At 31.4% G+C, this 109,305-nt stretch overlaps 14 protein-coding genes, 1 long non-coding RNA gene and 1 other non-coding gene across 29 annotated transcripts; 8 read left to right on the top strand and 8 right to left on the bottom strand.

Moving 5' to 3' along the window:
* Window positions 1-1,176: 1,176 nt before the first annotated feature.
* On the bottom strand, window positions 1,177-2,855 carry LOC127150166 (uncharacterized). The gene is made up of 3 exons (XR_007822196.1): window positions 2,059-2,855; window positions 1,839-1,906; window positions 1,177-1,392 (listed from the first exon to the last, which is right to left on the bottom strand). It is a non-coding gene; the product is annotated as an uncharacterized LOC127150166 (long non-coding RNA).
* A 3,262-nt stretch (window positions 2,856-6,117) lies between these two features.
* On the top strand, window positions 6,118-9,865 carry LOC103493167 (subtilisin-like protease SBT3.6). Its single transcript, XM_051088124.1, is given in 8 exon segments — window positions 6,118-6,243; window positions 6,348-6,420; window positions 7,168-7,190; window positions 7,284-7,375; window positions 7,509-7,606; window positions 8,674-8,718; window positions 8,721-8,831; window positions 9,210-9,865. Coding segments are annotated over 8 exon segments (1,212 nt in total). The 3' UTR covers window positions 9,854-9,865.
* A 490-nt stretch (window positions 9,866-10,355) lies between these two features.
* On the top strand, window positions 10,356-11,776 carry LOC127143790 (subtilisin-like protease SBT3.2). The gene is made up of 4 exons (XM_051087154.1): window positions 10,356-10,572; window positions 10,665-10,782; window positions 10,854-11,046; window positions 11,133-11,776. Exons 1-4 carry the CDS (start codon window positions 10,361-10,363, stop codon window positions 11,684-11,686), a joined length of 1,077 nt encoding a protein of 358 aa, XP_050943111.1. The 5' UTR covers window positions 10,356-10,360; the 3' UTR covers window positions 11,687-11,776.
* Window positions 11,777-13,126: 1,350 nt separating this feature from the next.
* Window positions 13,127-14,421, top strand: LOC103493165 (uncharacterized). The gene is made up of 2 exons (XM_008453815.3): window positions 13,127-13,310; window positions 13,690-14,421. The coding sequence occupies exons 1-2, from the start codon at window positions 13,181-13,183 to the stop codon at window positions 14,052-14,054; spliced, it is 495 nt and encodes a 164-aa protein (XP_008452037.1). The 5' UTR covers window positions 13,127-13,180; the 3' UTR covers window positions 14,055-14,421.
* An 11,492-nt stretch (window positions 14,422-25,913) lies between these two features.
* LOC103493163 (B3 domain-containing transcription factor NGA2-like) lies at window positions 25,914-31,484 on the top strand. 10 transcript variants are annotated; one of them, XM_051087152.1, is made up of 5 exons: window positions 25,914-27,406; window positions 27,668-27,711; window positions 27,904-27,999; window positions 30,593-30,759; window positions 31,461-31,484. In XM_051087152.1, the coding sequence occupies exon 1, from the start codon at window positions 26,179-26,181 to the stop codon at window positions 27,337-27,339; it is 1,161 nt and encodes a 386-aa protein (XP_050943109.1). In that variant the 5' UTR covers window positions 25,914-26,178; the 3' UTR covers window positions 27,340-27,406; window positions 27,668-27,711; window positions 27,904-27,999; window positions 30,593-30,759; window positions 31,461-31,484. The 10 variants fall into 10 exon arrangements, with proteins under 10 accessions (XP_050943109.1, XP_050943108.1, XP_050943107.1 ...); XM_051087151.1 differs by lacking the exon at window positions 31,461-31,484 and adding an exon at window positions 31,178-31,404; XM_051087150.1 differs by lacking the exon at window positions 31,461-31,484 and adding an exon at window positions 31,175-31,404.
* Window positions 31,485-40,158: 8,674 nt separating this feature from the next.
* On the top strand, window positions 40,159-40,230 carry TRNAT-UGU (transfer RNA threonine (anticodon UGU)). The gene has a single exon. It is a non-coding gene; the product is annotated as a tRNA-Thr (tRNA).
* Window positions 40,231-42,557: 2,327 nt separating this feature from the next.
* On the top strand, window positions 42,558-45,197 carry LOC103493162 (uncharacterized). 3 transcript variants are annotated; one of them, XM_008453811.3, is made up of 2 exons: window positions 42,558-42,877; window positions 43,623-45,197. In XM_008453811.3, exons 1-2 carry the CDS (start codon window positions 42,755-42,757, stop codon window positions 44,880-44,882), a joined length of 1,383 nt encoding a protein of 460 aa, XP_008452033.2. In that variant the 5' UTR covers window positions 42,558-42,754; the 3' UTR covers window positions 44,883-45,197. The 3 variants fall into 3 exon arrangements, with proteins under 3 accessions (XP_008452033.2, XP_008452032.2, XP_050943100.1); XM_008453810.3 differs by having other exon boundaries at window positions 42,578-42,877; window positions 43,620-45,197; XM_051087143.1 differs by having other exon boundaries at window positions 42,579-42,877; window positions 43,680-45,197.
* Window positions 45,198-45,716: 519 nt separating this feature from the next.
* On the bottom strand, window positions 45,717-51,967 carry LOC103493161 (short-chain dehydrogenase TIC 32, chloroplastic-like). The gene is made up of 8 exons (XM_008453809.3): window positions 51,427-51,967; window positions 49,258-49,489; window positions 48,731-48,810; window positions 47,716-47,869; window positions 47,543-47,621; window positions 46,871-46,955; window positions 46,242-46,288; window positions 45,717-46,154 (listed from the first exon to the last, which is right to left on the bottom strand). The coding sequence occupies exons 1-8, from the start codon at window positions 51,530-51,532 to the stop codon at window positions 45,990-45,992; spliced, it is 948 nt and encodes a 315-aa protein (XP_008452031.2). The 5' UTR covers window positions 51,533-51,967; the 3' UTR covers window positions 45,717-45,989.
* A 578-nt stretch (window positions 51,968-52,545) lies between these two features.
* LOC103493156 (uncharacterized) lies at window positions 52,546-56,731 on the bottom strand. Its single transcript, XM_008453803.3, has 5 exons — window positions 56,313-56,731; window positions 55,954-56,020; window positions 55,367-55,415; window positions 53,018-53,062; window positions 52,546-52,866 (listed from the first exon to the last, which is right to left on the bottom strand). Exons 1-5 carry the CDS (start codon window positions 56,544-56,546, stop codon window positions 52,800-52,802), a joined length of 462 nt encoding a protein of 153 aa, XP_008452025.1. The 5' UTR covers window positions 56,547-56,731; the 3' UTR covers window positions 52,546-52,799.
* A 784-nt stretch (window positions 56,732-57,515) lies between these two features.
* Window positions 57,516-60,294, bottom strand: LOC103493157 (uncharacterized). The gene is made up of 2 exons (XM_008453804.3): window positions 59,651-60,294; window positions 57,516-58,348 (listed from the first exon to the last, which is right to left on the bottom strand). The coding sequence occupies exons 1-2, from the start codon at window positions 59,923-59,925 to the stop codon at window positions 57,580-57,582; spliced, it is 1,044 nt and encodes a 347-aa protein (XP_008452026.2). The 5' UTR covers window positions 59,926-60,294; the 3' UTR covers window positions 57,516-57,579.
* A 7,084-nt stretch (window positions 60,295-67,378) lies between these two features.
* On the top strand, window positions 67,379-69,704 carry LOC103493158 (5-amino-6-(5-phospho-D-ribitylamino)uracil phosphatase, chloroplastic). Its single transcript, XM_008453805.3, has one exon. It carries the CDS (start codon window positions 68,275-68,277, stop codon window positions 69,400-69,402), a length of 1,128 nt encoding a protein of 375 aa, XP_008452027.1. The 5' UTR covers window positions 67,379-68,274; the 3' UTR covers window positions 69,403-69,704.
* A 71-nt stretch (window positions 69,705-69,775) lies between these two features.
* LOC103493159 (serine/threonine-protein kinase BSK7) lies at window positions 69,776-75,842 on the bottom strand. Of its 2 annotated transcripts, none has more exons than XM_008453806.3 (11): window positions 75,561-75,842; window positions 74,708-74,790; window positions 74,401-74,618; window positions 73,947-74,082; window positions 73,319-73,452; window positions 73,116-73,221; window positions 72,364-72,449; window positions 72,026-72,214; window positions 71,673-71,825; window positions 71,221-71,334; window positions 69,776-70,511 (listed from the first exon to the last, which is right to left on the bottom strand). In XM_008453806.3, the coding sequence occupies exons 1-11, from the start codon at window positions 75,569-75,571 to the stop codon at window positions 70,269-70,271; spliced, it is 1,473 nt and encodes a 490-aa protein (XP_008452028.1). In that variant the 5' UTR covers window positions 75,572-75,842; the 3' UTR covers window positions 69,776-70,268. The 2 variants fall into 2 exon arrangements, with proteins under 2 accessions (XP_008452028.1, XP_008452029.1); XM_008453807.3 differs by having other exon boundaries at window positions 74,708-74,896; window positions 75,561-75,834.
* A 2,438-nt stretch (window positions 75,843-78,280) lies between these two features.
* LOC103493155 (glutathione S-transferase T1) lies at window positions 78,281-80,944 on the top strand. The gene is made up of 7 exons (XM_008453802.3): window positions 78,281-78,636; window positions 78,727-78,800; window positions 79,055-79,115; window positions 79,283-79,336; window positions 79,637-79,716; window positions 80,015-80,220; window positions 80,494-80,944. The coding sequence occupies exons 1-7, from the start codon at window positions 78,572-78,574 to the stop codon at window positions 80,668-80,670; spliced, it is 717 nt and encodes a 238-aa protein (XP_008452024.2). The 5' UTR covers window positions 78,281-78,571; the 3' UTR covers window positions 80,671-80,944.
* Window positions 80,945-82,746: 1,802 nt separating this feature from the next.
* LOC103493154 (probable LRR receptor-like serine/threonine-protein kinase At1g63430) lies at window positions 82,747-87,911 on the bottom strand. The gene is made up of 12 exons (XM_008453801.3): window positions 87,041-87,911; window positions 86,472-86,613; window positions 86,166-86,381; window positions 85,915-86,064; window positions 85,582-85,695; window positions 85,439-85,503; window positions 84,530-84,784; window positions 84,234-84,439; window positions 83,960-84,092; window positions 83,730-83,884; window positions 83,404-83,619; window positions 82,747-83,292 (listed from the first exon to the last, which is right to left on the bottom strand). The coding sequence occupies exons 1-12, from the start codon at window positions 87,123-87,125 to the stop codon at window positions 83,047-83,049; spliced, it is 1,983 nt and encodes a 660-aa protein (XP_008452023.2). The 5' UTR covers window positions 87,126-87,911; the 3' UTR covers window positions 82,747-83,046.
* Window positions 87,912-93,804: 5,893 nt separating this feature from the next.
* LOC103493153 (nuclear transcription factor Y subunit C-2-like) lies at window positions 93,805-94,311 on the bottom strand. Its single transcript, XM_008453800.3, has one exon. The coding sequence runs from the start codon at window positions 94,156-94,158 to the stop codon at window positions 93,805-93,807; it is 354 nt and encodes a 117-aa protein (XP_008452022.1). The 5' UTR covers window positions 94,159-94,311.
* Window positions 94,312-101,266: 6,955 nt separating this feature from the next.
* On the bottom strand, window positions 101,267-105,924 carry LOC103493151 (uncharacterized). 2 transcript variants are annotated; one of them, XM_008453798.3, is made up of 9 exons: window positions 105,549-105,924; window positions 105,256-105,456; window positions 105,053-105,172; window positions 104,938-104,975; window positions 104,715-104,844; window positions 102,336-104,558; window positions 102,090-102,227; window positions 101,882-101,979; window positions 101,267-101,788 (listed from the first exon to the last, which is right to left on the bottom strand). In XM_008453798.3, the coding sequence occupies exons 1-9, from the start codon at window positions 105,624-105,626 to the stop codon at window positions 101,548-101,550; spliced, it is 3,267 nt and encodes a 1,088-aa protein (XP_008452020.2). In that variant the 5' UTR covers window positions 105,627-105,924; the 3' UTR covers window positions 101,267-101,547. The 2 variants fall into 2 exon arrangements, with proteins under 2 accessions (XP_008452020.2, XP_008452021.2); XM_008453799.3 differs by having other exon boundaries at window positions 104,745-104,844.
* Between the last annotated feature and the right edge of the window lie 3,381 nt (window positions 105,925-109,305).

Below are 109,305 nucleotides of genomic sequence, written 5' to 3'. Positions count from 1 at the left end.
TGGGTTCACCAATCTTACAAGATTATTAGTTTTGTAAAGATTGTGAAGTCCCATTTTTGTTATCACAGGAAAGAGTGCAAGAAGAAATCAATACATAGGACTAGTGACCTGTTTATCGGTGCATGCGGGAAGAGTGTAGAAATTTCATAGGCTGTTGGTGCAGCAGAGATCCTTCTTTTAAAAATTATTTGGCTGCAACTATAGTCTTAAATCTATTTGTAATTAGCATTTCAGGCTTTTCTCTAGCCCCTGCTATCAATAATATTTTTTTGGCTGCAACTATAGTCTTAAAAATTATGGGCTTTTAAAAATTATTTGGCTGCAACTATAGTCTTAAGTCTCCAACTTACGCCATTTCTCTTAAAAAAAAACCTGTTTATCAGAAGCTAGAGCGAAAGAATTTGTTTTATTATCTTGAGAAGAACAAAATACTAAAAATAGAGACAATATGAAAGGTAAGTTTAAGATGACAAGGTTTATTGATACGTGACACTCTCTTATTGGAATCTCTTGATCACCTTAGGATTTAGATCAATAATGCACTATATGTACATAAACTCTTTAACCTTAGAGGTGTGCCATTATTATATTTAACACTCTCTTTAATAAAGTTGTTCTTTTTTTGCATGAACACTAGTAGAAAAAGGGCATACAATGATAGTTAAATGCTGTCATTAAAGGTTTCCGTGACAGTTTTTTGCAGTCATTGATGTTGGCAGTCATGGAAAGTATTTTATGACAGTTGTATAAAACTGTCACGAAATGTGGTTTTCATGACATAGAATAAATGTCACGAATTAAATATTTTATGATAGATTATAACTACCATTATTTATTTTCGATGACAGTTAATAACTATCATTATTTATATTTTATGACAACTGATAACTGTCATAGTTTACATTTATGACAGAGAATAACTGTCATTGTTAATATTGTATGACGGATATTAAATGTCATTATTTATCATTTATGACACTTTTTAACTGTCATCATTTTACTTACCATGAATTTAATTAACTGTCAAGAAAACTTTTTCGATGACAGTTTTATTTTTCAATTTAAGTGTCATAGTTGTGTTTTTAGTCAACGTTTTGAATTGCACTCTTTTTTATTGAATCCCGTATTTCTTGTTGCCTTGCCATTACACATACCATTACACAGACCAATACAATCACCTATGGAAAGAAACGGTGAACGCTTTAATAGAAAGAAACATACACTTTCTAATATTGCTTTAATTGTTGGTACAAATGTGTTTTGGTACGAACAAACTATTTAAATAACTACATTTAAACAAAAAAAAAATTCCTACCTAACCTACAAAAAAGCCTATACATCAATGAATTGGCGTAAATATGGCTTCATTGCTCTAATGGATTGTAGCAAAACCTAGTAAGAAAAGAAAAGGAAAAAAAATAAATCAACAAGACAACACGTTCACTTCAACAACACAGAGCACATACACACTTCAAGAATAATGACTTCTAAGCTTGGCAGTGAATTATTCTTTTCTATAACTTCTAAGCTTGGTATTAGAAATGTACGGGGTATTCAAATGGAAAGCCTTACATATACGGGTCACAAAATTATACTATTGTTTAAGTACACAATGTACAAAATTCATCCATATGAAAAAGAAGAAAAACATAATCGCAAACACCAAATTCAGCCCACAAACTTAGCTAAATTCATTATGGAACTTCACAAAAATGCCAAAACCAACAGCGAATAACAAAACTCAAAGCTAAAACACCTACAAGCATATCAATGGCTAAAAGCAAAAAAATTGATCAAACGATGCACTAGCACATAGTACAAAAGAAGAGAAAAACAACCTTTTGAATGAAAATGGATTCTAAAGTGTTGGGATTTGAAGTAGAAGGCTGAGAACAACTTTTAGTGTCTGGCAAGTAAAACAGAGTGTCTCATCTTAGCAAAAAGTGTATTCAAGTTACAGATACTAAATCAATGGAGATTTTAATCAACAACATATGCAAGTATATAATTTGATGAACTTCAAAAATTGCATTTTACTAAGTTCTAAGATAACCATACCTCATTGATATTGAACATGGCAGCTGTATTTTCCTCTAGCACTGTATTTTCCATGGCAGCTCGAACACAAAATATGTGAACAAAATATATGACAAAATATGTGACAAAATGTGTAACAAAATATCTTATCCTAAGCACAATGTACGCGTTTTCCTACATCCTCTACGTCTTTCTGTGATTATAAATCATTTGATAGCCATATATCAAATTATAAATGTTTACAATACATTATAATGATATGTGGCTATAAAAGAATGTAATTCACATTTCATATTCAAGATAACTAGTTTAGTTCCTCCCATTATGATGTAATTAGTTGTCAATTACCTACTGGAATTTATCCTCACTTTAGACTCTTTGACTTGTTGAAAAGGTGATAGGTCACCTTTGCCTTGTTGTAAAAACCTTAGTATAAATCTTAGGCTATTATTATTTTGTTCCAGGATATTGATAAAAAAAGTTTCCAGATTTTCTTGTTTAGTTGATTACATCTCCAAGAACACACCACATTAATCCCATATTATATCAAGCTAGGATAGCAACTTACATGCATGCATTGATTCTACATTTAGGAAAGCAAAACACTATCTAGATTCAAAATCACAAGTAACATACTTATCCAACCACGTAGATATGAAATTTAATGAACCAAATAACAAAGTTTGTAGTACCTGGATCGATAATGCTAAGGCAGGAAACACGGTAATACTTGCCACAAGCAGTTCCAAGATCAACATTACCTAAACGTACATAAATAACAAAAATAATAAATAAAACATACTAATAATAACAGTGGTTGAAAATACATAGAAGTAAAGCAAAACAATCAACCATACAAGTCGCTAATTAACTAACTAATATTTAAACTAAACATGTATAAATGGAATGAGTTAAAATTAAATTGATGGAGCAACATAAATATTATGAGTAAGAAGAAAACCAATTACAACCAATGATATATACCCAACTATTGAATTCAATAAGCTGCATACTAAGATCAAAACAACTGTTGAAAGACAATGGTAGCAAATCAATAGGAAAGTACAAAACTAAACATAGACATCTTAATTTAGCCATAACCTCCTTCTACAACATCTGGACATTTTGACACTTGGTAAAAATATTTTTGTTGTCTATGTTGTGTCTATTTGTGCCTTGCTTCTCAGGTATGCAAGAAGCACCTACCTGGCAAATAGTTCTACAAAGGTTATAGTAAGAACAACAAAGTATTCTACTACATACCCACCAATGAGCAACAATAAAACAGTGAAAATAAAACAAAAACTGAATTGTCTTTTTTCATAAATTTTCGAATGTATTCATTTTTCATCACAGACTAATTATTCTTTAGCTCTTGTTTTGATGTAAACCAACTTCAAACATACAATGGCTAGCACTAACAACAACAAGTAAGAAAACAATATCCAAAATAATCATGTTCTTAAAACTCTCTTAGTAGAATTTTAAAAGAAGAGAGTATAGATATAAATAAGATCCTAAACTTCTTCATTGCTAACATGAAGTTCTCTAGCTAAACAATTATGTAATTACTCTTTTTTACCCACCAAACCCAAACTTGAAGACCCTACACATCATCAAAGTTTAAAATCTTAAATAATCAGCTCGAAGCAATTAAAGCTTTCAAAATCTTAAATAATCAGCTCAAAGCAGTCAAGCTTCAACCATATAAATAACATAATCAAAACTCGAAAATGGCAATAAATAAGTTAATTTGAATGGTGGAGGAGATTCAAATTAATATAGCTCATGACTAATATTACGAGATACGAGCACATTCCATAAATTAAAAACAAAGAAAAAGGAGATACCAAGTCTTTTGGATGCTGTAACTTCTCATGGCATACTAGTGTCCATTGGATAGCTTCCTAGCACTCTAAAAAATGTAATCAACTCATATTAAGCCAATTTATCATTTCTTATCACGTATCAGTATGAAAATTTGTTTCTTGAATATTTTTTAGAAAATCTAAATGAACTACCTTTAAATGTGTAAGAGCGTTTTGTGCATTTTGATCAGCCATTGATGCTTCAAAATCAATATAAAAGAGATAGTCATAGTAGAAGATTATGACAACGACCACTAGTAGGGTTGTTAGGCCACCAATTCTCCAAGAAAAGAAGCAAACACTTAGAAACTATAAGATGTATCAACCCCTATCTCAATGTTCATCTCATCCATTCTTACCCATCCCAATAATACATTATACCATAGCAATTAACAACTAATTGTCTGCATCACCTTGATAAATTCATGAAGTTAGTGGCAAAATGTGGTAGAGAATAGAGATTTACATCAGTTTTAGTTCATCATTAGTCTGTGAATTTTCACACAGTAGTCTATCATTTCTTCAAACCCCAAAGATCTATGTCATAAAAATAGCTCCTAAGTGCAATATAGTTTACAAGCAACAAAAAATCCACACTAAGATTTGAATCGAAGACCATCATTCATGTTTTAAAAAACATGTAAGCACCTTAAAGTGCTATGTAAGAAACCATAGCAGAATATAGAACCAAGTATCCAAATAATTTCCATTCATTCCAAAATTCATTACTTGAGAAACAATCCTAATTACATCCTAACACTAAATATTCTTTTCAATAAGAGAGGAGATTGAAATTCCTGCCCTACTAGAAATAAAACCTAACACTAAACATTTATGACGTAACAACTAAACTCTAGAAAATACTTAAAGGCCCTATACATCATCAAAGTTTAAAATCTAACCATTCATTTTCATTCTCTTTTTCTCAAAGCTTCCTCCCATAGCAATGAAATCTCCCTTGGCCTTGATTTCTAATTCAAACAAACAAAAATCAATTAAAAATCAATCAAATGCTTCATTGAGACATTTCATCAAACACATTGTAAGCTACCAAAATGCTTCATCACATAGCCAACAATGTGTTGTTGATTATGAAGTGTTGTTAGAGTGTTTTGTTGATCATGAAGTGTTGTTGAAGTGTGTATGTAATTTATCTTAGTTTGTGGGATGAATTTAGCTAAGCTTAGAAGTTATCATTCTTGAAGTGTGTATGTGCTCTATGTTGTTGAAGTGTGTTGTTCGTCATGAAGTGATCAATGTGATGTGTTTATTTGGGTGAATGTGTTGTCTTGTTGAATCATTTTTTTTCCTTCTCTTATCTTATTAGGTTTTGCCACAATCCATTGGAGCAATAAAGCCATATTTACGCCAATTCATTGATGTATAAGCTTTTTTGTAGGTTTGGTAGGATTTTTTTGTTTGTTTAAATGTAGTTATTTAAATAGTTTGTTCGTACCAAAACACATTTGTACCAACAATTAAAGCAATATTACAGAGTGTGTTGGGCCTATAAAAGCGTTCACCGTTTTTCCATATGTGATTGTATTGGTCTGTAATAGTATGTGTAATGGCAGGGCGACAAGAAATACAAGATTCAAAAAGAAAGAGAGCTATCCAAAACAGTGACTAAAAACAGAAATATGACATTTAAATTGAAAAATAAAAACTGTCATCGAAAAAGTTTTATTGACATTTAATTAAAGTCATGATAAGTAAAATGATGACAGTTAAAAAATGTCATAAATGATAAATAATGACATTTAATATCAGCCATAGAATCTTAACAATGACAGGTATCATCCGTCATAAAATGTAAACTATGACAATTATAAGCTGTCATAAAAAATAAACAATGATAATTATTAACTGTCATCGAAAATGAATAATGATAGTTACACTCTGTCATAAAATGTAAACTGTGATAGTTATTAACTATCATCGAAACTAAATAATGACAGTTATAATCTGTCATAAAATGTTTCATCCGTGACATTTATTATATGTCATGAAAACCACATTTCGTGACAGTTTTTTACAACTGTCATAAAATACTTTCCGCGACTGCCGCATCAATGACTCCAAAAAACTGTCACGAAAACCTTTAATGGCAGCATTTAACTGTCATTGTTGACCCTTTTTCTACTAGTGATTTCACAAAACCATCAATATACCTTTAAAGAATCACAAAATAGTTAAAATGCGTTTTTGAGTTATGGTACCTTATGGAATGGACAAAGGCGTTGTTGAGTTAGGGAGAGAAAGGGAGAGACAAAGAAGACAAGAAATCAGTGCTCTTTATATGTCTCTAAGAACCCTACTTCCTCTTGAATTTATCAAGGTAATTTGTGGAACTGTGCACATGGAAAGAGATAAATGGAGGGAGAAGAAACGAAAAAATAAAGATCAAGAACTCACAAGTGATGCTATGTCTCCTCGCCATAGGTCTCTGTCGCCAAGAAGAAAGGACGTGGAGATGAGAAGAATGGAGTTAAGGTTGGGGTTTTCGTCATGCATCGTTCGTCATTCGTGAGGGGAGGGATTTTGAAGAAGGATAGGGGAGTGTGGGTGAAGAAGGAAAGGGAGGGATTTTGAAGAAGGAAAGAGAGGGATTTTGCCTTTTCTTTGTTATTTTTATTTTAATAAAAAATATTTAATTAATTTTTTAATGCCCTTACATATTATGACAGCAAATAACTGTCATGTATTTGGACATTTTGAAATCACCATCTTTTTCCGCCAAAAAACCCGCTTTTTGACATTTGATGACAGTTATTTGTTCCATCTTTTCAATTTGGGATGGAACCAACTGTCATAATAGGGGGGCTTTCTTGTAGTGCAAGAATGTAGCTTAATACACTGTTAGTGAACCATGTAAATTTTTGTATTGATTCTCTCATCTTTTACGTTGTCTATATTATTTATTTCACGATTTTGTAATATAATAATACTCTTCTTAAACCGTAAACCAAAACCACTACATCACATGCTTAGTCATTTGGAAGCTGGTTAGGTAACACTTATTGAAGACAAATAATCATATGATCTTAAAGATCCTATCATATAACACAATTGAAACTTGAATCGAATACCAGAATTTACTCATTTAATTAACCTTCAAACTAGAAAGATTATTAGTATATATGTTACAATAAGGCCCTACTAGATAGATTATTAGTATATGTTACAATAAGGCCCTACTAGATAGATTATTTGATTGTTGGTTTTATCATATTTTATGGTTTGTGTGAACCCATATTGGCAGAATCTAATGACCAAAATCCAAAGGTATATAATAATCAGCATTACCTATAACTTTTTGGTTCTTATGCCCATATTTAGTTACAAAATTTAACTTTCACAATATGTCTTAATTTTCAGGTACACATAGTTTACTTGGGAGAAAAGCCACATCATGATACTAAATTCACTACCGATTCTCACCATCAATTATTAGCTGCTATATTGGGAAGGTAACAATATCTCAATCAAAGGCTTTTTCTTTTTTTTCTTTTTTTTTTTTTTTTTTTTTTTTTTGGAGTTGAAAAATTATTTACAGAAGTGTTTATTATATTGTGATATTAATTAATAATGATGAATATTTAGCAAGGAGAAATCGTTGGAAGCAATGGTGTACAGTTATAAACATGGCTTTTCTGGGTTTGCAGCCAAGCTCACTAAATCTGAAGCTCAAAAGCTATCTGGTAAATAATAAACATCTTTAATTACATATGTATCTTCAAAACTATTAATTAATTACTTTTCTTATAATTGTTGTCGTTGAATAATTAGACAAGGGAAAGATATAGAAAATCAATAATTTTAATATACTCTGATTAACTTTAACACGAACAAAGAATTAAAAGAAAGAAAAAGTTGTATTTCATGTTTTTTAGCGTTGGATAATAGACATTAATAAATTGGATCGTACTAGGAATATAAATCTATAAAGCAAACAATGAAATGAGTAAAAAGATGACATTTTTTTTAATGATTTTTTTTCTCTGTTTTTATTAGACATAAAGTTAATAAAAATTTGGAATATTAATAAGGGGAATTAAGAAAAATTACCGTAAATAGAAAAAGTGATAAAAATATATATCAATTATACCAAAATTTAGTAAACACTATCATTCTCTATCAAAGTTTTAGATTCTAAAAATTTGTTAAATTTTTTAAATATTTTAGTTCATTTTGATATAATTGCAAATGATCAATAATTCAAATTTTGAATATGAAATTAATGTTTCTTTTTCAAAATAATTAACAATGAATTTCAGCGGTTCATAATCGAAAAACACTTGGAATCAAGTTTTTTATCTTGAAAAATAATTTTTGAGAGCTTAATGCATGTCAAATTATATTAATCATCAAAATCATTTTTTATCGACTCCAACAGCCAATAAAAAATCACAAGTCAAACTTTGCATGCGGCACAAAACGATAAGACATGTTTGGCCAAAGAATGGGTTCGTTCATCTTATTACAACATCGTTTGTGTACTATCTCAACCTTCTGATATTTAGACTATACGAGTAGTAATTTTTTTAATCAAAAGTGTTTGAATGAAAATGACTTTCAACGCTTTTTTCCTAGTCAATTCAAACAAACTCTAAAAGCTAAATTATCATAGCTAGCTAATTAAAAATAACTTATTGTTACCCGATTAGTTAGACACCATTTGCACTTTTTCAAGAGAATTCGATAGATCTCAAAAGTTCCTTGACTCGGGAGAAAGTAATCTAAGCATAAGAATTTTTGAATAATACAGAAATGTCGAGGGTGGTTCGAGTTGTCCCGAGTTCGCTTTACAAAGTGGTGCTACAAGAAGTTGGGATTTTCTGGGGCTGTCTTCTTCTCCATCTGAGTCTTCAAACCTTCTTCATCGTGCTAAGGGTGACAATGTCATTATAGGTGTTATTGATACGGGTACACATCTCTATCCTACTCCCAAACAACCTCCCAATATATATATATTACCTCTCAAGTAGTTGGTGATCAAACTTTGAATACCTAATCATTTGTATTGTATGTATCATATATGTATATACACAAGGTGACACGTATATACATATACGTTTACTGTTTTTATTTAATAATTATCAAACGGGGCCAAAAAAAAAAAAAAAACTTTTTTGAAGATGTAAAATAATTATTTTGTTCATGTTTTAGAAGGAAGTGAATTTAGGGAAAATTTTGTTCTACTTTGAAACCGAAAACCCCAAATGCTAACAGGAAACGATGAATATGAAATAATGTTAACTATCAACCCCTTGAAATTCTTTTCGTAATACTCCTCGTGGTTAGGAATCTGGCCGGAGTCGGAGTCGTTCAAAGACAAAGGACTAGGGCCAATACCATCACGTTGGAAAGGAACATGCGAATCAGGAGAACAATTCAACTCCACAAACTGCAACAAAAAAATCATAGGAGCGCGTTGGTTCGTGAAGGCGTTCGTCGCCGACTATGGTCGAGAGGCGCTAGCCAAGGAATACTTATCACCACGAGACCTAAATGGACATGGAACTCACACAGCCAGCACAGCCGCAGGCTCATTTGTAGCAAACATCAACTACCACAACAACGCTGCCGGCACAGCGAGAGGTGGTGCACCACTCGCACGGTTAGCCATATACAAAGCCTTATGGACGAACCGCGGCGTAGGATCGTCGGCGGACATACTGAAGGCGATAGATGAGGCTATACATGATGGTGTGGATGTGTTGTCTATATCGATTGGAAGATCACCTCCTTTCTATCCAGAGTTCACTGAATTAAGTGATATTGCATTTGGGTCATTTCATGCTATTACAAAGGGGATTTCTGTTGTGTGTGCGGCTGGAAATAGTGGGCCTTCTCCACAAATGGTGGACAATGTTGCACCTTGGATTTTCACTGTGGCTGCCAATACTATAGACCGAGCCTTTCTTTCATCCATTACAACACTATGAGATAATACCACTTTCATGGTATAATATGATTCTAATTAACCATTTTAAAATCACTTCCAAATATGTCGTCTTTAGTTAGAGATTTCTAAAGTTGATAATTTTTATTTGATAGGGCCAAAGCTTGTTGGAATCGAAAAAGGACCTTGTTGCCGAGTTGGTGCCTTGGAAAAGGTTGGTTTTGGTTAGCATTAATTCTTTTATGCTTTAATAGTTTACATTTTTTGTCCGAAGTTTCATCTTCATATTTATTTTTCTTTACGGTTAAAATTTGCTTGCTTTATCGTTATAGTTGTACACAAACCCTCGTAACTTTACTTTTGATTTCACTCCAAAAAAAAATTTCATATCTGAATACGACCTAATTCATTTTGGTATTTGTAGTAATAAAATGTTGATTTTGAACGGAAAAGAAAAAACATAAACTTGATAAAAATTTAAATAATTCTGATTAGACAAATTTGGAATATGGCAGATGTGATCAGCTTTCGGGAAATGAAGCTTTCATAAATGGGAAGGTGGTTCTGTGTTTTCCAAAGTTATGATTATAGCACTATATCCAAGGCGGCGGAGGTGGTGGTCAGAGCAAATGGGACCGGAATTATTGTCGCCGGCCAACAAGTCGATAATAATTTGTTAGCTTGTATATCCTCTCCAATTCCATGTATCCTAGTTGATACCATTGTTGGCTCAAAATTATTCTTCTACTTCTTGCAAAATAGGTAATTGTTACCATTGTTTTCAAATTGTAGAAACAAAAAAAATTCAAAAACTAAAATAAAATTATTAAAAATGTTGTTCAATTTTGTAAAAGTGATCATCCAGTGGTAATGTTGAGGGCCGCAAGAACGATCATCGGAAAGCCCATAGCACCAACTATTGCCTATTTCTCATCAAGAGGTCCAAATTCTGTTTCCCCTCCAATTCTCAAGGTATATCTTTTTTCATCATTTGTGTGGTTACCTTTTGAAAATCATTCACAAATAATATTCTCATGAAACAGCCCGACATATCGGCTCCTGGATCTAACATTCTATCTGCCGTTTCACCCCACTACTTTTTCAACGAGAAAGGGTTTTCGCTCATGTCAGGAACTTCTATGGCCACACCTCATGTTTCAGCTATCGTCGCTCTTCTTAAATCCGTGCACCCTACGTGGTCACCCGCTGCCATTAAATCAGCTCTCATGACAACCGGTACACAAAACAAATACATACAACTCATAAAAGAATGAAAATTTTCTAATATCTGATATCTTTGTCAATGACATATATGTATACAGCACGTACAGAGGTCTCTCCAGGACTGCCCATTTTTGCAGATGGAACTCCTCCGAAAGTGGCAGACCCATTTGACTACGGCGCTGGAGTCGTGGACGCAAATGCCGCGGTCGACCCGGGTCTTATCTACGATATGGGTAGAAAAGATTACATAGATTATTACCTTTGTGGCATGGGGTATGAGGACAAGGATATTTCTCATCTAACACACAGGAAAACAGAGTGTCCATTGCAAAGGTTGTCTCTGTTGGATTTGAATTTGCCGGCCATTACAATTCCTTCACTTGTAAACTCCACCATTGTGACTCGGACAGTGACTAACGTTGGGAACTTGAGCTGTGTTTATAAGGCAAAGATTGAGGCTCCATTTGGTTGCAAGGTTAGTGTGAACCCTCAAGTATTGGTCTTTAACTCTCAAGTGAAGAAGATTTCATTTAAGGTTATGTTCTTCACTCAAGTTCAAAGGAACTATGGCTACTCTTTTGGCAGGTTAACATGGAGTGATGGTGTTCACGTTGTTAAAATTCCTTTGTCTGTGAGATTTGGTTTCTTTTGATCTCGTGTTATGTATTATGTGATAATTAAATAAAAGTTGTGAGTGTTTGAATAATGACAAAATTACACAATCTATATTTATTTCACAAAATAATCGAAAATCTTAAATATGATGGCACACGTGTTTTTATTACTATCATTTGATCAAACCACACAGTGAATTGTATTTCTAAGTGTGGTGTGAGATGTGAGCTAGTTAGGGGAAGCCAAGGCAGAGGGATCAGGGCATTAACGAAAAATGAGCAAGTGAAGCTAGCTTCACAAACTAGATGATAAATCAAAGTGATGCATCTAGTATGTAGAGGTGAGGATGAGTATCCACGAACAAATAAGAAATCACGGCTTGGAGATTGCAAGGTTGAACTTGGATACTAGTTTGTAGAAGTGATAATCAAAAGATTGAAACCAATGGAGTGCATTAGTGTAGAAGGTGACTATAACAATAAGTTTCATGATAGAGATTTGAATCACTATCCTCTTGATCCTTAGTACATTGTTAAACTTAAACATTTGTTGATTTCGAGATAATATTTTATTAAAAAATTGGTTACTACATTACATTTAATACATAATATAAATATACAAAAAAATAAAACTATAAAAGCATACAAAGAGTTGAACAAACAAAAACTAAAGCTAGGGCAAGTTGGCAACAGAGATAAAATGGGCAAATTCATAAAATTTCAACTTAATTAGTTTTCTCTTTTTTCCATGCTCAATCAATTTCATTGCAGAAAAATTTCCAAATACCATTGTAAATCAATGTTTATCAATATTAATACTTGTTATTCTATTTTTGAAAAAACGTAACACACAATAAAGGGAGAGAATATGAATTTTGGTTCCCTTTTTAATGATTACTATTCAAAATGAAATTCTAACTAAAAATTAAAAAAGGGTAAAAGCTAGTGATCATCTCATTCAAATCAAAGGTACAAAATCTAAAGTACAAGGCAATAATTAATTGCACCTTGCTTGACTAAAAATTTAGTCACCCTTGTTATTCTTTGTTAATTCTCATGGTTTCATAATTCAACAAGAATCATTATCTGTTAGACTTGTGACAAACTGTTTCTATTACAATAATTCTACCAAAGATCTAGTAGTATTGATGTTTATATCAACTAAATTATGCTTCAATCGAGAGATTTGGATGTGATTAACTGAGTATATATTCTTAGATAATTTAATATTTGTACTAAAAAAATATATAATTATTGGATATCAATTAAGCTTTTTGATTCTCTATGTGACAAACAGATTAAGCAAAGAAGAAAAAAAACCCTTGAGAATCACAAAAGGCACAGCACAAACCCAATTCTCAAGCAATTCTACTCTCTTTTCACTGTTGATGGAACATCAATAAAACATATGTATTCTCAATCAAGGCAACCCTTTATTCTCCTGATCCCCCTCTTTTTATACCACATTTTCTTCGAACTCATCTATTCTCATTCAACTCTTTCCCTATTATTCCTCTTTCACTTACACTCTAATGGCACGTTCTTACGAAAAGCCTGCCTATTCCTCCATCGACGACAATGAGAAGCATCGAGAATTCGACCGCGACATCCGAGAAATGGTTTCCACCCTCACCAGTCGCTTGGGATTGCTTCGAAAAGGAGGTAAAATATATTGTAGCTCAATGTTTGTGAGAGTCTTATAATATTTATTTGCATGGTTTAATCGGGAAGGTCGGTGAAAATTTGGAGATATAATGTGTTAAACCGTCATGTTATATGTACTTTTAAGTTTGACAATAGAGAGTTATTGTCATGCATTGTATCAAAACCAGTTGAATTATATGTTTGGATGCATTACTTAGAAATCACTTAATTATGTCATGTTCGAACCTTTAATCACTTAAAGTTAATTATGAATATTTAAAAACATGTTTTAGAATGATTTTAATAAAATGTTAAAAGTGATTTTAACTAGTAGAAGTCAATAGTTAAGGATTCTTAAAGTTTAGGATCTTGATAACGCATGGGTCATAATCAATAGGTTCCGCCGCCCAAAACCATGAACTTGTTGACGACCAAGGCTCAAGCGTCATCACACTTGCGGGAACCAACACCGGAGCCACCATGCGAGCAGAACTGAATGGGAAAACGATGACGAAGCTTGATCAGGACACAGGTGTGGACGAGAGCGAGTCCCTCACCTCCTACATTAACAGCAACTTCCAAGCCATTAACAACTCCATCATGTTTGGAGGAAGCTACACAGGGAATGACCCTGGAGTTCACATGGAGTATACCTCTGATCTCCATGAAGAAGGCCATAAGGCTGAGAAAGGAGGGGCTAAAGGCAAGAAAATTGGGAAGGATAATGCTGAATCCGGTGGCTCGTGGTTTTCAAAGGAATGATTTTTTTTTTTTTTGGGGGGGAGGGGGGAATTAAGAAGTAATCATAATATATATTTATATATATATATGTCAATGTTTTATTATATGATCCATAAAATGTTATGCCATATAAGTACTAAAGAATATTGAGGTGGTTTCTATCGGGAGCTTTTCCAATTCTTGAAGCTTAATAAACGGATTTCGTGTATTGCTCTTTTCTTAGACCTTACGTTAATTCTTTGCAATGTTAGCTTGAAATTTAGACAATTGTTTGAATGTAAAAGGTAATTCATACACACGTAATGGCACAAACATCACTCAAACTTGTTTTATATCCATGTTTTGAAGTAGTTTTGAATACAAAGAAGGTGATTTTTATGGTAGTTAAGTCAAAAGCTTAAATTATATTGATGGGTAACAATTACATTTGAAAATATATATTTTTGGAAATATTGGGCTCAAAAAAATGAGGAAGCCCAGGTGTAGAATGGGTGAATGAGTAAGGCCCATTTTGAAAGGAAAGTAAAGAAATATTTGGTAAATTAACCTATATGTTTTTCCAAAAAAAAATAATAAATTAAGGATTTTTTTAAAAATATAGAAAAAATTGATAAATTAGAGTACAAAACAACTTAAAGGCAAGATTTATTCCTTGATTTTTTTATAAAGTGTAAATATTTTATATTTGATAATTTTCTTAAAAACTGACAATCTAGTTATTCTATGATTATAAATATTAATTACGTCTTTTACTATTTTTTAATTAATATAATACACAAATTATAGTAATCTTTGGTAACAAAATTTTAGCAATATTTTAGGAAATTTCTAACCTTTTCTTATATATTTTTCTAATATCATAATATTTTAAACAAAAAAGTGTATGTATATATAATTTTGGAATTTACTATTAATTAAAAAAGATTTTATCTTTTGAAATATCATTCATTACCATCATCTCTAATCAATAAAATTTTGAAATCTTTAATTCTTTTTTCTTATTAGCAACCTTTTATTTTTTCATTAATTACATTATCTCTTATCAATTAAAGCAAGATATTTTAAATCAATATTTCATAGGGGCTATTGATAATATATTAAAAGATTTAACTATACATTATATATACCATGGTTTAAGTTTTGGTATATTTACATTATATATACATTATTCAATATATATAGAGAATACATTGTATGTATTATTTTGTTCTTGCATTTAGTAACTATACTTTAGTCTACTAAAAAATCAAATATTACCGTGTTAAATATACTTATACCTCGTTTTCTCTTTTGAAGTTTCTGATTGATTTTTACTCTCATTTATAAGAGCAACAATTTTTAATTTTTTTTTCATAAACCTTTCTTACTTGTATAGGTTTTGAAAATGAGACTATTTTGGAAAGTTTCAAATCGCAAGTGACTTCTCTTACATGCATTTTTTAATAATGTTAATATTAATGTAAATATTTTTTTAAAGAAAAGTTAATGGTAAGGAAGGATTGAAAATATAAATTGAGTGAGAATTTTATATAAAATAATAGTCTATAAGTTATTCATATTGTAAAAGAAGTAGAAAAGTTTCGACAACCGTAATATATTAGACCTAATTATTTAGGCTGTATGTATATATGTATAAAAAGTCATAGTCGCACTTTGTGGACAAAGATAGTATCTATGTTATTTTAAGCTTACATTAACCACACTATTGTACATACTCCCAAACTTTCACATAACCTTCTTATTCTAATGAGACATATATCAATTGATTCATTCATGTGGGTGTCCTTCTGCTCAAAATGTCACTAAAAATTGTTCCACATATTGATACCTAACCCACTCCTCACCTTTTTTCATGCTAATCTTTCACATGTGAGAGAATACTAAAAAATCTGCCATACCACATATAAAGACAACCTCACTTTTAATTAGGTTTCTATCCTAACTATCTTTTAACTTTAAAACTTTTTTTTTTCTGATAAATCATGTTAATTCAAGATAGTTAATTTGATTGTAAAATTTTTGTATATTAGAATTTTAATTCAATAAGAACTCTTAAATATTTTATGAACTAATTTTGTGTCTAGTAGTGGATTGAAAAATTTTAGATGATAGTTCAATTAGTAAGTACAACTGAACTTTCACAATTGAATTGATTTAGCTTCTAATTAAAGTTTCGTTTGGGAATGGTCTAACACATTTACTCTAATAGTCCATTTCGCCATTACATTACAACTAAGTCTAGACACACTTTAGAATTATGAATGGGTAGTTTTCAAAAGAAATTCTAGCAAAATGGTCCAAATTGATTGACTTATGAAAATTTAGGTGCACAACTAAATCAAATTATATCCTTCGAGCAAAAACCGAAAGAGAGATTGTAACTAAATTGATAAAATTTTTCAATATTACCATTCCAAATTTCTTTTTTCTTTATCCTATTTACTATTTCTTATCTATCATTTTCCTAAACTCAAACTATTATAATTCAGAAATGATAATAACTAAAGAAAACAAGAAGTATATACATAGATATAAGGGAGCGTATGAAAACAACCCATCAATCTCTCGTCCTAATTAACGCACACAACCAAAGATTAAAGGAAAGAAAAGAAAAAGAAGAGGCGCGAAGTGGAAGAAGTAGAGTGTGTGCGTGGTCCAAAGAAGGCATGTGCATATGCGTGCATGCGTGGCCGGGGCGGGGCGGGACGGGATGCCGGGCTTTGGGCTTCGGCTTTAGCCCTTTCCGTTTCTGGTGGTCCTTACTCTATCCTATGCTACACTACACACAGTACAACACATCCTATATATATATACACAACACATCCTATATTTTCCTTTTTCCCATAATAATCTTCTCAATTAAAAATCCCTCAAACAAAAATAAAAAATAAAATTACGGCTACATCGCATGTCATGTTATATATATATATATATATATATATATATTATATGGGCCTTTTCAAGGCACCACTACACTACTGTCTTTCCCTGTTAATAACGATGTGTCATACTATACTCTTCTCTCTTTGGCCCCCCTCCCCTTTTTCTAATTTCCTTTCCCTAATTAAATGTTTTCTACTCATCTTCTTTTTTGCTTTTCTTTTGTTTTTTCTTTTTACCCTATTTGTTGGACCATTTTCTTACACTCTCTCGACCTTCATTTCATTATGTTTTCATTTAATTTACGGTTCTTCTGTTTCTTTTTCCTTTGGTTTCTTTGTCGGTTGTGAAATGATGGACAAATGAATATGAATGGTGTAGAGAATCGATATTGAGATTTACATGTCTTTATTAACTATAAAAGGAAGGAAAGAGTTTTACTATATATTAGTAAGAATATATATATATATATATTAGATTGTATGTCTTTATTTAGGGTTAGAGTGTTTATATAATACATTCGAAACTCTAGGATAAAAAATAATGTAAAATAATGTAAAATATGACAAATATGAAAATAACTTAGATTTTGGAGGTGTTTGAAATTATTTTTATAATAGATTCCGACATTTTCGATAAATAATCTTTTATACTCACTTCTATCAGGCTTTTCATGGACCATTTACTTCATTTCATTAAGTTTAAGTTTCATTTTTAATTTCTAGTTTCCTTTGTATGGTTTCTTGTTGGTTGTGAAATAATCAACATAGAAAGATAAAAGGGTAGAAAGTAACATAAAAATTTATGTGGTTTTATTAACTGGACAGCAAATTTATTATCAGATAGAATACGTAAATTAGATTGCACATCAAGAATGTGTCTTTAGGGTTAGATCAGATTTATATAGTGCACTTTAAACTCTAGGGTTAAATTTGCAAATGATGTATAAATGTGACAAGTACAAAAATATCTTAAGTTTTAGAGGTAGTTGAAGCTTCTTATAATAAATTCAAGGTATTCCAACATTTTATTTGTATAATGTTTTATACTCATCTTGTATTATTATTATTATTTTAAAATATGCAATGAGTCAGTAGGTATACCAGAGCACTCCAGTAGATGAATATCTTTGTTTCTCCGATTTTTTTTTTCTCTAGCTTTTATGGACCATTTCCTTACCGTACTTCATTATGTTTTCGTTGCCGTTTTTCTATTTCTCTTCATTTGTTTTATTTGTTGTCTTTTATGAAATAATCCACAAATAAATATAAACAACAAAATTCTATGCAATGATTTACATGGTTCATTAGTAGTATGGTATATATTTTTATATATAGAGAATGACCCATTTTATTACTAAGGAGAAAAATATATTAGATTTTGCGTCTTTAAGCACAATGAGAGAAGTTTATATAACACATTATAAATTACATAGTCAAAATCCTAAATAACGTTAAATAATAACCTATGAAAATAATTTAGGTTTTGGAGGCCTTCCAAACTTCATAGTCCATATAATTATGGATTCATTGTTGGCAAATAATTTTTACAAGGTGGTTTTGATATCATTTTGTTTTTCAAAACCCTGAATTTAATTAATCAGCTATAAAACATATATTGGTAGATTTTATACAAATAATTTTTTCTAAACTAGAATTTATAATTTTCGTGGATCTATTATTTAATGGTTAATTATGTGAATTAATCAAAGTTTAGTTGATGATATTTGTTAAATTCGTGAGTTCTTGGCGGTTTTTACATTATTGGTTTTCCAAATTTAATGGATGAATTTGCATGAGCAGAGAGTAAATTGTAACACTTACCTTACCTAAGTCGAAAAATTAATATATAAACTTACCAAATTTAGGTTACAATTTGATTCTTTTTTTCACATGTACCTGATACATAAATTGATAACTGATCTCTAATTTAGATATTCCAAAATCGTAGATAGGTGAATCTTTTTAAAAATGTATATATATATATATATATATATATATTAAATAGGTCAAAATCAATGATCTATTAGGACTAAACTTGTAATTTAATATTAGAGATTATTGATAGATAGGTATAGTAGCTTAATTAGGTAACAAATAAATAAAAGATTAGATAGCAAATTAAAGAGAAAAAAAAATGTTGATGAACTTAGGGTTATGGGGGTTCTTCTTTTTGTCTGGCTAAACTGACACCATGGACCTGATTCTTTATTTTAAATAATCCCAATATGCATCAAATTTTTTGGTTTCTTCAAGGACTGACTCATATGGTGTGAATGTGTGTATTGTATAGTTTTATTTGATACCCTTCATCTTAGAATATATATAGATATTATTATTCATAAATTATGTATATAGAAAAAGAAAAAGGAGTACTACTTGAATGTTGTGTCATGAAATTGGAATTATAGTGATGATATCCAAATATGTGTTATTTTGTGTTCTAAAAACCATAGACATAGGAATCAGCCCTGTCTCCATAACATATGTTAATATATATATATATATATATATATATATATATATATATATATATATATATATATATATATATATATATATGATGGTATGATCTGGTGAGTGAATGATTATCAATTAGACCCAACTTTGACTAATATGAAAGTTAATTAAAGGCCAAATTATTTGTCTGTGTGCCCACCCCATTTCTCTCTCTCACACACTCATTTTCCTAAGTTAAAAAAATGGGTTCATAACGTTTTTGTTTCTTTCTTGGTTTTTAATCTATTTTGGAGAGAATTTGTGGGTCATAATTGGTTTTATGACTAAACTCACCAAGATGACGACTATAGTAGGTTTTTAGTAAATGTTTCAACCAATTTTGACAGTGAAAGAGAGTACAAACCCACCATCGTTTAGTTGGTCATCCGGTTTAAGTACATTTAATTAAGCCTTTGGATTTTTATTAAATATGTACTTGGTTTGAATTTTCACAAATCGAAAACCAATCAAACCCCTCCTTATCTCTAATCGATCGTCTTCGATTATGCTAGTTTTGGTCGATCAGCTCGTTTTTCGATCTATCGTGTTATCACCCCTATTTTTTTTTTAAAAGGAAACTTACAAGTTATGGGGTCTATAGATATAGGCTACATAACTCCATTTTATTAAAAATAGGAAGTTACACATAATGGGGCTAGGGCGAAGCCAAAAAACCAAGTACAAGAGTTAGTAGCTAAATGCATCTAAATTTAACAATATTGTACTTTGACTATAATGTCGAAAGAGGAGATATCTGCTCGACCACATGCCAACAAAGTTTAGAATGCTTTCCCAGGATTCCATAAGGCTAATATGATTATCATTGAAGATCATATTGTTTTTTGTCCAGTCAAATTGTCTATAGAACATTAACCGCAGTGTTATGTTGAACCTGATAATGTACCTAACATTGTTGTATTTGAGCTTACACTCGTAATTATGTCCTTTGTTTCTTGCTTAAAAAAGTTTATAAGATTAATACAATAGTTTCAACTTAACTTATCTCCTTAGTTAATATTTGTGAGTTAGGGTTACCTCATTCAACTTAAAAAGAAAAAGATAAAAGAAAAAAAAATAAACCCTATATTTTTTAAAAAAGGTTTTGATGCTTTCTTCTATGATTAGAAATTAGTTTTAATTTCAGCTTGGTCTATATGAATTTTAAAGTTAGAAGTAATTTTCAAAACTTTAGTTGAGTCAATATGATTTAGTTGGATATATTAATAAATTGTCCACAAAATTGAATAAAAATATTCAAATAAGACATCACCATATTCAATCTTAACATTTCTTACTTTTAATGGACTGATAAGTCTATTTAGTTGAGTGTATACAAAATAAATAATGTTAATTAACCAACACAAAAGTTTAAAATTTTAAATCTAAATTAAAAGTACTCACAAATTTTAAACAAAACTTCACAATTTAGATATTTTAAAAAAAAACTATGAGATTGGTTTTGTGATACTTATAAATGTTTTTCAAATTTTCATATTTTAACTATCTTTATTTTTTTTCATTCCAAAAAAAGGCCTTTAAAGCATTTTTTTTTCTAGATTTATAAACAACAATATTTGTATAGTTATATATCTCAAATCTGTCGAGTATATTTGAAAGGATTATAAAGGTGCTAAAAGGGTACCCACCTAGTGGGATGTTTGATACACCTATATATATATATATATATATATGTATATGTATATATGTCATGCTTCTTAGTTTAGGCATGTGAGGTTGAAAGGAAAGAAGACACAAACCATAGACATATACCCTTTTGGTCTAAACGATTTTGAATATATATTATATCTAATATCTAAATTTCAAAATATCGTACTCCTTGCATTGAAACAAAACTCAAAATTATAGAAGTTGTTTTGAAATTGAATTCAATTAACTTCAACGTTGAAATCAAAGTTGTTTTGAAATTGAATTCTTTTTCGAATAATTGTTTTCAATATAATCAAAATATTTATAAAATAATAAAAAGAAATTATTTATGATCGATAGGTTTCAAAATTTTGTTATATTCGTAAAGATCTTCTAACCATTTTTCGATAAACTAGAAATTAATTTGATTATGATGGATTGAATTAAGTGAATTTTTTTTAAAATGAAATAAATTATTGTTTAAAACATTAGAAACTATTTCTTCAACACACACACCTGTACTTTCCTCATGTATACAAAACACAATAAACTAATTGATTAAAAAACCAAAACCAAAGAGACCTACACTTAATTATATTACTAAAAAAAACAAGACCCCAAGTAGCAATTAACATTAATTAAATCTGAAAACCTCTTCAAATTAATTATTAGAGTATTGTAATTTTTCCAAAACTAATTAAGCATTCCATAGCCTGAAAAGTCACCTGACATATTTTGCTAAAACACATGTACTCTTAATTAACTATTAAACAAAACATTGGATAAGAGATAATCCACAACTAGCCAAGAGATTATAATCATTAATTAAAACTATTTTCTTTTTCTTAAACTTACTAAACTAATAATCCTCTCCATAACCTTCATGTGACAATAGTCTATAGTCTATAGAGTAATTTATAAACTAAAATTGCCAGCTGATATATTTGATAGTAATTAATTATATGGGTGTGGGAATAAATTAATGTTGAGATTTTGAATGTCAATATATTTAGAATTTTTTACTCTCTAAATCATTGAATCCCATCCCCTAATTTGGGTTTTTTATTGTTTGTAATTAAAGGGTTTGTATTCTTGATTTTTTTGGAAAAAAACATGTTAAACCTTCAATTTTGTGTCTAATGCTTCATAAATATATTTGATATTTTTCAAAGTTCGATGATGTTATTAACTCAAAAGTTGAAATTTCAAAATCAGAGAGGTTGAGATTGAACCTTCTATCTTTTGACTGCGAATTTCTCCACCCAATTTCACCTTCAAAGATCAAACTGGATGGAAAAATAACATCAATTTTGTCTTTTTCACGTACTCTTTCGTTCATTTGAGTTTGGTTTGTTCTGTTTTATTAAAAAAAAAAACATATAAGTAATTGCACCAGGACATCTCCATTAGATGGATACCCTCTTAGCACTCCCGTTTTATTAATATAAAGAGATAAGTAGCATGAAGCAAACAAAAGAGGGCTAGAGAAGCCCAACAACCCAACAAAATACAGGAGAAATATGAGTTACATGGAACCGTTGAGATTTAAAGCAATTAAACTAGGTGAGTATTCTTAGAAAAAAGAGGATGTACTAGCCCATAAGCCTGTGAGTGCTTTGATGTCTTCCTAAAGTTCAGATGAAACTTTCTCTTTACTACTGAACGTTATGTTGTTTCTTTCTAACCAGATACACCAAAGAGCAGTGGCCACTATGTTGAAAATTATAATGGTTTTTCTTTCTTTCCTTTTTCTGTTTGGTTCAATTGAAAATAAAGTAATTAATTTGTTTAAAAGACTTTCTACCTTTAAAATGATAAATGATGTCGGTTACTAGTGAAATAAAGATGATTACGACAAACTTCCAATGACTTATTAAACCAAAACTAAAGTTAGAGAACAAAAACTTGTAATTTAATATAAATAATGAGAAGAAATTAATTAGGTTATTCTTTTAATTAATTTTTGGAATTTTAATTTTGTGGCAACTACAAGTTAAAGTTGTTTACCTTTTTTTGTTTTTTCTATTTAATTCACGGGCGGGAATTTAATATGGAAAGGGTTTGTCATTTTCTATCTTCAACTTGTTTTCTATACAAACATTATCTTTTAGAAAAAAGAAAATTATATATGTGAAAAGCTAATTCACTTTGGTGTTTGCTTTATTATTTATTTAATACACATGCATAGGACAAATTATGGTTATGAAATATATATATATATATATATATATATCATTTCAATCCCATTGTTTGATTTTGATTTTTTTTTTTTACAAATCTAAAATTGGTAAATAAAATTAATAAAAGATGTAGTGTTGTTAAAAAAGAAAAAGGTATTAAAGCACCAAAAAGGAAGTTTAAATATAAAATATCTTCTCAAAATAGAGTTTGATTTCTATTCTTTAGTGCCTATCACATTTTAATTAGCAAATATATTTTAAATGGCATAATTGTTTGAAGTATTTATAAATATATAGCAAATATCACCATAGATTAAAAAAAATATTTTGATATACTTACAAATATTCTTAAAATAAATTAAACTATATAATATAGATGACTTCTTTGTGTATAAGTTTTCTTTTAATTAGAGAGAAATACACTAATCAAATATAAGTTGCTATTCATAGAGAAAAAAAAAGTGTGTGTTGTGTTTTCTTGCTACCTTCGGTGATATTATTATCGGAAGATTACACTTTTATTGAGATAATTTTGAATTAGTTTAATGAAATAGAGCGGAAATAATCCTAAATAATAACTTACAAAAGATATAAATTGAACATGGCACTTCTTCCTTTAACAAAATACTTGAAAAAGGAGGAATTAGTTGACACATTTGTAACACACTCATCTACGTTCATCATATAGTATCATAACCAATTCGAATTATTTTTTTTATTTTGAAATAATTGTTCACATTCAATATATAACTAATACTTTCAAAATCAAAAGAGGGTTGGTGATGCCAAATTAAAATCAAACTCAAATTCAAACTACAATTACTAAAGAAATTGACTTTCTAATTCTTTTTCTTTAATGTATTTATATATATTCATGGAAAATAAGCGTCCATAGTGAAGAACTTTGTGTGCTATAAAAGCTGGCAACTCAGGGAGCAATTGTTTGAATAATTTTGAGTAAGTTTTTGGATCAAAACTAAAAAGAAAACTTTAGGAAAAGCTATATTTTTTAAAACCATATTCAATTTGTCTAATTCTTTCTCTCTTAAAAAATGTTCAAAATAAAGCATAATTCAATTGATTTTTTTTTTTTTTTTGAAGCAGTGTGGGAGTGGGTTTTGGTTCACAAAGGGGTTTCCTAAAACAAGCATTTGATCATATAATGTATAACATATAGCCCTAAAGAAATTAAAAGCTGTGTTGGCAGCTTGAAATTGAAGCTTAATTAAGACTCCTACCTTATAATTATAATCAATTCCTCTTTATTCATTCTCTAATTTCTTTAATCACAATCACTTCCTCCAACTGCTTCCATTTGTCATTCTCCCTTTATTTAAGTTCTCTCCCTCTCTCTCTCTTTGTTGTTGATTATATAAAACTAAGTAAGTAGGAGTTGCTAATCTTGGTTTTAATTATTATATAGACATGTAGTAAAGTAGGGTGAGGTAGTCAAACCCTAGGCTATGGAAGCTGCCTGGGAATTGTGTAATAATTAAAAAGACAAAAGATGAAAAGAGAATAAGCTAAAATAAGTGAAACCACACCTTAGAGGGAGTTTGTGACCACAAAGTACATTAACACATTTTAATTATGTTTTGACATTTTTTTAACACTCTCGTCGTGTTTTAGAGTTAGAGATCTATTAATCTTGATATTAAAAATTTAAAATTTAATAAAAATTTTGACGTCAAATTGATAATACAAAAGCTATGCTTGTTTAATAATTAAATACAAAAATTTATGAATTAATTATGTTCGACCCTAGTTATCACAAAAGAACATCGAAAATTTTATAAGAATTCATTGACTATTTTCTAAACTTCAAAAGCTAGAGGGAGACATCACATCAAAAGTTTAGAAATTGATAAACACTTTCCAATTTTTGACTACATCAAAAAGTTTATACTTTATACAATGTAATTAAAGTATCTTTTATTAGTTCAACAACAAAGAGATGAGATATTAGGATTCAAAATTAACAACTTAATTCTATATCTGAATTGGTTAATTAAGTCAATTACATTTAGACTAATAAGAAAGAAAAAAAGTTAGCTACTAACTATACACTAATCGATAATTAACGGTGAAAAACTTCTACATCAAGTATCATCTTATAGTTTAAATAGGTTAATGTAAACTTTACAAACGTAATCTACTTCGTTTTCTTTTTTGAATGTCAAAAGTTCGATCCTCTTATCTTCGTAAATGCTGTAAAAGAAAAAAGACGTAGAAGACACAACTCGAGGGACCATACCATATATAATTCAACGTTTAAAAAAAATTAAAAATGGTCCTTAATTATATGTGGGGTTGTGTAGTTTTTTTTTTTTTTTTTGCCCAGTTGAGGAATTATATATTCCAATAATAACCTCATGGTCTCTCTAAACACAGCTGTCATTTTTTTTTTGAGCCACTTCCCTCCCTCCCCTATATGGGTTTTGTTCTTATTAATTAAATTTTCATCTTCATTTATTTATTTATTAATCAAAAAGAAAAAAATAGGAAAAAGAAAACTTAGTGTATATATAAACTAGGCTACAGGGATGTTGACACAGACAGCCTCACATGAGCCCAACCAGGTCAATACAAGGGGACCCTCTTCTCCTTTCATTACCATAACTCTCAAAAATAAAATATCAGATATTATTATTATTTATTCAATACCTTACCATACCATACTTCTTCTCTCTATTATATCCCTTTCTGGGCTCCCTAAGAGAAAGAAAAAAACCCTCTCTTTCAAAAGAAGTTTCAATTTTTCCATCTGGGTTTTGTGTTTCATTCTTGTTTCTCTTCAACTTCTTAGTTTTTCTTTTGTGGGGTTTTCCCGGTTTTTACTTTTGATGTAATTTTTCTCTAATATTTAATATAGTGTGTTATATATATATATACCCTAACTCTACTTGGCAATTTGTTCTTTGGAGATCCATATCCAAATTCATGGATGATTTTGCTTCATCATCTTCTAGATTTCATCATCATGACTACAACAACAACAAAGACAGAAGAATCCGAGATTTTGATGACGAACAACAACAACGGAAACAACAACAAGATCAAGAAATGGAAGAAGAATCTTGTAACAACAACAGCAGCAACAACAATAATTGTTCTATTTTTGTAGAGAAAGAGCATATGTTTGACAAAGTTGTAACGCCAAGCGATGTGGGGAAACTAAACCGTTTAGTTATCCCAAAACAACATGCTGAAAAATACTTCCCACTTGATTCTTCATCAAACGAAAAAGGTCTTCTCTTAAACTTTGAAGATCGTTGCGGTAAACTATGGCGGTTTCGTTACTCTTACTGGACTAGTAGCCAAAGCTATGTCATGACTAAAGGTTGGAGCCGCTTTGTCAAAGACAAAAGGCTCGATGCTGGTGATATTGTTTCTTTTCAAAGACCCCTTCATCGTAATCAAGATCGTTTTTTTATCGATTGGCGACGCCGTCCTCCGCACCCGGCTGTCGACATGCCTTTTCATTTCCACCGCCATGACGGTGGCACCAGTGCCGCCCAATTTCCTCCTCCTCCTCCTCATCATCACCATTTTCAGCTTCATAGCCAGTGGAATAATAACCCAGTGGCCACACCCTTATCTTTACAAAGGGACCACGTCCTCCACTTGCCACAGTATAATAATAATGTCAGTTTATTTCATAATACATATAATCATCATCATCATCATCATAATCGTTATCTTGACGGTTCGTATGGTGGAGCATCGGTTTTTTACCATTTGAGATCCCCAATCGCACCACCGCAGATAGAGTCGGTGCCAGTAGTAGTGGATGGAAATGGTGGTAATGGTACTGGTGGTGGTAGTGGAATTGGAAGAACGTCTGCGGCTAAGACGACGTTGAGGCTTTTTGGTGTTGACATGGAATGTGAAGTATCTGATGATGAGTGTGACGTAGCAACAACTTCGAAGACAATGACGTCGTCGTCGCAATTTCATGTTTATAATGGAATGCCGATGCCGATGCTGACGCCGATGACGATGCAGATGCCCACGAGCAATGATAATATATCAACTATGGAGTTCTTTGAGAAAGGGAAGTCGTCGATGTCGTCAATGTCGTCTTTTGATTTTGGTACTTGACAAACTGAATCCACACCTCCAAAGAAAAAACAAAGCTTCTTGGACAAATGAAGACGAATATCGAACAGTAAGATACCTAATTTTACTCTATTTTAGTCATTGTTTCCCTTTTTTTTTTCCCTTTAACCTTAATTTTTTATGGCTACATTCATGTAGGAAGAATCATGTTAGTAACTCAATTTTACATCAAACACATATGAACAAGGAAAATCAATGTGTAAAATGTTGAGTTATAAGTTTAAATTTCTAGTTTTAGCTACATTATGATCATACCTCTTTTTTATTTTTCTTTTTTTCTTTGGTTTTGTAATCTCAAGTTTTTTTGTAGGTTATTTTTGGATTAAACTTCAGCAACAAGAGTTCATAGAGCATGTAAGTTTTAGTGAATGAAAATTAAAGCACAAACAAATGGTGTTGTTAATTAAATTTTATTTTCTATCAAAAAAAAAAAACAAAAAGTTCATCCATTCATGATCTCATCTCAATTCAATTTATTCCATGTTGTTGTTCTTGAACATAAAATTGTGGAATTAAACTTTGTTTCTTATGTTTTTTTCTCTATAGGTGGTGATTGCTGTCTCTAATTCCTTGGACAAATTGTAAAGCCCATGCAGAGGTTTTGACAGATAAAGTGTTGCTGAGAGATGGCCTTTTAAACAGGTTAGTTTAATGTCATATAATTAATTAAATTAACTAATTTTACACATTCTCTTGATTCATTATATTAAACATTTTTTAATGACCTCTTAAAAAACCAAATGACTTGATTTGATAATCTACTATCTTGTCTTTTATCGTGGTTGGATACAAATTTAAGATATTTTTATCATTTCTCTCTTATAAATTTGACGATTTACGCAACGATTATATCATATAGTCATGATTATTTTTAATAATTTTCATTTTCTTACCCTCTCCAAACTTTAATCAGCAATGATGATAATGAAAAGTACATTTGTGTGTGTTTTTGTACTGAATAGTAAAAATTTGATAAATTATTTTTTTTTTTCATTCTTTTTAAATAGTATATTTTCATTCTCAGCTGCATTGTGATCCATTGTAGCAAACTGCTCTATTTCATTGTTTTTTTACTAAAAAAATCTTGAGATCTATATGATTCATGTTATGAAAATCAAACATTGAATGATCAATATAATTTCTGCAACAAAGTTTAAAAATGAAAATTTTGGTAAAATGAAAGTTTTGGTAAAATGAAAGTTTTGGTTTTGGAGCAAAGGATGGTGTTAAAAGAATATCAACCTAATTGATATGTCCCGATATACAGATTTCTATGGTCCGTGTTAAATATTATTATAAAAAAAAAAAGTTTTAAAATGAGAGTTGTTGCGGTATTTAACACATTTTTTTTAATACTTTTTGGTGGGATTGATGCCAATCAATTAGCCATAATTAAAGGATGCAGTTGACAAAAAAAGGGTTAATTGAGTGAACCAATGACTAGTTAGCCAAGTTAATTAAATGGTATCACCTAAAATCCCTTCTTTTCAGGTCATTTATTGCACAATTACACACACAAAAAGAACACATATATACCATTTCTCAATTTCAGAAAGAAACCTTGATTTAAGTATTTATTGTGTGCCAAATATTTAGCAGCATTCTGCTCTTAAAAGGACTAAAAGTACTTTCAACTTAGAAGCTTAATGATGTTAACTTTTTTTCATTACAATAATATAACTTCTTTTCATTACAGTTATATATACCTTAACTAGTATATAGAATTATATGTTCAGGTTAATTAGGACTTTAAATAAGATATTTGGACCTTGTTTGATAAAGTTCTTGTTTTCGTTTTTCGTTTTTTGTTTTTTTTGTTCTTTTATTAGTTTTTTAATAATTATGAAAAGATATGTTGTCCATAAAATTATATAGAATTGATGTAGTAGTTTTCCATATCCAAAATTCTTTGTTTTGACATGAATTAAAGCTTTTAAACATTGGAGTAATTCTGAGATATGTATAGTTTTCTTGCTTTATGACAGTGTAGTGACTATATGAAAAGTTTGTGTATAAGAAATTTCCTATTGACCATTACAAATAAATTATATATGATGAAGTGATTTTGGGGTTAGTTTCATAAAGGGAAAACATTTAGGATCAGTACTAAAACATAGAAATCACTTTAAATATCCTGAAGTCTCATTCATTCATCAAGTTTTACACCCTTACAATATTTTTCTCTCTTATATTGTTTACTTTTGGAGAGAAACGTTCTCTCAAAAAGTACCTTAAATTTGTATCATGTCTAATCCACAAAAACATGATTATCGTTATTATCAAGAGACATCTTTATTGGCAAACCAAGCTTAGCTTAACCATATTTAACATTACTTTTCATCATAAGGGTGCGAGGTTTAAAAATCCTCAAACCTCCAATAATTGTTGTACTTAAAGAAAAAACCTCCCTCATTAGAGGGTTTTTCTTTCTTCTATGCCTTTCTCTCAATGTAGCATTAGAGAGAAATGCTATACTTCCTAGGTCGGGTTTGTTGAGGGTGCTTCCCGGTACTCCTCCTAACCTCGAACGTATGTATATTTTTCGATAAAAGAATAAAAATAAAGAAATAGGCTAGTTTTGTAAGTGTTTGAATTCAAAACTTGACAGATATAATTACTGACCTAGATAGTGAATTAAGATTCCTCTCTTTATATATACACACTAGGTTATTTGAGTGTTACACCCTTAGATTTATTATTTGTAAATTTGAATTCTCACTCACCATTTTTCCTTTGTGCCCTTGTCCCTAAAAAGAGAAAAAAAGAATTGTCAGTGTAATAATAAGAGTCATTAATTTCTCTAGGCTAGAAATTAGGGTTATTGGTCGAAATATTAAAGCATTGTTTGGACCAAAAAACATAGCAGCTAAGCCAATAACAAACAAAATGGGAAGACACAAATAATAATAATAATAATAATAATAATAATAATAATGTTATAGATATTGATCAATTGAAATCTGGGATCAAGCAGCATCCTTCCTTTAATTAATATGTCTGACACTATTTATTTCCATAAAGGTACATATTAATTTTCACACACTTAAATTCTACTTAATAAAAAATGAAAACAGAAATCTAGTTGATACAATTACTACAAAAAGACAACAAATCTTTTTTTTTTTTTTCTTGAGAAGAAGTATTATATATTTATTTGAATATATATGAATTATTCTTGTTCTTATGATATTTGTTCATCTCTCTCTTTTTTCTTTTCTTTGGTGTTATTGTGCAGTTTTTGGATATATATATATGTGTATATATATATATATATATATATAAATCTGGCAGTGGGAGCAAAATTAATTCCCCCATTTTCGTTATGTTTGATGAGAATATATCACACTCAGAAGAAGCCAAGTTGGTGTTGGATATTATAGGTTTTGAGAGATCTTTCCCAAGGTGTGTATCTGGTAATTTTGACAATGTTACATCTTTTAGGAATTTCTCTATATATACTCTGCTGTCAAACATTCTAACATTGCTTTTGCAATACTTCAATATAAATATATATATATATATATATATATATATATATATATATATATATATCATTTAGAATTTAATTAATTATTGTCAATCTTATTGGTGCTACATATTAACTTTTCATGGGGGGGAGGGGATGTTTATTCACAAGGTTTAACAATTTAATTTATTCTTCAATTAATACAACTTGCAGGTTTCCTTGTGATTATGAAACTCTTGGTTTTACCTCTTCTATAAGTTGATATAATATTTAATAAATAAATGATGGATACTTTTAGTTGAAAAGTTGAATAAAAGCATAAACTGTTCTTTTCTTTAGAAGAAGAAGAAGAAGAAGAAGAAGAAGAAGAAGAAGAAGAAGAAGAAGAAGAAGAAGAAGAATATTCCAAAGTTATTAAACATTGGATTAAATATATCATTTGTCTTCTTTTTCTTTCTTCCTTTATCTAATCTCTACTTGAGTGAGAGAGAGGGGTAGAGCTAAATATACAATAAACATTCTTTGTAAAAGTACTTGTAAAAAATCGAAGCATAATGAGTGAGAAAAGAGTATTATTGAAATATAGTATTTGAATTGAAGTTGACACATTCCTGATGTACTCCTCGCCATATCTCAGGTTCAGAAGGAGGTGAAATTAAATGAAGAAATAATGAAATTAATAAGATATATATAAGGATGTATATCAACTTAGTTTGGTGCACACATAAGGTAAAACGATTGGAAAGTACTCCATATAAGAGTAGTGAGAAAATCTCCACTTTATTCTTTTCTTTTTCAGTTCAAACTTGTGAATTCAAAATGAATTCTTTGTAAAGAAGTTAATCAACAAATATCTTATCTATTAAATTGTATTCAAATGAACTAATTAGGATGCATTTTGAGATGCAATTAATGATAGAAGAGAGGTGGAACAATCTCTTTTTTTTTTTCTTTTTTTTCTTTCTTTCTTTCTTTTGAGCATTCGACGTTAAGAGAGATATCATTTTGAGGGAGATGCTGAGGGTCAAACACGAAAAAGACATCAAAATAATATTTTATGTTTATCTAATCCATGATACATATCTTGGGGAGAAAGATTCTCGACACCTAGGTTTTGAGTTTAATTTTTTGTGTGGTCCCTAAGTTTCAAAATTTTGTTATTGTTAGTCCTTACGTGTTGAGTTGATTACATTTTAGTCTTTTGAAACTAAAGGCTACAATTTTTACCTAATTAAGAAATATATCTAGATGCAACTACTAAAATCCCTATTTTCTCGTTTTTTTTTTTTTTTTAAAAAAATATATTACAATTTTAAGTTTGATATTTAACTTTTGTTTCAAATTTTAAATTTTACACTTAATTGTTTATTAAATATTCACTTTTAATATTTGAAATTAATGTTTATTAATTAATATAAAATAATTATGAAGAAATTCAATTTTAATAATGATGGAAAATAGGGAAACTAATTGATTTATTATAATTCATATAATTCTTTAAAATTAATTAATAGACCTCAATGCCAAACATAAAAGGTGAATACAGTTAGATGAAAAATTGAAGTGAAAAATATGAATCTAGAAATCTAGAGAGCATAAATCAAAACTGGGTAAAATTATAAACATTCTAAAAACTAAATTGAAATCAAACTCTCCACTTTCTAACAATCAAGTTAAGGGTTTGAATTGCAATTAGTTATATAAAATAATTTTGCCAACATGAGCTTAGCTCAACTAGCACCTATATATATTTGTGGACAAAAGGTCCCGAGTTCACTAAAAATACTAACATTTTCAAACTAATGGACCAAAATTCCTCCACTTTTTCCTAAAAAAAGATATAGATGGGTCAGTAGCTACACTAGAACATCTTCTTTCTGTCTTCACAGACAATGGTTATCTTTATACACCCATAAAAATGTTTGGTCATAATTTACCACATATAACAAAATTTATTCTCGATTTTTTCTTAAAATATTTTGACATCATTTTTTATGTTTCTTACCAAAGTGAAATGCACCTAAGTATTTGTTGAAAGGGTAGCACACTTGAATATGCATCTCAAAATGCACCCATCTCCATACATCCTCCACTCACCTCTCACATCAAAATTTAATTAAAATAATTTCAAAAGAGAAATAAGGATAATTCAACACGTGATAAATTCTAATTTGACAACTTAATGAGAGCGACGATGTACAAAAATAAGTATTATCCAATATATATATATATATATATATATATACACTTTTTTTTTTTTTGCTGGAATAGTGAAAGAGAAAAGGGGTTGTATTATGTGGGGGCTATAAATGTTATAGCTAGCGTAAGGAGGGAGGAAGAAAGGTTTAGGCAATATATATAGGGTAAAGTTATAGGGGATGGTGTGTAGAATAATGTAAGAATTGATATCATAATATTTATATATATATATATATATTGTCTCACCAATTCATTGATTAGTGTTTAAATGAGTGTGCTGAGTTATGAGTGGAGGGCATGCAATGTAGGGGGAAAGTAGCAGCTAAAAACAAAGGCCATGCAGTGAATAGTAGCAGAATGGGTAGGTAGGGCTACTCTCTCTTTTTTATATGTACCAATCTCCAACACGCATATATGATACACACACACAAACAACTTTTGAAAAAAAAAATAAGAAAAGGGTTTTCTTTTCTTTTTCTCTTCTAACTAAATTTCAGCCATAATCATCCTTCTCTCATTTATTGTTGTTCTCTCAACAGTTATGTACTGCAACTCCCAAACCAAACAAACCTTTCTCTCTGACTATACTCTGTCCCCTTTAATATATATACCCTCTCTACTATTCTTTCTTTATTTCTTTTCCTTTCCCAACTCCTTTGGATATTTGCATGTTCCCCCCTCCCTTTCCTTTCTCTTTTATATATGGCTTCACCCTTTATACCCTTTTATTCTTTTGCCTTGTTCTTCGTCACTATTTCTTTGTAATAATTCATGTCATTAATAATTAATATATATGCCCTCTTGTGGTGTAGGAACGATCATTTAATTTTGATATGTGAATAACCCTAGCTAGTGAGAGTTGGAGATTAGTTAGAATCTCCTTTGTGGATATGTTAATTAACTAACTTCTAATTCTCAAACACTTAAAATATTATAATCAATTGGATTTTGACTTAGGGATTGAGTTGGACATCAACTACATACTACTTTAATTAAAATCAAAGCTCCTCTTGAAATTGGTCCAAGGTTTGAACACTTCTTCACGAGATCATATAGAATGACCAATTTTCTCGAGTTAAATGTTCTTGATATACAACTCAACTCATGAGTTAAAAAATTCTAGAACGGCCAAGAATCAATTTATTGACATCAATCCTTGAAACAACTAACCTAATGATGAGGCCCCTTTGGATAGCTAGCCTTCAAGTGAAACCCCAATGCTATGTTGTCGATAATGTCAAAGTACACAATACCCATTACTTAATATGTCATAAAAATGTTCAAAAATAACTGCATCGAAATTATTAAATAAAATATAAATAATAATTTGATATTCTAGATGGTTTACGCACTTTTAGGGCCAATAGTTTATTAAAGAAATTACCAATCATAATTAAATTATATCCCTGATAGAAATCTATTAGTGACAAAGTCTTTTACTAGTTATTAAAAAAAGTCTACTCAAGGTAAAATTTCTCTCATCGATAAACTCCTATTAGAGATGTAGTTTATCACTTACAAAACTACGAAATTTTATCTAAATTTTGTTATATTCACTACTGAAATTAAACAATTTGATTGATTTATCGCGTGATGTTCTAGTGCTTTAATTATTATTTAATATCTTTTGAAAAAAGTATATAACCAAAGGAACAGTGAAGAAATAGTAGTGGGAATGGATTATTAGTGAGAGAGAGGTAGGAAAATTTTCAAAGCATGAAATTGAGATCATTTTTTGTCTGAAACAATAACAAATAAATGAAAAAAAAACACTTTTTAAAAGGGTTAGGAAAATCCTCTAAAACAATAAACGTCAAAGTAGCTGAGAAATTAAAAGAATGTAAAGAAAATCTAAAACGAGAGAAAAATATCATGCATCGAAAAAAATCTACTACGTAAAAAATTATTACAAGCTCGTAGAAATCTTTCTTTAATCACAATGAAATTTCACTATGTGTAAAAGTTTATCATCCTTAGTATGAAGCTGAAGCTTGATACAATATCATATCACCATAAAAAAATATTGTGTGAAAAGTTAGTTATCCTAAACACAAAAATTGGAAGAAGGCCTTTGACATAAACTAAGTAAAACTATAATAACCATCTCTTGTCATCGTAAATGTTATTTAAAATTTCTCGATTAGCTACAGTATATACATATATCATTTAAAAGTCCCTTATTTACTATAATATTTTACTACTTATTATAATTTTTACTATTTAACATTCAAATACATACTATATATTATAACAAAAACGAAAATAAACTACCTTCTAGGTAAAAACTATTATAAATCTTCTTTCCTATTTACCCCCAAACCTCAAAGGTTAGAAGTGATTTTATAAAGAGAAAAACGGGAAAGAAGAGTGTAGTGTAGCATATAGGAACATAGGATAGCATAAGACATATGGGGGTTTAATTAATTAATAGCATTTAACAGTGACAGTGGGCAGCCGATCCCATAAAATTAAAATCAACCACACACACACACACACACATACACATACACACACTCCAACAACTATATAATATATAACGTTTGTATTTACATATATTATATATATATATTTAAAAAATGTGTTTTAGGGCCGGCGGGGGTGGGGGGGACTCTGCATGATTGCGATGCCTCCTTTTGTTTGCTGTATGGTTCATACCAATCCAATTCCCTCCCTAAAAACCTAACCAAAATCTCTACACACATAACATAATAGTAATTACTAGTCTCTCTCTTTTATATACCTTATACCATCCAAACTTCAACTTTGACTTCAAATTTTAAAGCATGATCTCAATTATCTAGGGCTTGATATTGATATGATTGTAGCTAGGGTAAGGTAAATTTCATTTATTCTCTTTGCTTATGGGCGTTTTATAATTGGTAGGTCTCCAGCAATAAGGAAGCTATGTTAGTTAGAAATTAGATAATATAAGGTTTCCACCTCAAAATTGGTTGGTGTAGTTATGAACATGTAATGTATTTATGTTATGGAAATTGTGAAGTTGTTCCATTTTTGTGCTTAATAAAGAAATTCCTAGTCATTTGGTACCATCCTTTTTTAAAGATAGGATATGTGTGTGTGGGTAGTGACAAGGAGAGTGAGACTTGAATTTGGATCTAGAGGGAGCTAGATGATATAGTTTTACCACTACTAGTCCTAGCTAATGGTATTATTTGGTATATTAATTTAGTTATATGTGTATATATAAAAAGTAGGGGGACTCGAGCCCCCTTCATCTATACTAAATACATTGATGTGTAGGTCAATGGAACGTGTACCAAAATATATCTTAACCAAGTTGAAATATTCTTAGTATTTTCGTCATATCTCAACTTCAAATTTCATTTATAAGCGATCAAGTATAAAAAAAATGTCTTCGGAGAGCTCAGATAAAATAAGAAATCAAATAATAAAAAAGACATCAAGTTGTAATGTTAATTATCAATATGACATTAATTAAAGTGATAGTGTTTATGTATCAGGTTAACTTCTATAAACAAATAAATTAAATAATAATAATAAAAGACAATGATTTATCAAAACCTAAGTTGCAAGAGATGCATTGTTTTACTATTATTATTATCATTGTATGAGAGACTTAAATTACTGACCTCTAATGATCAATTAACATATTTGTATATGACAATTGAGCTACTAATTTTGAGACCTTATATTAATTTTTCTTGGCACCTAATTGTTTTAATTCAATATATTAGTATAATTAATTAGTATAACAATATATAGAATAATATAATTCTAAGTTTAATTTATATTAACTACACTTAATTGTTTAATTTCATTACATTTAATTAAGTAACTATTTAATTTTAGTTTATATATATAAAATAAAAAATTGACTGATCAAACATAAATATTTAACTTTCCAACAACTATGGATCCAAAAAATAAACATTAATCACATCTCAAACGTTTAAAATTCAAATATGTAATATTCATACCATAGGATAATTTATACCATCCCAAACGGACTCTTATATAAGAAAGAACTTGTCCAAAAACTTATCCTTGAATGATAGAAAATTATTGTGACATTTATATATATATATCAAAAAATCAAAGTAAACATTACAATATTTCATGGTATCTAAATAAAGTTATTTTAAATATAGTAAAATAAACGAAAATATTTACCTATCACTTATCGATAAATCAGGATAGATGTTGATAGGCACTGATCAATCAATATCTTATCATTAAACAAACTATCTAACGATAATGGAATCATAAAGACATTAGTGTAGAATGATTCGATCCTAATTACCCATTAATGAAAACCAAACTTTTTACTTTCTTCACAGACCAAACTCTATGACTTAATTAGAACAACTTCTCAAACTTAGGGAAGTCTCATCCATGCATTTTGAGATTAATGTTTACATTTTCATGATGATTTTTAAGAAACCCCTCATTATCCAATTCAGCTGGGTCAAAGGATGCATGCCTTCCTATGCACCGCTATATATTTTAGAGAGCCTTATTATGATTTATAAAATATGTCCATCCCATCATAATTATCATTTTATAAATTAAATAGAATTAATTCCAAACCAACCTCTCATCTTTTTCAACATTATTTGAGGTGTCTTTCTTTCTTTTTCTCTAAATTCTCCAATCATCCTCTTCTGAAAAACCTCTAACTAATTTTTTATTCGCAAAAACAGTGTTCGAGATACAAGCATTAAGACTATATATTTCGCTATGAGTAGGATATTCCTAATACAAATAAAAGGATAAGTCTAGGGGATCGCATACTACGTATAGACATCTTTTAGTGTGGATGTTCTCGTAAAAATTGATCAACTACATCATTTTAGAGTAAAAACTTATAATTTTCTTTTGTAAATCTTTCGATTTATTCCTTTACTAATAAACAACATGATTCACTGTATTTATATATTATGTTTTACATTTTCTATAAAAAAAAAACTTTTGTTGAATTATATAATATATTATCTCAATTTTTTTTTCAATTAAATTTAGAGAGAATTAGAGGCATGTAAGTTAAAAATGAAAGATAAACCAACAAGTAACAATGCCCAAATAAAGAAATTAGCCTAGGGGATCAAGAAGGTTGACTTGGCCCAAAGTCAAATCAATCCGTCGATTCGACCAAGGTCGGAGCCAACCTCACCATATATCATGTAACTCACACCATAGATTCAACCCAATGCAGATCAAGAGAGGATAAGCCAAGAAAACAATCTACTCGACCTCAACCAAACTCCCTAATCATGTAGTTTTTGCATGATATAGCCTAATTAGGAAATCCTAATTGGAAAAGGATAATAGATCACCTAGTTCGAGAAATGTGAAAGAAGGTAAGTTGAATCTCCATTATGAATGATTGAATTTCATAACTAATCTTATCCCCTAGACTTTCTAGCTTAAACACTCAATTGTGAACGGTGATCTATGTTGAACCCCTTGTTAACAAATTCTAAAACCCTAAAGTCAAATTGACAACAATCTAAAATGAAGAATTCGAATCAGATAGTATACCTTTAAGACCAAGAGATAAGGAGAACTAGTTCCTTACTCTAAGTTCGAACAATACATCACAAACAAGGTAATCAAACTTACCTCAACGTTCTTGGACATGCAACATTGGTTCAAACAAATTAAAGTGACAATGAAACTCTGTCATCTATACCATGGAATTTTCATTCAAAGAAAACTCGAAATCTCAAACATCCAAAAACTATCATACTGTATTTTTGTTTCCCTTTAAACTCATCCTACTACACTAAAAAGTCTTAAAAAGTTCAATCTACCCCTAATCCAAAAAGAACTAAAAACACAAATAAGCACACATATGGTCCAATAATGAAAATACTTAGTATGTTCTGAAAATTAAAATAAATTTACAAGTTCAATTTGTTTCATCTTGTACCACCAACTAAAACCAATTAATTAAGGCTTCTAATCATGAGAGTTGTTGGAATCCCCTTAGTTCAACTCCACTTAAATGTGAGAATTCAACGGGCTAAATGTAACTTATTGGCTCTTGAGCATATAATTGGTCCCAAAAGTAACACAAGATCGTCATATATTCTGGTTCATATCACATTATTCCTTCAAACTGCAAATTTATCGTGTCGTCATACAAAAATCATGTTACTTTATGAATTCAAATCTAGACACGAAACAATGACTTACTATTGTATAGTACTAGATGATTGTTGTTTTTGTTTAATATCCATACAGTAGTATCCCAAGGAAATTAAATTAAAAAAAAAAAAAAAGAAAATAGAGTGGCATTAAAGCATGGGGCAGCAGTACTACATGTGTGGACCATAATATAAAAAGATAAAATGTTAAGCAATGGACCGCATGAGCATTAATTCACCTCAATCACTGCCCACGCCATATCCTTCCCTTACGCCTAAATGACAAAACCATTTTTTCCTCTTTTATTTTTTTTTTCTTTTTCTTTTTTTTCATTGTATGATCGATTCTAAATTGAGCTTCAAAAAATTGCACGCATTTTTATGTCTAACACTTTAGTTTCAAAAAAATAAAAAAAAATTAAAATAAATCGTAAATATTAAGATGATAGTTACAATTACATCTTCCAACAACTAAATCCTTAAATTTACAAATAATTATAAAAAGTAGAGTTATAAAAGATGAGTATTAGATTCCAAAATTAGATATTCAATACAATTTTTGAGGTTATTTGAGTACTATGGATTAAATTTTAAAATTTGAATAAGCTTAATTAAAGATTTGATTTTTAATTTTGAAAGTTTAAGTGTATAATTGCAACTTATCCAATTGAAAACAAAATTTGTTAACCATATTCTAAATTTCATGGTGAATTATGTTTCGAACTTTAAAAATATTTTATCAAATAGATAATTTTAAAGTATCTAAAAATGGTAAAATGGACAAGTATTTACACTTTACAAAAGAATCAATTGCAATAGATTTTCGTCTTTTAGTAATTGTTTTGTATGAGGTGTAAATGGTTTGTTTTTTTTTTTTTTTTTTTGTTTTTATTATTAATAATTTTTAATTATATAATGATTAACAAAAATATATGTAAAAGGCTCAAACTTACTATTCAATTTTATGTTATAATTATTAAAAAATATATTTGTTGAGTATGACAAGAAGCCCTTATAGCTCAGTGGTAGAGCGTCAGTCTTGTAAACTGAAGGTCCGTAGTTCGATCCTGCGTGAGGGCACCTTTTATTAGCTTTTTTATTATTTGTTTGATTTCTTTTTCTCGGTTCACAAAGTATGTAGAGATTTTTTATTATAAGATTTTACTCTTAAAATCTCCACGTGCTTCGCAAATTTCTTGATCATCGACTACATACGTAATGATGTTTTGAATTTTGTTCATCTTCTTTTTGATATGTGGTTTATTCTTTAGGATTTGATTGATCGTTTGGTTTTTGAACTTTGCTTATGATTTTATTAACCTCTCTGTTCCCTATGAACATATGAAAAAAATTAATTGTTTATTTTATTGTTTTTTTATTCTTAATAGTCTTTATATATATATATATATATATATATATATATATAATATAAAATGTTTCAGTGGTAAATAGCTGCTAAATAATATTTATGATATGAAGTAATAACGGGTTTAATGTGTCTATACCATTGTTATGCAAAGCAAAACATTTTCTAATTACAAATATGGAAATCTTTTAACCTCAAACTTCAAGAAGATTAATGCTTAATAATATGCATCCATGTTGACCTAAAATTTTATAAATTAAATGGCATATATATAACTTTATTTATTAATTATTGGAACATAAATTATTGTTGGTGGGCTAGAATTTTGTCTTGAGTTTTTTGGTTTTGTCTCGCTTTTCGAGTTGACTTGTTTGAAAGTTTCTCGAACTAGTGTGATGATATCGACTCTACCACATTATGATGCCTTAGTAGTTAGCACATGGAGTTAAAGTGTATAGTTCAGTTAAGAACACAAAAGTAAGATTATGACTCTCTTTTGGAGATTACTTACTATTCTCATTTGGGTCATCAAAAGAGATTGTTTATAATGTCTTTTCTTTTAATTAACCCTCGCCTATGGGTTACGTGTAGCTCAAGGCAACAAACCAAGCACAACTCAATTGTTTTCAAATTTGTACATGTTCATGAGCATAAAATTAATTGGTGGCCAGAGCTTTAACTTTTTTTTTTTATTGGAAATGCATGTTTTCCTATGTCGCTTCTCAATTTTCTTCGACCTTCATAAGGCTTTGGACATTCCTTGAGAGAACCCTCTAAACTAAAATTATTTTTTAAAAGAATATAAAGTAAATATTAAAATGAGATATCAATAATAAATTAAAAGCTCGTAAATAACATAATATGACTCGAACGTAAGAATAATTAACTAAATCATTGATGAGGTGAAGTGTATTTTAGAGCGGCATATTCTCTTCCCTAATCAAATAATAATTAAGTAGATGCAAGACATAAGTCAATAATTTAAAATTAGAGGAGAGTAAGTATTCTCTAATCATTCATTAGTCACACGTGCGTAAAGGAATAGGGCCATTGATTTGAATGTAGGGATTATATTATTAAAAGTTAGAGAAGAAAACTTTCAAAAATTCCAACAACCAACGAGAAGAAAGTCTACTAAAAATATTTTAAATATCAAATAGATTTATTTGTATACACACGCTTTATCAAGTGTTGTTGTTCCTTACGAAACCCCACCTTACCAATCACACTATTACATATCCACACGTGCGCCAATTACCTTTTTATTTCAATTCTTTTTCTATTTATATCTCATATATATATATATATATATATAATATTATTTAATATTTATTGACGTGAAACCTCGTTAAACATGAATTTTGGTTTTATTTTAGTTAGATCAATTAGGTTTTAAAATTTTAAACATGCTCTCGATTTAGTTGATTTGAAACTTTTTTTAGTGTATCAATTTAGATCCTCTTTGTTATAATTATAATTATAAAGTATTTAGACGGACAAAATTTGATAATTAGAGTTAAGTGTGAACTAAGGATAGAATTGAAAAATATAGATTTTAAAAGGATAAGCATGGTTAGGAAAAGCTTGACCTGTTGGACAAACTACTAAAAGAGAGAAAATAAATAAAAAATTAGAAAGAGAAAAAAATTCATTGCCGTGTTTGACTTGAAAGTAAACATTAACCTAAAACTAAAACCCAATAATTATCAATAATTATAATTATAATCACTAATTATTCAAAGAAAAAATATTCAACTAACTACTCTCACTTTCACTTCTTAATTCCTTATTTATTACTTTAATAGAAAATCTATCAAAAATTATAAATTTAACAAATATAGAGAAATTTCTAACCTAAAATTTTAGTATATGTAGTAAATATTTTAGTTTATTTTAGAATTTTAGAATTTTTTAAAATATTTTTTAAAAAAATAGAGATAAATATTAATAGACTTTATTTTATAAATTTTATTATTGATTGTAATTTTTCTATTAGCAATGGACCGAATTGTATTAGTTATGATATTTGAAAATTCTATTTATTTTAATTTCATTACATTTTCCTTTCCGTCTTATTGCTTCTATCTCCCTAACGAACCTTCTCTTCACTTTCTTACTGCAAAATCCCCTGTTTCGATTTTGCCTAAGAATTTCATGATCTCTTCTTTGTATGTGGAATTACGTTTCTTCTTTCTATGAAACCCATCGGCGATTCTCTGTTTCCAAGTAACGATAGCGATGAGACGACGTACGGATACTGATGATTTCAGGCCTGTTAACAATACTTTTCAAACAATTACTGCCGCCGCTGATGCGATCGCAACCATCGATCATCGTTTCCCTAGGGCTACTGCCGTCCAGGTATTATTGTACTGTTCGCATCAATTCACCTTCTATTCAATCATTCATTTGGTATTTTTAGAATTTAGTGTTGGTTACTTATGGGATTGATAATATTGACCTTTTTTATGGAAATTCTTATTCATTCTTAATTCCGTTAGGTATTAGGATGTACTGTTGTTGTTTTTCGATGGATGAGATGATATTATAGCGGAATGGAATCTGTGTTGTTTTTGTTTCGGATTGTGAAATTCTATTTAAGGCTTTTAATTTCCCAATTTTTTGTCTGTTCCTTCTGTTTGTTTGCTTAGAAATTGTGAATCGTCACATGGAAACATGAAAAAAAGGGGAATCACGAGCTGAGTTGGGTTCTGCTTTTTTCTGATTTTTCTGCTTTTGGCTTTCTTCTTCCCTTATGATTATTAGATTTTTAAGGATTGGGAAGTACCAAGATTAGTGTTATTGGGTTTGGATGACTGTGTCAGGAAGCAATGAGCTGTTGTAGCCCAATGTTATTTGTCTTTTTGTAATAACACTAGGCACTTTTTAACCAGAAAAAAGCATCTCTCTCTCCATTCTCTTTATCTTTTCAAAAAAGAGAGAGAGAGGTGTTATTTTTTAAATGCATTCTATATAGAGGAAGAGTATTGCTTTTTATATAAAGATTCCAACAAATGAGGCTCTCATTTGCCCAAGCACTTCCCCACTGTTTTGTACTGATGTCATTATCAGTTTCCTTTTTTTCTCTTTGTTTGATTACTAGCAGAAAAGAAGATGGGGCAGTTGTTTGAGTATTTATTGGTGCTTTGGATCTCTCAAACAGAGGAAAAGAATTGGGCATGCTGTATTGGTACCAGAACCAAGTCCTTCATCTGAGCCTCATGAAAATACATTACAATCACCAGATATTGTGCTTCCTTTTGCTGCACCTCCTTCTTCCCCTGTTTCCTTACTTCAATCTGAACCACCTTCTGCTATACAGTCGCCTACTGCTTTAATCTCTTTCACTTCTCTTACCGCTAACATGTATTCTCCTGATGGGCCTTCCTCCATTTTTGCCATTGGCCCATTTGCTCATGAACCACAATTAGTGTCTCCACCTCTGAATTTCTCTACTCTTACTACTGAACCATCAACTCCTCCCTTCACTCCTCCCGAATCTATCCACTTGACTACACCTTCTTCCCCTGAAGTTCCTTTTGCTCAGTTTGTTCCGCCTAGTCTTCAGAAAGTTGAGTCTGATAATCAATATACATTTCCTAATGATGATTTTCAATCTTACCAATTCTATCCAGGTAGTCCGGTTAGTCACCTCATATCACCACGGTCGGTTATTTCTCGTTCTGGGGCTTCGTCGCCTTTGCCTGACTATGATTTTGCTTCCTTTGGTTCTCAATTTTTGAATTTCCCATTAGAAGTTCCACCTACTTTGTCGAACCTTGACAAACATTCCATTCATAATTGGCGACAACGTCAAAGTACTGATTCTTGTACTCAAGATTCTATAGAATTCAAATCAAGTAATGACTTTGTTTTGAATCCCCATACTTCAGAATCTATGTGTGATCACCACGCAACAAATGAATCTCAAAATATCCAAATTCTCATCGATGATGGAAGCAAAAGGGAGGAAGAGCCAGGTGCTACTAATCATAGATTCTCATTTGAGTTATCTGATGGAGATGTTTTATCACAAAGCGTAGGAAGTAAGCCATTGGAATCAAACGAACTTCCAGTTGAATCATCGCCAATACATGAACCATTTGAAACGACTAAAGAAAATTCTCCTCATGGTGACCATACTTCAAATGTTATAGAAGAAAAGACAAAAGCAGACGGTGATGAAGCACATCAGCATCAAGAACATCATTCCGTTGCTCTTGGGTCTGTGAAGGAATTCAATTTTGATAATCGTAATGGAAGTGATACACATAACCCAGATTGGTGGACTAATGCAAAGGATGGTAGCACAGAAGGCACAACCACCGGGGCCTGGTCATTCTTTCCAACGACGCAACAAAGATGAGAAAACTGGGACAGTTGCAAATTGATAGGTAAGACAAACAGCAAGAGGAATGGTTAGTTTTGAAGGTTTTAAAGATGTCAAATTATGAAAGAGCCTGACCAGAAGCCTTTTTTTTCTTTCAACAATATGGCCTAAAACAGACGAAGTCAGATATTATTAGATAGAACGATAGAGAGATTGTAGATTCAATTGGACCTTATTAACAAACACTTGTGCCTTGTGACTCGTCACTTGAATTGTAATAGATATCAATAGTCTGATAGAGATTGAAAGCATGTAAATATGGTAATAAGAAGTTTTTTTTAATCTTCATGATATTATTGATTTTGAATTCGTTAGTAGAATACACAAAGTTGAGAACGTATTGAGTTGGGCTATTCCTAGAGATGTTTCGTTCATAAGTTGCACATCACTAATGCCTACACTACATGTCCATGATGTTTTCTTTTATCATGTTCCTCATTTGAACAATGTTATGACCCATTCTTTGACATCCAAGCTGTGGAAAGAGCAAACTTCTTTAAACTCTCTATTCTTCATACCTTGAGAGGTTTGAGTTACTTGTTTCTCTTGATGTTGGTCGAACTCAAAAAATAAAATAATATAATCACTATATCTAAAACTTTTCTTTGCAATGATTTACATGGGGCGTTTGGGTACCCTTTCAATATTTGAACGTTTCCTTTCATTTCAAGCCAAAAATATAAACAGAATAAGCATCTAGTAAGTTGGAACTTGTCTACAAAACAAATAGGTCTCTTTCTAATTCTAGGTACTTTTGAGTTTTTAAGCACTTCAAAAGTTATTCAAAACGAACTCTAAAACATCGCAATATGAAATGAATTAAGAAACACAATTGTACTTGTTTTCAAACAAAAGCATCACAACTGTGCACTCGTATCTGTTTCAGCTAACATTCAAATGTCCCCATTATAGATATATAACAGTGTCTTCTCCCTGTTTATGTTTCAATTGAAGGGGAGTCAAAAACTAAAAACTACAAATAATAATTCATTTACTTTAACCATTTAACTGGCCATGTATCTGTAACATGAAGCCTGAGATAAGAAGCTAAGAATAAGAAAGGCTTCTCTTAAGAATATTCAATTATTTTGGGTTGGTTAGATCCACACTGAAATCCCACAGTTTCTTGGCTAAATCCATATCTTTAGCATGTTTGGTTGGGTTAGCAATATTACTATCAACAAAATACTCTCCACTTACCCCTTTCACTTGGGGATTCAGTGCTACATAACACTGAGTTGCTGCTCCCTACATCCAATGAAAACTTAATCAAATAAAAACCCACCTAAGAGAAACAAAATAAATAGTCTCCAAGAAAATTTTGTATTGACATACCTGCTGGACATTTTTAAGCACGAATTTAGCGACCAAATTAGTAACAGCTGTAAGAAAAAGAAACAAATCATATATAGACATCAACATGCGACAGAAATGTGTAAGCATTACAAGTAATATGGTAAATGTTTATATTCAATGCCAACGTCAACCTAACTGCAGCTCAACTGGTTAAGACTTAAGACAAATAGCAAATTAAGACCTATGTCTCACGTCCTCGAATAAGAGGTCAGAGGTTTTCATAAACTTTTACTTCTTTATGTTGAGAAAAGTATCAGGGTCCAGGTGCTAGCATCCTTCTTTGGAAGAGAACATACTCAGACCAAGCATAAGCTATTACCTTTCACTCCAAATGAAAATTGAATTGCCCCAAGTACTACGATCTATACATGCATTTGATTGATGTATGACCGTTTGGACTAATTTTCCAAGTGTTCACAAACTTGTTTTTTTTTTGTACTCATAAAAACTCAGAAAGTCCGTGCAAGCACGCCAGTAAAAAGGAAAAACATCTAATTGATGTATAAACAAAAACAGATTCATGCCCAGTTGAAATGAAAAGGCAAGTATTATGCTTTGAATCTACTAAAGCATATTTTCCTTACACATGTAAAGGGCAAGAAAGTTACCATTAATGGTACTATGAAAGCGTAGCAGATTGGTAGCAATTGCTCCAGGATGAAGAGCATTGGCTGTTATTTCTACCCCTTCTTCCTATTGAAGAAAGTAGGGAAATTTATTGACTTTGACTTGACAAGATAACTTAAAATAACAATCACGAACAAAGGAGTTGCAGGGAAATCAGTGCTAAACTTCATCAGACACTATCAAATATGTAGGCCATGGTTATTCATTTTTTGTTCTTATCTTTTAAAATTAAGCCTATTTTTCCTTCATGTCTTATAATGATTTCCATCTTTCTTAAATACAATTGTTGAAATTCTAGTCAAATTTCAAAAACAAAAACAACTTTTCGAAAGCTACTTTTTTTAATTTTCAAACTTTTGCTTGGTTTTTTAAACCATCAGTGGAATACAAATAACAAAGGAATAAAGTTGGAGGTGGGAATGGTGTTTATAGGCTTAATCTTCAAAAACAATAAACAAAAACCAAAAACAAGATGGTTACCAAACGGGGGTCGTAAGATCTTTGCAAAATACATTCTACATTAACAAGCCATCTGTTATTTAAAACTTTACTCATGTCTTTGGATAAATTAATGAAATGAGTCTAATGCTTGAATAACAAGATTCAAGTTCTAAAGCTCTGGTTGTTACTTCCATAAATAAACCAATAAGTACCTTTAACCGCCTGGCAAGCTCTTTTGCGTGCAATATGTTGGAAAGCTTTGATTGTCCATAAGCTAAGATGGTTTTGTACCTAAAATTTTACATGATACGGTGAACTACTAAATCACATTCAAGGAGACTTTTGTGGAAGTAATCATCAACAAATAAGCAATTTAGATTGTTACTCTGCTTCATTATTGATTTTATCAAAACGAATTCCTTCACCGTATGCCATTCGGTGACCCTCTGATGATAGATTGACAATTCTTCCCTCCTTTTTGCTTTCAAGCACAGTTTTTTTCATGGTTTCCAGCAGAAGGTTCGTCAGGAGAAAATGTCCTACAAAAGAATACAGTTTCCCCATTCCCCACAAAAAGAATAAAGCAGAGAGAAATCAAAGTAACTAGTCAGAATATCGCAGAAATTAATCGGAGAATGACACAGGTGGATGCAATGCACGAAAGCAAGTTTGACAGTTATTGTTCTCTTAAAGTAACTGTAACAAAGTAAATCTATATTCAATTCAAGTGGTCAGTAATATAAGCTTACTTTAGAAAATAATTCTTCAAGCAATCAGAAAAGCACTATCCAATTAGACTCTTGACAATCATTTCTATTTAGTTAAGAAAATGCACCTGGACAACTTGAAGGAAACTGTAAGCGATCGACAAACAGAAAACGTAAAACAGTAGAAGAATCGATACAGAGGTTTACTTATTCACTAACTATGTGGTAGTTGCGCTCAAAGGCAGAAAGATAACAATTTTATTATTGGAGAAGAATTCAGAAAAATAGAGAATAGAGGCTCTTCTCGAGTTAGAAAGTTCATATAGCGCACTTCTCTAAATCCTCCTTGGTCGTTCGAAGCGCCAGATAACAGATTCAATGCATTCCAATAGTGACTTTAGCATTGATGAAGCATGAGCATAGATATCACACAAGGTAATAATACAACTCCATAATAACGACATATCAATGCCTTGAAAACGATAAGCAACAAGTCAAAAATGTCATTATTTTATGATTTTCTAAATATATAATAAATTCCAGTTTTATACTATGAGTATCACGGGAATTCATGTTACAACTTTATCATGGACAAGCATTATAAGAATTGTAAAGCATAAAATGAATACATATAAGCACCAAGCTCAATAGAAAGAATTGTACTCTTGTTACAAAGTTTCTATTGAAACATACCTAAATGATTTGTTGCAAACTGCAGTTCTATGCCATCATGGGAAAGCATAAAAGGAGTAGCCATAACACCAGCATTGTTCCTTCAATTAAACAAAAGATGTATTATTATCCAAAGTCATGAAATATGCACACAACAAGCTCTTCAAATAAGCCCACATAACAGGTTAACCACAACTTTCCAGGTCCAATAAGATTGAAGTCCCAACTTAACTTAAAAAAACCTACCCCAAAAATAATAAAACAAATGACCAAATAATCTGTTTCAATATCATCAGATATGTTATTCACCAATGTCTACTTTCCCTCTTTTTGAGGCAATAGTTAACTTTTCAGCCAGTTATCTAATAAAATATGTCATTGTCAATACAATGAGTGAAATAGAAGCAGTAGAACTTCCATGGTCATAAGATGTAGAACCTGCGTCAGACAGGTTCGACTGAAAGAAAAGTGCAAATGAAATGCAGATATCCATAAGCACATTTCCTAAACAAAGAATTTTAATCTACCAGCTCCAAATCAATTCTTACATCAGAATATTTAGTGGACGGCCTGATGCAATATAATCTGCTGCAAATTTCCTCACAGATTCCATCGAAGAAAGATCTAACTCCATGACATCAATTTTAGCAGAAGGGGATTCCTTCAATACTGCTTCTTTTACTTTTCTTCCTGCTTCAACATTCCTAACAGCCATAATGACATAGACTCCTCGTAATGCAAGGACACGTGTGCTCTCTTCACCAAGACCACTTGAAGCTCCTGAAATCATGATGAAGAAAAGAAAATGAGCTCATATTTCAAAAATGAAAAACTTCAACAATTTTTTAAATAAAAAACACTTGATCTTCCTCTTCTTTTGGCCTTTATCCTTCTAGAATTATAATGAGGCTGTCCCATTTATCCATTTCTATGTCAAGAAGCCTCTTCTACGATTTAAGTTCCAAACTAATCCCAAAGCAGACCCACAGGCCATGATTACAGATTGGAAGCCTTTTGAAGTTAGCAATTGGATAAATGGATGGAAACTCATCACTAAACAGTTTAGCTGCGTCCCAACCATCTTCCCAAAAAAGTAATTTTCCCCCATTTCCTAATTTGAAATTGATTGCCCTTCAATGATGTGATTCCAGGGACTGAGATTAGATATCTTCTTTATGAATTTTGGAATGCCAGCTGCTAATGATTGCCCAATAAATTCTTCTTATAATCTTCGTCCAAAAGGTTGAATTGTTACAAGCAAATCTCCACAGCATAAGCAAATCTGAATTTCTTATTCACAAATCTCCCATTTCCAAACCTCCATGAGTTGGTATGGCATAACTTTTTTTTCAACCAACCCAGCAGCCGCCTCCTTCCTTATTATCCCATTCCCAAAGGAAGCCTCATTTTGTCAACGGAAGCACCAACTTAGGAAGGGATTCAACAATAACTTGACTCTAATTGGCTTGTTTAGAAGTTTTGCTCGAAACACTTTTCATCCCAAAAGGAAATTTTCTTTCTCATTTTTCAGAATTTGTTCTCAAACTTGTCTTTAAAGAACACAGTTTTGTCAATCACATATGATATTTTTGGTAGATTTTGAAATGATTGTTCATATAAAATCAATAATGTTGCTCTAATTTGTGATATATGTAAATTCAAGATGAATGGTAACAATACAAATACATCATCCTAATGGATCTATTTTGAAGCAAAAAAGTAAAATTAAACGAGCGTCAAATTCCATGTCAAGAAAACCTTTTAGAAATCCATCTAAACTGGGTAATGTTTTGAATGCTACTCGAACAAAACATCAAATCTTTCAACATTCTTGCAAATGATCATTCAAATTCTCTCTGCTTCAATTTGAAAACTAACAATTATTCTGCTAAAGTATAATAACCTAACAGCTAAAGCTCAAGCTATACATAAATCTTCATAAACAAAATCCCATTACTCCATTGATTTCTGCATAGCACAAATAAAGGAAGATTAGATTGAAGGAATTTAAAAAAAAAAAAAAAAAAAAAAAAAAAAAAAAAAAAAAAAAGAATAAAAACCACCGACACCTAATTGAGGATGTTCTGTAGCTATTCTTTGATTGCTCAGTCTCAATGTGGGAAAAGAGACATCCCTTGACCTCTATTGAGACTGAACAATCAAGGAATAGCTACAGAACAGCCTCAATGAGCATAGTAATCAATTATAGCCAAGGAAATTTTAAGATGTGTTATGTTACCACTTTTTTTCTTTATAGAAACAACTTAATAAAAGAATAAACAAGTCCAAGAAAAGAGAGACACCCCTTGGCCTCTATTAGGAAAGGGCTCCAGCTATGCAAAATCATGTCTAGAGAGTAGTTACAAAAGTCTTCGATCAAAGCCCATGAGAGCAAACAAGTGACCAAACTTCACAAGGGTCTCTATCCCTTCCTCTAAAAGTCCTATCATTCACCTCACGCCACAGAGTCCATAGAATAAAATTTGCATTAAATCAAAAACAAATAGCAATCAAGTTGTAAGTCAACAGACAACAACTAAACAACCAAAATTCACTCAAACAACAAGGTACCAAGCTTTGCTGCTATATGCACTATTTCACCATCAACTATTAAGAGTGACAACAGAAGAGAGGTAATAAATAACAAACCCCATATCAAAGAAAAGATCATAATATAGGGGAAAGAACAAAAAAAGAGGGGAAAAATGAAAGGAAACCTGTAACAATAGCAGTGAGGCCATTGCCATCTATTCCTTCAGTGACTTCTTCTGCAGTAGAACGGGCTGAAAACCCAGATGGTCCTTTCCATCCAAAAATCCACATATTTGAGATTTCTACAAATCGCTAAATCTCTGTGGGTTTCAGTGATGTGAAAATGGGTCGATTAGGGATGGTTTCTCAGATGATTTGGTATTTGTTGGCTTGACTTGATTCAAACCGATGAGTAAGAACGTATAGGGAAAATATTATTTTAAGAACTAGATCATTTAATTGAATATAAAATGAAAAAATTACTTCCTTTTAGAAACAAATGGCTTCCATCACCTTTTTGTATAAAAGATGATGCAGCATCTCTCCCATACACCCTTTTCTAATTGTATATTATTGTTTAAGAAAAACATATACAAATAAGAGAACATTAATTCATCGATGTTATAAAAACCAAAACATAAGCTTTATCAAATTCTGTTAGAATTGTTAAGATTATGATAAGAATTAGCTAAAAAGATTTGGCATTTCCAACCAATCTAACGTTGACGGATGATCCAAAACATTGATGTTTTTATTTTTTTAGGGCCACATCGATGTTGATTGGAATGTCTTGTTTATTCGTTGCAATTTAGATAACATTGCAAAACAGAACTTCCGTTGTCCATAGTATTGATTTGACTAAGAAAACTAAATTATTCTTCATCTCCCACATTATACTATAAATTTTGTTGGAAGGAATCTTGACTTCGAACTTTGTCATCAACTAGTTTTTAACTAATTAGCATTAACTTTATTGAAATGTTAAGATAGAACTAATTGATATCGTAGACATAAAGTAGATTTTCATGTCCAAAAGTTATGAGCTTTCAATTCTAAGAAGTATATCGGTTAATAAAAAAACGTTAAACATGCATAAAATTGAAAATTTAGAAACTTATTGACCACAGTAAAAAAGAATTGAAAATTATTAAACATTTTTATGAGCTCTGAAAATTCAAAAACCTACCGGACATTTTTTAAATTAGACATACTAAACTTATAATTTAAGCCAATTTTTAATTTTTTTTAAAAAAGATAAAAATATAAATAAATATAATATATAGCGTCTATGAACAAAACTCTCAAAAGCTGAATAGCCTCCAAGGAAAAGAGACCCTTATAACTATCGAAACCACAAACCAGTATACATTATTAAGCGATCAAGAAAATCTATTTCTGGATAAATACATCAAAGAACCTAACATGCAATGAGATGCTTCCTAGAGTAAAATGTGAAGGAAGCTATGGAATGAATATTTTTCTTCATGAACTGTATTTTCTCTTTGGGGAAAACAAAAATCCTTAAGCTTGCAAGAGCGACGATACGACCAAGCGGAGCTCATGGAAAATTAAGGAGCTTGTTCACAGCCAAGTCAAGTTCATCCACATTCTTCCTCAAAACCTTTCTAAGCAAAAATTAAGGAATTTGGGTAATGCAGAGGAATGAAACATGAGGAAATGACAGCCAGATAAAGAAACATTAGAATGATCTACTGGGCATGTATCTGGGAGCATGCCGAAAAAGTAAAAAAAGAAGGAATGAAACAGAAAGGATACAGCTGAGCAGCTAGATTATCCATGCCTTTCATTTCCTGATTTAATCTGCAAAACAAAAAAATATAGTCCAAAGTTACAGCCTTCGCAACCCGTCCTAATCATGATCCTCAATATTGTTTAAAGGTGTAAGCTTCAATTAGAACAGAAAAACGTTGATGAAAATCTTTAAAATGTAAAATTGTGTTTTACTAATCCTCAACAGATAGTATAGAAGTGTATGATGGAAATTAAGGGAGTACGAATTTTCAATTTAAACAAGATCTTAAAGGTTTTGAATTAGAGAGATGAACTAGATTAATCCCATTGACAGAGATGTTCGATCAAGTAACTTTGGAACTTGTGCCCTGAAAACTCTGGCCTATACAGTTGCTCTTCCTTGTTCAAGCATTTATATGGCAGAATCCAATGTCTTCCAACAGTTATTTCAAAGTTTGTCTGGCTGTAGAAGATACCTAATAGATTAGATTCTTCTTTTGGACAGTTCCCAAACACAAGATCAGTATTGTGGATAGAATAGAAGAGAAGAATCTGAATTTACTTTTTTTTTCTCCCCCACTCGGCGGATTCTTTGCCAAATGTGAGAGAATATTGGATCATCTTAGAGTTTCTTTCCTCTTCTTTTGCTTCTATTTTGAAGTCCATTTGCTTACAAGAGGCAAGTGTCCAGAAATCATCCTGTGTAATTACAAAGAGCAATTACACAGGATGATTCTTTTGGCCAATGGGGATGCTTCTCCTTCCCTTTTGTTACTATCTTTCTATTTCATGCATTATTCTTATCACAAGATGGGGAAAAAGCATTATCATTCATCGATATAACTTTTGTTATCATTGTAACTATACACTTAGAGATAAGTTAGTCATATGTTAAATGATGGCAACCCATGGTATATAAAACTACAAGTGAAAGCATGGACACTTTAGTTTATCTAGCGCGTCCATGTCCCCATACCTCCAATTTTTTTGTTTTTTCATTTATGATTTCTTATCCTAACACTATTCCCAAATTTACTTCTCATGTGTGTTAAGATTTGTTCACATAAACAACACAAAAGTAAAAATAAACCTTTTTTATCCATAAATTTAACGACAAAAGTCCCAAAATTTGTTTTGAAACCTGAACTTCAAGGGATAAAATGAAACTTTCCAAATTTCAAGATATAATTGAAACACGTACCACAGTTTAGGGGTATTTTTTATAATTTAGCCTATATACAAATAAAAAGATGCCTATCTGTAATCTACTAATCTTTTCGCAGATTAATCTTTGATAGAAGTAGGACAAAAACAGCTCCGCCAATATACTGAACTTGCCAAGTAGAATGATCAAAATATAAATCGGAACCAGAAAAATGTTTCACATAACAAAAATAGTGCTTTAATTAAGTCGAACCCTTGTGGTTAAGGAAATAAAAAAATTCTCAAAATCTTATGCTCCCATCAGATGAGAGATGCAAAAAAGAGAGTTCAATGCGATGGCTAAGCAGATTTGTAGTATGAGGTTGACATTCAACATCTATATAGAAATGATATCTATTGAAGCAACCTCAAAAATTTTCCACACTTGAACACAATTAAACTAACAGAGGACTCATGAAGGGACTTCACTCCCCATGTAACAAAGAGAAACACCAAATAGTTTCTCGAAGTGTCCACATTGCAATTTTGATTACTATAATAATAAAATTTTCTTAATAATTTTTTCAGAATAAAGATTTCAATGAGTTTAACTACCAAGTAACATACTTATAATTGCTTAGCTACCTGGCATCGTATATTCAAGCATCATTTCTGTTAGAATTGAATAAAAGAAATCAACAAACATAATAGAGAACCATTTAATTTCTGGAGTTAACCGTTGAAGAAAAATCCTATCATTAAGGATTACTTACCTAACATCATTTTCTAAAGTAAAAATTGGGTAAAATGCATAACAGGTTTTGTGATACTAAAAAACTCAAAAGATTAAACTATAATTACGGACGAAGAAACCTTTTTTTATGTGTATGTTTCAATCTGATCTCTTACTTGTACTTGGACAAGAAATTCCATTAATAATTTCATGCAGCAGGTTGTAGAAAGCTACAGCATCCACAGAGTTATCGCATTTTGACAAATGGAGTTAAAATTTTAATTTATGCTAGTTGTGTACTATTCATAGGAAACACAGACATCAAATAAATTGGAACTTATTTCTCAAGAACCAAAAGTATAATGATGCCCGTCCAATCATGATATGGTTCATTCAACAGTGAATTAGGCTCTACCTAGAAAACATAAAACAAAGGACACTGACTACTTTCCAATTTCCGTCAAATAAAAGAGATACCAGAAGATATTGAAGCATACCTCAAGGAAGAATTAATGTATCGATTGCCCTTCGTTGCCGCATCAAGCACTACAGGGTTGAAAAGTACAAAAAATTCATGTCAAAGATCATCAAATAAAAAGGGAATTTGTTAATATTATAGAAGCAACCTACGATAGCTGTGGATGTGACTAACGAAAGTTATGAGAAATCTAGAATAACCTTTGACCTTTGTTATACTAAAATTCACAACAGAACACAATCTGACTAAAGCTATGTAATGCTAAGAGTTTGTGCATCTTGCATATATCTTTTGTATTGAAGAAGTTCTATGTCTTCACGGGTTATTGCAACCAACCTCTTTCCAAATTTATAACGAAAAACCGGCACAAACCCCAGTTACATAACACAGAATCTCAAGGCAATCACTTAGTTCAACAACCACATCTTAAACAGAACAATGAACATTTTGATGAACAGATTGAATTTTGATTAATACACATAAATGATCAGATGTATATAATAAGTTTAGCAGCATCAGTGGTAGACAATGACACATCTAAGGTCTAACTACAATATACTCGACCATTCTTGTCAGTCAATATCATCCCTTTTTTGTTTCACTTACCAGATTCTTGAAGGCGGCCTGCTGCATCGTTGAAGCAATGCATATGATCAATAGAGTTGCTGGTGACCTACAAGATTATCCTAATCCCACTCAGATAAACAGCATGAAAAGATTGGAAAAATCAGGATTCACCATTACAATCAAATTTGGTAAACTTGTCGAACTCAAAAATTCTAAAACAGTGTTGTTATTCCATCTTCAACATATTAAAAGCAACCCAATTAAAGATGGAAAAAATCACAATTATAGGACATGCTCTGCAAGAACTAGAAGTCCGATAATCAAAAATATGCAATTGAACTACGTACTAATTCAGTTGGTTAAATCAAACAAGACAAAGGACGTGAAAACTATAAAACCTCGGAGAGGACCGAGCGCAGGGAAGCAAAGAGAGAGGTGAAGCTCTCAGCAATGGCGAGAGAATCCTTCTCAACGACTTCAATGGCTTCGAGAATCTGGGTTTGGCTCAAAGAAGATTGGGTTTTGGTGCAATCTTCAACGTCAGAAGAAGTGGTCGAATTTGGAGATGTCGCTGGAATCTGACATTCAGTTTCGATGCTCGTCGTGGAAGAATCCGCCGGAGATTGCTCCATTTCTCAAAGAGTCTTGAAAATCAATTCGAAAATTGGGTTTCTTTTGAGTTCCCATTAGGACCAGGCCATTGCTCCACCAAAGCGCTTCTCTTAGTAATTCATTGGTGGTTAGATTTTAGTTTCTTTTGTGAAGTTCAATAAATGGGTTGGAGTTGGTAGTTGAATTTAGGGATTTCTTGGATAAATAGGTTTTAATTATATAATTCTTTTTTCACGTAAATAACATAATGGACAAGCAAAAGTTTGACTCAATTTACTTCTTTTTTCATAAATGTGTAGTCACCGAGCATGAGATTGAAGCATCAAATGTGTAGGGTTGCAAGAGAGCATTGGAGTGTGGGTGAGTGTTGTGTAGAGGTAAGGGGGCGAGAAAACATCAAGATGGGATGAGCATTGTGCATGTCATTAGTGCAAGAGTGAATGAGAGGAGAGGAGAGGAGAAAGAAGCATTAAATGCAAGGTGTTTCATCTTCATAATTTCACTCCAACATCACTAATCAAATGGTCAAAAATCTTAAAATTTAGAGAGTATGTCAAAAAGTTAAAATTTAGAGAGTATGTCAAAAAGTTCATTTGAGTCTTGATGCTTATTAAACCCAATACTTTGTGTCATTTGCATCGTTATCCTCAAATTTAGGCTTTATTTGACAAAGGATTTTATTTTTAGTTTTTAGTTTCGATTTTCGCTTTTACCTTTTGTGAAGAATTACTTAAATTTCATCACTACAAAATTTACGAAGTTTTCATATTTCTTTAGTACCAAAGTTGGAATTATTAGCTAAAGGTTTAAAAACAAAAACTAAGTTTTTAAATGATTATCAAAAAAGCCTTGACAGCATTTTCATTGCTCCAAGTCTTGTCAATTTTGTATGATTCCCTGAGAATTTTACATCAATTTAAAGATCTACTCTCAACAAACATGGCAAATTTAAATCATCCCATTTGAAAAACAAATAAAATGCTGCAAGATATAAAATAAAATTAATTCCTTGTTGGGAGAAACGCCTACAAAACAATTTGGTTATTTGGTCTTTTACAGGGAAAATGGGATTGCCAATCCAGCCACGTTTTGTTTACCTTTCTCCTCCTCCCTTTGAGCAATTTCCTTCAAACTTGTCCATGATTTTCTATTACGCTTCCTTTTGGATGTGTCTTCGCTTTTTTCCCCATGTGATGTTGGAGCAGAACCACTTTCAGGTTCAGTTCGATTCTTAGACGACGGTTTCTTCCTCTTTCTCCTCTTTGAATCCAACAGAGTCATTGCAGTCAAGGTGAGAGGAGTGGCAGGAGCATCTAAAGTAGGAATGTCCCTAACTTGCGATCTTGACATACTTGTTACGCTGGAGGTGGAAGGAATTGCAGGAGTTGTTCTAGGAGACGAAATAGCAGGGCCATCATCAACAGAAATGACCTCAGTTGGAGGAACTGCAGTAGTATCAACGGCTACATCGTCCCTAGTTGTTGACAAAGAAGGAATTGCAGGAGTATCCATAGTTAGACAGTCTACAGTTGTAAGAGGAGGAGTTGTAGGAGCATCCATGGTAAGAATCTTGTTTTCACATTCTTTACCATCCTTGACAACCACAGATTTTACCTTGCTTACACACTCTGTCCCATAAAGCACTTTCATATGGCCTTTGGGAGTCCCTCTCTTTATGTTCCTACATGAGCAGTAGTGGCAATAATACGCCACTACATTCTGTGTCACATTACTGGCTTTTTTGTGTCTTCGACGTTTCTTGGCATTATTTTTCTCTATTCGTATGTAGCAGTTAGAACCAGGTTGGAGAACTGTTTCACACCTGAATGTAATATAACGAAGCGGATAAGATTGGTTAGTTTTAAAGTCAAAGAAGATTAGATTCCAAGACAACATTCAAATGTGACACGATAAAAGTCCTTAACATGAAACAGCTAGATGGTTCGGATCAGGTGTCCACTCCAACCATGTATTGAATAAAAAGCACCAGCGGATTTTCTTTTCCAAGTAATTGTAAAAATTTAACAATAAGAAAATATTCAATAAGCATAAATAGAAAACGGATCTTTAACTTATACTGTAATGCTCAGCCTTGTCCTATGACTCCAGGTGTAATGTGATATTTTTAGCAAAGAAAAAAGAGATATGTGACCGATGTAAACATTTTTTTAGGCAAATGTAAACATTATTTGATTATGAATTCCCTGGAAGTCAAGGGAGAAAGAAGAAAACTGTCATAAAAAAAAAACAAACAAAAGCCACCCTACTTAGTATTAACTACGAGGGAAATATAGTGGTTAAACCCGCGATCTAATGAAATAAAGAACAATGAGGCTTGACTAACTCATGCACTTCACCCATAATTTTTTAGCCTTGCTGTTAAAGGCTTTCTTTTTCTTCCCAACTCACAGGCTCCAACTAAAAGATTTCATTGAATTGGCCATACTCCATAGCTTACTGGCTTTTTCCTCCAGAGATTACCACATGGCAGAAGGGTTAGCAAGCCTTCAACGCAACTAAAAATCCCAAAGTACTCTTCCAAGCAAAAAACAACACGCACAGAGATTCAAGACCACCATAGTAGATGTTTGTTATAACGTTCTCAACAAACAAATAACCATTTAGACATGCTAATCACTCTTAACGTTTTTATCTTCAGAGGCATGTTCTTTTAGTCACTATCTTTGAAAGCTCCCTTTCTAGAGCTCTCCTGAAATCAATCAGGCAGAGCCAAAGATTTGACTGAGATCACCAGAGCAACACAAATTCCAGCTTCTTTCATCTCCAGCACCGACTAATCTGTTTTTCTGTAGTCTCAAAATAGCATTGAACACTTTATTCTTCATCCAAGTGATTCTTCCTTGTCATCTGATTGTTCATCGGTTGAATTCCGCCATTGCATTAACTTAAGACTAATTAGATTACGGTGTATAACAGTGCCCCAAAAATCTTTCACAATACTGCTATAAATCATTCATTTAGAACTAATCAGAAAAGCTCAACAAAACTTCCCATCCTCAAATACAACCAATATTCATGAACTTACCCTGTTACAAACGCTACAAAAACAACAAATCTAGGCATGCAAAGGTAAACAAATGTAGAGGGCAGAAGACATACGAACCTCGCGCAGAGAAATAGAGAAGGGTCAGGAGTAACCGCCAAAGACTCGGCTGCAGCAGCGAGACGTTGTCCAAAGAAAGCAGCCAATGAAGGTAAAGAGGGTTGCCCACTAGCCCAAGTCGCTAAATTTTCTAAATGATTCAAATAAACTTTGGCATTGTTAGATACTTTAGGTTTGATTTTCCCAGTAGCTTCCTGTCTAAGAGTGATGGAATTTTGAGGACCGGATGTGGGGTTGGACGATCCCCTCTTCGTATTTCCCTTCTTCCTCGCCATGTTAATAATAGAAATTCAGTTGAAACTGCTTAAGAATTCAAAACATGATTCCTTGACGAGGCGAACGGGGCGAAGAAGAAAGAGTGAGAATCGGAGACGGGCAAAAACGAGAAAAGTAGGGAAATTGACAAATGGCAGGTTGAGGAGTGAGGTTAGAGTAGAAAGTGAAATAAGAGAAGGAGAAAGAAAATTGATACAGGGGTTCTCCGACGACCGACAACAGAGTGGGGTTGGTGCGGCGGTAGTTGGTCGCCACCGGCTGTGAGAGAGAAGGAAGAAACCTGGCTGAATGACGGAACAGCGGCGGAGGATAAATAGAGAAAAATAGGAATTGTTTTTTTTTATAACGTTTCCGTTAAATAGAAAACGGAAACAAACCGAGAACGTCATTAAACAAACCTTTAAATACGGTCGAGTGAAAAAACAAAAAAAATTAAAAGAAAATAGCACATACCACTTTTTTTTTCTCTTTCTGACTATCAAAAATACTATCCGTTTTAAAGTTGTTATTTTATAATTTAAAAAATATAGAGACACAAGATCTATTATCATAAATTAAATTTGTTATTCTTACAAATATCCCATAAATCTATTTTTATTATTCGGTTCAGTTCAATCAATGGATTCTGTTATCTAAAATCATCTCTTATTATTTTTTAAAAAAATTGATTAATAATTTAATTCTTTTTACTCGAAATTGAAAAAAAAAACAAAAATCAAATGCTAATATGTTAATATTGTCTTAAAACATAGAAGGTGTTCAAATTTGGAGTTCTGTTTAGATTTTATTAGAAATATCGTCTGAAAAATAAAAAGTAACGTCACATACATAAATTAAAATTGATAGTACGTGTCGAATATTGTTAATTTTTGTCAATTTATTCATTGGTGGATATGTAAATGGCTAATTTTCTACCAATGTTGATCTACTTGAAATTTCGTTAGTTCTTATTTACATTTGTTTTTCTTCTTATTAGGTTAGCGAATTAAGAAAAATTATTTAGAAGATAAAAGATTACTAACAAAGTTTAAAGAATCTATTGTGGATGGATTTAGAAATCAGAGAAATATATTAGAAAAAAATAGAAGAAGACTAAAGTAACAAGCCTAGACCGGTCAACCTCGATCCCAAGGAGAGGCCTAAGAGGTTAAAAGTCCAATATAAACTAGATTAAGAAGGATTTAATCCTACAAACATAAGGTAAGAATAATGGATCAGTTGGTCTCAGTGCGAAAGAATTTTGCACACAACTAACCTAATCAAAAAATCAAATAAAGAATAGGAATGAGACTAAACATATGAATAGAGGGTCTAAGGGTGTATGAAAGAGGTTAGATCTGCAAGCAGCGTCAAATACTTTCTTCTCCTTCCAACCTTCTAACTTAAGCATTAAAGTGGTTGTGGCTTACAGCAAAATTATGTTCAAGTTTCTCTATGCATGAAAGTGAACTCTCTTCTCTTAAAATACAAATTTATTTTATTGTTCTATTAAAGATTACGTACGTCTTGTTTGATCAAAATTTGATATCTCTAGAATCGAAATTAATATGTAAAGTTAAAGAAGCAATGAGAAGATATTTTTTAGGTGAAAGATCGATCAATGACTTTGAAACTTCCACGCTACTATTTCTTGAAGGATTTTGCAAAGAGTGGTCCAACTTAATTGCAAATATTGAAAATGTAGGGACCCCTACAGCAACCTCTCTTGTCCTTGTTTCCAATTTTCTACAATGGATTGCTACTTTTTCTAAAAGACATGGATTGCGCAATTCTCTCCTATACCTTGCATTTATCTCATGTTTTAATCCATTCTCATTCTTTATTTCCTTATAATTCAATCCTTATTTCCATTCCATCCTAAAATTTAGGTTTAGTTTCGAGTAGTTTTTAAAAGAGACGTTTTGAACTCTAACCTCGACAACCAACTTCAATGAGGACTACCTTTTATTACAACAACGACGACTAGCTCATGTGACCACCTCGTGTTGTTAACTCTGGCGATCACCTCCAACAACCACCTATACAACCAACTCCAATATATGATTCCAACGTAGACGATCTCTAACTCCTAATTCTACGTAGCTATGATCTCTAATGACTAATTCATAGTATTGAATATTCATTTTTTTATTGTAATTTGACAGTAATGAAAACACTCTAAGTATAACAAATCAAACAAATTTATGTATAAAAACACTCTTGAGATCAACCTGTGTAATGTCCTAAACATAACAATGAAATAAAAACTAAACTTAAAATGGTCATAATTTCCTTTTAATTATTTTTACTATTTAGCTTTTTAAAAAAAAACACGATAAATTAAATACATCCCGATGTTATAGACTGTAATCCTTAAAATTAAACTTCAAACCTAAAGTATGAACAATCTGAAATTATTAACAAAAAATGTGGGGAAATTAATGTTTATTCCCTCAAACTTTTATCTAGTTTTATGGAATAAGAAAATCAATTATAATTTAAGAAAAAAGAAACAAATATATGATCAATTAAAAATTAAAGAGGCAATATTATATAAATTTGCAAGTTTTTTGGCCCAATTTTGATCAATGGCAAGTTTGAGTCTCTTTCAATCTTTATCCCTTCATTATAAATATATGTTTTAACTAAATATATGTTTAATTAGTTCAGTTAATCCATGCGATTGCCAAAACTATGATATTTAAGACACTATTTCAACTATAATTAAAACTAATAAATCAACACCCAAACTTCCACGAGTTCAATCTAGTTTATCATTATTATTAATGTTGTAATTAAATCATTGGTGAGAGAATCATACCTCTAATTTTAAAATACAAATACTATGTCAGTTGAGTTGAGTTCATGTAGATAATTATTTAATTATTATATTGACATTTTCTTCGATGATAATAACAATAATGAGGTATACTCGATGGTGTTAAATGATGTATATTAGGTTATAATTATGAGTAAAGATAGATGGAAATGTGTGAGCTTTTGGATGAGTAAAGTACAATTTTTGAAATCAATCTTTAATTGAACTGTTTAGATCAAATTTAAACTAAAATTCAAACTATAAACATTAAATATTGAAACTTTCGAACTACATGTAGTGACCCATTTGCTATTTTATATATTTTTAATCAAATTAATATAGACTAATACTCAAACTATTAATAACGTTTTCTTTAAGCTAGAATTTCAATTTTCATTTGAATTATAATATTTCAACAAAATTTCAACTCTTTTTCCTTTTAAGATTTAAATCAGAGTTTCATCATGACATTTTTATTTGGGCGGACTAGAAGAATGACAAAGTTAAAAGTTTACTTTGATAAATGACAAATTTATGTTTAAATTGACAAAATAGCAAAACAAAAAAATTTTAAATAAAAAATGGAAGAACAATGACAAATGTGATTTCTAAACTATACCCCCATATTTGAATATTCTAATTTTCCCAAAAAAGAAAATAAATCAAATCATTTGGAGTTTGGAAGCAATTGAAATCCCTAGCATCTCCTTCTTCACTTTTAAAAACTCTAGCATTTCTTTGTCCCATCTCATTTCCTTCGATTAGCATCTCCTTTTATTCACATCTTCTTCCTTCGTGCCGCCATATCTTTGTTCGTCGTTCCTCACTTTTCCGTTCACGGTTGAATCTTTAACGTTGAAGAACAATTCGGCTTTGTCACTTCACTTCGAGGTCGCTTTCTTCCGTTTCCTTTCACCTCCCTTCATGTATGCAACCGTTTTTTTTTTCTTTCGTTTTCCTTGAGCATATTCCGCTTCAAACTCAACATTCAATTTTCAGGTTTGCTATATTATTTTGAGTCTTCAAATCTTCATCTAAATCCTCAATCTTCACGCTTTTCATCTTCAGGTTCGCTTCGTTGTTTTCAGTACCTTCGCTGTAAAGCCATTGAAAAAAATTGGCAAACTTAGAGTATACAAAGGAAACACGATTATTGGGATAGTGCATATTTTTAAATTGACAAACTTATTTAAAATGTGTGGAAATAGTTAAGTGAGAGATATAAGCTAAAATATTATTAAATTGTAAATATTTGATTTACAGCTTTATCATAGTATACAACGAATGTATCTTAAATTATTGTACAATATATTTTTAAATTAGCAACATTATTTAAAATGTGTGGGAATGATTAATTGAAGAGATATGCTAAAATATTATTAAATTGCAAAGATTTTATTTTTAGCTCTATCATGACCGCAGATGAGGAATGTATATTAAATTATTATTTCATAAATTATCCAAACTAAATATAGGGATTCAAACATTATATTTGGCATAATTTCAGAGATTCAAACTAACTTAAAACCAAATTGTAATTTTAGGGTGTGATATATAACAAGTACTATTGTTGGCATAATTTTGGGTTTTCAAAACAATAGTCTTAATTAAATTAAGGTGTATAATTTATATTTAAAATTTTTTTGAAAATTTTGAATTAAAACCATGACCTATGGAGTAAAATTAGAGTGTGATACATATCAAACATTATATGTCCATAATTGCAGGGATTCAAACTAAAAATATAAAATTAATATGTATAATTTGTATTTTAAAATATTGTTATAAATTTAATTAAAACTAATTTTACAATAAATAACAAATATATATATATATACATACATACATATATATATATATATATATATATATTCGTTGGAAGGTTCGATTAATATATACGTATGCTTTTTCATAAATAGTTTGGAACATAAAAAATGTTAAAATTAAGGGATTATCCATTATATTTGGCATAGTTTTATGAATTTAAATTAAGAATTTAAAATTAAATGTATTTATGTATGGTTTTTTATAAATAATTTAAAAAATAAAAAAGGTAGAATTAATGGATTATCCATTATCTTTAACCTAATTTTAGAAATTCAAATTAAGAATCTAAACTTAATGTATTATGTGTGTTTTTTTCATAAATAATTTAAAAAATAAAAAATAGTGAAATTAATGGATTATCTATTATGTTTGGCATAATTATAAGAATTCAATTTTGAATTTAAAATTAATTAATTTATGTATTTTTTCGTAATTAATTTGAAAAATAAAAAATGTTGAAATTAATGAATTGTCCATTATCTTTGACATAATTTTAGGAATTCAATTTAACAATCTAAAATTAATGTATTTATGTATTTTTTTTATTGGCATAATTTTATGAATTCAATTTAATAATCTAAAATTAATATGTATAATTTGGATTTTAAAACAGTGTTATAATTTTGAATTAAAACTAAAGATGGAAAATAATATTAAAAATAATGTTATAATATCAAACATGTATTATGTATTGTTTAAGTATTTTTCATCAACAATTCAAAAAATAAAAAATGCAATCTTTGAAGTTATTTTAGGGAATTTGAATTTAAATTGAGTATTTTAGGGGACGGTGTAGATTGAAATTGTTATTATTAATTTGTAATATGTATTATTTGATATATTTTTTATAAATAATATGAAATATACAAATTCGTTAATTACTTGATTTTGTTTCATAATAATTAAAAGATGTAGAAACTAACGTCATATCGGATTGTTGGAACAATATGATATCTTTTTGATTTAGTTAAAAATTATGATGTTTTTACAAATAAACTGTATTCGTGATATGCAATATTTCGTTTAATTTTTTATTTCAATAAATACGTTATATTTGTGACAATTGTCATTCGTGGAGGGGTAAATTCGGACAAAAAAAAAATGAAAAAATTATTCAATTAGTTTTGCCATAAATCAAAATAATTTAGCAATTTGCTAGTTTTCATTTTTCTATCCATAAATTTACTATTTCCAAGATTTTTTCTTTTTATTTTAATTTGATGGTTGGAACTTCAAAATGTCTATTTTAATCTATAAGATCTCGTTTGGTAAATTTTTTTATTGTTGATTTTTGTTTTTTCTGTTTTTAAATTTTTGTTTATTAAAATAAAAAATCATATATGATTTTTTTTCTGTTTTCTTTTTAGTTTTTTTTTTTCAATTTTCCTTCTTAATTTTAGAAACAAGTTTCCAATCTAAGAAACAAACAAATGAATCGGTTACCGAAACACGCCTGTATTTTAAAATTTAATTTTAAAAAACAAAAATAAATTTTAACCTTTTAAATTTGTCCATTACAATTTCAAACTTTAAATTGACTATTTTAATCTTCAACTAGAAGGGAAAAAATAACTATTTTGTTTAAAAATTCAACGTTAATTAACGAAATAACTTCAAATATATGTATTAATACGTTAACGAGCGCCTAATTTTAACCCAAATAAATTGAAGACAAAAACTTAGGTTAAAGAAAAAGTAACATATCAATAACCAAGATTAGGTTCTTTCCGGTTATATTTTTGAAAATTTAGGATAAAATTAATCAAAACTTTTAACAACCAAAATACAATAAATGATTGAGAAAAGTGAAATTTAACTTAAAATCTTTAATATTTAATTATGTATATATTAAGCATCTTTTTAAGTCAACCAAGTTAATGATATAGTAATAAAATGTAATTAGGAGGGCAACCCTTGGTACTTAATTATGTTAATTTATGAGCTTCTGATTCTAAAGAGATTGCTTCTCTCAAAAGACATTTATAATTACTTTGTCCACCTTTATGGGACATTGCAACTTAAATTATTGTACTATAAACTTTTAAACAATAAAATATCATATCCCTTTTTTTCTTATTATTATTACTATTATTATTAAATTTAAAATATAAATATTGAGCTGGAAATTAATTTGATCTCTTCAATTTTGAAGTATATGCATATTTAGTATGAGTTTGTTAAATATAACTTTAATAACTCCAAATTTAAAAGGCCTTCATGTAGGTTCTTTTTTTTTTTTCAAAAAAAATAATAATAACAATATGATGTTTTAAATTAAAAAACATTATTGAATAATATTTTCATCAACAAAAGTTTGGTTCTAACTAACATTTTATTTTTATGGTATAAGAACCCAGAGATATACAGATCAAATCTTTCCATCTTAAACTGTATTAATAATATTCATATATAATTTTTTTTTATTGCAAATGTAAAAAAATAGAAAAAAGGTTTACAAATATGGTAAAATATCGAAAGGTAAAATTGTACGTCTCTAATATATTTTTTAGATTAAACTAGGTTGCTAATTTTGGCACCATTTATTCATATCTTAAATACAATAATTTCTAAAGTAGTTATCATTATTATTAAAACTAATTTTTAAAAATAAAATATCTACTATAGATCATGATAAATAAAAAATCTATTATTAAGAAATGAAATAAAATATTTACAGAATATAATCTAGAGATCATGTAAATAAATCGTGATATTCTAATATATTTATAAATATTTTGAGAAATTTTATATTTAAAATAAAACTCTTTATTATTTAATAATTATTATATAAAATGGAAGTTAGGGGCGACAATTTAGATGCAATTATGAATGATTAGTGGATTATGATCTTATCTAAAAAGTAATGGCAGATGCGTAATAAAGGTGAACAAGAAGGGCAATTAAATAACAAATAACCCGAGAAGAACCGAGAAGGTTACCGACACGCGGCCTTCCAGCCGGTTGCTGGTCGGCGTCCGCGACCGGTCTCCTCACGAAGATGGCCACCGTGTTGTTCTCTCTTTCCTTACCCGCTCCTAATTCCTATTCTGAATTATAAACCACAAAACTCTTTCCTTTTCTTCTTCCTAAATCCTCTCCTTATGATATATATACAGAGAGAGAGAGAGAGAGAACGAGAATTGAGGATTCTTTCCTTTCGTGTTCCTCAATATAACCCCTAACCCACCAACCTCCTTCTCCCCTTATCATCAATCCAATTCCCGATTCTTCTTCTTGGTAATTGCTTCCTGATTCTTCTTCTTCTTTCTGATTTTTCAACTTTTTCTCTTTCTCTTCTTCTTCTTCTTCTTCTTCTTCTTCTTCTTCCAGTTAGGTGATTTCTATAAAGGGGCCCGTTTTATTTAAGATTTGAGCGATACCCACTAACCCCTTTTTGGTTGTTTCGCTTTACTCGCATGCCCCTGTTCCCTTTTTGTGTTTTGGAATAGTGGGTTTTGTGGGTTTTGTGGATTTTGCTCTGTTTCTTGGCATGATGGGAATGTCTGTGGTAGTGTTTTGATTAAATTTGGTGTCCGTTGTGTTGTTCTTTTCCCTTTCTGTCAATAAGGACCGTTTGGGGATCTGAAAGTTGGATCATTCAATTGATTGACCGGAATTCAGGTGGATTGATTTTTTTTATGTTAATGTAAATTTGAAGTTTGTCTGTAATTTGAGTCTTAAAGTACAAATTCGTAGTTGGGTTGAAGCAGTTAACTGGTTTAAGATGGTTCAATCGATTGCAGCAGCTTCTCTTTTTGGTCATCAGTTGCCATGTGGAAGAATTTTGGTTAAGGAAACATCCTACAAGAGGAAGAACAGCTGGTTTCCAACATCTAAATTTGTTGGTAAGAGACTGATTTCATCTCCTCCAGTTTCTGGGTTGAAAGTGGATCGATTTGCAGTTTTGGCAATTAAGGCTTTATCATTGGAGGTGACAAAAGAGGCATATTCATTCAGGGAAGATAGAATACCAAAGGATTGGAGCTATGATATTGATGCTGGGTTTGATCGAAAGCCAGGTTTATGGCCTCCTGAGAACAAAGCAGATAATCCTTCATTGCAGAATCCATTGCTTCGACAAGAAAGAATGGGGTGTGGTTGGTTGGGTGCTATATTTGAGTGGGAGGGTGTGTTGATTGAGGATAATCCTGAAATTGAGAAGCAGGCTTGGTTAGCTCTTTCTCAGGAAGAAGGAAAATCCCCTCCCCCAGCTTTTATCCTCAGAAGAATAGAGGGGATGAAGAACGAACAGGCTATTTCTGAAGTTCTTTGCTGGTCAAGAGATCCTGCTCAATTGAGAAGAATGGCTGCTAGGAAGGAGGAAATTTATCAAGCATTGCAAGGGGGAATTTACAGATTAAGAGCAGGATCGAAAGAGTTTGTGAATGTTCTGATGCATTACAAGATTCCCATGGCATTGGTTTCTACTCGTCCTAGAGAAACTCTGGAGTCGGCCATGGGAAAGATCGGAATTGATGGTGATTTCAATGTGATTATAGCCGCGGAGGATGTTCATAGGGGAAAGCCCGATCCAGAAATGTTTGTTTATGCAGCACAGCTTTTGAACTTCATTCCTGAAAGGTGCATTGTGTTTGGGAATTCAAACCAAACTGTTGAGGCTGCTCATGATGCTCGGATGAAGTGTGTGGCAGTTGCAAGCAAGCATCCTGTTTATGAACTTGCGGCTGCAGACTTGGTGGTGAGGCGTCTTGATGAGCTGACAGTCGTCGATTTGAAGAATCTTGCAGATATCGAGTCCTCTGAATTTGGTCCTGGAGAGCCGGAGATGGAGGTGGAGGAAGATGATGAATCTCCATCAACCACCACAGCAGTTGATGATACTTTCTGGTGACAATGGCTAAATGTACATAATTTATTGATATGATTCTTAACGTTAATAGTTCATCTGTGTATAGAAATTAGAAAGGGTGGGAAATATCTACCAAAAAGAAAAAAAAAAAAAAAAAAAAAAGAAGTGGTCTGCATTGGACCAACTAAATGGTATATGTACGTATTTTTTATTTCTGTGTCTGAAAGTCCAATGTTTCCTTGCTGCTTCTTCGCAGTTTCCCTTTAAAACCTCTAAATATCTGGAGAACAATGGCTTTAAACTTGATAGGATTAATGATATTATTCAAAAAGTTTTAGATTGTCTTTCTACTTTCCCTTGCATTCTGCACTGAAATTTCTATGTCACGAAGATGTTAGCAGGATTAATTCGAATATAAACAGTTAAAAGAGCATTGATTGATTGAATGTATAGTGTTAACAAAATATATTTGTCCATGTATCTGACAAAAACAAACATACAAAATAGCCTAACAGAAATTTGACAGGAGCCTTGCCTACATAAGCTAAACTATACAGAAATTACAAGCATAATTCCCATCCCTGGCCGCCGCCGCCCCCCCCCCCCCCCCCCCCCAAGCATAATTTAGACAGTTGACTCTTTTACAAAACCAAATTAATTTTCTAAGTTCTCCTAGTTTTCTGGGTCATCTATCAGAAAACTGACTAAACTCCAGCCAGTTCCATATAAATAAAGGGAATCCATCAGAAGGGACTCCAAGAAAAGTCTTCTTAAGTTGCAGCTCAGTATTATGGATGGATTTGAGGACAAAAGGATCAGTTTGAACAAGTTTGGCATGCTTGTGACTGGCTGCAGTTAAACCTCAAATTTCTGCAATACTAATAATTTAGATATAAGTCACCATTTACTTATTTGGCAGTTGTTTTGGTCTCAAGTGCAAATCCCTCTCTGAGAGCTGTTTGTGCCTCGTTGTTACTACCAAGTGCAAAAAGTGCAGCAGCTTGCAAATAAGATGCAATATGCCAGACAGGTGATATAACTTGAGCCTGCATTGCATCATTTAGAGCTTCTTGTGGCATCTCACATGCGAGATATGACAAACTACGACGTGCAAACATTGTTGGGGAAAGCACTGCTCCAGCATCAATGAACTGCAAGAGAACAATAGATATTATGTGTGCATAGACTTCCATATCAGAACTTCCTACAGACTTCCATATCAGAACTTCCTACAAAAGCCTTCATTCCCACATCGTCGTCATGCAATATCGAATAAACAGAGATGTGGACAATGGCCAATAAGTTTTTCCAAAAATTTTCTGCTCTGCCAAGTTATATGACACATTATCTTGAGCAAAATTTCCTTATGAAAAATAATTTCCATTAAAGTTTCTAAATACAAGGTCAATTATAAATCATAGCCATGTCTATATACTTGCAAGAAAAGCCAGAGATACTGATTCAGGTAGTAGCCCCACAACTTGGGTTGAGAAGCAAAGCCGTAATTGAAGCACCTGGTCAACCATCTTCTTGGTGGTTAATTTAATTAAATACAGAAAAGTTAGAAGTTGAAAACTTTGTTCAGAATTTTTCGTGAGTTGGTGCTGGTTTGGCAGTTCGTGGCCTCTATATACGATTCTTAAGGAGATTGACTGGTCAGTTAGATACTCCTTTTAGTCAGGTTTTTGGCCGATACAATCTTATTAACATTTCCTTTGCCTTCATAATACTAATTTCCCTCTCTTTGTTGTAATCTATTTCCTTTTCTCAAGTTCTCCAACAAGAATGAAGCCACGCACAAGTATTGAAACTGTAGAAATTAATTTCAGAAGTCTTAGATGGAAAGAAAACATCACAGACCTGAGTATAGGAATCAATTGCAGCTCTAAAATCCTTGTGTCTAAAAGCAAGATCACCATTCTTCTTTGAACTCAATGTTTCCTGCATCTGGTTGGTCCACATCTGGAAAGAAAGCTGCATGCGAAAATCCATCCAAATAAGCAGCAAGAACATGGTACCTCTATTTCTACAATTGAAGATAAGATGTTGACTGAAAGAACAAGCGTATGGAAAACAGGATGAAAACACCCATAAACGTGATAAGATTTCCTTCCAGTTGGATGTTATTAAAACTTGTGGCTTTATAATATGAACTCAATTGTGCATGTAGATGCATGCATAAAGTTTCCTAAACTGTAAACGAAGCTGACTCCAAGAACGACAGATTGTCAGAGTGAGACATGATTGCAAAAACAACAGAATAAGAATTTGTGTCGATATTTGTTCCTTGAATATGATATGCCAAAACCAACCTCGGTTGCTGAACCCTCATCGTCCTTGTAGTTTATCTTTTCTAAAATCTCGTGAATGACAGTCAAATCCATTCTTAAGCAAGCTTCACCAAGTGGTGTAAGAGGTAAATCTGAGGCATCACGCGGTATGCCCAATAATACATGTGAAGGAACCTGAAGAAAGAAAAATCAACATGAGGGAGTTTTTTCAACAGGTTAAATCCTATGAATAATAAAAAGAAGTTGCTAATACCAGGTGGCATGCAAAATAATAATAATAATAATAATAATAATAATAATAATAATAATAATAATAATAATAATAATAATAATAATAATAAATCTTCAACTACTGAAATGGCAATAGCATATACCTCAGTGTCCGTCTGAAGAGGAGTTAGAGAGGAAACTAATGATTTTGGATTAGGGCGTTCTCGAGGCTCATACTGCAAGCAGCGAGAAGCTAATCTCACTAATTCAGTCCCTTCATCATTTGAAAATTGTCCTTCCAAACAAGAATCTGTCAGCATTTGAAGATTCCTGTCCCTTATTAAGTCAAGAGCCTAAAAGTTATCAAACAGAACATTAGTACGGCAATTATTTGGTGCAATTCCAGATTCAGTGGTGCAGTGTATATTTCCATTTCTGAAAACACACCTTCCAATAATCTCATGGCATAATAAAAAACCGTTAGGTGAGAAAGAAGGCTTACATGGCTAGGTGGGATATGTTTTCCACTGAGGAGGTCAAGCAATAGAGTGCCAAAGCTGTACATAACACTTTCTGGAGTAACTCTTCCTATAAATAAATGATATGGTGATTTTCAATCCATCACACTAAACGGTATGAGAATTGATCGACAAGTAATGCATACGAGTAATGATGAAAAACAACAACCGACAGCAGAGACAAATTTTCTTGCATGACTTTGAAATTGGTATATGTAACAGGACTCCAAAATCTGAGAGCTCAAACAACATAGGGAGTTCGGCTCATAAAAAACCAAGCATACATGCTTGGCGCATCAGGACACAAAAAGCATTTTGACACATAATAAGGGAACTCCAAGAGAGACATATTTAATAAAACCAACTAAGAAAAGAGTCCTTTGCTGAGAGAACTACCATTCTTAATTACTACGCCCACATCGAAAGAGATCTCATAAACAAACATCCCTTGAAATTTGACACAATATAGACGTATGGGCTTCCCTTTCATTTAGTGCTTTAAATCAATTGAAAGGTAAACTTTACAACCACTTCCATGTTTTATCACACATGCAAAAAGATCAATATATGAAAACCTCGTAAAGTTAGAATCAGCAAAACATGAAAATCTGGCTACCAAATACTACAACTCCACAAGATGGAGAAGATAAGAAGACAAAAACCCATTAACTACTAATTAATAATGCCTAAAGGGTCTCATGAATCTGGCCTAATGAATAATGTCTAAAGGGTGTACCTGTTTTTAGATACTCCGGAGGACAAAATGCCAAATTTGTGCTGTAGCTTTTACCATCTCTACTGTTTTTCATCATACCAAAGCATGAAAGCCTGGGGTTTCCATCCTGAGAGAAAATGTTATCATTTTACACAGAACCACCGGATCTATCCCCCACAAAAATAAGGGGATGACAAAAGGTCATACAATTTAAAGATGCTTACGTCATCAAAAACCACTCTATAGGCATTGAGATCATGATATAGGGCACGGCCTTTACTTGTACAGTACTCCAAAGCTTGTGCAATATATAAGGCCACTCTTAACCGCATGGTCCATTTCAAAGGTTGAGAATCCCCTGAGTAAGTATTATATTAAACTCCACGTTATAAGATTATGACCTACAAGACCAAAGTACAGGAGAGGAAGAAGAAATATGGAAGCAATTAAGGATTAAAAACTCGTCTTTCACATCATCAAATGGTAAGTCTTTCACCACTTATGTTGAAATTTTTTGAATTCCTCACAATGTTAATGACACAACTATGAAGGGATAATCCCTGCAAGAACTGCACAAGTTTGCTTTAACCGACGATGGTCATAAAAATAGCATCAGCGAGCCCTGGCATAATTACCAACAAGGAGATCTAAAATTCAAAATAACAGGAGTGAAGGATGAGAAACAAAAAAGTAAAACAAAACTTATTTACATCCACCACCACTACCCATGGGAACCTCTAACTTGTGTTAAATAAACATGCAACTCAGATCCATGCTGAAACTTCAAATAAATGAGCACCACAGAAAGCTAAGTCAGGGAGAGCAAAGTATCGATAATTGTACTAAACTTACAATGAAACAAGTGCTTTGCCAAAGTTTCATTAGGCATATATTCTGCAATTAGTAATCTCTCATCGCCTTCACAGCAACAACCAAGCAAATTTGCCAACCTTAGATTTCGTAGCAGACCTACATTCTTGGCCTCTTCCTGAAATCAGTGGAAATAACATTTGAAAGAGTATAGAACAATTTCCATTGGAGAGAATAGGAGGCCTAAAACACAAATATCTCAAAGTATAAGATATAAGTTTTTGATTTTAGTAAATAATTATTGAAATCAGATTAACCAAAATTTGTCAAGGCTACACATTTTTAGAAAGTTAATTTTGCATTTTCCTTCTTCTGGAATAAGCTAGTACATCTTTGTGCCATTTACAACTTACAGAAAAGTTATGAACGTCTTTTTGCATGAAATCATGGAGAAAAATATGCCCATGCTGGAGAATGTTCTTAAATATAAGTTTACCAGAAATTGCCTAGCATCTGGCCAAGCTGATCTGTTAAACCGTTTGACGGCAATCCGTTTTTGATTCTCGAGCTTCCCCTTATAAACAACATTTGGAGCCTTTTCCCCATGTTCTGAAACTATATTCTCAACAGCAAATCCAGATGTAGCTATCCTTAGTTGCTCAATGGTGTATTCACGAAATGCAGGTATGTCAAGGTCACTACTGCCTTCATTTTCTGCAAGAGTAAAAGATCTATCATAGTAATTGCCTTTTGAACCGTATTCGTGAATACATATTCAACCAGAGCAGTAGATTTACACTTACCAACATCCTGGAGGTCAGGAACAGGCTTGTTATGATCTAAAGTCCAACAGCAACCTGAGAGTTTTGAACAGCCACAACCCATCCTACTCGAACACAAAGTAATTCTCTAATCAATAGAAGCAATTACGGTCGTAAACTGCCATCCAGCTTCCCATGCCAATCCAAATTTGTCCTTCCACCGAAGGGTAACTACCAAACATATCATTCAAAGTATTATTTATTTTAGAGTAATAATTGGGACATCCATGACAAAGCTCAAATGATCTTCAACAATAATGGGGTACGTTGGAAACTTGAAATTAAGAGATTTTTCCCAGTGTACGCATCCACCAGGAGGCCAATTGAGGTCCTATAAACTAGAACCATGCTAGAGTGATATATGTATTGTTGGTAAGATAAATGGATGCAATTAATAAATCACAGAGATAGACAAGACACTGCCACACCAAGACAATTTAAAGCTTTGTTGAGAAATAAGATTCTAATACCAACAATAGAATGATCAAAAAGTGGATCAGGGTAAACCATATTCGTCACATTCCAGCATTTGAACCCAAAAAAGGCAAAGATGAGAAATAATTCCCATCTGGGTTATCTTGATAACAACCAAAAAAAGCACTTTCCCCTTTTTATCTCAAATTTTCACCTAATAAAGTGAGCTTACAAGATGATATAGCATGACAAGAAGCAAGATACATACTTTCAACAAATCAAGGCTCACGAAATAAGAAAAGTAAAAGAAGTAAACAATAAAACTAAAGAAACTCAAAGGGAAGAAAAAAAAAAAAAAAAAAAAAAAACCACCACCAAAAGCACTCAGTCAGAAAGAGAATCAAGCTAAGCAATTCCTCACCCTTGAATCATTCGAAAAAGAAGAAGAAGAAGAAAACGTCAGAAGACTTGCAAGTCTCCCCTTTCTTTAGCTGCTTTGCTATTCAAAATTACTGAAAATTCAAACTAAGAAAGAGTCGCTCGAGATCTTAACGTGCATCTAGAGCACCCCTTTTTTTCCTCTCTCAATCAAGGGGGAAATTTGACAGCTTTGAGATTCGGATTAGAGGGATAAAATAGAAATAGAAAAATGTTAAAATTAAATAATTTATAGATATTCTTTCCCGAATCTTTTTCGACAATCGCTTTCTTCATTTCTTGCTGTAAGCCTGTAAACCCTGTGTGGGTTTGGTCCACCATTCTCCCTTGTACCCACCGACATGACCACCCTTCCAAAGTTCGAATTTTTATTCCAAACAAATTTCACTCTTTCATTAATCATTTTAATGGGAAAAAAATAGTTTCGTTCTTAATTACTTTTGAGGAGTCTTTTATCTTCTTATTTAGTATTTTGGGAATGTTCCTAATCCAATGTGAATCATTAACTCGTTGATTAAGATTTCCTTAACATGTTGGTACAAGCATGGCTATTGAGGAGTTGTGAGCTCAATTTGGACTGTTTTGTTGTCATTAATCATCTAGTTCAACTTTGTTAAAATAAATGTCAAAGTACTGTGAGAATATGGATAATTCTTTGTACTAAAATAACTATATATAAAGAAAAAATCATACTATGAATAAAGAGAGTTTGACCGTACTTTTTGTAGTGCTAGAATTTTTCATTAATGAGACAAGTTTGGAAGTTTAGCTTACTATCAAAGTTATATAAAATGAGTCACTTCAGTTAAATCTAAATCTTCCATTTTTATTGAAGACAAGTATAAGAATCAATGAGAGAGAAATTAGTTAAAAGAAATATAATGAGTTGAGAAGAGACTAATAATAAAAGGTGCAAAAAGGGTTATACAACAGAGTTTAGTGAAGGAATTAGGGTTACTTTAATAAATTGGTAAAAGATGAAAGAGAATTTACCGTAGAAAACTTGCCAAAGCGATTTGAGTGTGTTAGTGATTACAAAGTTAGTAGAGTAAATCTTTCGACCTTAGTTATACTAAAAACATAGTGATAAAATACTCATAGTTGGAAAGAGGGACATGTGTTATGTAAAAAGTAGTTAGGAAGATAATGTTTACTTTCAAATATAACATGATGTTAAGACACTTTTAAATATATCATGAATAAATAAAAAATTACATACTATATATTAGCATGTTTTATTTAATTTCGTGCTGTCAACAAAGTTAGATGAATAAACCATTCATTGTCATCTCAAACGATGAAAGTTGGATCTTCCATACGTGATCTAAACTTTTTTAATACTGTGTTACAAATATCCAACACCGACTAAAATCTCTAATTAAATCGCACCTCCTTTTTAGCAAGCATGTGTTTTTCTTTTGTTTTTATAACTTCAATTTAAGATTACGTACGAAGAGTATTAGAAAACATAAAGTTTTATCTCCAAACTAATTGACAATAAACACAACAATTATCTATTTAAAAGAATCGTAAGTTTCACTTAAACATTCAGTGCAATAATCTTAATAAAGAGAGTACGAAAGTATTGTAACCTAGCTTGTGCTTGAACGTCAATGCATTATAATAAGTCTAGTTGGAGAGAGATGTTAATAAATACATCTTACTATGAATCTCAATATTTCATATCCCATCCATAGTTGACTTCTATGCCATCTTTGTATTCCTATTTATTTTTAGTGATATTGACTTTGTAAAGCAATTCAATAAGGTCAAGTTGTAATATCTTTTTCAGGCACCAAGTTACATTTATAAAATATTGTTTTAACTAAATTATTAGGAGAACTTGATTTATAAATTAGCATTCTATGTTGTCTAATTTCTAAAATAATGATAAAAAAATATTAATTTTATGTTGAGAACATTTGTTTAAGTTATTTTTTAATAAAATAAATTTATTACGTAAGTTGTGTGAATCGTATTCATTATTATATCATGTTTGCAAGTGAATGTATTTAGTCAAAATCATACGAAGTAATTGAACGTATTAGTTTTTAAAATTAGAATAGAAATTTGGAAATTAAAAAAATGAAAATAGAGTCAAATTATTTAAACAAACATTTTTCAAAAAATATTTGCAAAAATAATCCTAACACTCTACCCTTGAACCCTATGCTTCATCCATCACTCTCATTAGTTCTTAATGTAGCAAAAAAAAAAAAAAAAAAAAAAAAGAAAAAATCACTTTATCAATTATAGAAACTATTACATCAAACCTTGATACTTTCGATTGTAAACAATTTAACTCAAATTTGTAACTTGAAGAAGGTAATATCAATCATTAGAAATAGCATGATTTCTTTATCTGAATTTTCGAACCTTCAATTATTGTACTTAAAAAAAAATATTGTCTTCTCGTATTAATGCTAAATTATTGTCCAACTTTAAGAAAAGAAAAAAGAAATTGAGTTTTTATTATAACAAATTTGAAATTTTAAGGATTCAATTGGAATAAGACATCGACATGTTTTGAAATTGATTTTTTTAAAAACGCATTAAAACCAACACCAACACACACTTTTATTCTTAGGATTCAAACGTAAAATCGATACTTAAAAAACTTTTCTTTCATTCAAAAGATAATTTTTGATGCTTATAAAAAAATTTCAAAAATAGAATGGTGGGTTTAATTATTCACAATTGATTAACAAAATATTAAAATATACTTAAAGTCCATAGCACTACTTTTCTTGCCTTCTTGGTTGAAGGTTTAATCCTATTGAAAAAATAGATAATAATAGTGAAATGAAAATGAAGATTAATGTGTGAATTGAAAGCAGGGATGAGACAAAGATCTGATCCAAACATCATCTAAATCCAATCCTATCGCATTTGGGAAGCGCGCCGAGAAGAAAGTCTCAATCTTGAATTCAGTAGGATCATCATCCTCATTCCTAAGACTCATTTCTTGTACGCAATCTTCGACAAATCGGAAATATGGCGCTTAAAGTCTATGCAGATCGATTGTCACAGCCATCTCGCGCCGTCCTCATCTTCTGCAAGTAAAATCTCTTCCCTTTTCCATTAATTTTGCTTGCCCTTGGAATTGGGTATTTGATATTTCCTCTTTTTCTTCGTTTAATGGCGTTTAGGGTTAATGGGATTGCTTTTGAGGAGGTGAAGGTAGCCTTGTCCAAATTCGAACACCTTACTCCTGAATTCAAAGGTGGGTCAACAGAGACGTGAGTCTATTACTTTCAGTTTCTTGCTGTTCTTTATAATTTAAGATGTAATTGACTTTAGTGTCGTTGTGAGTTCTAACGAGTTGAGTTTCTGGAATTAATACTTTGGTGAAGAGGGAGGGCAAAATGTTGTTGATTGGTTGAAAAATGAAACCATAAATTTTCTTGTGTTACTTCTTCTATTTATCCCTTGCTCTGTATTTTTCATCTCTCATGGACTTTTGGGTTTTGCTTGTAGAGATCAACCCAATGGTAAAGGTTCCCGTCATTGTTGATGGAAGATTTAAGCTGTTCGAGAGGTATGTTTTGAACATTTTTGTAGATATTGCGATCTCTCAAGAACAAGGAATAAAAATCTTACTAGTAAACACCACAATATTTTTAAGATTTATGCTTGAACTTGTGTATTGATATGTTTACTATGTCAATTTTAATATTGTGCATTGGCTTCATTTTCTTTTGGCAGTCATGCTATTCTTATCTACCTTTCTTGTGCGTTTCCTGGTGTGGCAGATCACTGGTAAGTGATTACTCATATCTGTTTTGATGCTTTCTCTATTAATACAAATCGATTTTGGCAAGAATTCTAGTGGATATTCGTTTCCTAAATTAGTGTCCATAAAAGGAAGGAGGGTAGATTTGATCTCTGTTGGTATTTGGTTCAACAACTGTTTCCTTGCCTTGAATTATGATCTTATACTTTGAGTGCAGATGAATTCAGTTAACCTCTCGTGTGTATATATTTAGCACCCATGATTGTAAGCTCAAGAAATTTCAATAAGCTCATCTCTTGTAACAGAATTTCTGTTCATGTTATTAGGTATCCATCTGATCTTTTCAGGAGGGCTAAAATACATTCAGTATTGGATTGGCATCATTCTAATTTACGTAGTGGTGCAGGTATGTAACTCAAGAAGATGTTCTTTCTTTTTGATAATTCATTCTAACTTCTTCATATCGTAGTGTCTTTATCGAGTAGATGAAGCTTTCTTTCATACTTACAATGGTTATAATGGGTTTCAAGTATAAGAAAGACTCATCACAGAACAAAGAAATAATCCCACAGCTTATGTAATAAAATAAAAATTCAAAAAACTAATTCTTAATCTAATGTATATAACCAACCGTTAATATTCGCATAGATTGGGGAGAAGTGTGCCACAGGGACTTATTTTTTCTTGTTCTTTATCTTTTCCAGCTCCATTAATATTCAATACTGTTCTAGCACCTTTGTTCGGCCGTCCTCTGAATCCTCAAGTAGCTGCTGAAGCTGAGAAGATTTTATTCAAGTCGCTTTCAAAAATTGAGTCATTTTGGCTGAAGGGGAATGGGAAATTTTTGCTAGGTGGCTTTAAACCATCCATAGCTGATCTTAGCCTGGTTTGTGAAATTATGCAACTAGAGGTACAGTACGGACATTGTTTTAAATATATCTAATTGCTTTTTGAGATCACTTGAAGACCCTGAAGAAAAACCAATTTCACTGTCTACTTTCTGAAGGAGCTCATAGAACCAACCAGTAATCAGCTTGCCAGCCCTTTCTTTTCGTTTGTTAAATCTACAAAAGTTTTAGGACTGAACTTATACTCATTATGTTGCGAAACATCCCATGTATCGTCTTCATCCTAGTTTAGTTTTCACTGGATCTAATGGTGCAAGGATTCTTTTAACATGCAGCTTTTGGACGAGAAGGATCGGAGTCGTATTCTGGGTCCACACCTGAAAGTGAGGGAGTGGGTTGAGAATACTAGAAATGCTACAAACCCACATTTTGATGAGTTTCATAAGGTTCTTCTGAAGCTCAAGGAAACCCTCCAAAAGCAGCGCTCACTGAAATTGACTTCAAAGATTTGAAGTTTCTTTGACACCCAACCGTTGTTGGATTTTAGACAGGTTGTCTCATGAAATTAGTTAATTTGCGTATAAGCTGACTCAGATACTCACGGATATAAAAAAAAAAAACAAAAGTGAAGTTTTAGATGTCTGCCTTGTTAATGCAATAGAATAAATGTCATGAAAGGGAAGGTGTGAAGAATGAGTATCAATGTAAGTAATCCATTGTGTGACTTTTGATATATGGGTAAGAACTTGGTTTATCCAAAAGTCCCACAATTTCATTCGTAGATTATACTCATTTTGTACATCTTCAATTATTCGATTTCTTTTCTCCTTCGATGCATGAACTTTAAACTAAAAGTTTAGAGGCCAAATTCTAGTGATTGAGGTTGTGAAGAGATGAAATTTTTGGAGTGGTAGGTGAAAGGCGAAAGCTTTTACAGAAATTAATTACAAGTAAAATGAACAATAAAGTTAGAATGAAATAGGTGAACAATAAAGTTAGAATGAAATAGGAGAGTTGTGTAGAGGATAGAGTTGGAAAAGTCAAAATTTGTTTTTAATTTAGGTAAAATTACTTGAGTTTTAAAAATGTAGGATTTTAGTCTATTCTGCATAATGAAACCATCTAAACTCGAATATAAAAATTGAATGAATTATTGATGAATGGAAAAGAAAACATATAAATTTTGTATTAAAAGCATATGCATAGTACACTTTATACTTTTGAATTTTAGATTTGACATCTATTCGATTTCAAAATAAAAAATGAGATTTAATTTTCTAAAATTTGAAAAAAAAAATGTTTATTTGACCATTTATTAGAGAGTTGTGTACCGACAACCATTTTTTAAGGCTCTAAATGAAATTTGGCACAAGATTCAAATTTGTTTGAAAAATGCTCCATCAACTACGTTTGAAAGTACTATCTTGTCCTCAAACGGTGCACGAAGACTTGGAGCTGATGAATTCTCGTTTTTGATTCTAGCTTCTCTTTTTAGCTTTTGATTCTAGCTCCTCTTTTTGGCTTATGGTTCTTATTTCTCTTTCTAGCTCTTATTTCCAGCTTCTCTTTCTAGTTCTAGCTCTTTTTCTAGTTTCTCATGAGACAATTTTTCTTTGATATTTTCTTTTTCTTGCTTCTCTTTCTAGTTTCTTGTTCTAGTTCTACCTCTTATTTCTAGTTCATCATTAGGTCGTTTTTCTTTAATAGTTTTTCGTTCTAGCTTCTCATTTTAGTTCTTTTTTTTAGATTCTTATCGAGCACAACTATAATTTTCTCTTTGAGTTTTTTCTTTGTTCATATTCTTCTTTTTGCTTCGACCTCGGTTTATCGCTTCTTCCTCTTATTCTTCATCAGACATACAACTTTTCATTTTGGAAAAAACTACCGAACGAAGAAAATTTTGGAGAATGGAGAAGAAAAACATATTTTATGACGACGCAAAAAAAAAAAGAGAGAAAAACAAAAACAGAAAAGAAAAAATGAAAAAAAGGAGAAAAAAACGAGAGAGAAAAAAGAAAGAAGAAAAAAGCAGAGAGAAAACTAAAAAAAAAACGCAAAATGAGAAAGGGACAAAGATGTATTAAAGTGTCGTGTCATAGGATGATGACTTTAGCCGAAGAAGGCCAAATCTCTTTTATTTCTGAGGTCATTTTCCATTTGTCTCTAAGAGCCCTCTATACGATTATTTCCATTAAGGGCGATGCAAAAAGATAGTGTGCGAGTCAAATTGTTGACTTAGACATATATTAAATTTACATATTTCAATTTTCTTATCCGATGTATCAACCACGACCACCATGACGATACCAACAATATTCATGAGAAATGAGAGAAGGAAAGAAGAAAAGGAAAGGAGAGAACAATATTACCAAAATATTGCTTATAATTTTATTTATTTTGTCAAGTCAACCAATATACTCATAATTTAATATCAATTTAATATTATCTTTTCGTCAGTTAACTAATAGTTAAACGAGTACTATTGAAAACTATTTTTTAAAGCTTCGAGAATAAAAAATGTTTTTTAGAACAAATGGATATCTCAAACCCAACATTACAATCAAAATCAAAAGTGGGAGACATGGGAGTTTTTACTTTTAGACAGAGATGAACATATTCATTTGTATTGATTATGGCAAGCAACAAAGAGAGGAAACCTCCTTAAATGCTTTCATTTAACTATTTCAACATTAAGGGCATCCTCCCTATAGCATTTAATGCATTTATGCAAGAACTTCATCTGCTCTGGCGCTCATAGTCACAGCATATACAAGAACAAAGAAATAAACTCAAACCACAAAAAGTAGTATTACATTTTTGTATATATATATATATCTATATATCTATATTTATATATCTGATCATCTATGTGTTAGCTCAAACCTCATCTATGAAGAAAGTGCAAGTTCCGCCCAAGCAAGAGAAGACGCCTTCAACTCAACAGAGACTGAGGTATCAATTCTGGTCTCTAACATGCTGCATAAGTCCTGCATACAAATCAGCTTGGCTGGCTGTGGATGTATGCAAAGATTTACAACCTCACATATCGTCCTCAGATCTTCATCTGCAAAATGCTTCACTTCTGGGTCTACCAAGCAGGACATCCCATCAGGCGATTCGAGGTATTCCTTGGCCTGATGAGGAAAGCACAATTTTTTTTGTCTTTTAGAATATAATCAATGGTTTAACATTATTGTAACAACAAAGTTTCTGTCAAAAAGATCGAAGATAATTGAGTTTCTTACCCAGTCTACTAAGCATTCTTTGTCCTTACAGTATGGAGGTCTCCCACTGACTACTTCCAGTAAAAGAACACCAAATGCGTAGATGTTACTTTCTATGTCGAGATGACGTGGTTCAAGCGAATTTGGAAGAATACATTGAGTGACTTGGTTTCCAATGGAGCCTGAGTTCTTTTCTGACCTTGAAAGAATGGTCTTCCAGCTTTCAAAGTCAACCAACTGCAGTTGAAGCCAAGAAACCTCTCATTAAGATCAGGATTATAAGAGATCGTTTGTAAGATTGTATAATAGAAGGGAACATATTTCAGCAGTTTGTATTCTGGCAGAACCTTGGGTGAGAAGTCATCTGTAAGATATACAGCACCGGAATTCAACTCTGATATAGTAAATGGTGGTTGAAGTTCACTATGAAGATACTTAAGTCCGCGGGCCATGCCCAAAATTATATTCATGCGACGTGTCCAGGATAAACAACCTTCTCCATCTGCAAGCACACAACAGTTATCTTCAAAGTAATGAATTTGGTTAAGAAGGTAAAAGAAAGAGGAACTCGACTTACAATGAAGGTGCTCGTATAACGTGCCATTTGATGCATATTCAAAAACCAGCATCCTAGTAAATGGACTGCTTTCTTTACAATAGCCTAGCAACTTTCCTACATTCTCATGATTTAGTCTTGCTAGATCTGCCACCTGAAGAGGAATTGAACAAAGACAACCATTCAATTGATTTAGCAGCCCTCCGGGATTCAATCATACACATGACGGTTCAAATGTCTTCCAAAATTAGTACTTCAAGAAGGAACTTAGAACTTCAGCTGTAGATGATCATACCTCTCGCTGAAAATAAAGCTCGAGATAGTCTGTCCAGTTTTCTTCTTTAATGCATATTGAGATAACAGCAATCTCAGGTCCACCTTTCATGGTGCCCTTGTACACTATACTGTCCGGTGAGGAGCCAATAATATTACTGAAATCTTCACAGGCTACTTCAAGCTCTTGCCTGCTGATGCTTGGCACATCTTTCAACATCTCGGTGTCTGTCAATAAATGACAAAAGGTTAAGCACATTTACGACAAACAAAGAGGTAGCTACATCGACACAAAGAAGTTAAAGCTATGAAGCATACCGATGTGAAGAGTAACATGGTCCTTCCCACTTGAGGATTTCTTCCACGGGATGATGATTGAGGATTTGCCATTGCATCTCCGAAGAGAAGTGATCACAGCAACTAGAAATAAAGAACCCGTTGTGATTCCAGTGATAATTTCAAGGGTTAGAAGCCAGGCAGGTTTTGAAGCTCTTTGGTGTTTCGAAGCATGTTCGACTGGTACATGCTTCGAGCTGCCTCCTGGATGTGATTGAGCAGGAGAAGCACCAGCACCTACAACAGAAAATTAAAATCACAAACTTCAGTGACCAGAATTCAGTTGTGAATAGCTGTTCAATGTAAGGTAGAAAGTCTGAGAAATGAACTGGTTGCATATTTGAGTGTTCAAATTCAAGGCCTTTGCATAAATATATTAAACCACTTCCACTTCGAGCTTAGAAACCCAAATATAATGGTTTAACAGCTTGGAACCAATAAGACCTGATATAGCTGCATATCTGTGTGTTACTTCAAAATATTTGTCAACAAAATTCTAATATAAACCTAAGGAAACAACTACAAGCGTACAGTATATTCATCTGCACAGGCTTATATACAGAAAAATATTTGGCATTAAGTTCTCACGGATGTCAGTTTCTTAGCCATCAATATCATTTGTGGTTTTACAAATATCAAAGAAGCTATTACCCCCCCAGTTCTTTCAGTAAACCATAATAAGGAATTAGTGGGTGATTTCTTGTCTTCCCCACACACTCTTCCGTCTGGTTATTTGTCTTAATTCAATGTTTCAGATACAAAAAAAATAATATACATACATACATACATACATACAGACATACATACATACATACATAAATACATACATATACACACAAATACATACATATAGACACACACACATAGAGTAAGAAACAAGATCAATCTTACCACATTGAGCAGCAGTACGCTGTTTAGGATCATTGTATTGAAGACAGTTCCCTTGAAAACTTGACCTGTAACGGATGTAATCAGCAAAAGTAAAATAATGAAGTAAATAGTATTTATGATGAAAGAAAACCTGGAAAGATTACTTTGGGAGATGGCCCTCTAAGCACTTGGGTATTTTCCCAACAAAGAAATTGTATGAAAAATCTGCAACCTTGAGCTCAGTTAAGTGACAAAATCCAGGTGCATTTGGAGCATACCTGAAACGTGATGATAAGAGATGAGGGACAGACGACTAAAATAGATTGTTAAAGGGACCTAAAACCTAGAATTGATTTCCCAAACAGGTTTATTCAGTCATTAAGAAGACTCAAACTTTGAAGGGGAACAGAGAATCTTTTCAACTTCATCGTGATCTCAACATAATAAACATAAAGAACATGTCGTCCCACCTGCTCCAATTAGCATGTAAATATTACCTTCTATGCATATTGGATGTATACTTTGAAGTGTCACCATCTGGAATAAATCCTTGAAGTTTATTCCTATCAACCCTAAGTTCTCTGAGGTATCTCAAATTTCCCAGCTCAGGGGGTAGCCTCCCGGTCAATCCGTTTGATCCAAAGTTGCTGCAACAAACAATAAAGAGAAAACTAAAAGGGTGAGGAAAGTTCATGGAGAAGCAAGTTCAAAGCTCAATCAAAAGAAAAATAAAGTTAATTGCTTTCACATTTTCAGAATATCTGTTAAACCCCCAATTTCTGAGGGGATCGAGCCAGAGAGTCGATTTGCTCCCAAATCAAGGACCTTAAGTTTCTTCAATAATCCCAGCTCCTTGGGTATTGTTCCAAGCAGATTGTTGTCATGAAGATACAGTTCTTGCAAGAAGCTGAGTTGACCCAAGCTTGGTGCTAGAAATCCTTTCAGTGATGCTCTAGAAATGTCTCTGCAACATCGAACCGAATCCAGTGTCTTAGATTCAAGCAATGATAGCTGAATGCAGAGAAAAATAAAAGGAAAAAAGAAACGTACTCACAGCTTTATAACATGGCCTCCATCTGGAGAACAGGCGATTCCAGACCAGTTACAGGGATTTTTTTCAACTTGTAAATCCCAATTTGAAAAAACTCGAGTTGGGTCTTCAGATATTTGATCTTTGAAGGATTTAAGAGCCGATGCTAGAGAAAAGTAGAAAACGAAGAACATCCCAGTCACAGGCGGCTATACATAATTACATTAACCGAATGTAATTCTAAGAGTTTCTTCTTTTTCTTTCTTCTCAGCAGATTGAAATAACTTGAGCCAGATATAGAAATATAACTACACAAATACAGTAAACTTTGATCTAAAAGCAGAAACAGAAGCATGATTTTTACCAAGATCCTGATCCCACTACTTGAGTAACAACACACTAGAACTCTGCATCACTTCACAACACAGGATTTGCTCAGAAACTATTATTTCCACTTACCATTTCTAAACCGACTATCTTTGTGAAGCCAATTCTAACAAAACTAAGCATATCATCTCTTGAATTTACCCTTCTAAACAAATTTAAAGAGTATACCAACAAAAGATCAAGATCTGGCAGAGAAGTCCATCTACCTTCATTCAACGCAAAGGAATCACTGGTCACAATAAGAACTGCAGAGATCAGACAGAAAATCTGGACAGAAGCAAAATATCCCATTCTCTCTCAGTTTTCCCAAAGAAGAATAAAACCCAGATAGCTCAATCAACCGGCATTGCCCAAAGAAACGAAAAACCCACAAAACAAACTGAAGAAGAAGAGTGAAACAGCCTAAAGAAATCGATGAAGTATGGGATGTTGTTCTTATCAGGACAATAACTCAGCATCCTACTAAAATTCTAATCTACTAATTGAAGAAGTCGGTTCAAGTTCAATACAGAGATAGAATCAGTAGATTAGAAGTAAATGAGATGAAACCCAGAACAGGGAAGACCTCATTACTCGCAAAAAAAGAAAAAAAAAAAGAAAAAAAAAGAAAAAAAAAGAACTAGCAAACCAGAGAAAAAAGAAGGGAAGTTTTGCAATATGAAGAACACTTAAGTTAGTGAAACTTGGATTAGAAGAGAGGTTTTGAGGAACAGTAAAAGAGGGAGAAAGGTTGTTGAAGAAAAAGAAAAGGGTTGTGAAATTGGAAGAAATGAAAGCGATGGATTGAACTTTTCGGTGCCAAATCTGGAGGTTTCTGCAGCTCTTCACTCACTCACTCACTTTGATTTGGCGGTTCCTATTTGCTTTTTCTTTAAAATGAAACCATCGGTCCATTACAGTGATTCTTCTTATTGCTTCCTCTTCTTCATCTTCTTGTTGTTGTTGTTGTTGTAGTGACAGTGGTTGGTTTTGGAATTGGATGGCCTAAGACTCCATAGACTTCATCTTCTTCTTTAACTATTCTGCTAATGATTGCATTACACTACCAAACACATTTGTTTAGTTTTTCTTCCCTTAATTAACTCTTTCATGGAATTTTCTTTCCATGTTCATTCTATAAATAAATAAATAAATATATATATATATATATATATATTATATAATATTAAATTTCCATCATCCTATCAATAATTAAGTTTTTCAACGTAAAAAGTAATATGATGTAATTTATAAAAAAGAAAATTGTATTTATTTAATTTGAAGATCAAATGTGTAAACTTTCACCAAATTTACGAAATATAGAAATCTAATATATTTTGAAATTTTATTATATTTATAATTTTTTTCCAATGATTTTATCATTTATAATAATTTTTCTTTTTTACTTTATATGCTTAAAAAAAATGACTACATGAAAATTGAACAAATCTTTCTAATATTTCAAAAAAAGAAAAATAACTAATATGACTCATGTTACATTATAAACCATCAAAATCTTAAGTAGGTAAAATTTCAAAATGGCATAAAAATGTTTATGTATGAATTTAGACAATTTTTTTTTCTCTTTTTCATGTTTTTATAATTTTATTTATAAATATTTATTGACATATTTTATCGATATTTTTAAATCGAAAGATATTCATTATAATTTTTAAGTTAAAAAAAAAACACATTTTTTTCAATCTAGTTGTTATATTTTCAAACTTATAACATTTTAGTCTACACATTTGTACTAAATTAGTCAAAATCGTGAAAAAAATTATTCTAAATTATAGGTCAAATTTTATTACACGACAACTCGATCTTTATATTTTATAAACAATTTAGATTCTTAATTATTTTATAAATCTAACCCGTATAAAAATATTATTAAATTTTAGAACTATCATTTTTAACAATATTCAAACTCTACCCAACTAAATCACTAAAAAGAAAAAACCTTTTTATGAAAATTCATGTTTATATATACCTAATATTTTAGGTCATTTTCAGTTTGATGCTTTAATTTTCCAAAATTGTCGATTCTACGTTAAATGTATTAAAATTCAATAACTTCAATTTATGGAATTTATTAAAAATATTTCAATGTTTTTTTTTTAATTGTTAAATCAAAATCTGTATGTCAATATATAATTTGTTTTTGGTTCAATATTTGTTGAAATGGACATTTTTTTAGTAATATTAACATTTATTTAAATACTCTTAATCAATAGCTTAAAAGTCTTAAATTTATTGACTTCTCTACATCTTGAACTCAAAACAATAAATAAATTACACACATCTAATTATTTGAATTCAATATTGACTATATTTAAAAAATTACAAGTTGATATATCTATATATAAAGAAACAGAGAAAACAATAATTAAAAAAAAATTGAAAGGAAACATCATATCAATAATATGAAGTACAATATTTAAATGTATGGTTGTTGTTTGATAGAGTTTATAATAATTAACTTAGCATATGATATGATATGACCCACTCATAAACAAACACTTTGGACCACACTTTGCATAAATCAAACACCGTCTGTGTCTACAAAACTCAAATATTCATAAATAAAAAAATACCGATAAAATGTTTAGTTGGATATTTGATAATTTCTATTTATTTAACGAATTATTATCAAAATTAATTAAATACTTAAATTCTTTAAAAGTAAATCCATTATCCAACGCATCATAGCAACGATAATAATCTATCAAATTGACTCGTTCTAAAAGTTTTGAGTAGTAACTAAAATTTGGTGGTTTATTCTTTTTTGGTAAGAAATACAATAGAGATTATGATGAAATGGGAAATTTGAATAAATTATTGAGATCGGAGGATATTTGGTTTGATTTATGTTATGATATAGAAAAGGCATTAATATGTTAATGAAATTTTAGGAACAAGAGAAGAGACATAGTGATTGCTTGCCCAAACATGAAGCAACCCTCTCAATGATAATGCTTCCAAGCAACACACTCTACAAAATTAATAATAATAAAAAGCAGACACCATAATTAAAAATAAATTTTAAAAAATCACCCCTACTTTGCCTCCCTATCTTTTTTCTTAATTAGATCTAACACAACCCTTACAAATATAACGACGTATACTTCCAGAGGTTACAAAATTTATAAAATTTATTTAGATTAATAATTAAGTTATTTTTACACCAAAACTAAGTTATAAATATAATAATTAGTATTTCTGTTAATATTAGATTGAATAGATGACATGTTGTCTTTTACGAGTATTTATTAAAAAAAAAACATTAGATATATCCATGCATAACTAATACTGATATTAAACTCTTTGATTTATGGATATATCGACATATCTATAGATATTTTAATCCTTACCTTCAAACGATAAAAATCATTTTGTTCGATCGTCTTCAAACACCCTCGTTAATTTAATATAAATTAAATTGGATAGAAAAAAAAGGAAAAGAGAAGAAAAAGTATCATAAATAGTGAAAAGTAGAGGAATGACATTGTTCAAATTAAATAAAAAATTGGTAGATAAGAGTATTAGTAGTGAATAGTTTGTGAAGAAATGATTTGAAATAGGAATTAAGTACTTAATGTCACAATGGGCCAGCAGAGTGGAAGAAAAGTCAAAAAGTTTTTTTCTTTGGGGAGGGAATAAATTAGAAAACATATTGATATTGGAAAGAATGTGATGTGAGATTGGGAGGTGGTAGGCCATTTGTATTTAAAAAAGAGGCACCAAGCAAGCCATGTTCATTTTTATTAAAAGGACACTTTGCTTTTAATTTGTTCTTATTTTGTAATTGATCTTTATTTACTTCTACATTAAGAACACCTTTCTTTTCCTTTCTTTTTAATATGGAATTTCGGTGTGAATCACAATTTCCTTTGTGTCGATTGTCAATGACTCTGTTGCTCATACGCTATTAGTGGATTTTGTTTTATTTTATGTTGTGTAGTTCTTAAGTTATTTTGTCTTTTTACGGTTGTTCTTAAAAAATCTACGTGAATACGAAATTTCATCTAATCTTAACTATATATATATATATACTTTCTACATTAGAAACTTATTCATTTCAAGTTGTAAAGTATAAACTATAAATATTCAATTAGTATTCATTAAAATTTATAGACTAAATTGTCGCTTACATAAAAATTTATAGACAACAATTACTTTTTAACATTATTTTTATTTTTTAAATACCACATGTTTAAAAAAAATTATTTAATTTAGAAATTGAAAAAGAAGAAAAAGAATAGAAGAATGAAAACTTTTTAACATTATTTTTTTCTTTAATAAAAAAAACTACATATTTTTAAAAGAAAATATTTACTTAATATTTGAGTTTTTTTTATTTATTTATGAAGAAATTAGTAAAATATTGAGTAAAAATTGGAAGCTAATTTGTGTTTAAGAGAATTATTTATAAATGAATGATGGCATAATGTTGCATTTTGTTGATAAATTAAATATAATTAAGAAATAGAAGCATATGGGACAGATAATGTCAACTTTTGAGTTGTGAACCTGTGGGTGTGGTTTTCATTTTTCAAGGTAAGCTGTCTTCTTCATAATCAATTCCATCAATGTAATATTCAAAAGCAACCAATCTTCATATCTAATTTGGTGAATTCACTACCTTCACTTTACAACTTTTTCTTGTATATATTTACCCAAATTAAATTCTCTCATGTAATCCTCAATTAGAAATTAATTAGTAAAAAAAAAAAAAAAAAAAAAAAATTCTTTTTGGGTTTTTGGTTTGAATTTCGTTTTTAGATTTCAAAACGTTAAAATAATCTTTTATTCTTGAAATTTGAGTTTGGTTTTCATTTCGTTCACGGTACTTTACGTTATTTTACTACTAATACTTTCTTTTGCTATCTGACATTTTAATTATCAAATGTTTATCCAATTAATTGATTTAAAATAGGGATGTTATAAAAAAAATGATAAATTTAACTAACTATTTACAAAATATAGCAAAATTTTAAATTGTATCAATAATAAACATTGATATATTTTCTAAATTGCAAAATTAGCAAATTTAAAAACGGATAATCCTTTGATAGTCTGTCAATATCATTAATTATTTGTTATATTTATCATATTCGTTATACGAAAAAAAGATGTTCCATGCACTATTTTTTTTTCTAAATTTTTTTTTCATACAATTTCCAAAATTATTAGAAATTTAACCCTAAAGATGAAAAGTAAATTAATGGCATTATTATGTATGATCATAAATAGTAGAAGTAAGGAAGAAAGAAGGGTTTTAAGATTTACACAAATTTGTAATTGTTTTCTATTATTGATTCTTTCTTTTTTCATAATTCTTACAAAATACTTTGGAGGAATTTCCATATGCTATCATGTTTTAGGCCATAGATTTTGAAGATAGATCAGCCCAAAATGCTTTTAGGTTACCACTCAAGGATACAGCCCAAAAAGTTGTACCAAAGAAACAGCCTTGTTTTCTAATAAATTCGAATTTTAGAACTATAAAATATAGAGTCAAAAAAACTATGCAAAATTGGTTTAGAAGAATCGATAAATTATCGTAAATGATAAAATTTTTAAAAATATTTACAACAAAATTTTAGATTTGTATCAATTATAAACATCGGTCCTCTAAAATTTTGACACTTAATTAGGAAAAATGGAAAGAAAGTATTTGAGAATTTTCTTTTTGGTCCAATATCATGTAAAGAAGAGTGAGAATATTCATCGACACATTAATATACGGTAAATCGAAGAATAATATCAATATTAATATTCATTGACTTTTAAATAATTATTTTCTATAAATACTCGTACATCGTAAACGCAATTATATATATTTTCGTTCAATGTGAATATGAAGGATGATAACAATAATATTCATAGTTTAGTTTGGTGTGTAAAAACAACTTACTTAATTTAAATAGTTTTATTAAATTATTTAACTTGTAGAAATATATATTGATATTAATAACTTGTTGATATATCCTTAATTGAAAATCGATATTATAATTCTTGTATATAAACTTTATATATATAGTAGGGGTAGATATGATGGACCGAAAAACCAAGTCGACCGATAAAATCAAAGTTGGTCGGTCGGAAAACGAGTGAGGTCGGTTGAGATCGATTTCGAAATGTTTTAAATTGAGAATTTCTAAAAAATATTTCTAAGTGTTAAATGAACTCGACAAAAACGATTGACCGACCAACCCTTATTCACTGATAGCGAGGTTGGTTCGAATATTTAAATCAATTATGGTTTGTTTAGGATCAATTTTGTAAAAAAAAAATTGACTAATAACGTTATATAGACATAGACACGTTAAATCTTGACAATAACAATTATCTAACATGTTATACTACATAGTACATGTAAAAATGTGGCCAAAAGTCTCACGTTAATTAGTCAAAGATATTGAGAGTCGTTGAAACACATACGGGTGTGTATATATAGTAGGAAAGAATTGAAAAATTGGATGTTGTTAGTTAATTGAAATGGATTATTATGTGAAAAAAGAGAGGCCATTATTCTGCCAATAATGACCTCATGAAATATTGAAATTAATGTGTTAAAAGATTATATTCAAATCAACATTTGATTGATTAAATGTGGAATAACCTTTCCCATAAATGGGTAGAGATGCAAACCAACCAACCAACCTTTAGAAAGACCGTAGATTGATTTAAGATATTATAACTTCTAAATATTCAAATTTGTTTACTTTGACTAATTTAATTACGATATCTCTGTTACTATTTGTGTCTATTACGATAAGAATGAATTGTTTAATTTAGTCTATTTTAGATGGTTCTCTCGAACAAATTTGAGTACGATTGTTTTGATAATTTAAATAGATGAGAAAGACATGCATAGTTGAAACGTTTGTTATAAATGGAACCACATATATGAGAATCGTATTTTACATTTTATCATTGATTGACAAATTGAAAACTCAATTCATGGAAAATACTTCAAACCATCCTTTCAACAACCTACCGAAATATTTTCACTTTCACCAACATCTCCCGCGGTGGCGGCGGTTTCATTGAAGATCAATCCGATCAGAAAATCGAAAACATCCGTCGCCAGAATAGCGGAAGCCACATCCTCTTTATGAAGCATCCTCTTCTTACTCTGCATCGCAATCATCCACGATCTCTTCGTCAATTCTTCGATGAACAATTCACACGCCTTCGAGAACACGATCGGAGCCTCACCGGAGATCATCTTCACCTCCTCTCCCGATTTCTTCATGATCTTCTTTATCCTCGCTAACGGCAGCGAGTGCGGCCCTGTCTTCCAGTACATCACGCCGGAATATGCTCCTGCTTGCCTCATGATTGGATCGAAAACCGCCGGAGGTTCTTGGAGATTCTATTGAAGATTTATGGAAGGAGGATTGTGAATTTATAGATCACGTTGTGGAAATTGGAATGCTACTGCGGCCGGCCAGCCTGCTCCGATTAAGGTTACTCAGTCTAATTAACGCTTTTTTTTTGTTTATTTTAACAAATGGAATCATGATTAAGGGAAGGTTTATGATAATTATTTACACTAAACTTATGATATAAGCCGTCGTTATTGGGTTTTGATTTAAATATTTGTTTTTGTTGGTTAAGACAAATTATACCTTTTAGGGTGATGTCACTCTCTCATATAATTAATCATTCAACCTACTGTTTGAATTTGTTTCAAATTATACATTTTTTAATTTAGTGAACTTTGATGTTTGTATTTACTTTAATCCAACTTTTTAAAAAATTTCAATGTTATACTGTTTTCCTTTCTTTTTACAAACTTTATTTTAAAAATAATCGATTTATTTACCTAATCTCCATAATTATAAAACGTTATATAATTGATTCATTATATTACGGTTTAAGGATTAAACAATTTCTTAGATTTTACGATCGTTCAAACTTAATCGTTCTTTTTTTGTTTGATGGTAAGAAATTTTTTTCTTAAAAAAAATAAAAAGAGTTATGTGTGTAAGAATGTTTTTTTTTTAAATTATAAATATAATAATGTTTATTAACGATAAACTATATGATGAATTTTAAAAACTAAATCTAAATTTAGATATATTTGTAAATTCTTTTGCATTGTTTCTCATGTGGTGATAGTTTGAGTGTTATATTTGCGATTGCCGTTTAAACTAAATTTTGTTATTAAGAAAAGATGAATTATTTCATGGAGTAATACTTTTTTAAAATGAGTATGGAATAATATATTTGGTATTATGCTATATGTCTATTTAATGTATGTATCTAATATAAATAAAGACACTCTTTTATTTTATAATTTTAATCTTGGTTTCAACTTGGGTTTAGACCATGGTTATAGGATGATTATAGATCTCAATACATTAATCATATAATTAATTTATTAGTGGAACAGTTGATAATGTCATATGAATATGTCATCGTTGATTTGAATTGATGTTGTTGCTTAAAAGGACAAAATGTACCATTTTAGATTGGAATGTATTCATTTAACCATGGTTGAACTTTTGAGTCTAATAATTAACTTTGTAATTTCAATTAATAATGGCGGAAATTTCTTATTCATTTTTGTTTTCCTTTCTTCTTTTTAAGTAGAGTTGAAAATAAAAAGATTTGAATCACAAATTTTATGATTACTGATACTCGTATTTCAATCGAACAATGTTTGGTTTGAAAAAAATTGTTTCCGTGTCAAGCAGATTCTTATGGTATATGCTAAATCCCTAAACTGATGCCAACCAATTTAGACTTTGAATCTAATATATTCCTCACTTCTCTCACCAAGTTGTGAATGTCATGTCATGAAATATTTAAATATGATAGCCATTCCCACATTGCTTAAGTCATCAAAAAGTATATGCTTGTCTCATTGTATTTGTTTATTCGAGTTGACACAAAAACAAATGAATCTTACCTTAATGGATGTAGTTTCATTAGTAAATCGACATTTTCCATCCGTATTAAATAACTTAAAAGAATTTCAACCAAAAATTGATGTTTTATCTAACTCAAATGAAATGAGAAATGATCCCAAATGCATTTTCGTTAAAAATATTTCAAGCTATAAAATGATCATCGAAGTTTCTGATGAATAAGGATTAAAATATTGATGACAATAAGACGTTGAGATTTCAATTGTACAGATAAAATATCGATATTGACAGATATTTTTATATGTCACGAAGTTTATACGATTTATTTATGTTTATAAAACTGTTATTAATATTTCTATTTACAGTGGTCTAATAGATGTTTTTTTTTTTTTTTGTGTTTTACGAGTATTTATAAAAGATGTTAAAGATTCATGATATTTATATCGATATCACATAATTCAATTTACCGATTGAATTATGAGTAGATATGCATGGTCGGCTTTGACCGGCCAGCTTAAACGACAAAATATAACTTTTTGAGGTTAGACTAAGGCAATGAACCAAATCTATACAAATATTGGTCCATTTTCATTTGTCTATATAATAGACTTTGGTCAAACTCTCTTAATGGAATAATTAAGCATTATAATAGGGTATGATAAGTAAACAAAACTTTTGGATTGAACAGACATGAAGATCTAGTCTACTATTTTAATGGTTAGGTAGTGTTAAGAAAGTGCTTTAGGATTGAAACATGCTCATGTGTGTTTATCTTTGTTAAGTTAATTTAGTCCAAGTTTGTTCCTATTTCTTAGGAATTAGTCATTCATGATTTGTAATCATGGAGAAAGTCTAGGGTCATGTTGATTAGTGGAGAAAGTTTAGGGTCATGATGTTAGTGGAGAAAGTTTAGGGTCATGATGTTAGTGGGTAGTTATTTTTAAGACTTTAAATACTGTATTTTTCTTTGAATGTAATTGAAATGAATTTGTCTTCAATTTGCCATTGCAATATTTATTTTTACTCTAGAAAATAACAATTGGTATCAGAGCTCTCTTCTTAAGGGATCTGTGAGTGTGAGTTGTTGTGTCATGGACGCCATAACAAGTTCTAGTTTCACTTCAATTTCTCCATTGATATTTGATGGAGACAACTACCAAGTTTGGGCAGTTCGTATGGAAGCTTATATGGAAGCTTTGGATATTTGGGAAGCAGTGGAAGAGGATTATGAAATTCCTGCTCTTCCAGACAATCCTACCATGGCACAAATCAAAGCGCAAAAGGAGAAGAAGACAAAGAAATCCAAGGCAAAGGCATGTCTGTTTGCTGCAGTCTCATCTACTATTTTCACTAGAATTATGACTCTGAGATCAGCATATGAGATATGGAATTATCTCAAGTCAGAATATGAGGGAGATGAAAGAATCAAAGGAATGCGTGTGCTAAACTTGATTCGAGAATTCGAGTTGCAGAAGATGAAGGAAACAGAATCAATTAAAGAGTATTCTGTTAGGTTATTGGACATTGCAAACCAAATCAGATTACTTGGTTCTGTGTTCAAGGACTCAAGAATTGTAGAAAAAATTCTTGTATCAGTGCCTGAAAAATTTGAGGCATCTATTTCTGCCTTAGAAAATACCAAAGATTTGACTCAAATCACTCTTGCAGAGATACTCAATGCTTTGCAAGCGCAGGAACAAAGAAGAGCCATGAGGCAAGAAGGTGCTGTTGAAGGAGCCTTGCCAGCGAAGCATCATGAGAACGTTAGGAACAATAAGAAGAAGAAGTTCAAGAAGAATCAAATTTCTACTAGAGAATCTTCAACGTACAACAAAGCAGGAGTCAAGAAGGGATCCTATCCTCCCTGTTCACATTGCAATAAACAGGGTCATCCTCCTTTTAAATGCTGGAGGAGACCAAACGCCAAGTGCACCAAATGTAACCAAATGGGGCATGAAGCTGTAATTTGCAGGAACAATAATCAACAACAAGGTGTAGAGGCCAAAATTGCTTATCAGGAGGAGGAGGAGGAGGAGGAGGATCAATTGTTTGTGGCAACATGCTTCGTGGGTGGTGAGTCAAATGAAAGCTGGCTGATTGACAGTGGATGTACCAACCATATGACTCATGACAAGGAGTTGTTTAAAGATCTGAAGCCAACAAATATCACCAAAGTCAGAATTGGCAATGGAGACTACATCTCAGTCAAAGGAAAAGGGACAATTGCGATTGCCAGTTGTAAAGGTACAAAACATATACAAGATGTTCTTTTTGTACCTGACATTAACCAAAATTTGTTGAGTGTGGGTCAACTTATTGAAAAAGGTTTTAAAGTTACTTTTGAAAATGAATATTGCTTGATTAAGGATGCAGCAAATCAAGATATTTTCAAAGTAAAAATGAAAGGAAAAAGTTTTTCACTTAATCCTTTAGAGGAGGAGCAATCTGTTTTTGCTCTCAAAGAAGATGAAACACAGCTTTGGCACAAAAGAGTCGGTCACTATCATCATCAAGGGCTGCTACAACTAACGGAGTTGGCACTTGATTTTCCCAAGCTTAGTGAAGAAATCTCAAGCTGCAAAGCGTGTCATTTTGGAAAGCAAAATAGGAAGTCATTTCCCAAGTCATCTTGGAGAGCCACTCAAAAATTGCAGCTCATTCACACAGATGTTGCAGGTCCTCAGAGAACACCTTCTTTAAAAGGCAGTCTCTATTATATTGCTTTTATTGATGACTTCACCAGAATGTGCTGGATTTTTTTCTTGAAGTTTAAATCAGAGGTTGCTCATGTCTTTTGGAAGTTCAAGACAAGAGTTGAAAATGAAAGTGGTTGCAAAATTCAAATGGTAAGGTCTGACAATGGGAAAGAGTATGTTTCGGCAGAATTTGACAAGTTTTGTGAAGATTCAGGCATAAAACATCAACTTACAGCTCCTTACACTCCTCAAAAAAATGGAGTTAGTGAGAGGAGAAATAGATACATCATGGAGATGACATGATGCATGCTGCATGAAAAGAGTTTGCCAAAGAAGTTTTGGGCAGAGGCAGCAAATACAGCTGTATTTCTTCAAAATAGGCTTCCCACAAAAGCATCGAAGGAAAAGACACCATTTGAGGCATGGTATGGGTACAAACCATCATTGAAATTTCTCAAAGTATTTGGTTGTTTGTGTTTTACTCATGTTCCACAGAGCAAGCGTGACAAACTTGATAGGAGAGCTTCACCGGGTGTCTTTATAGGCTATAGTTCTATCAGCAAAGCCTATAAAATTTTCTAGCCACAAACTGGAAAGATTGTCGTGAGCAGGGATGTTCACTTCGAGGAAGATGAAGAGTGGAACTTTGATGATGCAGAGAAGAAAGGTCAGACCTTGGAAAAGATGAAATTCAAGTTTTTTGATTCAAGCATTGAAGAGGAAGATGACAGGCAGAATGAAATAGTAGATGATGCTTCCGTGAGAGGAACAAGGTTGCTTTCTGATATTTATGAAAGGTGCAATGTTGCTGTGTGTGAACCTGCAAACTATGCAGAAGCAAAGAAAGATCAAAGGTGGATAGCTGCAATGGAGGAGGAGTTGTCAATGATAGAGAAGAACAAAACTTGGATCCTTGTTGACAGACCTCAAGATAGGAAGGTAATTGGAGTTAAATGGGTGTTTAGAACCAAGCTTAATGCTGATGGCTCGATTAACAAGCACAAAGCCAGGCTTGTGATTAAAGGGTATGCTCAAATCTTTGGTGTTGATTACTCTGATACTTTTGCTCCTGTTGCTAGAATGGACACAATCAGATTACTATTTGCAATAGCTGCACAAAAGGGGTGGAAATTGTATCAGTTGGATGTCAAATCAGCTTTTTTGAATGGTGTCTTACAAGAAGAAATTTATGTTGAGCAGCCCGAAGGATGTGAGAAGCAAGGTGAAAGAAATAAAGTCTATCTTCTCAAGAAGGCTCTTTATGGTTTAAAACAAGCTCCAAGAGCTTGGTATAGCAAAATTGATGAACATTTACTGAGCTTGGGATTTTTGAAAAGTCTATCAGAATCAACCTTATATGTTAAGCACAATGGTACTAACATTCTTATTGTTTCACTGTATGTTGATGACCTACTGGTTACAGGAAACAATGCAGATCATATTCAAAATTTCAAATGGGAGATGATGAAGATGTTTGAAATGACAGATCTCGGGCTCATGTCCTACTTCCTTGGCATAGAGATCAAGCAAGGGCAAGGTGAAGTTTTCATTTGTCAGAAAAAATATGCAAAGGAAATACTAAAGAAGTTTAAGATGGATGAGTGTAAGGCTGTAAGCACTCCAATGAATCAAAAAGAGAAGTTGTGCAAAGAAGATGGTGCTGACAAAGTTGATGAAGGATATTTTAGGAGTTTAATTGGTTGCTTGATGTATCTCACAGCAACAAGACCTGATATTTTGAATGCTGTGAGTATTTTGTCTCGTTTCATGCATTGTGCAAGTGAATTACATCTTAAGGCAGCAAAAAGAGTGATACGATATGTCAAAGGCACAAGTGATTTTGGTGTTAAGTTCACTAGGGGCAAGGAGTTCAAACTGATTGGTTTTTCTGATAGTGATTGGGGAGGTTCCATTGATGATATGAGAAGCACTTTAGGTTACTGTTTTACTCTTAGCTCTGGTGTTTTCTCTTGGAGCTCGAAAAAGCAAGAGATTGTAGCCCAATCCACTGCTGAAGCAGAATTTATTGCTGCAACAGCTACTGCCAATCAAGCTTTATGGCTGAGGAAAATTTTACTTGACCTTGATCTGGAGCAGAAGAAAAGCACGGAGATTCTTGTTGATAACAAAGCGGCTATTGCTATTTCTCATAATCCTGTGTTTTATAAGAAGACTAAACATTTTAACATCAAGTTATTTTTTTTAAGGGAGGTGCAGAAAAGTGGAGAGGTGATTCTTGTCTACTGCAAAACAGAAGATCAAGTTGCAGACATATTAACTAAACCGTTGCCTACTTGCAAGTTCGAGTTTCTAAGGTCAAAACTTGGTGTTTGCAACTCCTAAAGCAAGGAGGAGTGTTAAGAAAGTGCTTTAGGATTGAAACATGCTCATGTGTGTTTATCTTTGTTAAGTTAATTTAGTCCAAGTTTGTTCCTATTTCTTAGGAATTAGTCATTCATGATTTGTAATCATGGAGAAAGTCTAGGGTCATGATGTTAGTGGAGAAAGTTTAGGGTCATGATGTTAGTGGGTAGTTATTTTTAAGACTTTAAATACTGTATTTTTCTTTGAATGTAATTGAAATGAATTTGTCATCAATTTGCCATTGCAATATTTATTTTTACTCTAGAAAATAACAGGTAGGAAACAATTTCTAGAAAAATGTTCACTCATTTAGATCATCGGTTGGTTGACGTTGATTTTGGCTCAAACCGATACCGACCACCCATACATCAGTTTTTATCGGTCGGATCAATTCGGTTTGAGAAATCTTGGTGTTGTCGATCACAAGGGGTTGGGCGGTCTTTCCAGTTTAATGCTTATGATGAACTGAACAAAAAAAAAAAGTGAGAAGAAATAAAGAAAAAACAGAGAAGAGAGAAGAAATTTGTTTATGTACATATTTCTTTTCCTTTTCAATCATGAGAATAACTATTATCCATTAACTATCATTTTCTCCGTATCGAAGTTTACAAGAATGGTTGGACATTGATGGAGATCTAACATAGAGCTTTTTTCTGTAACCCAACAAGGGCAGGGGTAAACTTTTGAGTGGAAACAAATACAATATACAATTAATTTATTCACTATAGTAAAAGAAGCTTCTCAACTATACATTATATATGGGTATTCAAGTACAAGTGTGTTAGAGAAGAGTTAATTCCTCTTTGCATTCTTGAGATTACGCACAGTCATTACTAGCTGCTGCCTTTCACCTTCTACTTCTGCAAACTTAAGACTTATCTCTGAATATCTCTCTTGCATATCTTTTAGTTCACTTTCCATTGATTGGTTCTTCTCTTTTAATGTTGACAATTCTGTCAACAGTTTAGCAAGGTTGCCATCGCTGTCGTCAACAGCAGGTAGTTTTGGCGTTGTTTCAAATGAATTCTTGTTGCTGCAGAGAAAGAGATGAAATTGGATTCCAACAAGTAGAAGCAGAAAGGGAATATAAGAAAGTAATTGAACTTTGGTTGTTTCGAATTAGTACCTATTGACTGATAATTTATTGCTTAAGTCGTCCGCTGTCTTTCTCGTCTCCTCTGATATTTCTCCATGTGAAGTAGTGTCGTTTCGATCGTTGGTTAGCTGTAAATGAGATGGAAATTATGTGATACTTAACAGTAGACTCTGGTAAATCTAATGTACAATACTTTGAACTGTATTTACATGTCTTAATATTTGAACCATTCTCTAACCTTTTGACGTGTTTCCAAATGGTTTAGTTCTTCAAGTCTTTTCTCCAACTCTATGATTCTATTGCAGAATTCCTCTTCCTTTTGGAGAAATGAGTTGTCTGATGTTTCTAAGGTGATTTCATTTAGTTTTATCTGTCTCTGCAAGACAATAAAGAGAATTCATGAGGAAAGTCAATTAGCATGTACTATGTTGTCAAATATATAAATCTCCAATCAAGTTCTGTTCTGCTCGAAAGCACATGTTACCTCGAGGATTTTGATTTTCTCCCTCAAATTTGCAACTTCAGCAGAGCCATTAGAAACTGGGTTTAGTTTCTGTTTTTGAGCAGTTTTGTTTCCCCCAATAGTTGCTCCACGTCCATTGTTATGCTTGAGCTTTTTCTCATAATTATTACATGCCTCCTTCAGTTCACCTTTCAGTTGCAATACCTGCTTTCTAAGTTTCTCTTTCTCCATCTCATCCTCGGTCAAAGAATGCTTTAAGTCATTGCATTCAACTTTGAGATTCTGCAACTCTGATTGTAGAAGTCCTACCAAAGTCTCCTTTTCGGCTTTTGAATTCCTTAATTCCTCCAACTCGTCCATTAATATATTCGATTCTTTTTTTGCCAATACAACTGTACTCTCCAGCTCATTTCTTTCTGTATTTCTTGTTTGTATTAGCTTCTCGGTTTCTATAACTAATGTCTTCATTTGCTCTAATTCTACTCTCATAGTCTCTACCTGTCCAGCTTGTTTTTTAAGATTACTATTCTCTCCTATGAGTTGGTCAATCTCGGATTTGAGCATTTGGATTTCCTGAGAGAAAGATTCAGACTTCATATCCTCGTTTTTCTTCTGATGTTCGAGTTGTTTGGACTTGGTCTCAAGTTCTGATATCATTTGTGCTATTTGACTTGCGTTGCTCTTGATTTGATGAGAAAGCTCCTGCAATTTTTCCTCATAATTTTCTCTCACAGATCGTAGCTCTTCATTTGCTTTCTGGAGAGCTTCTTCCAAGTGACTTCTCTGTGAGCGGAGCTCGCTAGCTTCTGCAAGTGCTTTCAAAGCCACATTCTCATTTGCCTCAAATGTAGAAGTCATCTGCTTGGAAAGTCTTCCAAATTCCTCCTGAAGCTTTTCTGCAGTATGAGCATTTCTCAACCTCATTTTCCTTAAAGCTTCTTCTGCTCGTATAGCCCTTTGCTCTTGCTCAACCTTGGAAAGTGTCATTGCCTCCAAGTCGGCTTCGAAATCTTGCTCCCGCTTCTCAAGTTCTTCCTCCAAACTTCTGGCATGGGATTGAAGTTCCCTGATTGTAGCCAAAGTATTAGAATATTCAGTCGACTGCTGCTTAAGTTCATTTTCGAGACCCTCAATCTTCTTTTCAAGCTCATTTATCGTAGCAGCGGAAGAGGAGGACTCATGCTGTATCTTCAATTGTTCCCGAAGTTGACTTTGCTCCAGTTTTCGGGAAAGATCATGGTTTCCCTGTTTCAATATCTCATAATCAAGTGCAAGCTGCTCCATTTGCATCGCAAGCTCATCCTTATCTCGCATATGTTGTTCTATTTCATTGTAGAGTTCCATCACTTTTTGCTCCAGCATATATGCTTTTCTATCATTCTTCTGATCATTCACAAGATTTTCAAGTGCTTTTAGCTCCTCATCCTCTTCTATTTGACATTTTGAACAAGTTATTTTCATCTCTTCAGCCTTCTTGGACTCTGACTCGGCATAAAGATCTGATATTTCACAGTTCTTCTGTTCCAGCATCTCCTCAAGATCTTGTACAGCTAAAATTAACTCGGTATTTGATTCTTGAGTTTTCTGTAGCTGTAACCGAAGATTGGCATTCAAGTCTTTCTCATAATTCAGTTCTTGTCTCATTTCTTCTAATAGAGCCCGCAGATCACCTCCATCAAACTGTGACTTATTTTTAACTTTTGCATCATCCATATGCTTTTGAAATCCCTTCAACTTCTCACATTCTGCTCTCCATTCATCCCTCTCTGCCTTCAAGATAGAAATCTCACCCATAAGATCCTGGCTCCTCTTATTTTCTTTCACTATCTGTTTCCGAAGCGTCTGCAATTCCATATCCGACATGTCCGCCCGTCTGGTCAAAACAGAAAGTTCAGTCTTCAGTTCCTCAATCTCAATATCAGCTTCCTTTTTCGACCTTCCTAATACAAGGCCATTGACTCCCGAATCATCCGTTGTTGCTACATGATCAGATTGCATCGACCACTTCCACGGGAATGTCAAATTCTCGTCACGAGCAGGTGATTTGTGAGAAACGGGGGAGTGGTTTAATGGCGAAAGATAGCCGTTAGGTTGCTGGTGGATGTTATTCCTAATCCCATTTTCTATTGGACTGTCAAGTCCAGAGCTACTCTCATAACTTGATAAAGTAATGTCAGATCCACTTGATGTTCTATGTTCACCATTTATTTCACCATTTCTTTCAGCTTCATCACTTAACCCATTCTGCAAAATCAATAGAGGAGAGATTTGATTCATAGTGAATTAATGAAGTGTTCCCTTCTACAATGTGAGACAGAAGTCAGAATTGATTATTTCATCAATTCGAGTAAAAATTAAGCTGAATGTAAGTAAAAAGATGACAAAGAAAGGTGAAAATACATTTTTGGCGTACTGAGGAAGCAATCTTACTTCAGATTGACTGTTCTTGTTTACATCCTCGTTGTTCAAGTAGCCGCTTAAGCTCTCGTCTTGAGATCTAGATTTTAAACCGTCGTATTCATCCACATCTCTGAAAACGTTCACCAAACAGAGCAGATCATCCCAATGTTCTAAAAGAAAACAGTCACAAAACTTATTGACTCTAATTCACCATCTCAAATACCTTTGATCAGCATGTTCCTGAATCCTTTGTATCCAAATCTGTACAGAGCAAGAAACTTTTAACATTTTACAACTATGAGTAAACAAGACAGAGAGAAAGATAGAGAGAAACTAACATGCAAAACTGCAGAATTTGAATTCTGGAGGGGAAGAGAAGCAGAGAAAGGCTTGGTGGCCTCGGCATATTTAGCAAAATCAATAGAAACTTCACCAACTAAACCAGCTTTGATCAATGCCTGAACAAAACCCACAAATTAAATATCTCACACACAACATGACATATCCACAAACACATTGAAGGAAAAAACAATCCTCATACCGTAGAGACTCGAAAATGGTAGATTTTCTCAGTGAACTTTCCAGTTTTTTGGTCTACATCAAACTTAACTGTTACATAAGCCGGATTCTCCCACCGACATTTTCCTCCTCGCACTGTAGCCTTTTCCAGTCTCACCGTCGGCTTCCCCACATCACCAGGAATCACAGATATGATCAATGAATCCCCACCAAATTCCGAAACCTGAAAAAAAACCACAAACAGTTCGTTATTCAAACTTACATTTCCGTTTTCCCATTTCCTAAACCAAATAGACATTCCAATTCTCAAACAACCTGAGTCGCACAGAATTGCAATTTAAACTCAGCTTTGATCCTGTTCTTCTCACTCCTCCACCTCGCCGACTTGAACATCTTCACCAATCTTCAACGTCACCGGAATACTTCACTGACCAGAGCTCCAGCCATTCCCCTGAAACAGCAACATTCAAGCCCACCCCCAGCTGGGTTCAGCTGAATTCAATGGAACGAACTGGAATTTAGGTAAATGAAGGACAGGAATCGAACTCAAATTAGGAGGAGGAAGAAGAAGAAGCCATTGAGGCCGTGAAAACAGAGAATAGAAGGTGTGGAAAGAAACAGAGGAGCAGATCTAAACAAAACAACTTTATTTCGGCAATGTGCTTTTGAAAAGAGTGGTGAGTGAAATGAAAACACATTGGAAAAAGGGAAATAAAAGAAAATTAATTAAAAGGCAGTTAGAGAATAAAATTTATGATTAATTGTGATTATTAACTTTGTTTTAAATATTAATTAGGTGAATTCTACATTTTGATTAAATTATTGGGGGTAGTTTGCCTTAGGTATAGGGAACAGTAAAAGTGTTTCTTTTGCATTTATACCCCTCTTATTATTATTATTTTTTTATATTTTGCATTTTGGTCCATCTTCTTTTATATTTACAAATAATTTAATTTTAAATAGATAATAGATTCGTTATTATAACAAAATAAACCAAAATATATATATTTATAAATATTTAAATAATTTTCCTATATTTTATATTAAAAAAATTGCATCTTTTTCCTTTTTCTTTTTTCTTTTTTCTTTTATGTAAAACTTAAAGAAAACATGTCAACTCTTGATAAAATTGAGATTGGAATAATTAGAACGAATCTAGATGTAGAATAATTGGTTAAAACATGATTTTACTAAAGAAAAGGAATGTTCGAATCTTTATTCCCACATTTATTTAATATTTAATGAAAAAAAAGTGAGTAATTTGTAATGCTTTATAAATAAATTAGAATATGACTTATTTTTTGTAGGTTAAAAATGCCACGAGGGTATTTGGTAACTTCATGATTTCACAAAAATCCAAATAGCTAACCAACGAACCCCCCCAACGGTCAGTGTAAATCTAACATTATAACAACTAAGTAATACGACATTAATACGATTAATTACTTTATCTCACACTTAATTTCACAACTTTGTTCCATCGTCCAACATTTTTTTTTTAATAATCTTTTTTTTGATATTTAGTTTAATTTTAGTTGATATAATTTTAAATGTTTAATTTTTATTTTAATCCTTCTTTTTAATGAATCTTAAATTTAGTCTCTCAAGATTAACTTTTATCGAATTTGACTAAATCATAATGATTTTTTTTTTTAATGTGTTTTCAAAATTTTAGGGTAAAAATACTAATAAATAGTGAAACAAAATTTAAAATAATATCAACAATAAGAAAACAAAATTTTTTAAAGTAAAAAAAAATGTCAAAAAAATGGACGTTTGAAATATTGATCGAAACACGGTATTTTAACTTATTTATTTATGCATTCGTAAAAGTATTTTTGTTTGCCTTTTTTAAATCAAACGCTTTCACTCAACATGCTCTATAAATACTTTTCTCAAACAACTTACATCATATCTAATGAAGGAAGCGTATACTACCACAAACGATGATTATTCTCCATTAGAAACACCTATTACTCGAATAAAAAACAATAATAATATTTCAAACCATTCTAAAAGCTATCCCAAAATAGAGATTATTTAAGAATAAAAAAGCATTGATTAACAAAAGGTTTAGCTAAAGTAATTAAGTAGCAAACTAAGGAAAATAAGAATATAATAATAATGGGCAATGGAAATAAAACACATCAAAGTAGTTGTAAATTAAACTTGGAAAAAGGGAGAAAATGGTTGGACTAATTGGTAGAAGGTAACTTGCAATGGGATTTAAGAGATTAGTATACCATATAACACTAGCAGCTGCTACCATACAAATTTTAGTGCTCAAAGGGTGTTGCTTTCAAGAACAAAGAAAGCCAAGAAAGAGCCACAAAAACTTGAGAGTGTTGCTTGCCTTTAAAGTGTATCCAAAACCCTAGCTAGCTAAAACCATCTTTCTTAAACCTAACTCCTTAATTTGATCCTTTCCTGATCTCCTCGTTTAATTTTCTACTTCTTTTTCTTTCATACTGTTCTTTTTAATTCAAAGGATCAAAAGAAAGAATTGCTTTTATGATCTGTTTTTTTTTTTCTGTTCCAAGAAAAGGGTACATGCAAATTGTCGTTTTGACTATTGGTTGTTTAGGAAATTGGAGAGAAGAAGATGAAGATGTTAGGGTTAGACCTAGCTAGTTGGAGTGGAGTTCTATGTTTTTACTCTTTCTGACATTGTTGAAATGTTACTTCTCATGGACTATACTTAATATTACTTTAGTTGGTCACTCTATAATCTAGAGGGTTTTGTGTTTGTTTCCATGTTTAGGGAGAGGAGTTTCTTTTCTTTTTCATTGTTCTTGGCATTATTGTCTCATTGGATGGTATTTTTGTTTTTTTTTCTTTCTATTATCATGTTTTAAGAAATATAACTAAGTTTGTGATAATTATTTGATTTCAAAAAATATGATTGTTTTCTCGCATTTTGATTTGTTTACAATAATTTTCTTCTTTTAGAAGAAAACGTACATTTCAAGTTTGAACTAAATTCCAATATCAAAGCTTAAATACTTAAAACAATCTATCAAAAATGTAAATAAAAAGTATTTAAAATTTTATTTTATGACTTTTATTTATAAATTGTATTACAAATATTAACACGAAACAAAAAAAAAAAAGTGATAGAACAATAAACAATTATCAAATACTTACCAAATGTACTACTTCTACTATTCTTAAAAAATATGTTAATTATGTTCTTAAGTTTCATTAAAGTAATCGTTTAATCAATAAATTTTGAATTTAATAATTTGGTTGCGTTACATCCGATTTTGTAACAAAATTAAAATTTAGGAACTAATTCATTAATTTGATGAAAGTTATTTTTTTAAAAAATAAGTTACTAATTATTTAAAAACCAAATAAATATGAAGTTCAAAAAAGGAAAAGAAAAAAAAAGAAAGAAGAACTTGCATATAATTGAAATCACCTTATGAAGCTAATTTTCTCAATCCATGTTGGGGATTTGGTAGCAGAAAGATAAGACCTCATGAAGATGCAATTAATGAATTAGAGAGAGTCCCATTGCTAATTTTCTCACTCTTAACTCCTCACTTTCATAATTAATTTTATACAAAAACAACCCCACATATATGACCCATCATGTTTTATTATTATTTGTTTTCTCGATCATAATTAAGTTAGAAAAGATACGAATTACGTGACAATTCGATCTTTGTTAATCGAAAGATAAATTAAGTCGTTAAGATATAGCTCTCGACTAATTTTCTTACACTCTTCCGATTGATTGCCTTGCTTTCCTTGACATACAAATTTTGCATTTAAATTACAAGAAGATTGTGCAGTGCAATAAATTTAAGGGATAGAAAATTAAAAGGGAATTCAGTATTCATTTAATTTTAGATGAAAGAAAAAGGAGCAATAAATGGATGAATTAGAGGAAATGGTGTAATGTGAATAGGAATCACATTTATATGTACTGTACTGTAATATAATATGTATATGATATATATAAAAATAATTACATGAAAAAACAACTAAGAAGAATTCATAAATGAAAATTAATGAGAAAGGTTTTCATGAGCCTCTCTCTATCTGCATGAAAGATGAAGTGGGAACC

Source organism: Cucumis melo, chromosome 7 (assembly GCF_025177605.1).
Source record: "Cucumis melo cultivar AY chromosome 7, USDA_Cmelo_AY_1.0, whole genome shotgun sequence".
NCBI lineage: Eukaryota > Viridiplantae > Streptophyta > Magnoliopsida > Cucurbitales > Cucurbitaceae > Cucumis > Cucumis melo.
The sequence above is the reverse complement of the archived record's forward strand: the minus strand, read 5'-3'. Positions and strand labels throughout refer to the sequence as shown.

What these genes read in the sequence shown, in the direction of transcription:
- LOC103493162 (XM_008453810.3), top strand. Translation starts at nt 42,755, where the DNA reads ATGAGACGACGTACGGATACTGATGATTTCAGGCCTGTTAACAATACT. An exon ending in CTAGGGCTACTGCCGTCCAG is followed by an intron (nt 42,878 to 43,619) that starts GTATTATTGTAC and finishes TTTGATTACTAG; the next exon opens with CAGAAAAGAAGATGGGGCAG.
- LOC103493157 (XM_008453804.3), bottom strand. Translation starts at nt 59,925, where the DNA reads ATGGCGAGGAAGAAGGGAAATACGAAGAGGGGATCGTCCAACCCCACA. An exon ending in TCTCTATTTCTCTGCGCGAG is followed by an intron (nt 58,349 to 59,650) that starts GTTCGTATGTCT and finishes TATTACATTCAG; the next exon opens with GTGTGAAACAGTTCTCCAAC.
- LOC103493154 (XM_008453801.3), bottom strand. Translation starts at nt 87,125, where the DNA reads ATGGGATATTTTGCTTCTGTCCAGATTTTCTGTCTGATCTCTGCAGTT. An exon ending in TTCCTTTGCGTTGAATGAAG is followed by an intron (nt 86,614 to 87,040) that starts GTAGATGGACTT and finishes ACTTTTCTCTAG; the next exon opens with CATCGGCTCTTAAATCCTTC. An exon ending in AGCTTTATTTTCAGCGAGAG is followed by an intron (nt 84,093 to 84,233) that starts GTATGATCATCT and finishes ATTCCTCTTCAG; the next exon opens with GTGGCAGATCTAGCAAGACT.
- LOC103493158 (XM_008453805.3), top strand. Translation starts at nt 68,275, where the DNA reads ATGGTTCAATCGATTGCAGCAGCTTCTCTTTTTGGTCATCAGTTGCCA.
- LOC127143790 (XM_051087154.1), top strand. Translation starts at nt 10,361, where the DNA reads ATGGGAAGGTGGTTCTGTGTTTTCCAAAGTTATGATTATAGCACTATA. An exon ending in TTTCCCCTCCAATTCTCAAG is followed by an intron (nt 10,783 to 10,853) that starts GTATATCTTTTT and finishes CTCATGAAACAG; the next exon opens with CCCGACATATCGGCTCCTGG. An exon ending in ATCAGCTCTCATGACAACCG is followed by an intron (nt 11,047 to 11,132) that starts GTACACAAAACA and finishes ATATGTATACAG; the next exon opens with CACGTACAGAGGTCTCTCCA.
- LOC103493155 (XM_008453802.3), top strand. Translation starts at nt 78,572, where the DNA reads ATGGCGCTTAAAGTCTATGCAGATCGATTGTCACAGCCATCTCGCGCC. An exon ending in CCTTACTCCTGAATTCAAAG is followed by an intron (nt 78,801 to 79,054) that starts GTGGGTCAACAG and finishes TTTTGCTTGTAG; the next exon opens with AGATCAACCCAATGGTAAAG. An exon ending in AGATTTAAGCTGTTCGAGAG is followed by an intron (nt 79,116 to 79,282) that starts GTATGTTTTGAA and finishes TTCTTTTGGCAG; the next exon opens with TCATGCTATTCTTATCTACC.
- LOC103493159 (XM_008453806.3), bottom strand. An exon ending in ATGAGGGTTCAGCAACCGAG is followed by an intron (nt 71,335 to 71,672) that starts GTTGGTTTTGGC and finishes TTTCGCATGCAG; the next exon opens with CTTTCTTTCCAGATGTGGAC. An exon ending in CAATTGATTCCTATACTCAG is followed by an intron (nt 70,512 to 71,220) that starts GTCTGTGATGTT and finishes GTTCTCTTGCAG; the next exon opens with TTCATTGATGCTGGAGCAGT.
- LOC103493163 (XM_051087152.1), top strand. Translation starts at nt 26,179, where the DNA reads ATGGATGATTTTGCTTCATCATCTTCTAGATTTCATCATCATGACTAC.
- LOC103493153 (XM_008453800.3), bottom strand. Translation starts at nt 94,158, where the DNA reads ATGAGGCAAGCAGGAGCATATTCCGGCGTGATGTACTGGAAGACAGGG.
- LOC103493156 (XM_008453803.3), bottom strand. Translation starts at nt 56,546, where the DNA reads ATGGAGCAATCTCCGGCGGATTCTTCCACGACGAGCATCGAAACTGAA. An exon ending in TACATTAATTCTTCCTTGAG is followed by an intron (nt 53,063 to 55,366) that starts GTATGCTTCAAT and finishes TTTGTTTTGCAG; the next exon opens with ATTAAATCAGGAAATGAAAG. An exon ending in GATAATCTAGCTGCTCAGCT is followed by an intron (nt 52,867 to 53,017) that starts GTATCCTTTCTG and finishes ATTTTTGCTTAG; the next exon opens with AAAGGTTTTGAGGAAGAATG.
- LOC103493161 (XM_008453809.3), bottom strand. Translation starts at nt 51,532, where the DNA reads ATGTGGATTTTTGGATGGAAAGGACCATCTGGGTTTTCAGCCCGTTCT. An exon ending in AGCTTGCCAGGCGGTTAAAG is followed by an intron (nt 46,956 to 47,542) that starts GTACTTATTGGT and finishes TTTCTTCAATAG; the next exon opens with GAAGAAGGGGTAGAAATAAC. An exon ending in TGCTTAAAAATGTCCAGCAG is followed by an intron (nt 46,155 to 46,241) that starts GTATGTCAATAC and finishes CATTGGATGTAG; the next exon opens with GGAGCAGCAACTCAGTGTTA.
- LOC103493151 (XM_008453798.3), bottom strand. Translation starts at nt 105,626, where the DNA reads ATGTTCAAGTCGGCGAGGTGGAGGAGTGAGAAGAACAGGATCAAAGCT. An exon ending in TGCAATTCTGTGCGACTCAG is followed by an intron (nt 105,457 to 105,548) that starts GTTGTTTGAGAA and finishes GTTTTTTTTCAG; the next exon opens with GTTTCGGAATTTGGTGGGGA. An exon ending in TTCCTCAGTACGCCAAAAAT is followed by an intron (nt 104,559 to 104,714) that starts GTATTTTCACCT and finishes TTGATTTTGCAG; the next exon opens with AATGGGTTAAGTGATGAAGC.
- LOC103493165 (XM_008453815.3), top strand. Translation starts at nt 13,181, where the DNA reads ATGGCACGTTCTTACGAAAAGCCTGCCTATTCCTCCATCGACGACAAT. An exon ending in GGGATTGCTTCGAAAAGGAG is followed by an intron (nt 13,311 to 13,689) that starts GTAAAATATATT and finishes CATAATCAATAG; the next exon opens with GTTCCGCCGCCCAAAACCAT.